This window comes from Miscanthus floridulus, chromosome 16 (genome assembly GCF_019320115.1).
Source record: "Miscanthus floridulus cultivar M001 chromosome 16, ASM1932011v1, whole genome shotgun sequence".
NCBI lineage: Eukaryota > Viridiplantae > Streptophyta > Magnoliopsida > Poales > Poaceae > Miscanthus > Miscanthus floridulus.
In genome coordinates, this window is record NC_089595.1 from 1,806,188 (window position 1) to 1,948,132 (window position 141,945).

A 141,945-nucleotide genomic window follows, 5' to 3' on the forward strand; every position below is an offset into this window, starting at 1 on the left:
CTTCCTTGTGGCCTTCATGACTCCTATGATTTGGGTGTCTTGGTGGATTTCTAGGATCATCATGAGTTTTAGGAGAAAGAGCATAAGAGGAATCATCGGGGTCAAGGATAGGTTTGAATAAGACATCTAGTGTGGGCATAGAGGGGGAGAAGATAGGAATTGCTTCTAAATGACTTGGCTCTCCTTCTATGGGTTCACTAGACATGCCATCCTTGAATTCTTCTCAATGTCCTACATGGGAATAAGGACGCTTTATAAGAGATCCCTTCTTGAGTGTATTTGAATTATATTCGCTCAAAGGTCTCTTGTAGAACTAGAAGTTTAAGCTTTTCCCAAAATCAGCATCAAAAAGATCATCCTTAATTTTATCAGGGCTTTCCAAAGGTGGAATTTCTTCTTCCTTTGAATGATTTTGGGGTATTGATGGTTAGGGATTGATAGCTGAATCTTGGGATTTGAGTGGTTCTAATTCGGCTATCAAAACTTCTTCTTCCTGATCGGGAGATGATTCATTCTCTTCCTCGAGGAGTTCATTATGAATGCTAGTGCAGGGAGTGATTCCAATAATTCTATTAAGCATAGACCTTGCTTCACTAGTAGACAAATGAAGAAAAGCTCCTTTAGAGGCTAAATCAAGGGATTGCACATAATCCTTTCTAAGACCAATATAAAAATGTTGAAGAAGTATAGGGTCTTGAATGGCAAGGTCTGGGCCAGTGATGATGAGACTAGTAATATGTTCCCATGATGTGCCAAGAGATTTTTCTTCTAGTTATCTAAAATTTAGAACCTCTTTCCGAAGGCTAACCACTTTAGAGATGGGGAAGAAATGTAAACAAAATTTAGAGCATAGCATTTCTCAATCTCCTTGCATACTTCCTATGGTTTGATTGTACCAATGTTTAGCTTTTCCTATCAAAGAGAACGGAAATAACTTCCATCTTAAGGTCTTGTCAGACATGCCAGCGATATGCAAGCATGCACAAGTCTGTTCAAACTCTTGTAGGTGTGAATATGGGTTTTCATTGCCTTCTCCCGAGAAGGATTGATCCTGAATCAGTTTTATAAAACATGGGCGCAGCTCATAACCAGGTGTTAGGATAGGCTCTGAAGATTTCGATGGCTTTAGGCTTGCGCTCGTGGGTTTAGCATATTGATATATAGGTGTGTTATCCATGCTAAAAGAAAAATTAAAACAAAAGAAAGAATAAAAGATAAAAGGTTAAGCTAGGTTCGTAGTTAATTCAGCAATTGTTTTCCCGACAACGGTGCCAAAAAGCTTGTTGGTATATTTTAACGCACATAGATAAATCCATAAGTGCACGGATACCGCTATAGCTTTCACCCAGAAGTATTCCAAGTATCGTATCCATTGGAAAACATCTGAGACTAACTATGGTCTAACTTAACTAGGGGTAGCAATAAGGTTAGGATAAACAGGAGCGTAGAGAGGATAACTAAGGTTCTCTAATTCTAACTTGGGTAAGCTATGTCTTATACTGTTCAACTGGGGACATTACTAGAAAAAAAAACATCAGTAGAGGATGCTTTCCTTCGTAACTGGGTCCTACTTAGCCTACAAATGTGAGGTGGACTACAAAGGATCAATGATGATATGTAGTACTCAACGAGGTTATATAGTATTGATGTCACACACGCAATCTACCACCGATCCGAAATGCATGGTGCATCCATAATTAACCTAAGTCTAAGCACCATGCTTACACTCACGATTAATACTTTACTCCCTCTAGAATAGAAATAAAGCACTCAAAAGAGTCACGGACCTGATGAACAATATAAACACAATGCTTACTTAAATCAGAAGTTGATTACCAGAGAAATCTCGAAGGCAAGCTCAAGTAGAACTTGAATCCGCCAAGGTACAAGCCGTAGAGACGGCACCAACAAACTGGCACCTCCTCCAAACTCTTCCCTCACTCTCCATCTGACTATTTCTATTTATAAGAATAGATCCTATAGAGGACCAATCTTCTCTTGATAGCTGGCTCGATCCTAAAGATATGAATTAGGGTTTTAGGGTTCTACTGAGGGAGGGGGGTAGGGGCTGATATATATAGACCAGGGCGTTAATCCTGAGCCCTCGGATCAAACTGACTTGAATAAATGGTGAAGATTGGATCTCAATGGCGGTGGGGAACCGACTTTCGAAGCGGAGGCTGACTGGTGTGACCCATAGGCTGGCCAGCCAATAGGTGGGGCTAGCCGGCCCCACATGGTAGCCCCTTGGGTTCTGCTTCGGTGGAGCACCTCATGGAGTCTTCTCGAATCTTCCCACGCTGTTTACGTAGCGGAATTCTGTAATTTGCTTTGAGGAATAGGTCCCCCTTGACGGTTTAGATAAATCCTGCTGAAAACATAGATTCATCAAAACTCATGGAATTTATTAGTTTAAATCCCTATACCTATGTTTGGTGATGGAATTAAGATTATATGCAGGTTATGTTGACGGTTTATAATTGGTGTTAGTGACCATCAACAATGACCGAATTGTCTAGTTAAGAACCTTTCTTAATAGTACAACCATCTATCCTAAATGTGATCACACTCTCCAAAGTGTCTTAATCACTGAAACAAAACCTCTATTTATACCTTTGCCTTGATCTCCATTGGGTTTTGTTTTTCTCTTTCTTCTTTTCCATGTAGACCACTTGATCATCATCACATGTGGCCATCTTCATTATTTCATGTGATCATCATCACTAATTGAGTGCCACCATGCTCCATACTTGGATAGCACCAACCTAGCTCATATCACATCTCATGACAAAGGTTAGTGCACAGGTTTCATCAATTATCCAAAACCAAACTAGGGCTTTCATCAGGTGTGGGCACTGGCTGGCCGACACGGCTGGCCGCCGCCGCTCCGCTGGCCACGGGCTATCGCCCAAGCATGGGGTGAGCCATGGCCGCCGCTACTACCCCATAGGGAGGGGCGCACGGTGCGGGGCAGCGTCGGCGATGGCAGCAGAGGACCTAGTAGGTGGTGCCGCCGGGCGAAAGATGAAAAAAAATACTCGAGTGAAGAGACGAAAAGAAAGAGCGGAGCAGGAATCGAACTATGCCCACGGAGGGGCATTCATGTCAATCGTGGCTCCATGGGGTTTGCTTTCATTGTGCACCGGAGGATGAGGAGGATGGTACACATAATGTTGGCCGTCCAATTTGAGTGAGTAAGGAGAGAGAAGACTCAGAATAAATCTAGACTGTTCATTTTAAAGGTGTTGTTTTTCTGGGTATAGATTTTTGAGTGGATGGAGTGGGGGCTTCTCAGTGAGGATGTTTTTTGGGTGGGTTTTAGCAAAGAAAAATATAGTGAATTAGTAGGTAGACAATAGACAATACACATCACAATTGATTGACATCTCTGGCATTTGGAAAAAATAAAACCCTCAAGAATAGCATTGGGCACACATTAAATTATCCTTGAATTTAAGGCTACACATCTACTCTCCTGTGATAAGACATACACGCATATCTAGTATAATTCTATGAAAAGGGAAATGGAATAGTAATAACCAATAAAAACAAAAACAGGAAACAAAATGAATTTTTTTTATTGTTTCAAAAGGAAAAGAAATGGATTTTTTTCCTTTTTAGGCAATCTATGCACTTTTGTTTTAGGAACACCCAGACACTCGGTCAAAATACTTAACAATATGCTTTAAATTGGTTTTTCCTTTTTGAGGCAATCTATGCACTTTTGTTTTAGAAAATTCAAAATTCACCGATCTTGACTAACAATTATTCAAATTATATTGGTGTTAATGTACAAAGTTGTATACCAATTCAATATCTTAATTGATATACAACTTTATACATTATATGGATGTATTCAAATTAATATTAAGATGGTTTTATTCAAATTAATATTAAGATGGTTTTATATGGGTGTTAATTTGAATTGACATCCAAATACAACTTTGTATAACTATCTTAATTAAGATGGTTTTATTAGTACAAATTATATGGATGTTAATGAATTGGTATACAACTTATACATTAACATCCCCCAATATATAGCATGAGTCCACCCCAACCATCACTTTCTTGCTATCTTTTTCTCTACACACCTGTGGTCCCACCTTTTATATGAGTAGAGATATATCAGGGTACTGTTGTAGCAATTCCCCAACTTTCACAAAAAAATATTGAACTACCATAATACTTAGAGGGTGTTTGGTTTGTGGAATGAGATATTCTATCTAGAAGAGGAATTGTTTGATTGGTCCACAAGCTAGGTTGAGCAAGACGTGAAGGCCATAGAGGAGGGATGACATGTGCATGTGATGCAAGTACTCAAGTAGTGAAGAGTTGATCAAGTGATGATCAAGAGAAGAAACCTATTGAATATGGGACATGACAGTCTCATATGGCAAGAGGGTGAAGATTAAGGCAAGACATGGCTACAAAAGACCGTGTGCAAGGGTGAAGGGCAAGCTAGAAGCTCAAACATGATGGACCGTTGAGGCATTGAAGTGCGAGTAGATGGCTTGGCACCGATTGACCAAGGTAACAGAGAAGATCAAGCAACAAGGCAAAGGTTGACGGACTATGAAGGCCATGTGAAACTATGAAGAGGACCATATCATTTCAAGGAGATCAAGCCAAGTGAAGATATGTAAAGATTTCAAGTGTCTTGATGGACTAAAGATGGAGGTGCTTCATGCATGGACAATGGTCAAGTGGCAAGGTTGGCCATGTGATGACCATTTTTTTATCGAGTTGATGATGGAGAGTGGATGCTTGTGGGCATCATGAACTAGAGATGAAATAGAATGTGCAAGGCAAATGTATAGCTTGTAGGCATTTATTTTCACCAGCCATTGGTTTGTAGAGAAGTGCATAGCCGGTTTTAGGATAGATAGTCGTACTATCAAGAGGGGCAAATTCATTTTGCAAGTCAGCTATCTAGTGCCACTCGTGAGATCTAACAGACGTCTCTTAGAGAGAGTCGTTGGGTCCTAGATAGTTTAACATACATATAAGTGTTCTGGCCGAGTGTGTGGTGCTTGTTGATGCCCAAGGTTCATACCCACACCCTTTAGGGCCAAAATTAGCATAGTACATATGCTAAGTCGATATCCCATTAATGGTGAGACTGGAGTGTGTCTAGTGAGAATCATTGAGAGATTGATCGAGTGGTACTAGGTGATCGATTTGCAAGCGGTTTGTGCTTGTTACTCTTGAAGGTTGCCACCTCCTAGATGGCTTGGTGGTTGCGACTCCGTGAAGCATCGCGACAAGATTGTGCAATAACTCTGGAGGAGGATTTGTGAGGTGGCTCATGTGCTCATCCCGCAGGAGAAAGACAAAGAGCAACTCTAGTAGATTGAGAGGCTTGTTGGAGTACCTTGTTTATTGTTTGACTCAAGTCTAGTCCTCACATTGGAGCCTACCTTGTGGGGAGTTCGAGCTTGCGGGCTTGGGAACTGGCGAGAGGAACAATAATCCTTGGACTCGCCTCAGCGAGGAGTAGTAGGTGGTTGGTAAGACACCAAACCTCAAGAGAAAATTTACCATGTCATCACTTTTCTCCCGTTGATTTGCTTCCTGCTCTAGCTCATTACTTGTGTATCTCTTGCTAGTGTATTTGCTTGTGTAGCTTGACTAGTTAAGTAGCCTCTAGAGTAGTTACTTGTACTATCCTTACCTTGATTACTAGTATGAGTAGGAGCTCTTGTATTTACTTGTTCTAGTTGCTTAGATTGATCGACCTTGCAAGCTAGACTTGATTAGAAGCTCTTGCTAGTACCCTAGTTGTCATAATGCTTATCTTGTGCATAGGGTGCTAAGGGTATTAGAATGGGTGAAATCATTATCCAGTCGCTAGTTTTATTCCGCTGTGCTTAATTGTTTAGAATTTGAATAGGATTCGCGATTAAGTTTTAGAAATAACTATTCACCCCTTTAGTCGGCAACATCGATCCTTTCACGTACCATCATCGTCTCACATATTATTTTTTTTTTGTTTATTTAGCGGAATGGAATGAGCTGATGCATCAGCACATTATTTCTTGGAAACAAATAATTAGTACTAGTATAGGGAATGAAATCATTCTACTGAATTTGAGAAATGAAATTATTGCACTAAATTTGAGGAATAAACTCAGGATACATCGCCTCATCTAGAATGATTGGTTCATTAAACCAAATACTCCAAAGGTTAGATTACTAGAATACTGCTAGAGATGCTATTAAATCAAAATCCAAACATCAAGCACAAGCCATTTCCAACTTTCTAAGTGACTTAAATCCAAATGTACTAGGGAATACACACCATCGTAAGGTGCTTGTGGTTAAAACTTAAAAGGGGCTTACTAGCGCCTGGATGTCCGGACAAAAGCATGCGTCTAGACGTTCGTGCCACGTCCGCCGCTCAGCCCAGTGCATGCTTGCCTGTGCTGCCCATGCGGTGCACTTGCCCCTGCACACTAGCGGATGTGCGCTCGAACAGCCAGCGGAGCACACCTCCCTAGGCTGTCAGATGGGCCCACCAGCGGTCAAAATGGATCGGTAGAAAACGGCAATGCTCCAGCGCCCCTGCCTCTGTGACGGGTCCCACGTCGGGTGGTTGTCTCCCACGCGCTTCCTCCGGTTGCCCCCACACGCGGACGCGCATTGGAGCATGCATGCCTGCCCTCTTGCTCGTTGCGCCTTGCTTGCCCGCACCCTGCTAATGCTCATCTGCGCCCTGCTGCTCGCACATGCCATGCTACGTGCCCACGTCTGCTCGCCCTACTACGCTCCCCGATGCTCGCTCGCCCGCCTCATGAAACACTTACAACATGGAGGACTTGCTGCAATATATGTCTAAAATAAATGAAATATTTGGAAAATATGCTTGCAACATATGTGTAGCCACTGCCACATATGCAACATTCAAATAAAAAACTTGCAACATATGCAACATTCAAATAAACACTTACAACATATGTCTGAAACAACTGAAACATTTAAAACATACACTTGCAACATGTTTCTATAACACTTGAAAAAAAAATCCTAAAAACACTTGAAAACCTTTGCAAACGTACGCAACACCCAGATAAAACACATGCAACATCTAGATAAATACACTTGCGACATACATAAAGAAAACACATATGAAACACTAATAACAGACCTTTGCAACATATGTGTACAACCATATGCAACATCTCGATCTACTTTTTCAACATCCATCTGAAACACTTGTAACATACCTCTAAAATATCTGAAACACTTGAAACATACACTTGTAATATACGCTTTCAGCAAAACCTAGCAGCCGGGAGGGCGGAGCACTATACAACGGGATCCGGCTGTGTAGTCGCAGTGTAGAAGGAGGGCGACAGGGGCGGGCGGCTGCGCGCCCCTCGGTGAGTGGCGACGCTGCCCCTGGCGATAGGGGCGCACGTGGTGCCCGTGGTGGAGCCGACAACAGCAGTCGGGTGGGTGTGACCTTGCGCAGCGAGGCGGCAGCGGCTGTGCAGTCTTGGGGGAGCACATCGCGACGGTGTGGGCTCGGCGGTGGTGGAGAGGAAGGCCGACGGGAGGCGCGGTGGAGAGGAAGGCGTGTAGGAGGCGCGGCGGAGCGCAGTATCACCGTGAGTTTTTTTTATTCTGCGACGACTAGAGGGGAGTAGAGGGAACGGATAGGAATGGTAGGATATATAGCCTTCTGAACGTCGTGTCTACAAGCAGGGGACATCCGGCGCAGAGCCGCCGACGGACGTATGATTGCTAGCATTACCGAACTTAAAAGTAAGCTTTCTTAATCCAAATACATACCTATATACCATACAAATATAGAGTACTTCTTAACTCTTGACCGGTGGCAATGCAATGAACAGGGATCATGGTGGCCCTGGTAGTAGTAGTTGTCTAAATAAACACAAACGAAAAAATGAAATGAAAAAAAACACAAGACACGTCTTTTCCCCCCAAAATTTGAAGTTCCAAAATCAGGTGCGCAGGGCCTTACAAGAAGCAGCACATTTGTGAAGAGATGCTAATGGTCCGGGGACAAAGGCATTATCCACGTGGACCCGGAGTCGAGGCAGGAAATCCACATGCGAAATTGGCTACCAATTTTTGTGTCCTCAGAAAAACAATGTTTCATTTTCCTTCAAAAAAAAAAGAAAGAGGCTAAAAGGGATACGGAAGCAAAATTCGCAGGCGGAAAACGGTGGCCGGTGCGACGCGGGGCGGGGTGGGGTCACGCCTGGGCCTGGCCTGACGCGGGAAGCCGAACGGAACCATCCAACTCCGCCGCGTCGTCGCCTCCGCCTCGTCGTCGTCTTCGTCTCGCGTGCCCACCAAGAACAAAACGCGAGCCAGCCGCCTAGAATTCCACGTCCGCGGTCCGCCCGCACCCCCGTTTCCTTCTCCTCCCTGCATCCCTCCCTCTTCCTCTCCTGGAATCCCGTGACACGGGCGGCAGCGGCTGCTGCGGCGGCGGCGAATCAGATCCCTGCCCTCGGCGCTGGTCCGGAATTGGCGCCGGCTCCCCTGGCCGGCCGGATTTCCTGCTCTGTTCTCAGGTAATCCTTTGCTTGCTTGGTTGATCGCTGATTCGATCCCATGGTTACGGTGCGGCTTCTGGCGGATCCGTTTAGAGACAAATTGGGGTCCCGTGCGGGGGTATCCAAAGATTGCGATTCTTCGTCTCGAACGATACAGCCTTGCTTACCGAGATGATGGGAGGTTTCGGGAATTTAGCTGCGGTGGGTTGTCACAAGGAAATGCTTCGTGGAACCGCGTGGTGGTCGTTTTTGTTGTCCGCGTTGCCGAGGCTCTTAAGCTGCTCTATATTTTCCGGGAGGTTTCAGGGATTTAGCTGGGGTGGGTTGTAAAGATATCAACGGGTCCCGTTCCCCGATTCCCCGCGGGGAATTCATCCATTAGGGGACGGGATGGTACAAATCTTCTCCCCATGGGGAATTAAATGGGAAAAAATCATCTCCATCGGGGACTGGGATGGTATGCATGCCCCGTCCCCGTTCCCCGCGGGGACCCGAAATGTTTAAGGCTCAATTCCATGTGCACTAAGGAGGCTCCTCCTTAAGCTAGCTGGGCCGGCCTGACAGCCTCCTCCCCCGTTCGAGCAATGGCCCGGCCTGACAGCTTCCTCCCCCGTTTGAGCAATGGGCCGGATGCGACGGGAGGCCCAATAAAAAACACGTTGCGTTTGGTGGAGAACTGGAGATGAGGCAAAGCTTTAGTACCACATCGGTTACGGAGCGCGGAGGGAGGGAGCTATAAAATAAGGGGCACCCTAGCCAAAACAAAGCAAAATTGTGTTCTCTGGACCGTTGGTTTACATTTCGGACTAATGGGCCAGCATGGGCCTATGTTTCTGCAACTGCTACTGGCCTTCAACAAAGCTAGCACTTCAGGTGGTGAGTTGATGCGGGGATGGGATCCCCGAGCGGGGACGGGGATGGGGAAGAAGTGCTCCCCGTGAGCCTTCGTGGGGACGGGGACAGGGGAAATTTGCCCCCGCGGGGACGGGGATGGGACAGTAACCCCCGACGGGGAATTCCCCGTTGACATCTCGAGTGGGTTGTCACAAATTTTGTGAAATTCACAAGAAAAATGCTTCATTGTGCTTTGTCATGTTGTCCATAGACGATGTTTTCAGATATGCTAGCAGCATAATTGCTGAATGTTAGAACAATTTACTGGCCTGTTATGGGCAACATAGGTGTCGTAGTGTTTTCCTTTCCTTGCAGTTTACCACTAGTTTATCACTTTTCACACTCCATGGCACTGATCAGTTATGGCATACTGTTTGCCCAATTTTCGATGAATAATGTACCTCATTCAAATTCAGTGTTTATCAGAACATTGTGATTCCTTTTGGATACAAGTTGACTGGTATGCCATTATTCTGGCAGTATTTTGTTCGCTGGTGTGTTAGCTTTGTTGATTGGAGTGCGCAATGGGAGGCTGTGCGGGAAAGGTGAGCCTTCTCAAAGGATACCAATCTTGAAAGTGCAAGTGTTTTTCCTTGGAAGTTAAAAACTTTTTTCGTCTTTGTTCAGGCACGTCATGATGACGACGAAGACAGGCTCAATTTCAAAGGTGGAAACGTGCATCTTATAACAACTAAAGAGGGCTGGGAGCAGAAGATTGCAGAAGCAAACAGAGATGGAAAAACCGTAAGTAAAAGTTAAAGGACTGGAGATGTCCTTCGTGTATTGTGATTTTGGTTACGCGTTACATGGTGTTTAATTCTATCACTTTGCATTGTGGGTGCTTTGCTATGGAGCTAATAGGTTCAAGAAATCAGCCTGCATAAACTGCCTAGTATCAATCGTGGCCAATTTGTTAAATGAAAAACTTTGAGAGTTTGAGGTGTGGATGAGATGATAAAGCTCATGCTTCCAATAGCCCAATAGCCAGTTAACAAGTTACAAAATTGCCCACAAAAAGTTGGTTTCCTGCTGCTTTTGTTGTCTGAACATGATTCACTAATTCATATCTTTCAGAAAACTTCTGGTTGAGAACTTTTAAAAGTTATGTGCTAGAACTTTGGCATGCATGGTAATCCAACAAAAAGCACTATTTCAGTTTCTAAGAGGCACCTCTGGTCTTGAAATTCTACTTTTGTTCTGACTTGTAAAGCCTGAACTCTTCTGAATAATATGCTGGAGCGCATGGAGTATTTGCTAATTTATGAACTGGAACTTCTGCTAGCATAGTCATACTATAAAATTGAACCATATCATTTTATTACAGCCATCTTATGGTGTTCTTGAACTTTTTAGTTTGTTTAGACCTCTGAAGTCTGAACTCCTGATTTCTTGTAAGGCCACTTTGTTATGTGAACTAGCAGATGAGAATTTGCAGTACAAGTTGTAGAATTATATTTGTTAGACTCACCTGTTTATTTTTGTAGGTTGTGGCAAATTTCAGTGCTTCCTGGTGTGGGCCATGCCGTGTCATTGCTCCTGTCTATGCTGAGATGTCAAAGACTTATCCTCAACTCATGTTCTTGACAATAGACGTTGATGACCTGACGGTAATTCAATCTTACATATGTCGAATCAGTTCTTGGAAATATACATGGCTTGGACTTCTTTGTAATCAAGCAATGCATCTAGTCTTGATGCTGTATTGGTATTATTATTTTGCCTGTTGATCCTGCTAGGTTCTTGCATTAAATTCTTCAAGGTTGTTTGGGCAGATTGCTCTATGTTTCAGCCGCATTGAATAACCTAGGTGCACTCAAAATGTTCACTTTTGCTTTCAACTGAGAATGAGAATTACTGCGAAAGTTTTAAAGTAGGCCAGGATAAGTCTATCTACAGTTACAGTTTTTTTGGGTTAAAGATTCTAAGGATGGAACATCAATTTTGTAGATAAGTGCTGTACTTATAGTGGTTGAGCCAAAACATGCTATCAGTTTTTATGTTACACGACACTTAAGTGGTAGGAAGTATATTTCCATCCTGATAGCTCTTGTTTGACAGTTGGCCCGATGCTTTCATCAGCCCAATTCATCTAATTCTTTTAGAGACTATTCATCTCCAGGACTTCAGCTCGTCATGGGACATCCGCGCAACGCCGACATTCTTCTTCCTCAAGAACGGGCAGCAGATCGACAAGCTCGTCGGCGCGAACAAACCTGAGCTCGAGAGGAAAGTGCTAGCAGCCGCTGGTGCCAGTTCGTCCTAGTGGCAGAGTAGGAGTGGACAAACGATCTGTGTCCGTTCGCTCGCCTGTGATGGTTTCCCTGTGTATAGTCATTTGTGTGCTAATCCCATGTTTGCCTGGAGATGATGACGCTTTACAGTTTTGCCCCCCTGGCGTCGCGCGCACTCGTCTGTTTTTCTTATGGAAGCTGTTGTGAACCTGTGCGTGTGACGAATGAATTGAACTTATATATAAAAACCAGTGCTTGACTGGAGAAGAGTCTTTGCAACCTAAATCTGAAGGTTTGCTTGCATGCGTTTGGTTGTACTACCTCCGACCATAAAACAATACAATTATGGTATCCGTTCTTGTCAATGTAGTTCAAGCCCCCAGTGAGCGAGTCTCCCAGTGAGCAAGCGCCCCCAATGGCTTTCCTCCGCCCCCTGCCCTTCTTCTCCGGCGTGCTCGCCGGCGACGAGGGTAGGAGGGCAGGCCCCCCTCTTCTCCAGTAGTTCCCTTAGTGGAATAAGGCGCCCGGATGGGTGTACTGAGGACTACTGTCCTCCTCGCCTTCGTGTTCTTGGAGGTGAGCAGGCTCCTCGCGGCCATGGTGGCCGGATTGGGCCTCCTCCATTACGACAAGGTGAGTACTACAATAAAGCATTCCTATCCTTCCATGCTTCTTCTTTGCTTGCTCCCTGGCCGTGTGGGCGGCATGGTGCCGCTCCCATCTAGTTCGAGCCAAGGCAGAGGTGTGGTCAGCTACAACTTCCATAGCAGTGCCGTCAAGGTCACCTACATCCCAGACAAAAGAAGCGGCAGGTCGGGAGTGGTGGAGCTCGCGCCTGTGCGAGGGCTGGGTCCGCGTCCTCTCGTGCTTCCTCGCGAGATGCCGGAGAAGGAAGCAACGGTGCCATGGCCGGGTTCGCCAGCACGCGCGCTTGTGCGACCTGTCAGGCCCGGGGCGACGGTGGACGACGCCGGCGAGCTCATGCACACGAGCAAGAAGACGATAAGTATACACACGAACTCAAAGAATGCAGTGAACACACAGATTTTGGTGCTGCTAAGCTCGTGGATTGCAAAGAGCAAAGCTCTCGGTGGTTGGCCGCACGCCGCGTGCACGACGCGTCCATCCCCACGTCTGCAGTATGCATTCATCACCGATCGCTCAGGTGTGTGCAGGAGCTATTCTCATGGCCACTACCTCCTATGTGCACGGCGACCACAGCTCAGTGCTCGTGCACATGCAAACTGAATCTGAAACATGCAGTGCCTATCTATTTACAGCTAAAATGCATGGCTTAACTAACAAATCTCCTCCTAAGCCATGTGCATCTACTTGAATTTGACGAGGCCAAGCTTGGCTCGAAGTTCACAGAAGCGTTCCCGCGCCAGTGCCTTCGTCAAGATATCTGCCGGCTGATCAAAGGTGCCAATAGAGGCAACACACACCCTGCCTTCCTCGATGCACTCACGAATAAAATGGTATCTTATATCTATGTGTTTACTACGATCATGGAAGACATGATTCTTACTCAGCTGGATGGCGGACTCACTGCCGATGTAGATTTTCGCCGCGCCTTCCCTCTTGCCCTTCAATTCGGACAGGAGGCGCATGAGCCATACACCTTGGCAGACAGCAGTAGTCCCTGTGATGTACTCAGCCTCACATGAGGACAGGGCCACGACTTTCTGCTTTTGGCTCTGCCAGGTGATGACGTTGTTGCCGAGGAAGTAGAGGACGCCGGAAGTGCTCCTGCGAGTGTCGATGTCCCCGGCATGATCACTGTCACTGAAACCAACAAGATGCGCTTCCTTCTCCTTCCTGGTGTAGTAGCAGCCGTAGTCCAGAGTGCCAGAGATGTATCGCAGCACCCTCTTCACGGCAGCCAAGTGCTCGGTGGTTGGCTTCTCCATGAACCTGCTTACGTAACCCACCGAGTAAGCCAGGTCCGGCCTGGTGTTCACCAGGTAGCGCAGCGAACCGACAATGCTCCTGTACGCCGTGGCGTCGACTGCTGGTGAGGTGCTCTCCTTGCTCAACTTGAGGCGTGGCTCCATGGGAATGTGACTGGGGTTGCAGCCAGCCAGCCCGGCGTTCTAGAGAATTTTCGCTGCATACGCGCTCTGGCCCAAGGTGATGCCGCTTGTAGACTGCGTCACTTCCAGGCCAAGGTAGTAGTGAAGCAGCCCCAGGTCACTCATCTAGAATGTGGCCTTCATCTGCAACTTGAACTCGTCGATGTCGCCTACGTTACCGCCGGTGGTGACAAGATCGTCGACGTACACACCGACGACGAGGCGGCGAGCGCCCTCGCCGCGCAGGTACACGGCATGCTCAGAGTCGTTGCGTCGAAAACCAAGCCTTAGCAGCGAGCTGTCCAGCTTCGCATACCAAGCCCGGAGAGCTTGACGGAGCCCATACAATGCCTTGACGAGATGCAGGACCTTGCCTTCTTGCCCCTTGAGGATGAAACCTGGCGGCTGTTCAACGTAGACCTTCCTCTTGCAACTCGCCGTTGAGGAAGGCGGATTTGACGTCCATATGGTGGATAGCCCAGCCCTCGTTCGCGGCGTGTGCAAGAAGAAGCTGCACGGACTCCAGCCGTGCCACCAGCACGAAAAACTTCGTCGAAGTCGACACCTTGCCGTTGCACGTAGCCTTTCACGACCAGCCGGGCTTTATACTTAGAGATGAGCCCGACCGCGTCCTTCTTTGCCTTAAAGACCCACTTGAGATCAATGGGTCGAGAGCGTGGCGAAGGGTCAACAAGCTTCCATGTCCTATTCGCCTCGATCGCCGTCATCTCGTCGAGCATGGCGTGGCGCCAACACTCGTGCTTCTGCGCCTCGGCAAAACAGGCTGGCTCAGCGTTGCTGGCCAACAGCAAGTGTTCCTCCAGCTCCCGTTGTGCCAGCCCTGGTGGACAAGCAGAGCCCAGCACATTGTCCACCTGCCGAAACCGGAGCGGTGCATCATCATGGTCAGCATCCAGGTCTGCCTCGCCTTCAGGTGGAGAAGCAAATTCCACCGCTCCTCCTACAGCATGTGCTAGAGTGGTGGGTGACATCAGCCCGATGCCGTGCGTTGCTGGGGAAGTCATCGGCACAAGTGACGTCAAGGTGGAGCCTGGGGAGGACGTCATCATGGAGGTGGTGGAGATGATAGTGCTTGTTGGTGCCTGCTCACTGGACTCCAGCTCGATTGTGAAGCCCGGCTCGGCACCGTCTAGCTCCCCGTTCCAGTTCCAACTGGCCGCTTCGTCGAACACGATATCACGGCTGATGTGCACACGCCGCGTCCTTGGATCAAAGACGCGGTACGCCTTGGAAGCTACCTCGTACCCGACGAAGATGGTGCGCCGGCTGCGGTCGTCGAGTTTCTTCAGGTTCGGCGCCGTGATCTTCATGTGGGCGATGTAGCCGAAGGTGCGCAGATGCTGGACGCCAGGGGTGCTGCCAGTCCAGAGCTGGTACGGGGTCTTGCCGCCGATGCTCTTGGACAACGCGCGGTTGAGTAGGTAGACAGCTGTGGTGACTGCCTCTCCCCAGATGATGCCAGGGAGGTCTTTTGCCTTCAGCATACTCCGAGCAGTGCTCACCATGGACTGATTGCGCCGCTCGACGACGCCATTTTGCTAAGGGGAATACGGCGCCGTGAGCTCACGACGTAGACCCAGCTCGGCGTAGTAGTCCTCGAAGTCCCGTGCCAGGAACTCTCCTCCTCGGTTCGTGCGAAGTGCACGAACCAGCTTCCCCGTCTTGTGCTCCGCTGCTGCCTGAATGCGCTTGAACGCCACGGCTGCGGCGTCCTTGGAAGGCAGCAGCGCGATCCACATGTACCTCGAGTGGTCGTCGACGAGAAGGAGGAAGTAGCGATTGCCGCTGGGCGTCGGTGGCGTGATGGGTCCGCAGAGGTCCCCGTGCAGCAGCTGTAGCACCTCGGTTGAACGCGAGAGTGCGCGCTGTGGGAACGACGTCCGTCGATGCTCGTCGGCGAGGCAGGCATCGCAGACTTGGTCGACTTGGTCTAGCAGGGGCATGCCTCGGACCAGCTCCTCACGCCCCATCTTCCTGAGTGCGCTAAAGTTGACATGCCCGAATCGGGCGTGCCACAACCATGCGTCCTCCGTGGCGTGTGCAGCGAAGCACACTGGCCTTGCAATGTTGACGTTGAGCATGTAGAGCCGGCTTGGACTCTGGTGTACCTTGGCGAGCAGGCGGCGCTCCTCATCACGAATCCACATCACTCCTCCTTCGACGAGCACCTGGAACCCCACCTCATCGAGCTGGGCGACGCTAATGATGTTCGTGGTGAGGCGGGGAATGAAGTAGGCGTTGGCGAAGGTGTGGTGCTCCCCGTTCTTGCAGGCGAACAGAATGGTGCCGTGGCCCTCGATCTTGACGACGGAGCCGTCGCCGAAGCAGATCGTGCCGACGATGCTGGTGTCGAGCTCGGAGAAGGCGCCACGGGAGCCGGTCATGTGATTCGTGGCCCCCGTGTCCAGGACCCAGTGCTTCGGGTCCCGGTCATCTGCAGCGTCGAAGGTGGCGAACACCTTGGCCTCTAGGAGCTCGAGCTAGCACGGCGTTGGGGTGACATCGGCGGCGGCGGCCGGTTCGCCTCCAGGAGCTCGCGCTGATGCGGGAAGGCAGCATCTCCACCGGCCGTCTGCGTGGGATGCGGCGGCGGCGCCTCCTTGGGGTGCGGCAGCGGCGCTTGGGGAAGAAGGGGCGAGGTGGACGGCGTAGACTCCTCCTCGGCCCCGTATGCGAACATCAACGTGGGCTCGTTGTCTTGGGCTGTGTGGGCCTGCTCCTCCACCTTCAACTTGCCGCGAGCGTCGTCGCCGCTGCCGCTGCCACGGCCGCGCGGCTTCCCGCGGTGCTTGGCGCGGCCTCCGGAGTTCGAACCGCCACGCCCTAACTCTGTTCCTTTCTGCTTGTACCTCTCCAGCCACTACTCCTCCGTGAGCAGCAATTTGCCACCGGCAGCTTGGGGCGGCGTGGGCTCGATGTCGTCCGCCGCCTTTAGCCTGCCAGTGACCTCCTCGATCGAGAGTTGGGAAATGTCAAGGAGGGTTTCGATGGAGATGATGAGCTGCTTGTACCTCGGGCGAATAACACGCAGGTATTTCGCCACGACCTTCTCGTTCGGCTCGGGATCGGCGAGGGTTGCCAGCCGCTGGACGATGCCGGTCAGTCGGAGCGCGAAGTCTTCGACCGCCTCGCTGTCGCGGAGCGCGATCGCCTCGTACTTAGCGCGGAGGTTCTGCGCCGTCGCCTTTCGCACGCGGTCGTCGCCGATGCGAAGTGTCTTGATGGCGTCCTTGGCGGTTGCCTTGGTCGCGAGCGCTGGCACCATCTCCATCGGGACGGCGCTGTAGATCACGTCGAGCACGCTGCGGTCATCGTCGAAGTCGTCGTACTCAACGGCGTCCCAGAGGTGATGCGCTTGCATCTTCAGCTTCATGCGGAGCGACCACTCGTTGTAGTTGGTCCTCGTCAGCTGCGGCCAGTTGCCAAAGCTGCTGCCCTCCTAGATGATGCGCTCGATCACCACCTCCCGCGGACGACGTGCATCCCGGGTACGCAAGCGACGTGCGTCGCGCGTGCGTGATCGGCGTGGTGGAGAACGGCTTGGCGTGGGCGTGCGCGGCGGCGTCTTGGCGCCGGAGCCGCTGGAGCCGTCGTTCTTCTTGCCGGACGGTGAGCGACCACGCAGTCTCGGTGGAGACGCCATGGCGACGTCGAGGCCCCCCTGAACCTTGGCTTTGATACCAATTGTCAGGCCTAGGGCGACGCCGGCGAGCTCATGCACACAAGCAAGAAGACGATCAGTACACACACGAACTCAAAGAATGCAGTGAATACACAGAGTTTGGTGCTGCCCAAAAACGTAGCATTTTCTGATCTCTATTTCTTCTTTTATTGTGGATTACAAAGAGTAAAGCTCTCGGTGGTTGGCCGCACACCGCATGCACGACGTGTCCATCCCCACGTCTGCAGCATGCATTCATCACCGATCGCCCAGGTGTGTGCAGGAGCTATTCTCATGATCACTACCGACAACCATAGCTCAGTGCTCATGCACATACAAACTAAAAACAGAAACAGGTGGTGCCTATCTATTTACAGCTAAAGTGCATGGCTTAACTAACACGACCTACCATGGTGACGACCGGTTGGGGATGAAGCGCATCAGGGTCTCCTCCCGAGCGGTGGAGGCCCGCAGTCGTCGCGGGACTCTAGACGAAGCGCTACATCTTCGACGCATCCGATCCGGCCGGTGCTGGTGGGCCTCTCCTGCTGAGCTATGGGCCCCAACGACACAACTGCCTCGTTCGGCTTTAACAAATATTCGGTTTGTTCTCTCGCAACATTTTACGGTGTTTATCGGCCAAGATTCAATGAGCTGAAACGTGGATCCCATGTAGGGCTTGCTGTCCCTGGCTGCTCCAGATTGGTGACACATGCCTGCCACGCCTTTAGTTCTCTGAATCTCGGTGGCTGGCAAGTGACGGATTCAAAGCAAGTTCATGTTTTCCAGTGCCCTCCGTCTCTGTCCTTCCGCAGACATGTGTTTAGAGCCTGTGCCGTATCGTATCGTGGATTATTTACTGCTGGCTGGTTTGGTGTGAGAGAAAAACACTGTTCCTGGCTGTAAATTTACGATCGTTTACGAGCAAGCGAACAGGCTTTAGTTGGCAAAATTTAGAAACTTGACTATCGTAATATTTTCGTTTTTATTTGGTAATTAGTGTTTAATCATAGACTAATTAGACTTAAAACGTTCGTCTCGCGATTTCCAATTAAACTATGCAATTAGTTTTTTTCGTCTACATTTAATGCTCCATACACGTATCGTAAGATTTGATGTAATGGTTACTTTAGTATTTTTTGGAAAACTTTTTAGAAACTAAACAAGCACGAAGTACAAAAGTTCGGGTTAACTGCTGACCACCGTTGTTGCAGGTCGTCAGATTTAATACAAGTGGCTCTCGTACTATTTTCTTGAGCTCAGTGAAAGTCCTATTTACAACTAAGACTACTTATCCTTGAAAACAAAAACTAATTAGACAGTCGAGAAGAGTGCCGGCTATATTATTGGAGTACGAGAACAAGGACCCTAAATATTTCTATCGTGGCCACTTCTCATGGGCATGTGGCCCCGACGGACCCCGTCCCCCTACTAGAGCATCACCTATGTCTTTAGAAGCAGATCAACAGTAGATTCTACTTGACTGTGCTTTGTAATTTAGGAATTCTTTTCCCACGCTAATATACTGTGCTTTAACGTTATATATTAAAAGTTGTTATCGTCGAAAAAAATTGATCAGGATAAAAATGAACAGTATTCATATTAATATCATTAAATTGGTTTACTATGAAATTATATTTCATAACTAATCTAACATGATTATTTTGTATCATTTAATGTTTTTTGTAAAATTTTGTTAAAAGTATTTGGTTTATCGAGATTTGAGAATTATATTTTTTTTTTCAGACCGAGGGAGTATGTCGTAACACGTGTGTTTTTCTGGGCCTTTGTAAAGTTGTATGTATATACTAAACGGAATGATCCCTGATTGTCGTGCCATTCGCAAAAGACGGCCCTCATCATTTGTTGTTTTTTTCATTCAGGTACAGGAAAAAGGGGAGGGAGAAGTATTTATGTGTTTTCCAAGGAAACAACAAAACAAAAACAAAAACAAAAGCAGCAGCAGAACCGGCGGCCGTGGCAGGGGCGCAAGGCCCACAAACAGAGGAAATGGAGGATCCAATGCGTGCCCGGGGCCCGGCCGTGGCACCGTGATCCCAGGCTTTCCCGTTTTCCGGTGTCCCCGCGGCCGAATTTTTTACTATTTGTCTCTTTTTTTCGAAAGTTTCTCTCAAATAGACCTTTGGCGGAAATAATTCCAGAAATTGACCCTTGGCTCGGCGCCAGAGTGACTGGCGCCGAGCTCGGCGCCACGGTCACTGGCGCCGAGGTCCTGGGCACGGAAAAATGGCCTGCCAGGGGCTCGGGGCGCCAGTCACTTTGGCGCCGAACCCCCTAAATATCTACCCCAGTCTTCTTCCCCATCTCGCCCACCTGCCCGCCCCGTCGCCGCTCCACCGCCGCGCCCGCGCCCGCCTGCGCCACGCCGCGCCGCGCGCGCCCGCCCGCGCGCGCCGCGCTGCTCCGGCGGCCGAGCCCGCACCGCGCCGCTGCCTCCGCTCCCTCGCCCGAGCCCGCACCGCGCCGTCGTGCCCTCGCGCTGTTGCCCGTTGGTTGGCTGCAGCGCTGAGCCGCCACGCCCTCCACCGCAGTCCTCGCCTTTGTCTCCACCGGCGGCCTCGGCCTCGCCCCGCCTTGCCCCCTCCACCACCGGCCTCGCTGAAAGGTCCGTGTTGGTTTTGGTAATTGAGTGACAACTTAGGTGGACTAATTGTGTTTATGTGAGATACACAGGTGATTAGTCCACAGGTACATGTGTGTGAGCAACATATGCCATGGAGGTGAAAATGGCTTGGAGATGTTGCAAAGCTCACACATGTGATGATGAAGGAGCTTAAATGCACATGAGACATGACATTGAGTCATGTGATCAAGGTGGAGAAGATCAAGACATGACTTGGCTTGATGGACCGGTTGCAAGCGTGAAGGGCAAGTCGAAGGCTTTGGAGTGATGGACCGCGTGGTGGTGAAGCTTGAGCAAGACTTGGCGCCGATGGACGATGGCAACGGTGAAGAGCAAGTAAAGTCAAGATCGATGAACCAATATGATCATGTGATGATATGAAGTGGATCATATCATTGTTGATCGTGTTGGTGCATATGTTGCATCGACATTGAAGGAGATGGAATGGAATGCGCAAGGCAAAGGTATAACCTAGGGCATTTCATTTCACCGGTCATAGGTGTGTAGAGAAGTTTATGACCGGGTTTAGGATAGATGGCCGTACTATCAAGAGGGGCAAACTTGTTTGCATATCGGTCATCTAGTGCCACTCGAGTGATCTAACTTTGCATTGTCGCTAGGATCGAGTGGCGTGGCAAGTTGAGTGGCTAACATCCTTTGGGAAATGATTGTGAAAATGCTAACACACATACACATGATGGTGTACACTTGGTGGTGTTGGCACATTTACAAAGGAGGTGGTGTTTGTAGGGGTGAGATGGGTTTGGGTCCCTCTCTCCCTCCCGCCGAGCTTGCGAGGCGGGATTCGGCGCTTTCGGGAAAATAGGATGCCTATTTTCTATTGCGCCGGATGCAAATTCTTGTGGTTAGCACACTTGTGCAAGGGTGAAGAAAATGGAGAAGATGCTGGCGTCGGTCAACTGACCGGACGCTGGATCTGAATGCACCGGACGCTGGCAGGCTGCGTCCGGTCGCGCTGACGTGGAGTATAGCAGTAGCTGGAGAGTGACCGGACGCTGGTGCTGCGTCCGATCGTGTTCGACCGGACGCGTCCGGTCATGCTCGGGAGCTTACTGGAAACGACCGGACGCTGAAGGTCCAGCGTCCGGTCAGGTGAAGCTGCTGCGTCCGGTCAGGCTGTCGGTCAGACACAGTGCTTAGGGTTAAGCACCGGACGCTGGTGCTGCGTCCGATCGAGTTGACCGGACGCGTCCGGTCATGCTCGGGAGCTTACTGGAAACGACCGGACGCTGAGGGTCCAGTGTCCGGTCAGTTGAAGTGCTGCGTCCGGTCGGTAGATGACCGTTGGAATCGGAAGATGACCGTTGAACGCAGGGGACACGTGGCGAGTATCGCGTGACCGGACGCTGAGGTGTCCTACATTTTCTGCCATATAAAGCTTCGAATGGGGCCATCTTGATGCTTTCTTGATAACTATTATTATAAGAAAACTCAGCTAACGGTAACCATGACTCCCATGATCCCTTGGAAGACAATACACAGGCTCTCAACATATCCTCCAAAACAGCATTTACTCGTTCAGTCTGACCATCTGTCTGAGGATGATAAGCGGTACTACGAATTAAACTAGTTCCTAAGCCTTTGTGTAAATGTTCCCAAAAATGAGCCGTGAACTGTGAGCCTCTATCAGATATTATGGTCTTTGGTATACCATGCAACCTCACAATTTCTGCGATATACTTCTCAGCATATTGAGGTGGTCGATAATCTGTTTTGACCGGCAAGAAATGAGCGGTCTTGGTAAGACGATCCACAATTACCCGAGGCGAGGCGAGGCGAGGCGCGGCGCAGGGCTGGGCCGAGGCGAGGCGCGCGCGGGGGCTTCGCTGGGCCGGCTTGCAGGGCTGGGCCGGAAAGGAGGCGGCGGCCCGCGAAAACAGAAACATTCTTTTAAATTTCCATTTTCAATAAATTTTCAAATAACAGTTTTCAAATATTATTTTGAGCAAGAAAATGACCTCTTTTGAAAATGTACCAAAAATGAAAGTTGCTTAGAATTTAATTCCCTACAACTTTGCTTTTATGACCAAAGTCCAATTCTATCTATATTTTGAATTATAGAATCAAAGTAAATTTTAATTCAAAACCCTCATTTTGGAGAATTATTTTGAAAGCAAAATTTTGAATTACTTTGAATACAAACATTGCTCCAAAAAATTGAACTAATTATTGCTAGCTGATTTACAATAGCAGTCAAACATGTTTTACTAACCTAGCAAGAAAATTTCAGGGCAAAACAATTCTAATAAGTGTATGCATCATTTACTTTTCACAAACATGTTTCGTATGTTTCGAAGTAATGTTTCAGTTGTTATATGCAAGATTACGCATGTATGAATAGGATGCTTGATGATGCACGATATGTATGATTAGCAATGCCTAAATGTAGGCATAACACCGGGGTGTTACAGCCCTCCCCCCTTATAAAAATCTCGTCCCGAGATTTGGGTTACGAACCATTTGTTATAAAATTCTTCATAAGCTTTTTGTAGATACTCTCCTGTTTCCCAAGTTGCATCTCCCTCATCATGATGATCCCACTGTATCTTGTATGTTTTCACCACACTATTCCGAGTAGCACGTTCCTTAGTGTCTAGCACCCGGACTGATTGCTCACGATACACCAAATCTGATTTGAGTTGGATACCTCGAGGTTCTATTCTTTCCTCCGGAACACGCAAGCATTTCTTGAGATGTGATACATGAAAAACTGGGAAAACTGTACTCATTGTCTCAGGTAACTCTAACTTGTAGGCTACCGGACCTCTTTGTTCTAGGATCTTGTATGGTCCTACGAATCTCGCAGCAAGCTTTCTTCGGATTCCAAACCTTTTCTTCTTCATTGGCGTGACTTTCAGATAAACATAGTCACCAACTTCAAACACAAGGGGTCTCCTTCTTTTGTCTGCATAGTTTTTCTGACGTGATTGGGCAGCTTTCATATTCTGCTGAATAATATGAACTTTCTTCTCGGCTTCTTCTACAAAGTCAATGCCATAATACCTTCTATCTCCAGGTTCGACCCAATTCAATGGTGTCCTACATTTTCTGCCATATAAAGCTTCGAATGGGGCCATCTTGATGCTTTCTTGATAACTATTATTATAAGAAAACTCAGCTAACGGTAACCATGACTCCCATGATCCCTTGGAAGACAATACACAGGCTCTCAACATATCCTCCAAAACAGCATTTACTCGTTCAGTCTGACCATCTGTCTGAGGATGATAAGCGGTACTACGAATTAAACTAGTTCCTAAGCCTTTGTGTAAATGTTCCCAAAAATGAGCCGTGAACTGTGAGCCTCTATCAGATATTATGGTCTTTGGTATACCATGCAACCTCACAATTTCTGCGATATACTTCTCAGCATATTGAGGTGGTCGATAATCTGTTTTGACCGGCAAGAAATGAGCGGTCTTGGTAAGACGATCCACAATTACCCAAATCGAATCATGTCCTTTTTGAGTAGCGGGCAAACCCGTTATAAAATCCATACTGATATCGTCCCACTTCCAACTAGGGACTGATAAGGGTTGCAACATACCGGCAGGTTTCATGTGAATGGCTTTCACTCGACAACATGTGTCACATCTGACAACATATGCTGTAATTTCTTTCTTCATTTTGGTCCACCAATATCGAGATCTTAGTTCTTGATACATCTTACTACTTTCAGGATGGATAGATAACTTAGAAAGGTGAGCTTCATCTATGAGTTTATTCCTAAGCTCTCGATCCTTGGGAACCACAAGACGGTTGTCAAACCACAACACGCCCTGTTCATCCACTTTAAAGTGTTGAGACGGCTTTTCTTTTATTTTCTCTTTGATGTGGAATATCCCCTTGTCAGTTTTCTGACCTTCTATTATCTTACTCTCCAAAGAGCAACTAATCTGAATACTATTTAACACAGCAGGATGCATTAGATCGAATCCATCTTCAAGTAATGGCTGCACAGTCAAGTAATGTGACTTCCTGCTCAAAGCATCTGCCACTACATTGGCTTTACCAGGATGATATTGCACATTCAAGTTGTAATCTTTGATCAATTCCAACCATCTACGTTGTCTCATGTTTAGCTCTGGTTGGGTAAAGATATACTTAAGACTCTTGTGATCCGTGAAAATATTGCACACATTACCAAGTAGGTAATGTCTCCAAATTTTTAGAGCGTGCACAACTGCAGCAAGTTCAAGATCATGTGTTGGATAGTTGACCTCGTGTTTTCTCAATTGACGTGATGCATAAGCAATGACTCTCCTTTCTTGCATAAGTACACAGCCTAATCCAGTTTTCGATGCGTCGCAAAACACATCAAATGGTTTCTCAAGATCTGGTTGTGCTAGAACAGGAGCAGTGGTCAATAGTTTCTGCAAAGTGTGGAAAGCTGCTTCACACTCTTCTGTCCACACAAATTTATGATCCTTCTGAAGGAGGCTTGTCATCGGTTTGGCGATCTTCGAGAAATCTGGTATAAAGCGACGGTAATAACCCGCCAGTCCTAAGAAACTTCTAATCTCAGGAACTGAGGTCGGTGCTTTCCAATTCATAACTTCTTGCACCTTACTTGGATCGACTGAAACTCCATTCTCTGACAGAATGTGACCCAGGAAAGGAACTTCCTTCAACCAGAATTCGCATTTGCTAAACTTAGCATACAATTGATGGTCTCTAAGTCTGGTCAAGACAGTTCTCAGATGCTCTTCGTGATCTTTCTCGTTCTCGGAGTACACCAGAATGTCATCGATGAACACTACCACAAACTTATCCAATTCTGGCATGAAAACTGTATTCATCAAAAACATAAAGTATGCAGGAGCATTTATCAAGCCAAAAGACATGACAAGATACTCATACAACCCGTATCTGGTGGAAAATGCAGTTTTTGGTATATCCTGTGGCCTAATCTTAATCTGATGATAACCAGATCTCAAATCTATTTTTGAGAACACCTTGGCCTTGGATAATTGGTCAAACAGAACATCAATATGTGGCAAGGGATATTTATTCTTGACGGTCACAGCATTGAGTGGCCTATAATCTACGCACATTCTCAACGTGCCCTCTTTCTTTTTCTTCACAAACAAAGCGGGACATCCCCATTCAGACTTGCTTGGCCGAATAAACCCCTTTTTTGACAATTCTTCTAATTGCTTCTTTAGCTCAGCTAACTCATCTGGAGGCATCCGATAGGGTCTCCTTGAAATCGGAGCTGTTCCGGGGACTAACTCAATTCCAAACTCAATCTCCCTATCTGGCGGAAGACCAGGTAGCTCATCCGGGAATACATCCGGAAATTCACACACTACCGGAATCTGATGAATAGGAATGACTGCCGTAGCACATGTAACACTTATAAGGTCTGTTCTCCGAGGCAATGGTACTTGGAAAGTACCCTCACCCAGTGGATCCTTAAGGGTAAGTACTCGACTTCCAGTATCTATGACTGCTCCCCAATCCTTCATCCAATTCATCCCTATAATGACATCCAAGACTAACCCAGGCATAACTATCAAGTTCACTCGGAACTTCCTGCTACCTAATTCAAGGGTTGCCCCTCGAACCATCCGGTTGGTCAAAACATCAGCCCCTGCTGAACTTATACGGTAACCATAACCCAATTCTGTGCATAGTTGTTCATGTTTCTGTGCAAATGCTTGACTCATAAAAGAATGCGATGATCCAGAATCAAATAGAACAACTGCAGGGTTTTCGTTGACAGGAAACTTACCAGCAGTGACGGGCTCTCCCTCTGGAATTTCATCCACTGTTGTACTATGCACTCTAGCATTATAAGTCTGCTGCTTCTTCTTGGGCGGGTACGGACAAAACTTCGAGAAATGACCGAGTTGATCACAGTTATAGCAGGGTCCTCTCACTGTCCCGGCAGATCCCACAGCTCCCTTGGAACCGCCTTGTACCGCAGTTGCGGCTGCTTTGTTGGGCTGTACTGCCATCTTGTACGGCTTCTGAGGTCCATAGAAATTTTGGCTTCTTGGCTGAGGTGGCCTGAATCTAGCACCAGGTGCCGATGGGCGATATGGAGGACGACTTCCCATAGGTGCTCTAGCTTGAGATGGCCCACCTTCAAAGGCTCTCTTGCGTGTCTTGGCTACGGTGCTGGCGTTGTTATTCTTCTCCTGCTTCAAACAGTCGCTGATGAAGTCATTGAATCTGACATGGTTATTGGTACCAACATGCTTCATCATTTTTGGATTGAGTCCTCTCTTGAAACTGGCTATTCTTTTAGCATCTGTGTCAACCATGTCGGGAGCATAGCGACACAAGTTGTTGAAGGCATGCAGGTATTGCGTCACGGTTTTGGTGCCCTGGTTCAATGCCAGAAACTCTCCCAACTTCATTTCGGTCAGCCCTGGTGGAATATAGACTCCACGGAAAGCCTCAGCAAACTCTCTCCAAGAAATCTGAGCATTTGGAGGGAAGGTGGTGCGATGGTGCTTCCACCACATTCCCGCCGGTCCCTGCAATTGAAGTGCAGCATACTCTGTTTTCAGAACCTCAGTCATCCTTAACACACGGAATTTATCTTCCATCGTGTTGATCCATTCCTCAGCATCGAGTGGCTCTGTTGCTTCCTTGAATACGGGTGGCCTGGTGTCCATGAAATCTTTGAAGCTGCTATATTGGTTTACTCCCATGCCACTGCCTTGATTGTTACCACGTTGCACGTTGTTGGCTATGGTGCGCAGAAAATCTTCCATGTTCTTCTGGGATTGTTCCGTGTTGCGCTGACTCCCAAGCAGCTGTGCGAGAAACATCTCGGGGGTAAATGGGGGAGGAGGTGGCAAATGTGGTTCATGGGGAGGTTCATTGTTGTTTCCATGGTTTCCACCACCACCACCAGTCCCCGTACCATTAGCACCGGGCTCAGCGGCTTCATACGTGGTTCGGCGAGTGTTTGTCATCTGCATATTTCAGCAACAAGTAACGATTGAGTGAAGCTGTAATAATTGCGAGTGAAGGAAAACTTATGCCGTACTGAATTTACTGGAGAGAATAAATTCATACAATAAAACAGAGGCACAACAATCGCATTCCAATTAAAACGACAGCACTTAATCGAAATACTTAAACGGCAAACATCGCGTCCATAAAATCACATTGCCAGCATACATACACTGGACTTTTTATGCGTTCAGATATCGCATTTGAAATTCAAGTTCCAACCACATGCCAAGTCTCATACGTTTGAAACAACATACGATGGATTACATGCCAACAAAAGAAAGGTCATCGCGACAAGACCTAGATACTAACGCAAGGCAACTAGCCTACTCCTCGGGGCCATCGTCGGGATCGGAGACGTCACCATCGCCTCCAGGTGAAACTACAGGCTCGTTCTGGTTGTCGTCGTCGATGTCCATGCCAGCGGCATTCGGTGGAGCATATGGGCCAACCCCATTGTAGAGCACGTGAAACTCCTCGTGCAGGTTGCCGTTGTATTCCTCTAGCTCATCGACTCTCTGCAGCAGAAGGTTTCTTGCGTTCCAGGCTTCATTCCTTTCCTGAACCAACTGTCCAATCATGCGGTCTGCATTGTTGTTGGCTTGAGTCAACGTATGCACTCGCTGCATAGCTCTATCACCTCTCTCAACCGCCTGATCTCGCTGTAAGTTCATATCAGCCAATTGCTCCTGCAAGCTAGCTATGGCTCGTGCCTGTCTCTTCTTCTGCTTCTGCCCTTTGAGCTTATCCTCACTACGCAAGCCAGTCAAAGTCCAGTAGGTACTCTCAAGACCCTCATATGCTCTGATGGCGGCGAACATAGCACTCATTGCCTAGTTGTCACTAGCCTGTCCTTCAGCTGGACCTCTGACCAATGCACTTCCTTGAGGCTGAACCCAAATGGCATCACGAGGATCATCCCTAGGAAAAGTACCAGCTAGAGCTGCAGCAAGCTCACTGGGAAACCTGCTCATAATGTCCCGGATGACACGGAAGGCTGCTCCCTCTGCACCCTCAGCCGGAGTGCGACCCTCAAACTCCAAATGCCAACCATCCCAATCTGGAGCATCACCGAGAGCAGGAACCGTGATCTCCACCACTGCAAGTCCATCATCTGTCAACTGGCTCTCATTCCAAGAGTACACCGGCTCTTGACCCTCTGGGTACCCCACATCATGGAGCACTCTCCAAAGCAAGGTCGGCATGCCAAACTCGCTCAAGAAGGTGTCCGTGGTGCGGTGCTCCCTCAGGGCCAACGGACGTCGGGGTGCTCTTCCTCCGGTGGACTTACGGGCGGTCTGCTTCGTGCGGGCCATCTGTAGCAAAAGTTCTCTTATTACTTCGGGGAAACATATTTTAGGTGATACACTTTTATCAAAATGAGATAATCAATTTATAAGGGGAGGTATGCATGGGATGAATGAGATGCACAAGTAACATGATGTATGTACGGGTCGTACGTTCTCACAAACTTAGGAAATAAATAATTTCTAACGACTAATTCGGTGGCATACAACGATCTCTCAATACGTAGCTAATACGTTCTACACGATAGCGTTATTATGTACCTGCAGAAAATTCATTTCAGCCCAATTCCCCATGAATGCATAAAAGCAGTAAAGTTTTATCTACACGCTCTACACGAATCCCCAGATACGTGTACAACGGTAGTAACTACCCGAACCATCGTCCTATTGACGGCATCGCCTCCATAGAAGGAAGACCCATTCATGAGATACCTTTGTAAAACATGCGTAGAACACGTAATTACTCCAGCATCATATAATCATTCACCCTAGATCGGCGGTGTATCCGATCATGCTCTCACAACTCACACTTACCGAGGCGTAGAGGCAAATGATCCATTCATTACCACTCAAACAAGTGGCACTCATACAATAGCACGCCGTATGAGCGACGAAAGAGAAATATGATGCAAGAACCCCAGTCAGTACTTAATTAAGCCACCTAAAGTCCTTAACTGGGCATAAAGGATATGATCACTGGCACACTTTAGATTTTGAAAATCACGTTTTTCAAATGCCTTTTTGTTTTAAATACACTTGTGAACAGTAACACGCTAAACCATGCTCTGATGCCAGCTGTAACAGAACCGACCAATTATACGAAATTAAGTAAGAAAATCATTCGCCAGAGCAGACGATTTAGCAAACTTAAGCCCGTATAACCCGGTAGTCCGTGAAATCACGAAGGATTTCAAACCAACTCATGTCCCAGCCATGATCGTAATAAGTTTAGCGATCACCAATCACATATTACATAAAGGTTTACATAACAGATACATCAGAGTTTAAACATAGTTATTACAAAACAAGTTCGAATAAAAGTAGCGGAAGTCATTTGTTTAAAACCACGCACACTCACATGGAGTTCAAATATAGTGCCAGCGAATGATCATCTCCAACAAAAGCATCAGATGAGACGTAAGGAATGACCATGCCCATGGTCCTAAGCATCACCCATCGCAGGATACAGGCAGTTGATACAGTAGCCATAGTACATCTGCCCATCTGCAACAAGTGGGAATAAAACCCTGAGTACGAGAAGGTACTCAGCTAGACTTACCCGACATAACCGAAAATAAATGACACCAAGGATTATGAAGGGCTTTATAGTAGGGTAGCTGACTCATTTGCAAAAGGAAGCATTTTTAGCATTTCAAGAACCTTTCTAAAAGCATTATTGCCAAATTAATTATTATTAACCTGTCAACTAGATTTGCACCTATACTAGAGTAAACATGTGATTAAACAGATAATGATAACCAATGATCATTAAGCAACTTCCACACTGTCATATTCATTATAACGGTCCAAGTGTTCCATAACATTTACTACGATGAAGTAACTCAAGTCAAGTGCTCACTATCCAGGAGCGATGGCGATTCGAATCGATTCCTAACCAGCTGGTGATTTGTTCCTTACACAAATCTCACTCACCCGCTAAAGTGAGATATTGATCACCGAGTCAACTTTCCAGGAACCTCGAGTTTGCCAGGAACCACATGTACCCGGGGGCCGACCGACTGCACTTTGGCCTTATCATCCCGCCCCCGTGTCCTACCACACCTGCTTCGGCACAGTGCGCTGCGGGCAATTTACTCGGCCCGAAAAACCTCTCAGCTTCGCGGTCGGAAGGTACTTTATCCGGCCAGCTAAATGTAAGGCATGCGTTCAACATGACTCGAGGCCCAACAACGGCCGGTCCTTAATCGACACAGACGGAAAACACTACAGTCCAAAACACTGCAAGTCTCCGTCCGGTCTCAACTTCATTTAACACTTAGTTATACCATGACTTCATAGTCATCCAAGCAGATCCAGGTAACCACCTATAGCTCGCAGGTGACAGGAAATCACCCGACTTCTACCGGTCTAAGCTAGCTAAGCATTTACTCGACTGCGGATACCAGGGTAACAAGGATATAGTATAACAAAGGTAAGCAAGGTATAATGCAGCAACGGTTGCAAACAACTCCTGAACGTAATGCATCAATTAAAATAAAGCATTTAATTAAATCATTGCAAACCGGGAGAAAAATGCTCCGGGGCTTGCCTCTCTCGAAGGAGCTCGGACGGTGATCGGGGCACTCCGGAAGTTCCTCAACGTCCTCCTCGTCGGCTTCTGGCACTTCCTGCTGCTGCACCTCGAACTGCTCCTCGGACTCCTCGGGAATGACGACTGGGTTCTCGGTTTGTGATCCTGTATGATGCAATGCGCGTAAGGGATTATGCAAACGGTGCATCGAAGGAGATGCATGCAATGGATATGTTGAAATGCAAGGTAGTCAACATCATCTAAGAACTATACTACAAGCACATGTCATCTACTGCATTCTCTTCTACTACTAAGATGTTAAGTTAACCTATCTTATGAAATGCTTCAAAGATACACCAAAGCTTTACTAATTTCTTAATCACACTTAAAGCAACACTTGCTTAAACCCTAATTAATAATAGGTTTGAATAGCAACCTATATTTCTGAGGCTCCTAAAATTCTGAGAAAATTACAGTAGCATAATACTACCCTAAACAGACTACCATAAAAAAATTTCATGGCATTTGGATAAGTAAACTATCCTACACAAAAATGACAAGCTATAGCATAAAAATGAGCATGAAATTACTTTGTACTATGAAAAGTGTCAAACAACAGAATTAGTATTTTTCCTAGATTCTAAACAGTAAATAATCACTATACAAAAATTACCACATGCATGTTTTATACAATTTTTGCTCTCTAGCAAAATTAACAAAAATCAGCCATTTAAGGTACTTGAACTACACCTCAAAATTTTTCCACAGCACATGCATGAAATATATTTTTCCTAGGAAGTACATTACATAATAAGATTAACAACCTTGAAATCATATTTTTCTGAAGCCTATAGATTTTTCTACCTATTTTTCAAGTTATCAGCAATATCCATGATTAAATAAAATCCTACAGAAAAATATGTCAAAAATGACATGCACTATTTTTCCCAAGTAGATCTGGTGATAAGGAACCTAGAAAAATTTGTTTCAACAAATTTGGAGCAACTTTGAGTATCCAAATATTTTGCAAACCATTTCTGTTTTCAAATAATAGTGAATAAATTGAAAACAAATCATTTAAATGCTACTGGGCCGGCCCACGGAAATGAACTGGCCCACGGCCACAGCCGGCCTGCGCGGCCTGAGCGCGAGGGAGGGGGACGGCCCATCAGGGCGTCAGCCCTCGGCCTGGCTCGGCCTGGCCAGCCGAGGCAGAGCGCCTTGCCGGAGCGCGCGCTGGCGCGACGGCGGGGCTCGGCCAGCGGCCGGCGGCCGTCTCCGACCACGGCAGCGCCAGCGAGCGAGCGCAGGAGACGTGCGAGGATAAGGCGAGCTCGGTAGGGTAGCTAGGCGAGGCTGGAGGGGAGAAGGAAGACGGGTTCCATGGCGGCCGTGCACAGCGGCGCCATGGCCGTCGGCGGCGAGACGCGGGGAGGTCCGACCTGTGCTCGGAAGGCGGAGTAAGCTCGAGCGCGACCTCAAGGAAGGCGAGGCGGAGCTGCGGGCGCGACGAATTGGAGAATGGCGCGGTGGTGCGGGAGTTTGACGCCGGCGGAGCTCGGGCGCGGCGAGGGCGGAGCTCAGGGCTCGCGGCTCGGGAGGAGAAGGAGAGGAAGTGCGGGAGGAGTGAAGGCAGAGCGCGTGCGACTGGCAGCAGGGCGCGCTCCTCTTCAAGCCCGCCAGCGCGCTGCGTGGTCAGAGCTAGCCGGGCGCGTGGCGGACACGCGGCGGACATCGCCTGACGCGGTCAGGACGTGGCGCGGCGACGGGCACGGCGCGCGGGAGAAGAAGGCGCGGCGCGCGGAGGCAGGCCGGGCTGGCGCGGCGCGGGGCTGGGCCGAGGCGAGGCGCGCGCGGGGGCTTCGCTGGGCCGGCTTGCGGGGCTGGGCCGGAAAGGAGGCGGCGGCCCGCGAAAACAGAAACATTCTTTTAAATTTCCATTTTCAATAAATTTTCAAATAACAGTTTTCAAATATTATTTTGAGCAAGAAAATGACCTCTTTTGAAAATGTACCAAAAATGAAAGTTGCTTAGAATTTAATTCCCTACAACTTTGCTTTTATGACCAAAGTCCAATTCTATCTATATTTTGAATTATAGAATCAAAGTAAATTTTAATTCAAAACCCTCATTTTGGAGAATTATTTTGAAAGCAAAATTTTGAATTACTTTGAATACAAACATTGCTCCAAAAAATTGAACTAATTATTGCTAGCTGATTTACAATAGCAGTCAAACATGTTTTACTAACCTAGCAAGAAAATTTCAGGGCAAAACAATTCTAATAAGTGTATGCATCATTTACTTTTCACAAACATGTTTCGTATGTTTCGAAGTAATGTTTCAGTTGTTATATGCAAGATTACGCATGTATGAATAGGATGCTTGATGATGCACGATATGTATGATTAGCAATGCCTAAATGCAGGCATAACACCGGGGTGTTACATCCCATCTCATGGCTACGTACAGAGTTCGCACAGTGCCCCAAGGAGGCAGATGAGGAGACGGTTGGGTACTACTACCGGGTGTGGATCCTACACCTTTTTGCTTGCGTTCTCTTTCCCGACGCGACGGGTGACAATGCGTCCTGGATGTGGATCCACTGCCTCAGTAACTGGGACCAGGTGGGTCAGTACAGCTGGGGCTCTGCAGTCTTGTGTTTTCTATACCGGCAGCTGTGCGAGGGGTGTCGTAGGTCTACGGTGAACCCGTCACTTGGTGGATGCGTGTACCTGTTACAGCTGTGGATGTGGGCTCGTTTTCTAGTTGGTCGTCTAGAGGTACTGGCTCGTCGTGAGTGGTTCCAAGGTTAGCCTCCAAGTCGCCAGCCGACGTGGGCGGACCTTTGGGACCAGGTCAGGGTTTCGCACACGAGGATAGACCGGGCGTACATTGAGTACACGAACGAGCTAGATTCGCTGATGACTTCTAGTGTAAGTAAATTTTATTTTCCATGCTGCTTTTAAAAGGATTAGTATACCATCTGACATCTTATTTGGACATGATGCAGGTGGAGTGGGAGCCGTATGGTGGAGAGGACGCACTTCCTTTTCAGCTGAGCAACGTATGTGGGGCCGACGACTACTTCTATAGGATGAGGTGCCCTCTAATCTGCTTCTATGCTGTCGAGTACCACCTGCCAGATAGGGTTGCACGCCAATTTGGAGTGAGACAGCTTTGGCCTATGCCTCTGTTCTCGACTGGCGTTGACTTACACAAGTAAGTGTTTTGATATTTCAAATATCTCATGATGATGGTCCATTTCTTATAATATGGTGCCACATACATGGATTAATGTAACGATGACATACGTGCAGGTTGGATCATCAGAGGAACAAGAAGATTTTTGACTAGGAGAGGCACCACCAATCCTACATTGAGGAATGGGAGGAGATGCACGACAACCTGGACGACAACAACGAGCCGCACATGAACCGTGAGTTCAGGCGGTACCAAGCTTGGTACCAGCGTTCGACAAGGTGCAGGCTCAGGCTACAGTGGACTAAAACTGACTACGCCGACATCGAGTCCTCCGATGATGAGGACATGACGTACGACCGGTCCACTCGTGCAGGAAGGCAGGTGGAGGCAGGACCGATCTTGGACAGAGTGGTAAGCCAATCGACTTATCTTGTTACGTTTAGTTACATAAGAAAACAAAACTAAATGATATCTGTTCAGAAGTCTTATTATTGAAAACTTTGTTGCAGGGCAATACACTGAGAAGCTCAGTTGAAGTGATTGAGTGCGTTCGGCCTAGAGTCAATGATGACTACATACTTGGCTTCCTAGATGTAAGATTAAAAATATTCTTTCAAACAAATCATTAATACATTATATTCTTTCAGTTAACATAGTTTTGTACAACAGAGGTTGTCACGTCGTCTACGCCATGCGGCTGGTCATTATGGTTGCAGGACAAACACGACGCATGACGTGTACGATCCTTCCGCAGGAAGAGGAGCCTTGGGTTCCTCTAGTCAAGTAGCTACAGGGGACGAGGAGGAGGACGAGGAGGCTGACGACGACGATGACATGGACAAGAGGCACGATGAGCTTCGGCCCTCTCAGCTCCATGACGCTCCATCGACTCATCCTACACCGCCTCTAGGCACTAGGCGACGTCGTCCGCGTGACCCTTACACTCCAGGCACCAGTGCTCTGGGTCACAAGGGTAGGGGCAAGAGTAGGAGACAGTGAGGGACGTGGTAGGTGTTACTATGAACTATTATGAATTTTGTATTTACTTTTCTTTAACTATTCGGGACTGTATGGACATTGTGGACTATTTGGACTTTGCATGACATATTATGTTGGTTGTATTATGCTATCGTTGTGGTTGCATTATGCTTGTTGGATAATTAAATGTTTAGAATATATATTGATGTCTCTGTTTGTAACTGTGGATGCTTCTAATACAAGACCGTATCTTGCGAATTTTTTGCGTGAACCTTTAATCATACTATACTTATACAAAGGCACAAATGTAGTACACAGATTAACTATAAATTTATTACGTTTATAATCCAAGAATATTTGTACATACGCTGTGTACAAGAATCTAGGATTACCAAGCAACAGTGAACGAATCTATGCTTTTCAGACAATAAACATAGACTTTTCAGATACACGGACAGCATCGAATTATCACATCACTGATATAGACCTTTTAGATGCAAGGACAACATGCAAGGAAGCACAACTAAACTCTATCTCCACCATCCATCTTATGATTGTTTGATCCAAGGGCTGAGGTGAAGAGGCACACGGATCGCTGACATGGCACATTGACAGGCCTCCATTCCTCCTCTCAACCTATAAATAACCACTCACTCCCTCTCATTTACACAAACAATAAGAAAGAAGAACACTCCTCAGCATTTGCTTTCGTTGTAGTACCAATGTCTGGAGGGTCGTCCAGAGGGAGAGGAAAGGGGAAGAAAACTACCTGGGGGTGGGAGGGTCCTCTTGGTCCCGATTTCTTTGAGGAAGCTCTTTATGAGAGGTTCCCAGTTGAGAGCAAAAGTGATTTCACCAAAGAGGCATCACTGACAGGATACGATGAAAGGAAAGAAGAGTGGCCAAAATGCATGCATGGTGAGGACTGCCTAGTGTAGATGTTCACCAAGGGAATAGATGGAGGTCGTCGTTTCTTCAAATGCCCGTGAGCATGGGTAATTGCTATTACTATTTGTTTCTTCAATATGTTTGTCTTGTATATCACTTACACGACATACTTTTTGTAGTCTTCCTTAGCCGAAGAAAACTGTGGGTTCAGTAGGTGGGTCGATCCTCAACCTATTTATCCGCATGCGGAGTACATCTACTACCTACAAGACCGTATCTTCGATCTAGAAAGGGAAGTTAGCAGCGGTTACAAGGACGACGAATAGGACGACAACAATAATGGTGCCGATTCACAGGAGGCACTCTGCAATGATCCATATTGCACCTGCCCTAACCACAAGAAAAAGGGGTCTCCCCCATCACCCCCGCCACCACCACCAACAACAACGGGAGGCTACTATGGAGAAGGTGCAACACAATTTGCTATGTGGCCACACTACTAGAATGACTTTATCTTTTTCTTGTGGAGAACCCCAGGTTGAATTACCTAAGGCATGTTAGGTTTAATTACCGAAGGCATGGTTTAATTACCTAAGGCATGTTAGGTTTAGTCAAAGAAAACTATGTACCCAGGTTTGGTACATGTAGTCACATGCCATTTAATGTGTTTCGTGTGTTGATTTCTATAATGTCGTATGTCGTTAACTGTTTTTTGCAGCACATGTTCAAATGGAAATAAGTCCGTATCATTAAGCGGAATATTAAGACCATTGATAATAAAAACAACCACATAATGAAAAGTTCGATACTATGTCACATTACAAAACATATTAATAGTACAACTAAGTGTCGATAGTAGACAAAGGGGCAAATGCACTTCCAAATCCTCAATCTGAAACGTACTGAGTAAGCAACTCATCATCCGAGTACCAGTCCTCTACTACAACCCTGTTGCTGTGGCTAGGCTCAACTGCGTTGCTCTGACCTGCCTATCGCTTGTAGTAAGCGGCCTCCGCTTTATCTGCGGCCGCTGCGGCCTGAGTGAAGAACGCGTCGTCATCCTCCTCTACCTGTAAGCCCACCTCTGCTAGAGCAATGAGCTCGCTCAGTCTGCCAGTATCGTCGTTAGTCTCCTACGCCTGAATGCCCGCCTCTGCTAGAGAGATGAGCTCGCTCAGTCTGCCAGTGTCATCCTCAGCCTCCTGCGCCTATATGCCCGCCTTTGCTAGAGCAATGAGCTCACTCAGTCTGCCAGTGTCGTCCTCATCCTCGTCTCCATCATCACACAGCACAATCGGTGATTGAACGGTGCGACCACCTCGTGATCTATGGCCATCTAACTTCTTCTCCTCATACCTTGCACGAGCCACCTCTGTAGCATGTTCCCCGCTGCAACCAATCCCTTGATGTATAAAATACAATCAGTTAGCAACTCGATAATATTACATTTAAAACCAGGCAACGAAAAAAGGTTTTCAAGCACTCACTGGCACATAATGTAGCAACATGCTCGTTCAAGACCTGCATCTATACTCTTGTCTCCTCCCTTGCCTCATTCCTTGCCCTCTCCTCCTCTAACGTCGTCCGCCTCTCCAATCCCTATTTGTTAAGGCCAACATCGATCGGGTTACAAATACCACGCTGTCTAGCAAACTCACGCATCTTTTCTTTGTGATGTTTAACGAATAGGTTGACGTAGTCAGGTCCATATCCCCTCTTCCATGCAATTACTTGCCTCTTCTTCAGTTCATCCAAGAACTTAGCTTGACCATCATAACATTCCCAACTGCATTTCCTAGTGCTCTGTTCAAAACGAATAATATATCATATATGTATTAGGAAAACAAACAAAATATGATTTCATGTTTACCAGAAAAATAACGAACCTCATCATACTCAATCATATGGCCGCAATAATGACCTATTCCAAGCTCTGAATGGACTAGGCCATAGTTGGATTTTACACCACATTCGCACATGACAGGAGGTGCTTTGTAGATTACCCGTTCTTTCTTCTTTTCCTTAACCCTCCGCGGTTCTTCCGGCCATTGGTTCTTAGGACCATACAACCACTCCTTGAAACGACACTTCGCCATTGAATACACCTAAATAATGAGACATTAGTACATAAACACATATAGCTCAAGATTTTAACACATACACTTTGCACTTACTTTATGCTTGTTTGGACACACAAACTTCAACGTATTCTCAGGGTTTATCACAGCTCGATCTCCACAATCACACAGAGGAGGTTCCTCGAGTCGTCTAACTACGGCTAGGTGCTTCTCCTTAGCTGTCATTGCCGGAGGGTTAGGGAGGGTGGAACCCACCGCTTGAAGTGCTCACGTGGATGTCTCCCTCTAAACCAATCGTCGAAAAAGAGGTACCTAGGATCAAACTTGTCTGCACCATCGATCCACTGAAAGAAAAAGCATCTCTCATGGTCCTACACAACGAGATTCCAATAAAATATTAGTACCATACTTAAACAAATAAAGAAAAAGGATAGTACAAACAATTTCTTACATTAAACCGACTACATGTGTAGAAGCAACGCGTGGCTGTGTCCGGATGTTTCGATTGAAAAACATGGGCCGGGAAACCACAGTCACAGTTAGGGACAGGAAGGTCAGGAGGAACGGGGGCATCTTTGCTAGACGCGTCGGGGTATAATTCTCGAGGATGACCCCGTTTTCACCAAAACTCCTCCCGAAACATTTCTTGCATCTAACAAATAGGATGTAATTTAACAAACATAAATAAAAACATTACAACAAAATATCAATGAGAACCATAACTACAATACAATCAATTTCGTTCTAAGAACCAAAAGCTTTTAAAATTATACCCTAAACCTAGGGTTTCTCATTTCATCCACAACAATAAACCCATAACATAACTACATGCGGCTTGGTTTGCTAGCTTTTTCCACGCCTTGAAATGAACCTACGGTTGTATAATACATATATTGAGGGATACAATGAAACCCTAAGTGATGACGATTCTTAGGTTCAAAAATCCCGACTAATATGTACCGAATCGATGCGAGAAAAACAAGGAGGTGAGCGAGTATACCTTGCTCTCGAAGATCTACGGATCAAATCAAGGTTTTCAAGGTCCAATATGTCGATTCGTGAGATAGGGTGAAGTGGCGAGAAAAAAACCCGAGGAGAAATAAGAGGAAGAACGCTCGGGGAAGAAGTACAGGATGGGTTAAATACAGGTGGCTCGGCGCCAGTCACTCTGGCGCCGAGCCCCTGGCAGGCATTTTCCCGTGCCCAGGACCTCGGCGCCAGTGACCGTGGCGCCGAGCTTGGCGCCAGTCACTCTGGCGCCGAGCCAAGGGTCCATTTCTGGAATTGTTTCCGCCAGGGGTCTATTTGAGAGAAACTTTCGAAAAAAGAGCCAAATAGTAAAAAATTCGGTCCCCGCGGCAGCGAGCAGAACCGGCGGCCCGGCCCGGCCCGGCCCTCGTGGGGCCCACCACGGAAGCGCCCACCCACCCTCTCCCTCGCAATTAAATTAGCGCCGTTAACCCTTTTCTTTGCCTCCTCCCGCTGGTAAATTATTACTATAAAATAACCTAAATTAAACGCCTTCGGCTGGTGAGGCGGCAGGGGCATTAAGGTAACTGCGCGCTAACGCTCGCCCACGCGCTCCGGCGGGTTCTGGGCTTTAGCGCTCGCTCGAGTGCTCGACCCCCACCATTCCGCAGTTCCGCGTGCCAGGAACAGCAACCGCTGCTGCGCTCTGCCTCCACTCCATTCCCTGCGCTCGCGTTGTTGATCTGCGAGCTCCGGTAATGCCTGCCCCCTGGCCCCTCCTCCTCGCCCTCTTCTGTCGATTGTTGGTGGTGGATTTGTGACGCGGAATTTTTTTTCATCTTCTTCCTTCTTCTCGCGGTGTCTCGGAATCTCGGCTTCTCTGGATTTCTGTCGATCTCTGCTTCTCGATTTTGGTTAGTTTTGGGGGGTTGAGCGGGCGATCGTCGCGTCCGGCTCTGATGATTCTCGCATGGCCTCCTTCTCTTCACGAAATCTTGCTGCCCCTTGGGGACTGACTCCACTGTTGTTGTTTGTTGGTCTTGCCGCGGCTCCGATCTGTTCAGTCTCGGGGGAATTCGACCCATGCTGTGCTTCCAGGAGCCATCCACGGATGCTTCTGTGCTGCCTTGAATGCTCAACCGTGTCAAGAGTGAATGCTGCTACTGGGATTGTGGGAGTGTGATGGTCTTGTTTAGATTGCTGTCTTGTACTAGGCAGCAGCCTTTAGGCACCAATCTGGCTGCAATTCATTTAGCTCATCTGTGCTCATTCCTTAGTTTTTGCTGTGGAAATCTCCAACAACTTTGCGTTCATCTGAAATATCGGCAGTACCATTTGTGGCCACCTTGATACTAGGCAAAGTTATCTGGATCCTTCGCAGGCATGGGCTAGGAATGGCATCAGTTTGTCCCATGTTCCCATGTGTGGAACGGGGATAACATTTTCTTAGTTTTAAATACTGGTACCACCTACAAATGAACGGGGATAACATTTTCTCAGTTTAAAATTCGACAGATTTATAAGGGCATTTATTCATGGATTGGAAAACAGAAAAATGCAAACACGTTACTTCTTCAGCCATGCATTAAATTAGTTATTTTGCGCAGCTGGAAACTCATAGCTTTATTTTCTGTTTATTACTCAATGAAACTGATCGCTCAGGGGTAATGACCATCACCTCAGGCTTCCATGTGCCCGTCCCTGCCATGTTTGTTTTGTGGATCCCAGATACTTAATAGTATTAAATTTGAGTGGTCTCATTTGTTACATCGCTGGACATTGACAAGTGCATTTTTGGTCGCGAGTTTGCGGCATCTTGCTTCAACCCTCAGGTGTTGATCAATGTGGGGTAGTACTTTGTGTTGTCCATTCTTCTTGTCTATGTTTCAGTTCATTTCCAGTTCATTGAATCGTGCTCCCTGACCTACCTAACAGCTCTAGAGCTGTAGTTGCTGTGTCTTTTGCACTTGGACTTGTCAGTTGTGATAAACAAGTCCCAGCCCTTTCATAATGTAAAGAATTGATCGGTATACAAGGTCTGATCAACTTCATTGTCATTAATTTCTAAATGTCCCAATATACATGTATATTTATTTATTTTTCTGACAAGACTGCTCACAAAGCATAAAATTTATTTGTCGCTGACCCTCTCTTATGTTAATCCTGATATATAATGTAGTATGTTTCTCTGAAATCAGAATGCACATGTTATCTCTTTTTCAGAAGTCTTCCTAAAGTAGTATGTTTCCTTTTAGGAAGAGAAAGGGTCATTATCGTTCAATGCTTGTATGCTACTATTTTTTTGGATAGCAGATTATTGCTTCTCCTGGGCTTGATGACAGCGATTCTGATAAGATCATAGTGGAATGATTCCTTGCCTCTCTTGGTAGCTATTAAGTGACATTTTTCTGGTCCCTGGCATTTTGCATCTGAATTCTAGTCCTGCTGCTTGCCATCCTTATTTCTAGGACAAGGCTGCTCTTTTCTCTGACAAATTATTAGTAATTGCCATGTTCTAAAGAGCAGGCAAGACCGACTCTGTTGGCTAGAGCATTGCATATTTTTATTTTGTTTATACAGGTAAGTTGTAGTACTTAATTGGAACTGGAATTAATAGCATAACTTGTTATGGGCCTGTGGCAGCAGTTTACACATTTCTGTGTTTTAAAGATTTTTACTACTTATTTTTTTCCCTTTCTTTCATGGATTACATTATTATGACTACTGGAATGATTTATTCGACTGTCTTAAATTTCTTATAGATTACATGGGGTTCTATTTCTCCTGCACTTGCAGCTTTCTTAACAAGGATAGTCATGTTGCTTGCATCATGCGCACCCTTTTAACTACTCACTGTTGTTCCTTTTGAATCTCAATTAGGTTTGCATATCAGAGGAGATTTTCATATATTTTGGTGAAGATGAAGAGAAAGGCACAGTCAGGAAAATCCCGCTCATGGTGGTGGGACAGTCATATTAGTCCACAAAATTCTAAGTGGCTCTCTGAGAATCTAGAAGGTAAGGACTGTGATCTTGTGTGCTCACCAAACAATCTGACATGTTATTCTTCGCTACACAAGACGGTTTATAGTGCCTCAGTCTTTTTTTATTTTAATACTTATTACCCACTTAGGCATGCCTGGTTGTTTTCTGAATATAAGTGTTTTTTAAAATGGACAGAAATGGAGAAGCAGGTGAAACAAATGCTGGGGCTCATTGGTGAAGGGGAGTTCTCTGCAGAAAAAGCTGAGGTGTTTTACGAGAAGCGGCCTTTACTTATTACTCATGTGGAGAACTTCTATCGCATGTATCGTGCTCTTGCTGCGCGATATGACAGTGTAACTGGAGAACTGCGCAAAAACATTCCATCATCTCTTCAATCATATGGCTCTTTTGGTGTCTCTGAATCAGATTCTGAGACACAATGTTCCTCATCTCCAAAGTCTGACATGCAAGAAAATTTGCCACCGCAAAAGCAAAAGCAAAAGCCTGGGCCAGATTTCCTTGATATTTCCATTGGCTCTGGTGTTAGCTCTGATGTATCCAAGAAGGGTAGTGAAAGGTCTTCATCATCTTCAGATTCTGATTCAGAGCTTGATGAGGCCAAAGAGGAAAATGGCAGTATTGTTTATGCCCTGAGCCAAAAAATTATTGAGCTAGAAGATGAGCTTCAAGAAGCAAGGGGAAAACTTGATGCTTCAGAGGAAAAGCATGCACATTGCCAGATTGATTTGAGTACCAACTCAAAAGTTGCTGAACATGAAGAAAAACTGCATACTTCAGATGTGGAATCCAACAACCTTCAGAAGGATCCAGAAGAAAGGGATTCTGCTTTAGAGAGCTCAACAGAAGTCAACATTGAAAAGGAAGCATTGGAAGCTGTGCTGTTTGAGCGCACAAATGAGATTGAAATGCTGAAAGGTGCAATGGCCTCAGCTGCTAAGCAGTTTGAGGTTGAATTGGCACATCGTGATCTTGAAATTGATAAGTGCAAACATGAGCTTGGAGTACTCTCAGAGAAGTATTTGCATGATAAGTCTACTGTCGAGGATGAGCTTAGAAAGCTCCATGGAGTCATCAAGAATATGGAAGGTGACCTAGAAAAAATTTCACATGAGAAATTGCAGCTCAAGTCTCGGATTAAAGAACTGGAGCAGGCAGCTCACAGCTTAGAATATTCAGCTTCCGAGATAGTTAAGCTGCAAGAAGTAATAAGGAATGCACAAGCAGAATTAGAAAAGGTTGCAGAGGAGAAAGAAGTTCTCAAAGAACGCGCTAATGAGTTTGAGCAACTTTTAAGAGCCCTTGAGGTCTCAGGTACAGAGGTTGCAAAGCTACCAGAAACTATCAAGAACCTGGAAGCCCAGCTAGAAAGAGCCTTAGAAGAGAAATCAGTACTTCGAGACCAGATCAAGCAGCTGGAGCAGGTTATGTCTGAATCTTTGGAGAAACATTCACATGAGCAGTCCTCTCTTACTGCAGATCTTTTGAAGTTATCTGAAGCAAACGCTTCTCTTGAAGGCAAATTGTCCTCTGTGGCGGCAGAGCTTATGCAAGTTTATGCTGACAAGGAAGAAGAATCTCTCGAAAATGAGAAGCAGATTTCTGTCCTCAATCAAGATATTGCTGATCTCAGGAGAAAGCTTGAATTATTGTCATCTGAGAAAGCCACAGTTGATTTTGAGTTGGCCAAACTGCTAGCTGATATTACGACTCGTGACAAAAAGATGAAGCAGATGGATGACCACTTAAATCAGCTTCAGTTTGAGCATGCCAAGCTGATGGCAGAATTTGATACTGCACACAGGTCCTTGTCAGAGCTGCGTGCACAGATTTTTGAGCTGGAAGAAGAGGTAGAGAAGCAGAAGCTTGTGATATCCGAGAGCGCAGAGGGAAAGCGGGAGGCCATCAGGCAGCTGTGCTTCTCCATTGAACACTACCGCAGCGGGTATCAGCAGCTGAGGCAGCTGTTGCAAGGCCACAGGAGGCCGGCTGTGATGGCAACCTGATAAATGAACAATGTCGGTTTGCCAATGAATTGCACAGTTGCTTGTCTCTGGGTCTGTTCTATTTTTAGCCTTGTTCTTTTGCAACTTCTGCCGTGCAGCCTGTTGTGAAGAATTCTGTGGTATGTGTGTAGAATGTAATGGGATGGGATATTCATGCCGTTCCTTTATACTCCTATGGCTTTTGTTCTTGTTGTCAACTGTTGAACGTTATGGATGTTATGGTATGCTTGAACCTTTATCGTTTTCAGCTATTCAGTCACGACTTTATGTGGTCAATAACTGAACTGCACATGAGTCCTCTCTTTTCATCTAAGATGTGTTTGGACTCTTCTGAGTTAGGACTGTTATATGCGAGGACAAAGGAAGGTAACGGGCTGCAGGAGTCAGTTCAGGTCTTACCTGTGCTCTAGACACAAAGGTAGGTGTTGAGGTTGACTGAGTACAATCCTGAGCCGACCTAACTGATGCACCTGAAGAGTCGAGTTTTCTGAACACAAGTTTGGATATGAACTAAAGTTGCTAACACGGACGATGGACATTTATGGACGTCAGGTCACGACATCTAAACCAATATATAGACATTTTCTTTTTCTTAGAAAAAATAGCTTTTGAAGCCTGGAAATGAAATCTATCAACTCCCCAAATTTCACAGGTCTAGGAAATTTTCATGCAGCATCTACAGGAAAAGGAATAGCACAACTGGGGCCTTAGACACAATCTCCTAGTATTGGTGGGGAAATTTACTTCATTTTCCCTCCCAAATAAGGTGCGGGATAGAAGAGTACAGAAGGCTGATGTTGTGTTTCGTGTGTGGAATCCAGACCTTCCGATAAAAACTTCAGTTCTTATAAAGGGCTTGATCCTTTTCCTCTCAAAAGCATGATGAGGAAGAATATACATTCTCGCGATTAGCATCCAAAAGCTAATTGCATTTGCATCCAAAATACAATTTGCTTTATGAGTGCGTAGCAGACATAATTTTTTTTAAAAAAAAAGTGGCAGGAGTTCTGCCTTTCAATTAAGGTAGGAAAAGAGTTTATACACAATAATGGGGACTCTTTCCCCACTGGGACACATTTAGGCTCCATGCAGTAAAGAAAAAAATAAACGGGATATCAAGGGCTGTCCCGCGGCGGTTAAAGCTCTTTTTCTCATGTCAATCTCTTTAGCCCTTGATGCCACTTGCTCGGCGTTTTAGAACATGTTCTCGAAATTTCTACGATTTCTTTCCTTCCATAGATTCCACAATATGTAGATAACCATTTTTTGAACAAATAATATGTAAATAACCATGCCATTGAATCTCCACATTTGATCTTTTGGAACCTTTTGGGCTGCTGCCTCCCACCTAGAGTTAATTTCCGAGGGTTCGACATCATGTTGGATCAGTTGCACATTAAAGTTCTCCCAAAGACTTCTGTAACACCCCTGGTGTTACTAACTCGTTTAGCACCGTAATTTAGGCCTAAGAGAAATTTCCGAAACGAGCTTCTCGGGTTTTTGATTTAAAATGTACTCGACGTGATGAATGAATCATGTGTGACTTAGTTTTGTGGACTCGAATAAACACCCTAGATAAATTATGCAGTGCGTAGAAATATTTAGGTATGTCCGATAATGATTCTAGCAAGTAAATGGCGAATGGCTTGTTCATTTGATTGGGCATGAAAAATAATTTCTATAAACAAAAAAAATTGTTGAAAGTAAATTGCTAAACCTTAGAGCTTTAGTTATGCTTGTACATGCATAAAGTTGTTTTAGAAAACGAATTTTTGGAAGTTAAAATGATATAAAATATAAACGGGAAAAATCATATCATCAGCAGGATACGAACCTCGTGAATATGTTGGTACGCTTGTTCGAGTGCCAATGTGATGTTGTTGGTTTAAAAATAATGACGAGGGTACCGCTGGCCATTCAGCTCACCTACCTCGACGGTACGACATGCGCGTTAATGAAGGATTTGCCGGGTGGCTGCCTTCGCGTCTCACTAGGTTCGAGTCGTCCTGTCTAGGCGCTAGTGTGGCGACGGTGGCGCGTCCCCATTCTCTGAATCAGTCGTCCGACTTGTTGTGTCGTCGCGTTGCTTGCCGCGTCGCTATTGCGCGTGGCTGCGCACAGACATATCTTTGTGGTGCTGTACGTAACCGTGGCCCCGGTCGCAGTGATGATGGGATGCATCGCTGCCTGGCCTGACCCTACCGGCCATGTTGGGCCAGGACATCCTATCACGCCATGTTTATGAACTAAGTGACAGAGCCGCTGCTGTTTCCTTCCCACTGTTCCTCCCCATCTCTGGCTTGTTGTCTTTCTTTCAATCATATCAGTCTATCTCGTGCTCCCATCCTCTTCGTCACCGTGACCAAGTCTGTGGGGGGAAGTGCTGCTTCTGTTCCTTTTTCTCCACCAGGCTGCCGCTCCTCCCGTCCTACAGCCGCTTCCCAGTCCTCAGTCGCGCCATTCCCCTCCTGTTGCGGCTGCCGCTGCCCCGCTACCTGGCACTGCTTTCCGTCCTAGCTCCAGTCCGTAGTACCCCGCCATCGTCCGCACGCTCTCTGCGCTGCTTCTTCCATTCCCCCTGCGCGCCCACGCCGAGCTCGACTAGGTCCGTCGCTGCCGTTGCACCAGGCCGTCCCGCTATTGTCCGCGCGCGGCTTCGCTTCACCTCCACCGCCATGGCCAGCACACCGCGCGAGAACGCCGTCGCGCCAGGCTGTGAACCGCTAAGTCCCCGCTGATGTCCGCTACCGCCGGGCGCCCCTGCTGGGCTGCCATGCCGCAACCAGCTGAGCCGCAGCGCCTCGCCGGTCCGTCCGCGCCGACCGCAGCGCTGCCCCTCCTCTTCCACCCCGGTGTCTCTGCCTTGCCAGCGCCATGCCACGTCGCTCGTCCGCCATCGCTGTGACTTCCGTAGTTCGCCGCCCAGCCCTCCTTCGCTAGTACCCGCATGTTCCACGCCGGCGCCCCCTCTTCTTCCTCACCGCCTCCAACGCCGCCGAGCCAGCACCTCCACCAGCGCCACCGTTGCCGCCTCCCCTGCCGCGGCCGGCATGCCTGCCTCCATGGCTCGCGTGGGCAGGCTTCGGAGCTCCAGCTCGGCTCTTGCTGTGGTCAGCTCGCGGCCGCATGGGTCCCCGTGGGGCTCGCCGGTGGGTGGTTTGCCACCTCCGTGCCTTCCTCGATCCCATCACGTTGTTCCCACCGCCGACGGATTGCTCCCCGTCTGTCCTCTGATGTTGAAGATGGAATGAAGGGTATGAATCCAAGCAGAAATATTGTACAGGGTTGTTATTGCAAAGTACGTGACTCACATGAATAGTAGAATACGAAATAGATCGAACCGCAGGGTCGTTTTTGTATAAACGTCAGGCCAAATGGGCAGGCCGCGCGTGGGCCAGTTTGCTGGAACATCCGCGCCATTGCTGCTTGCCGCTTTGGGCCGACACGCCTAGGCCGCTTGCACCACGCGCCGCGCCCCGCCTGGGCCGGCCTGCTCCCTGGCTGGGCCGCGCCTGGTCGGTGGGCCACGCCACGTGACTGGGCCACCGCCGCGCTGTGAGGTCGAGATGGCGGACTAGAGGGGGGTGAATAGTCATTTCTAAAATTAACAGCGTTGGCTAACCGAAACAAGTGCGGAATTAAAACTATCGGTCTAGCCAAGACTACACCCCTCTATTTATGTTCTCTAGCACCTTCCAAAGATACTAATTAAGCAACAAAGGTGTCGGGCTGGCTAGAGCTCACCTAACCAATTCTAGAAGTAAGGTCATACAAACCTATGTTACTAGTACTTTAAGCAACAAGGGAGCTCCTACACATGCTAGTAAGCAAAAGCACACTAGCAATGCTCAATAACAAGGCAACCAATGCCAAATTAGAGAGCACAAATACCTGCTACATAAACTAAGCAATGTGACTAACAAGGTTACACAAACCAAATTAGCCACGCAATAGAGCTACTTCTATGCTACATAAGCAAGAAGGTAACTAGTGAGCTACACAAGCTAACTAATTACAAGAGCTACTACACAAGCACAATGTATATAAAAGTAATCACAAGCTTGTGTAAAGGGATTGCAAACCAACGGGAAGAACAAGGTTGACACGGTGATTTTTCTCCTGAGGTTCACGTGCTTGCCAACACACTAGTCCCTGTTGTGTCGACCACTCACTTGGTGGTTCGGCGGCTAATTGGCATCACCCGCCAAGCCCGCACGTCAGGCACCGCAAGAACCTACCCCGAAAGTGAGGGTAGCTCAATGACACACTCAACTAGAGTTGCTCTTCGTGGCTCCCGCGGGGCGAGCACAATGCCCCTCACAAAGCTCTTCTCCGGAGCACCGCACAAGCTTCTTACGGGCTTCGACGAAGACCACCACCAAGACGTCTAGGAGGTGGCAACCTCCAAGAGTAACAAGCACCACTGGCTTGCAACTTGATCACCTAGTGCCACTCTATGCAATCTCACGATCCAATCGCACTAGAATCGCTCTCTCACATAATCGGATGACCACTATCAAGCATATGTGAGATGGAGGGCTCCCAAGCACTCTCAAGCATGGACACAAAGTCTCCCGAGGTACTCAGCACCAGCCATGGCCAAGACACCCTTCTATTTATAGCCTCACGGGCTAAACTAGCCGTTACCCCTTCACTGGGCAAAACTCGGGTTGACCGAACGCTCTGGTCAGATCGACCGGACGCAGGACCCCAGCGTCCGGTCAACGGATGCTCGCCACATGTGGCCTCTATTCAAATACTGAGCGCTCGATCTCAACGGTTAAGTTGTGACCGGACACTGCACAGTGAATGACCAGACATAGGACCTCAACGTCCGGTCACTTCCAGTAAGCTTCCAAAAGCGAGAAATCACTACCGGACGCGTCCGGTTGGTCACGATCGAACGCAGCATCAGCGTCCAGTCCTTCTCCTCTTCTCTGTGCAACCATGTCAGCACGACCAGACGCACCTAGCCAGCGTCCGGTCGCTTTCAGCGCCAGCGTCCGGTCGAAGACCGAGATCGCACGCTTATGGCTGCTACTGACCGGACGTAGAATCCCAGCGTCCGATCACTCACAATGACCTCCTTTACTTCGCCAAGTTGATCCACATCAACTCCAACTTCATGTCCTTTGCAAATGTGCCAACACCACCAAGTGTACATCACCATGTGTATGTGTGTTAGTATTTTCACAATTATTTTCCAAAGGATTAGTCACTCAACTTGCCACGCCACTCAATCCTAGCGACGATGCAATGTTAGATCACTCGAGTGGCACTAGATGACCGATATGCAAATAAGTTTGCCCCTCTTGATAGTACGGCCATCTATCCTAAACCTAGTCATAAACTTCTCAACACACCTATGACCGGTGAAATGAAATGCCCTAGGTTATACCTTTGCCTTGTGCATTCCATTCCATCTCCTTCAATGTTGATGCAACACATGCACCAACATGATCAACAATGATATAATCCACTTCATATCATCACATGATCATATTGGTTCATCGATCTCAACTTCACTTGCTTTTCACCGTTGCCTTCGTCCATCGGCGCCAAGTCTTGCTTAAGCTTCACCGCCACGCGGTCTATTGCTCCGAAGCCTTTGACTTGCCCTTCACGCTTGCAACCAGTCCATCAAGCCAAGTCATGTCTTGATCTTCTCCACCTTGATCACATGACTCAATTTCATGTCTCATTTGCAATGAGCTCCTTCATCATCACATGTGTGAGCTTTGCAACATCTCTAAGCCATTTTCACCTTCATGGCATATGTTGCTCACACACATGTACCTATGGACTAATCACATGTGTATCTTACATGAACACAATTAGTCCACCTAGGTTGTCACTCAATTACCAAAACCACACAAGGACCTTTCAATCTTCCCCTTTTTGGTAATTGATGACAACTCTACAAAGATATGGAAATTAAGTTCTTTTGGATTCATGTTGCTTGCCCAAGCAATTTTACCATGTGAAAATGATTTTGGACAAGTACCACAAACCCAAAATGGTAGTATTAGCTCCCCCTATATATGTGCTAGAGTGTTTGATTTTAAGCTCGCACATATGCATAGATTTAAATTGTGGGAGAGTAATTACTACTAAATGATGCTAAGGTGTATAGAGTAAACCTTTGAAGTGTGATACCAATCGGAGTTGCACCTTTAAGTTCATCCTTAGCACCATGGTTAGCTAGATAACACTTGGAAACAAAAAACACTAGATACCTCATGAGATCAACATTAAAAACAAGGTACTAGCATTACTTGAAAAGCATACGAAGTGTCTAGCTATCATCCTATGCATGCTAGTTTTTATTTCATCAATCAAATTCTACAACTAGCATACATCACACAAGCATTCATATTGAATTTAAGAACTTATGCAATGCAAGCAAGCACATGAATATGGACATATCAAATGCAATTAATCAAAGTTCATGAGCTTGCTCCCCCTACTTGTGTGCTTCTCTTGTCCAAGAATTTTGATCCATCTCTTTTCTTCAATGTTGCTCCCTCTTTGTCCATGTCCATGTCCAACCTCTACTTCTTTATCTCAATCTCTCCCAAAGCTTTTATATCTTATCTTATCTCTCTTGTACAATCTTAATCTCAAGGCTTTCATATCTTTGTACAATCTCTCCCCCTTTGTCATCAATTTCCATAAAATGTGTGCTTCTCATTGATGTAAAGGTATGCATTTGGGGTAGATGGTTGAGGCTTGAATCTTGCATTTTTTATGGACATCACTTGATTGTTGAAATGACACCACTTGTAGATACCACTTGTAACTTGTACCACTTGTATCTTATGTAGGGCTTCTTGAGATACCACACATAGGATATTTGATCTTAATATTAATTTGTGGGATACCTCCCCCTATGTGATAGCATGGGTCATCCATTTGATACACTTGAGCTCTTGTAGGTGAGGGATGCATTCTTCATTTGATGATCACTTGTGGAACCATCGTCTTGCATGATTGATACCATATGTAGATGTGATACCACTTGAAAGAATTTTTTAGTATGGAACCACTTGTTGGATTTATCAATAAAGACCATTTCTTGGACATTTGCTATCTTCATGAGTACCACTTATAGGATATCACTTTGAGTTGATCTAGACATCATGTGTGAATTCTTTGATGAAATACTTGAGTCTAGATACCACTTGAAACAACAAACTAGATATCCATTTGCATTGTTATCCTGTGCTTATACTCTTATCACTATCATGAGCTTCAATGGTTAACTTAAACTAAATTGATTTGCCTAAGCTACCAAGTCCGATTTAAACCAATGACAAGCTTCTTCACACCTCTTGCAAGAGTTATCTTGCCAATGTTGTACTTGTCACTTATTAGCAATCCAAATTGAGTCAAGTACTTGGGTTCACTAGCTCATGAACAAATTCATATACTAACCACTAGATCAACTAATTATTCAAGCAATAGTTGTAGGCTATGAATTTAAACATTTCATTTGTTATGCATGATCCTATGAAGTATGAACTATATGCACTAACCGCATACTAGTAAGGGATGAAATGATCATGCACATTACAATGATACCTTTGCTATGTTGGAGTAAAGGATAGTCACATAGATTCCAATTCATTACTCCAATAGCAATGTGAAGTCCAATTATAAGCTTGGTGAAGATCAATAGATACCATTTTGAATTCCATTCTTCACCCATATGAAATGAATACCACTTATGATCAAGTGCACTTTCTTGTTGTGGTTGGCTTGCTTCATCTTTTGATCTTTGCTTGCATGAGAGAACTATTTGGAATACCATTTGAAATATCATGACTAGCTTTCTTTTGGGTGTTGCTTACTTTTCTTGATCAACCCTTTTGATTGTTTCAACTAAGCATCTCAAATGTCTCTCGGATCACCACTTCCATGTTAGCCTTTCAAGTACCATACTTGGTTTACCTACACATAGACGGCAAGCCCCTATACTAGAGAGAAGTGACCTCTTTCCAAAGAACCATTCTTGATACTCACTTGAAATAGCTTGATTGATTGATCCAAGTGATGGACTTAACTTAATGAATGACCTTGATTCCTTCTTTAAGTCCTTTTCTTTCTACTTGTTTAAGTCATTTTCTTTCTACCAAATGATCTCCAATCATATCTAGAACTTTAAACTTCATCTTCAACTCGAGTTTGATCTTGATCTTCATCTTGAGTACCAAAAGTGTGCAAAATACACCCCACAATCAAATGGCCTTGTACTCTTTGCTTGTCATGCTTCTAGATCATCTCAAAACCAAACTTAGATACCTCAACCACTTGTAAACATGTTTCTAACTTGAGGACCTTTCAATCAAAGTGACTCTAGTTCAATCCAACATTTGTCATTTTTCTGGCAGATTCTGTATCCTTCAAAGAAATAAGCATATTTCCCAAAGTATAAATTCAAATACCACAAAATTTGGTGGAGGTGTGCTTCACTAAATTATCTAGCAACTGTAAAAATTTGAGATTCATTTGACTTCTATATTGCTACCAGATTTCAATTCTTCCACCACTGCTACATGCTAAAAACTGCTGCACTATAGCTGACAAGAACCACTCCAAGACCGAAGCATTTCTTATCTAATTTTCATGAAATTTCTAAAGAATATCATACCATAAGTCTAGAGAATGTACACCATTTTTTATGTCAATCCAATAAGTTATGATCACTCAAACATGGCTAAGATCACAGCTCACTCAGATTTTCAATATAGGACATATTTCAATCACTTGAGCTATACTTCATCAAATATGAATCAAACTTGAAACTCACTTGTTTGAATACTTTCATAAGACATAAATCTATTCAATCCACTTACTAAATGTCATCTTATGAACTTATCCAACACAAATCAATCCAAACTTGACTACTAATCAATTGTTCATTCAATCATCTCATAGCAAGCAACATTGCATATTTATCCAATTCAATCAACTCATATGCACCCAAATTGAATGATCAACAAGAGATATACCTTGGCTAGCTCATGATCATCCAACTAGCAAGCTTCAACTTAATTATTTGCAAGTCATCAAATATATCCAATGAATCACCAACAACTTGAATATGACACTTGTATGTTGATAGCACTTGGACTTCACTCAATTTTCACTTGGCATTGGGTTTGAATATGCACTAAGCTTCATAACTTGATTCAACATATGATGATCAATATGAAATCAATTGAATCAAGCCTCCAATGCCGATGGTATCTACAATCATTCATCCACTTTTTGATGGTACCCAAACTAGTTTGGGTCCTCTCAAGTTAGAAGCAACATACTTAGGCAACGCCTTAGTATGAGTAGCGGGATGTTTTGCAATAGCAACCATAGAGGTACCATTACCATCCTTTCTAAGCACATTATTATCAACAATTGAAATAGGCTTAGAAATGTCACCTAGGGGACATGAATGTGCCATATGTCCCCTTTCCCAGCATGAGTAGCACTTTCTCTTTGCTTGAGCCTTCTCTTCCTTGCTCATGTGGTGCTTCTCATTGCCTTGCCTCTCATGGATTGCTTGAGCCTTCTTCTCAAGCTTGGTAGGACACTTACAGGCAAAGTGTCCCGTACTTTCACACTTGAAGCACTTGATGTGAGCATAATTTTTCTTCTCATCTTCATTCTTGCGCATCATCTTGGCATCTTGAGTTTGCATTGTATGCCTTGCCTTTCCACCCCTTCTTGTTTTCTTCTTCTTTATCATCAAATCACCACCACCTTCATGGTTGATCTTGATTTGCTCTTGGGGTGTCTTCTCTTGCTCAACTTGTGGCTTTGGTTGAGGCTCTTCTAGTTGCTTCACCAATTGCTTGGTTGAGCACATTAAGGTAAGGTGACCTCAAGTGCGGCACTTGAAGCACTTAACATGCCTTAGCCTCTCTTCTTCTTTCTTTAACTTGAGCTTTTCTTCATTGGGGCAACCATTTACAAGATGTCCCATTTCATAGCACTTGAAGCACATGAAATGAGAGAGCTTCTCTTGTTCTTGCTTCTTCATCTCCCTTTTATATCTTCTCTTGTCCCATCTTGTGCCCTTGATCTTGCTCTTGTTGAAGCCAATGCCACTTATGTCATTGCGGCTTTCTTGATGATTGACTTTGCTAGTCTTGAAGCCGACGCCACTCTTGTCATCAAAGTTTCTTTAAGTCTTCAACATATGCTCAAAGGTGACTTTTGAGTTGTAGCATCTTTCTAACTTGTTGCTCAATTTATTCACTTGTTCATTTAGCTCATTGTTCTCCTTCAAAAGGTTAGTCTCACAAGACATAGGAGTAGAACAAGCATCTATATGTGAAGAGCATGGCATATCTAATAAATCATCACAAGAGGTGGATACATGCTTCTTGTGATGAGGACATCACTCCTTCGGATGTAGCCGCTGATCGTCCAACCGTCATGCAAGGTCCAATGACCTGGGCTCGAATGCGTCAACTCAATTTAGAGGTGAGCTCGTTCTTAAGCGATTATTTTCATACTTTTAAGAATAGACTACTATCTAATGATGTTATCTTGCTTAGGAACATTGGAGAGGGTCATGAGGGACTTAGAGGAAGAGGTGGAGGCATTGATGACCAGCAAGGACGTTCAACAGAAACCGGAGGCCCAGTCCAACATGATTTCGAGTCTGCCTCAGCCTCCAGGACCAGTCTGTCTCAAACTGGTCACCCAGGACATATCCGGACTCTGTTTTCGACGATCCACTTATGGTTGGAAAGCTAATTTGATAAGAAAGCTAATCCAAGTGGTCTCATGTCAAAAGCCCTTCAGAATCAACGGGAATCGTCGAAACAAGTCAGTGTCCAGAATCTGCTAGGGTGCTGCGACACCGTCTTTTGGTCCGATGGACCGTGTATCATATTTGGGCCCATTAGGGGGCGCGTCCAGGGGTCTTGCATGACCCTAGAGTCTTCATAAACAGCCGCCACCCCTCCATTAGGGTTTGGGTTTTGCTTAGACTAATCTGTCAAGAACAGTTTCGTCGTTCATCGGTTTGTGAGACCCCAACTTCGTGAGATTAATCATTCATCTGCAATTTGGTTGCTTTCTTTCTTGTTCTTGTTTGTGTTCTTCGTTGCGCAGGCAGGGATTAGCCTTCTTGGTGAGGTCAATCGGATCCGTGTCTCGGTTGATAACCAGAGGAGTTGCGGAGCTAAGATTGCAGGGTTCGATCTTTCGATCTGAAGCCGGATCGGTGTGTCATTCTCCGCCACAACGATAGTTACCACTACCTGACGGAAGATCGGGATCCCCGTTTCTATTAAGTGGTAATCAGAGCTAAGGTATACCGTCAGGTTCACATTTATCCCCTAGTTTTGAGTGTTTCGCATTCGAGTCTGGGCCATTGGACCTTGCATGACGGTTGGAGGATCTGAAGCCGGATCAGTGTGTCATTCTTCGCCACAACGATAGTTACCACTACCTGACGGAAGATCGGGATCCCCGTTTCTATTAACTTCGGTCCAAACGCATTCGGCCAAAGGGCAGGGCAAGCAAATCTCTAGTGGTCCATTGTACATGACATCAGTTATCCTGATGCAGCTAATTTATCACTTGCAAGTTATCATTTTGCATTGGATTAAGTATTCCTATAAGTATTCAGATTGAATAAATATGAGTGGAGGATCTGCGGGAGTATGGGTGTAGAACTGTATATACGAAGAAGTTTATTTCCAATGGTAACTAAAATCTTTTCTTTTACTTTGTAGGAATTGGAAGCCCAATAGCTAAAAAGGATGGTTTTGGTTTATGGTCAAACAAGGCAAGCTTTTCTTTCCACCATGGAAAGTTTTTTTTGTAATATATCGTATTTTCCTTAGTTACGCCGATGTAGAAATGTGTATGATTATTTGCCACATGAAACTTGTTTGCAGGAAGCTTAACTGAATACAGCCATGTTAGGAATAACAGTTCGGTGGCCTGTCAGCATGGGTCCTATTGCTATAGTGATGTAAAAGCACGAAGAACACGCTTCTCGGTTTGTATCAGCTATTGTATGTACTAGTTAGGTTTGGTACCAACTTATGCCAAGACTGAAGATACTAGTCCTTGATGTCGACCATTGCCTAGGCACTGGTCAGGGATAATACGTTTGTTAGAATCCATCACATCACAACTGTTCCTTAATTTGAAATGAAGAGAATAGGAACATCAATTGATTTAGATCTACGTCTAGTAAGTGTGATGCTTCAACTGGTTCCTCAACCGAATTTATTCGGTCGGGACCGTGATGACTACGTAAAATCGATTCAAAAACAACTCGAATCAGATTATCAATGAAATAAGTGTTCTTGTGTTGTATGAAAAGAGAAAAGAAAAGGAAAAGTTATATGAGGGAATGGGAATCAGCTTCCAAGTCATATCTAACATTATTTTGAGTTTTTGTGCTTTCAGCACATGGAAGATGGCCTTTTTCCAAGCTGGACAGGGGCATCAACAAGTGAATGGTCACATGTCAAAAGATGACCAAAAGCAAGGGGCTCATGATCTAGAAACCATATTCATTCACACTACCAAACCTCTCCCTTTCCTGGCAAGCCAGCCACACCCATCTTTTCTTGAATAAAAAGGATCTTCACCAAATGGCACAAGGGTAAAGCAAGGAACCTTGTTACCAAAATTATTGATCCTTTGCATCTTGCAAAGGTTGCCATCATGCTAATAATGAGTACTAATGTTCCAACAAAGAAAATAGTGAAAGAGTACTTTGCGTTGCTCTTTGGTCAATGCTCTCTATATATACAGTAGCCATGCTGTCCATGCAGTTGCAGACTTGCAGTAAAAAACACACATACACTTGAGAATTTACCCCTTTTTTTGAGACGGAGAGTTTACCTAGCTGTGCTACTGGCCTGACCAAGGCTAACTTAATTACCATACGGTAATTAAGGCACATGAGCTCTGCTCCGGTAGCATAACAAAGTAGCATAAAACAAAGAGCAGCATTGGATCCATGACCAAATTAAGCCCCATAACTCTCATGGAAATGAGGCCAACAAGATAAACTAACCAGTAGCACTACACAGGGTAAGAGCCACGTCGACCGTCGGATCACACAGGAACGGTCGAGGCATGGTTTTAATTTGTGATCACAGCAGGGCACATGGTCAACTGACCCACATGGTATGTTGAGTTCTTCAAGCTGGCTGCTCCCTGCCATTTTTTCTTTGCTTCCCCATGGAAATGAGGCCGAGAAGAAGACCACCCAGTGTCCAGTGAGAGGCTACCTGCCAACCTTTTGTTGGCTTGTGTTCCACTATTAGGCCAGTCTCAATGGAGGTTTCATCTCCTAGTTTTCAATACACCCATATTTTGGAAACAGTGCAGAAGAGTTTCATCCCCATGAAACTATCTCTACTCCCATGAAACTTTTATCTTCTCTCTCTTCATCAAGACAGTGCCATGTCAGTATATTTAATGCCCATAAAACTCTATAAAATCTCCATTGAGACTGGCCTTATTAGATCCAACTTTCAAGCAACCACTTTAGTCAAACTTCCCCATAGTACTCTATGGTTACATTAATTGTGTCCGATCATGTTCAAGGAACACCGTCACGTCCATCCGGTTGTGCGAGTGGCAAAACAATAGTATTTGCACGTTTTTTTAGTGAAGGTGGTATATTCCACGAATTTCAAATTGGATCAACATGTGATTAAAAGGTGCGTGGGTTCAATTTGAGTTTGTGTATGTCAGTGGCGAGCGACTGGAGATCAGGACCACACATAAAACAGAGCTGATCATTCACATTTCCAGCTCACAGCATTTTACATTCGGCTGAACCAAAGTTGGACATAGTTACATTTACATATATTGATCATGGGAGTTTTCTAACAAATACAAATGCATAGCTATTTTTGCTAAAATATAAAGTTTGTTTATTCCAACTAATTAACAAATGTCTTAATTTGTGATTTGAGCTACCTTCTATGTCTCTTTTTTTTTGTCTGTTGTTATAGTTGTAGCCAATATTTATAGTGGCGTCATCCACCGCCTCATTGCTACAATCCAACCTTCTTGATTCACGGACACTAGCCTATTCGCTTGTTGGTTTCAGCCAGCCCAAACCAGCCAGCCAACAGTATTTTCCTCTCACAAAAAATCAGCACCAGCCAGCCTAAACCAGCACCAGCACCAACCAGCGAACAGGCCCACTACATTTGTCACCATCGATTGCTAACTCACTATCCTTGTATGCTGGTGTGTCATCTCATCGGTGATACGTACTGTCATTCTCCATGCAATAAGTACAACGTTGATGGCTGATACCACTATTATCATAGCATGAATTATACAAGATAACGGGTGAGTGGACTCTAAGGCATATAGGCATAGGCATAGGCATAAAGTACTTCAAATCTTCATATTCATAACCCGTTAGATCTCCAATCATTAGATTTATTGAGTGGACTTCTTAAAGTATAATCAAGAATAGAAAAGAGCGAGAAACACAATAATTTGATATAGTAAAAATGATCCACTTGGTGATATACACGAAGAAACAACTACGCAACCACATGTTCAGTGCAGAGTGTGTCTTCTCATATTTTGTGCCTTCTATTTAGCACATTATAGAGTAAACATAAACATGCTACCTAATCATGAAGGGAGCTATAATAAAAAATGGCAAGTCACACTTCAAGACTGTCAACGTGCTAACATGGTTAACATATATATAGTCAAAAAAATAAATGACCTAGAGAGAGGCAATCCACCTAGAACAATTATAGTGCTTAACATTGTATTCATTTGAGAAAGACATATGCGTCACTATAGACTATAATTCTTTTTCTAAAAGTGATGGCTACTTAACCCGAGGCGGTAAGTAGCATTTCACTTGGTAGAAAATGACCAAACAAACAAAATAGGTCATGAAAACGACAAAAACAAAGACATTTCTATGCCTGTGGTTGGTGGGTGGGTGGGTGGGTGGGGTGGGGGGGGGGGGATGGGGTCGAGTTTAGGGTTGTTTTGGTTAATATACGAAGATATATGAAGGTCTACATTTCGTGTTGCACACGAAATATATAATTCAAGATAAAAAAGATCGGTTAATATTTCTTCACTAAAATCTACATTTTGTATTACACTTTGCAATATGAGCAATATGAAGGACTACATTCCATGTTGCACACGAAATATATAATTCAAGATAAAAGAAAGACCGGTTAGTATTTCTTCACTAAAATCTACATTTTGTACTGCACTTTGAACACAAAATATACAATTCGAGATAAAAAAAAGACAGGATAAGTTAAGGATATGACACTTTCAGTGGTATATCCTCGTGTGAGTCCGGCTGCTTTTAGCTAGTTCTCCATTCAGCTAGGTTTTTTGCAACTCCAGGAAAGAAAAGAAAGAAGGCTGGCCCCACATAAAAAAATCTTAAACATTAGCAAGGTAATTACTGCCACTGCAGAGTCAAATACCCTTCTTATAGCAATAGCAAATGCCCTCTCTCTAATCAGCTTTCTCACCGACGGCGACCGACCGACCAGCCATATAATAAAGAGAAGCGAAGCTATCCACCCTGTCCCTCCTCGTCGAGAAAATTGCAAATTTAGGACTCCAAACAACGTGCTTCGCAAATATAGGACTCCAAACCTCGTCTTCGTAAAAATAACCCTCGAAACGTTGGCTTCTTAATTTACATGACATTTGGTGTATTAAGACTCTTTTCTCATCTAAATACGTGTATTTCCATAGGAGATCAGTCTATTGCGGTGCCAGTCATAGAAGAAGATCAATTCAGCATCCGGATGAAATGCAACTACCTTGTAGTATGGCCCCCAGGTCCACTTTCTTGGTCCAAAAAGATCAGCCTTGCTGATGTTGTGCTTGAAAGTCCACTCCTCGCTGCCTCTATCCTCAAGAACATAGACTGACAAAAAATCCCCTTTGTCGTCATCAAACATGTAAAGCAAGCGCCCCTCAGAGTGGCCAGTGAAGCCATTGCCATAGCATTCACTGAATTGCGGGGGCACACGGTTGACCCTCCATGCCTCTCCCTGGGTGTCCACCGCAGCAATTGCACCGCCTTGGACAGTGAAGTGTATGACACTATTTAAATACGTCATGCTGCCATCAAAGAGATGGCATTCATCCGCACCCCAACCACATTCACTAAAAATCCATCTTCCAGTTTCAGATGAGTAAATCTCTATTGCCTCAACTTTATAATCAGTTATGCCGAATTCTGTCTCCAGTAGCTGAAAAACATGGAAATTCGAGGAGGGATCAAAGCCTAGCACAGCAGAGCGGATCCACTTGTTCTCTCTCATTGGAGCACCATACTGCCCAGGGGCCTCGCTCGGTTGGGGCAAAGCAAGCCACTCGCTGGTTACAGGATTGCAGACAACAGGTGGTGGAGCACCCCAGCAGAGCAGGAGGAGGAGCCTGTTGCAAGAGTCGAGCAACTCTATCTGCCCACAGGTCGGGGGCTGGAATGAGAGAGCCGTATAGACCAGAAGGGTAAAAGGGTCACTTTAGGAACAAATACATGTATGATGTATTTCGATGAGAAAAGAGTCTTAATACACCAAATGTCATGGAAATCAAGAAGCCAACGTTTCGAGGGTTATTTTTACGAAGACGATGTTTGAAGTCCTATATTTGCGAAGCACGTTGTTTGGAGTCCTAAATTTGCAATTTTCTCCTCCTCGTCTCCCTCCTCCCCGTCCCTGATTCGCGAGACCGGAGAGGGGCACGAGCGCCACCGCCTTGATCCCGCCCGCTCCTCCCCCAGATCTCCTCGCCATTGCCGCCGCCCTGCCCAGACTCGCGCCCTCCTCGCCCAGATCCGACCGCCCAAGCCGACGGAGGAGCGGTAGGTCCGACCGGGCGCGAGCCCGTCTTCTCGTGGGCGCTTGCTGGCGCGGCTTGCTGATCAAAATGGGCTCTTTGTCGGCTGCAGGTGCACCGGGCCGCGTGATTCCGGCGGCTCGATTGGAAATTTGTGATCTTTCGGGGGCATTCCTCGGTTTGTGTGTCGGTGCCGGTGGTGTGGTGGTGCTGCGTTTCGAGGGCCGCGGAGATGGGCGTCGGCGGGGAGAAGTTCCAGCTGGGGACGGTGGGGGCGCTGAGCCTCTCGGTGGTGTCCTCCGTCTCCATTGTCATCTGCAACAAGGCGCTCATGAGCTCCCTCGGCTTTAACTTCGGTGTGAGATCTGACTGGTTCCTGCCTCAGTTTCTTGATTTGTTATGTGTGTATGCTCGTGCTAGACGTTCGGTGATTCGCGTAGATCTGCGTACTCCATTGGGGCTGTAGTTCTGGAGATGTGTGCGCAAGGTTCAGCACTTCAGATGGTGTTGCAGGGCTTATAGCTTCAGTGATAACTTTGAGGCAGGACTAGGAGTGCCAATTGGTATCTGTCGGAACTTCAACTGTCGTTGATTGGTGCCAGTTTGATTGTGAATGGTGAAAGTGAAACATGTGTGACCCTGGAGCAAACTTGCTTTCTGTTATAGCTTTGATGGCTCTTGATGTTCTAGATTAGAGTTACTTCTATGTAGTTGGTGAGTGAGGTTGGGTGTCATGTCTTGTTTGCTTTTTGCATAGGTTGCTTGACACAAGGGAGTATCCTTGTTTGTGCTGGTGACACATTTTGATTTGCATGAGGAGTTCATGTACCCATGCATCGTAAGGAGAACTCGTAACTTCCGATTTTGTTTTTATTTAACGATAACGTAGGTTGACTTGCACTCATAATTTGGCTCAGGCCTGTGCTGCCTTGAATTGCAAGACTTTGCATCGCAAATGCAATAAGATACTACTCCTGTGTCCACTAATGTAAGGACTTGGGTTTCAAAATTTGTCCACAAATGTAAGAACTTCTGGCCTAATCCTCCTAAATAGAAAGGATTTAAAGCTATCATTTATGACATCGGTTACCCGAATTTGCAGTACTTTAATTGCGTCAATGTGGTTTAGGTGTTTGATTGAGGGGTACATGCGTCTTTTCCCTCCCTGCCTATGTTATCATAAAAATCGTGGAAGTCCTTACATTTGTTGACGGACGAGTACTAGATCTTATTTTATCAACTTGCACTGGAGTATGTAAGTCTGATTTAAATGACTTCTAATGTTTGTGAAATATGTATTTGTCTTCTGCAGCCACTACCTTGACAAGCTGGCATCTGCTGGTTACATTCTGCTCCCTTCATGTGGCATTATGGATGAAGTTCTTTGAGCATAAGCCTTTCGATTCAAGAACTGTCATGGGATTTGGAGTACTTAATGGAATCTCCATTGGGCTCCTCAACTTGAGTCTTGGCTTCAACTCTGTTGGGTTTTACCAGGTACATAGCTATCTTCTTAATGTAGTTCTTGTACCAGTCAGAATTTCCTAGATATTTCACTCTGGTCCTGCAATTATTACTTGTCTGGTACTCTGGTACCGCATCAGTGATACATTATTTTCAATATGTCGTAGTACTCATGTAGAGGTCAAGAAAAAAGTTATCTTCTTGTTGTCATGTACCATACACTCTTTTTTTGACACAATATGCCATCGCCCTTTTTTTCTTGACACAATGTACGATACACTTTTTTATCTCAACTTTATGTACCATCCACTCTCCTTGTGCTAGACACATTTTGTAGATTATTTTTATTAGATTTGCAATGTCTTTTATATAGTATTTGTTATGGTTGAATAATTGGTGTTCCTCTTCCTTAGACAATAATCAATCCACCTAACTGATGCTGAAATGCCTTTATATCTAGATGACTAAGCTGGCGATCATCCCGTGCACTGTCATTTTAGAGACACTTTTCTTCAGGAAGAAGTTCAGGTCTGTGTTCGATACATTTTGTGCATTTTTTCCATAATTATCTTCAGCTATCATTTTCTTTTTTGAAAATCAGCTAACATGTTTCTTACTTCACCCTGCAGTCGGAGTATCCAGATGTCCCTTTCTGTGCTCCTTCTTGGTGTTGGTGTTGCAACTGTCACTGATCTGCAACTCAATGCTGTCGGATCCATACTGTCCTTGCTGGCAATTATCACGACTTGCATTGCTCAAATTGTATCCTTTCAGCAGCAGCTCGAATTTATTTTCCACAAACTGAAGTTGAAGTGCCTGATAATGTTTTTTCCTTTATTTAGTAGGATTTGCACATATTTTCAACAGCATCTCCTATTTTCATGTGGCTAGCCTTGGTGTTCTTGTGTTCTAGTGTTCTAGAAGGCAAAGAAAAGCTAGTTTTCATTCACATCAAAACATGAGATCAAACTGCTGTTATTTCTCTTTACACTGCTCTCTTATAAATAAGCAGAAGGTTGTCATGATTTGAACACAAGAAGTTGTCAATGTGTGTATTTTTTCCTCTAATACCCAATGCTTTTTTCCTCTTGCTTGCTGTATAGCTCTAATGCATTTGAGTTTTTGTTTTGTGGTCAGTTTCTGTAATCCTTGATCATTTATCAGATGACAAACACCATCCAAAAGAAGTTCAAGGTCTCGTCAACCCAACTGCTCTACCAGTCTTGCCCTTACCAATCACTGACCCTGTTTCTCATTGGCCCCTTCCTTGATGGCTTTTTGACTAACCAAAATGTCTTTGCTTTTAATTATACATCTCAAGTTGTGGTGAGTAGTAAAACATCTTTGGTGCACATGTCCCAACAGTTCTCATCATGTTCTAACTTTTGTCTTATCTCGTGTGCAGTTTTTCATTGTGTTGTCGTGCTTGATGTCGGTCTCAGTGAACTTCAGCACTTTTCTTGTGATCGGAAAGACATCTCCTGTTACTTACCAAGTCCTGGGGCATCTTAAAACATGCCTTGTTCTTACCTTCGGTTATGTTTTGCTTCACGATCCGTTTAGCTGGAGAAACATACTTGGAATCCTAATTGCAGTAGTTGGAATGGTCTTGTATTCATACTTCTGCACAGTGGAGACCCAGCAAAAAAACAGCGAAGTCTCCCCACAGCAGGTACCTTTCTCATGCGCTGGAGAAATTTCAGTGTGCACCATTAAATTCTGCTGCCCTTTCAGAATTTGTCACCTACCTGTCATCGGCAGTGACCCAGTGTGTAAATATGATATACGAGTAACCAATCCTGAAAGGTTTGCTAAATTAGTGGCAGACTTTGAAATTTCTAAAAAAAAAATTCAATTTTTTACAACTACTTATATATGGAACAAACTAGGCTGTACGTACATTTAGTTGTAAAAGTGGGATAATAGAGCTTTTGAGCAAATTTTGACATGTATTAATAACTATGTATTATTATATAGATTCATTTGTTCCTCTCTCGTTTGTAATCGCCACTGTTTTTCGTACGTTGCAGGTGAAAGAAAGCGAGGCAGCCCCTTTGATCGCAGACTCTTTGAGCAAAGTTGAAAATGGGGGCGGTGTTGTTGATGACGAGCCTTTGAAGGTACCCATGTGGAGCTCAAAGTATTCGCGGGAGTAAAAATTTCTACCTCTTGACGATGGCATCATACAGGATTCAATTTAGTAGGCAGATAGTAGGGTTGGAAGCCAACCCAGAGTGTAATGAACATTTCGGTTACATTTTTGGGCTTCTTTAGCATCACAATCTACTAGCGTTAAAAGGATCTGTTTCTTGGGAGGATGTTACCTTCAGGGTTCTCAGATATACCTTGAAACTAGACAGCAGATGTATGATTGTATCTGGATATGCTCCACATCCTCTTACTGTAACTCCAAGTGGGACATGGCATGCCTATATCCAAAGATAGACTTCATTCTTTTTGTATAAAAAAGATCCGGATAAGACTTGTGCAAGTTGTAGCATTTCTAGGTTCAAGTTTGTTGCTTTCAGTTCATGTTCGTTTTAAAACTCTCATAATGCAAGTTTTGTAAATTAGAAGTCAATTAAGATAATGCCTATTTTTCCTTTACTTCTTCCATGTAAAGGTTACATATTTTAGCGATTATGATTCCTTCAGGATCCAAACAATGGTTTGCTACTAGATGCGAAGCTCCAATAGAATCTTGTGAAAATTTAGGCATTACATGATGTTCAGATCAATTTGGTATTTTGCTAATCTAACTTGAGTAGAGAACGGCAAGGCAAATCATACAGGTTTGGCACAGCTGTTTTTTACATTTCTCACTACAAGGTTCTACAAAACCATAAACCAAAAAACCTATTCAGTCCCAAATTCTCATTGGAGAGATAGTATGCACCAAAACTCCAGTCTGGAAATGAAATCATGCGGAGGATCCGATGCTTCTTCTTTCTCTTCAACCATATAAGCAAAGTTGGTTTCAGAGCATGCACAAGAAATAATCAAATAAACCACTGGCTCTTCATATGTATGATGTTCTGTTGTATCACATGTTACACATCCAAGAAACTTGGCTGTTGCGAATCTCTCGATGTTCTGATCAGTGTAGAAATTAGTGGGCAATATGACAGTTCATTGTAGATAGGTCACTCGACCTTTGCAACTCCTCCCTCTGGGAGGCTACTATCTGCAACTGCTTCTCGCACAAACCTGCAAAGCAGCATGGCATGGTATCAATGTCAACACCTACATTTTCATCAAGTTCTTCTGCCCAACAGAATCAAGTTCCTTGCTCATAAGAATATGATAAACATGGAGGATCACAATGGAGTTAATTCCAATTAAACTAGCTAAAATATTTTCAAACTTGCTATCTTGACAAGCCCCAGATTCATAGGTGTGCTTATATCTGCACGAATGTTAAAGTAGTTTTGCATCGTTCAAAAAAAAAGTATGCCATAAGGGCTTATTTGGATAGGGAGAGCTTGGATACAAATCTCCAGCATTTAGTTCAAATCACAATAACTTATTATTCACCCTATATATAATCCCATAAACAAATTAAATGTGGCAAGCATTGTACCTTGTCAACTTCTCTTGAGATGACTGTAGGACATATATTGCAAGAATGAAGGACAAAACAAGCCCTGCATGTGTAAACGCCAAAGTAATTAGAATAAAAAAATTTAAGCCTTTGTTATATCAGAACAAACACACCATAAATTGTTTGGTCAGTTGTCCATTGGATAAGGTAGGCTCCAATCCAAAGGGTAAGAGCGAAACTAAAATCAACACAACTTAGGGACTTAGCTACACGAAAGCTATCTGAATTAGCGAATGGACTCACCAGATCCAAATAACACATAAAATCCTCCAGCAACATCTATCTCTGATTGCTCCTCCCTGAATATGAATTCATGTGTTAACGGTATTCTTCAAAGTTGGCAATGTTTACTGCAGGTTACATTTATGCTCATTCACAAATAAAGCAGATAAAATTTATACCATGTATATCTAACAAGAACATATTTTGGCCAATTCTGTGGATCCCAGAAATTCTTCTTTATGTCAGGATGAACTTCCACGTCTGCCAGTGAATGAAATGGTCAGTGGGTAGGGTACTAGATCGGCCATGTAAGACACATGTATATCATCATATCTACCTTAATATGAAATTTACTGCTCACATAGGACAAAGAGGAAAGAAAGGGAATAGGTGTAGCAAACAAGATGATGCATTTCATTATGATGTTTGCAAGCCTTGGAAGTTGACATGTCTATAGCATATTGGAGTTCAACACATGCCACAGACATCATATAAGGCTCATGAATTGTTAAAGCCAAACATATTCTTGATTGGCAGAGGGAATTCATGTGCGATTAGTGAAGAACTGAATATTCTCAAATACGCTAGCGCACACAGCGGGTTAATCGTAGTAAAAGACAACTCTGCACTGGCATAAGTATTGAAAAGCAGCAATACGTGACAATGATGAAAGCCCTCATCACTGGCTTTTTAGTTTGCAGAGCTAGAACCTAGACATAATTTTAGTGGACGCAAACTTTATAAAGTGAGTATAAATGGCATGCACCAAAATAAATGTAATAAGGACAGACAGCACATTACATACAGTGGTGAGGCATGTCCACGACTTTAGCTGTTACCCCAAGTATATCATTTCCAGAGTACTTCTGTGAAACCCACAGCAAATGGTATTAAACAAAAGAAGGCAGAAGACGCACTAGGATTGTTTAAACAAAAAAGTCAAGCAAGGAGTGTATTCCTCACCAAATGGAAATCGATCAGTGGAACTTCAGAGGTCTTGCGATTTATAACATAAAGCCAAGGAACATGGAACTTTTCATGTCCAATTTGAAATGTTCTGCATAGTTATAAGGTAAGAAAAACATACTTCTGCAAAGATCAAAAAACAATAATTGAACAAAAGGCATACAAATGGTGCAACCTTATCGTATTCAGTCATTGTCATTTCTCTGATCAAATTCAGTCCATTTCAAGAAAAGTCTAGTACATAATATAATCTGCACTACATGTCGGTCTCAAAACGAGTGGCATATCACACTGTACTCAGAGGGATATTGCAGATTTTCTCTAGAACATGCCAAGCTCTAGAATGTGCAATTTCAGAGGAGTTACAGCCATAACCCTTATGGGCCTTGCGTTGGATGAAGGTTTCATAAGCTATAGTTATATAATACAAATCTTTCTATCACATCCATCCAGTAATGTGTTGCTAATTAGTTCCAGGATCTAAATCCTCTGCAATCAAAAGAATCGTGAGGTAAAAGGACCTAACCACCTTTGCGATTATTTACTCAGCACATCATCATCATTGAGAAAGAACAAGAGGAAGCTTCATTTCTCATCCAGCGAAAAAACCTTATAAAGTATCTAATAATTCTAGCATCTTGCAGTTTCAGAAACTACTAGGCAACTTGGAAACACCTAAATAACCCTGATAAAACCAAACAATTCACACAATCACATTAAGTATTGTATGATACTAATGTATAATTCAGATGCCGCAGTCTCAGACATGTTCATATACTGCGATATCTGAAGGGAAGTTACTCACATCTTGTACGGATCAGCACCAGTGAACCCCGTCGGCTTTGGGATTGGCATCAGCACCTGCACAAAAACCTCAATTAAATCAAAAACCTCCCCACAAGAAGAAAGCCCAGAGGTGGAACCTTCGATCTGTTCCAAGAAAGCCTCACCTCCCGGTTGACTGCGAAGGCCGGGCAGTGGCGGCCCACCACGTCGAACCACACCGTCCTCGACTGCAAAACCACGCCAAAAAAACGCACAGATCAGACACAGACGAACCGGAATAGCTCCATACTAGCTGCCTTGGGTAAGGGTTGAGGTCGATTGGATTACGCCGTGGTACTGTCCCGAGCGGAGCATCGGGACGATGTCTCCTGGGCGGTATGCGGCGGCGAGGGGCGGGACGGATGAGCAGAGGATGAGGAGGAGGGCGGGGAGGAGGCCGCGTCGGGTGGAGCTGGTGCTCCGGCGAGCGGCCATGGTGGGGGCGCGGCAGTCGCCGGAGTTGGGAGTGGGGGCAGTCGAGACGGGCACCCACGAATGGAGATGGGTTCAGATCTGGCGAGACTTGTTGGGCTTTGTTTGACTAATCGTGCGTGGCCCATTCAGTTTGGGCCTTCAAAGTTTCAGCCCAATTTATGAATATTATGAAGCCCATAGGTGACTGGATTCCAAGTTCAGCCCAATATATAAAGTACTTGAAACAACAAGAACAAACCCTATCCACTAAAAAAAAGAACAAACCCTAAGTTATTTGGCTTGGAACCATGGAACAAACTCCAAGGTCCTCAAGGCTACATACGTGTAACGACAACTTTTAGTAGAGGGTTTGGGGGTTAAGGTTCCGGGGATCACTAACGGCTCTAGAAGAGGGTTTGGAGGTAGTAGCCATGACATCGGATGGGTTGAGGCTCAGCGATGCAGTGAGGCGGCATGGTTGTCGTTAGAGCTGCTGGCCAGGGGAGGGCAGTTGTCGGGGTTGGAGTGGTCAGAGGTGGCCATGTGATTAGGGGGGATGGGGTCGAGACATCAGCAATGGGAGGTAGAATGGGTGATGAGGCGGCTGGAGTTGCCGATCGTCGATGGTGGAAGAGATGGGCGGGGGCAACAGAGAAGGAGCATGCGAGGGAGAGACATGGAAGACGCTAGGGAAATGAGTGACACACTACCCGAAGTCACGACGAGTCACGCATTAACCTCTCCCTATTTGTTTTACACCAATGATGAATGACCTTATTGCTACTCCATGAACCTTTACGTTCTCGACACAAAACAATTATGAAATTGAGGCAGAAAGAGGTTAGGAAAATGTTGATTTGGGGCACGTGGCAGAATCCGACTACCCCAACATATAATTTGTGTTTTTCCAAGAACACTAGTTACCTGAGATAGCATGCTTTGTCCATCATTCACCGGTGGTGGTTGCAAAAAGAAATTATGTCGTGGATATTGCTCATGTACACTAGGGTGAGGATCACCTCTAAGGCATGTACACTAAGGCATATTGTATTAAACTTTTTCTCTTCCTTAATACAAAGACGCGATAAAGAATACAAATCACTCATGTGTTTTGGAAATGCATTCCCTTAATTTTTAATGTAAAGCCGCTTTGTTATTTTTCATTAGAACAGATGGTAATTATGAGCTAAACAAATATAATTACGACCTACCACAATTTCTTAGCTAGCTTGGTAATGTCAAGGAAGATTATCATGTTATGAACTTTATGAACATCATAGAATTCAGTATGGCATGGATAGTTGGCAACAAAACATATATCCTCAATTCAACATTTTATTTTCTTGACAAAGTTATAGGTTAATTAACTTTTTGAGGCAGGTCGATGGATGTTAAAATAATGCCTATAAACTGCAAAGAAAGTGAAAGAAGAGTATACAGTCTTGTATGCGATATTTTTTCTCAAGACTTTATACAAAAAGTCAAAAATACAAGAAAAAGCCAAAGATACTATGCATTATCCAAAAGGAAAATACATAAATATTGAGATTCGAGAAACTTTTATGCCTCAACTTGTGGCAGTAAAAGTTCACATGAATTCATTTCATACCCCACCACCAGCAAAAAAAAAAAGGAAATAAAATTCTCCTGTATTTCGACATTTTACGGCCAGAAAAATTGTATAAAATAAATAGGAAATGGGGAAAACTTCTAAAAATAAAACCCCTCCACTACTATGCCACTCATCCTCCCTTCTTTCCCCTTCCAATGGAGTCCTGTGGCTTCCGCGCCGCAACAGCGCCTTCTCCCTTCCGCTCCGCGCCCTCCTCATCTTCATCCCCGCGCGCCCCATGCCCCATACTCCGATTTCCCGTAGGCAGCTTCCTCCTCCGCTCGTATATATAAAATTTGTCGGGCTCTTTTTTGTTCTCGATTTTTTTTCCTGATTTTTTGGGATGTTATTATGCAGAGACCAAGAAAAGGGAGGCAGATTGGGGTGCAGAGGAGGGCGTCCGGATTTGATGCCTTCCCGCCCCTCCCCGGCAAGGTCTTCGTCGATGAGGTGCTTTCTATATTCTTTTGTTTGCTGCCCTATTTTGATTTCTTGGACAAAGAATGCATTTTCTTGGGTTGTGTTCGTTTGGTTTCAAGAAATCTGCCCTGCTCTAGGCGCAAAAAATGTGTCAAATCAACTGCTGTAGTACAGTTGGTGTCGAATTAGCTCCGTGCGAGACTGCGAGCTCTGAAGTACAATTTGTGCTTCTGTTTTGAAAATCAGTACCGTTATCTTGTTCTTCGGAAGAAGATGGTACTAGCTAGCTCTGATTATTTGAAGCGCCTTCAGATTAGATCCTTTCTTTCGTTCCAATACGTTAGTTCGCAAACTAAAAGGTGTGGTATATTGGGTGTATGAGGGTTTGTGCCTTCCAGGTGAATTCTTTTCAGTAGATGTGACTTTCATGTATCCTACCCCAAACTTTGATTGGGACTAAAAGGCTTTGTTGGTGTTATATATGTTTTCTTAGGCTTCTTGTGTGAGCGGCCTGTTGAGTAAATCTTAGCCCTGTTTGGAGCACATGGTTTCTCTTAGGAATCAAACTGTTTCCTGTAAATCTCCTGCATTCCAAGCTTGCACTTATTTTTATGTAAATTTGTGCTGGAGCAGTTACTTAGACTGTGACTGTGTAACTGTTAAGCTGCTGGAGGGCTCAGAGTTGGCAGTTAGTAATTTTTCCTGAGCTCCTTGTTTGTTGTGTTGCATGGGTATTCTCCATAGCTTGATTGGTAACGTGCTGTAAAATTGAAACCACCTAAAGCCACGTCCAATATTGGCCCATGCTGTTTTTTGAGGGTAGGGATTTCGCTATCATTTTAAAGTTACAGGTTAAAGAATGTTCTTTCCCCCCTTTTAGGCAATTGGAGCGGAATACGGGGAGGGCTTCGAAACATTTCGGATGGATGGACCACTCAAGGTTGATGTGGTAAGTATACATCATCATAAGTTGGATTACCATATCAAATATATCTATTTGGTGTCCAATAACATCTCTGTAATGCTAACTTTTGTTATAAATTTTCTCCATGTTTCAGGATTATCTGAATGAAAAATTGCAAGAATGCTTCCTTCAAAGGATAAGGCATGCTATGAAGCCGGATGAGGCGTTTGGTCTAATTTTTTCGTGGGACAATGTTATTGTAAGTTTTCTTTTGGTGTTAGTGTATCAAATGTTAGTGCTCCAATTTCTAAATGGCATCCTGGAGTTTTTTTTTCCCTACAATTATGGACTGTAAAGATAAAGATAAAGCAAACAATATCTAGCTTACACTGTTCATATTTCAACTCTTATCTGGTTTGATGCACCTCTGGGTGTTATTTGCAGTTTCTTTTGTACATGCTTGAATGTATAACTTGCAAAATATCTTTATTATATGTTGCGGATTGACTGACTGGCATGTGATGTCTGTCTTTATTCTCTTAGGCTGATACAGACTCGCTAAAGTTGAATGCTTGGAGACAGCTTGCTCTGGAGGAAGGTATGTTTATAAGCAAAGCCATGTAATTGTGTAGGATACTACTGCTATGTGACCAATCTAGCGCCATGTTGCAACAATGGAAACTGCAGGGACCATTTTCTATTTGCATGGATATATTATGTCTCCTTTTCATATTCTCATTAATGGTATCGTCTAGTTTAAGCACATAAAAAGTTATCTCTCATTTGGACTGAAATTTTGGGATGGAAGGAAGGGCTGTTGTATGAACAACACCTGTTCATTTGTCATCTTGATAGTTAATAGGTTTTCAGCCTTTTCTGCATTAAAAAATGACCCATGCTATCAATCAGAGGTAGTCGTCCTTAGATGGATTTGGTTATGCCCTGCAAATCTATTTTGCTCTACAAGTGCACAGTTCTCACCTTGGCTTTTCTACAACGTTGATCAAAGGAAGAACACTTCAGGTTGGAGTTAGGTTGGATTCGTGAAGCTATATTTTAAGTTTATCCGCACTTTCTTCAGTTGTGGGCATGTACTTGAGCTTACTACACCTGAAAACCAAAAATTCTCTTATAAACTTCTCATAAGTCATTGAATTGATGTTTATTTCAATGTTCGTGGATGCTACCTTGATATAGTTGTTAAGATTCTTTGTTTTGTGCAGGTAAGGATATCCCAAGTGCTGCTCATGTCCGGAAGAACATTCTTCATGGTGCTGCTGACCATGTTCTTAGAAAGGTGTGACTTTGTTGCATACGACAATATCATGTATCACTGAATTTGTCACCATTCGTGCATGATCAATTGATGTATCTTTTTGCAACTCGAATTTTCCACCTAATTTCTTAACAGAAAATTAAGAGGGGAAAAAAAGGAAAATGCATGCTCTCTCACTTGGTATCTCCTTTTCATTTTGTTTGGCGCTCACTAGCAATCCTACATTGCCCATCCAGGTTTTGTACTGGGCAAAAGAGGAAGATAAAATGGAAAAATTGAAGGCACGCCTTATAGAGTTGTACTATGAGAACCTGTTCAAAGTAAGTTCTGTGCTTTTTTTTAATTGTGCTGCTTAATTTAAAATATTATCACCTATAACTAATTTCTCATTTCATTCAGCTCGATACACCTGTAGAAGGATTGAGAGAATGGCTGGATGCTGTTCAGACAGCAGGGATACCTTGTGCTGTCGCATCATCCCTTGACAGGAGATGCATGATCGAAGCTTTGGATCGGATGGCACTAAGCAAATATTTCAAGGTGATTTGAAGCTAATGTTTGAGCTTTTTAAGTTTACTGAATTACTGTTGCCTGAAAAGCATGTTGCTTAGCAAAGTTCATTTGATTCACTTCAGTTGTTGACTACAGGCGATTGTGACTGACGAAGATGATATGGAGTCGATAGCAAATAGGTTTCTGTCAGCTGCTATGAAGGCATGCTCCTGCCCCACTACTAGTTATACATTATGTTAGTTTCGCAAAAAAAAAGTTATACATTATGTTAGGATATATAGCTTACACTTTTGCTGTTCTTTCTTTTTTCTTCCCCACAGTTGGATCGTAAACCCTCAAAGTGTGTGGTGTTCGAGGACGACCCAAGGGGCGTCACAGCGGCCCACAACTGTACTATGATGGCAGTTGCATTGATTGGTGCTCATCCAGCGTATGGATCTGTTTGTTGAAACTCTATCTCCCCGATCCTCACATTTTTAGCTGACACTGTCTAATCACTTGCAGGTATGAGTTAGTACAGGCCGACCTTGCCATTTCAAAGTACAGCGAGCTCTCAGTGATCAACCTCAGAAGATTGTTTGCGCACAAGGGAATCAGCTTCATGGACTTGCAGAAGCAGATAATCGAGAAGTCACCTCCCAAGCGGAGGCTGACAATAGACACCATTTTCTGATGGATACACTTTTATTTGGTGTCTGCCTGTTGTTCTTGAGTAGACAATCACCTTCGACCCGTTGGCGTTGTATATAAGATAGTGCTGATGTTAGGTGATCTGCTGTGTCCTACCTTCTGAATGCAATGCAGTAGTTCCACAAGGTACCATGAAGAAGACTGCTGCATCAATGTTGCATGTAAGCTGATATTATTCAAATTTATTCATATTTCATAGTCGATGTCTAGCTCACCGACATCTAGTCTGACCAGGGCTGCTAGACGGGAAGCCTGCCTCCAGACTCCAGAGTCCAAATACCCCATCAGCAAAAACAACCTCACTTTTTTTTTGCCTCCTTATCGGATAAACTCCTCGACTCTCAAAATCATTTAAATTACATCCCTATCATATTATAAGATAGTTTACTTTTTTTTAGTAAAAAAATACATAAAACATCTAATAAGGTTTTCAAATCACAGAAAAAATCTGAGATTTTAAAAATTTTAGAAAGAAAATTCTAGAGTTAGATTAAGACAAGAGAAACCCAAATAAAACATTTAATCTCGTGAAAATATATCTAGACACGTCTAGGAATTAGACTCAGCTCTAGGAAAATGAGAATAGAAAAAGATGAAAAATTCCCAAAATGTTCTCATGGACATCTAAACATGTTTTAAAAACTTTCCCAAAATATAACTTACTCCTTTCGTTTTAAATTGTAAGTTGTTTTGTCTTTTCTAAATACATAGCTATTTGCTATGCATCTAGACATAACATATATGTAAATATATTGCAAAAGTTATTATACTAAAAAAAGTTAAATGACTTATAATTTATAATGGAGGGAGTACATTTATATTGAATGCATTCATTTTGACCAACGAGCTGTAAAATAAAATGAACTTGTTTAAGTAAATCAACAAGATTTGATTGTCCCCCTCACACACCTAGTCACGTTAAAAGACTTGGTAAATAAACAAGAAGAGGGAAATAGAGCATGCGCCAACATCTAGCCCGGTTTGAAATCGTGTTCAGTCGAGGGGAGACCCGATCAAAGCGACCTTAACAAAAAGTAAGAACTCCTGTAAGACTGATGACGTGCTCGAGCAAACAGACGTACGCCAAGAGATTAGTATACCACCAATCACGCCAGTCGAAGGGAGGTACAAATAGTCAAAGTCCGATCCCATTGTATCCATAATAATGGAAGGAGTTACATACGGAAATTTGGTTTTCTGAAGAGCATATAGTGAGCATAATAATGGAAGGAGTTACATCGGCAACAATATAGAGAGCCTGCTCTCTATAAAAACGTCAACGCCGGGCTTATATACTTGCCAGCTACACACACATCAACAGCCCATGGCCCATTTAGGAACATCACGGCCTTGTTCAGGCCTCCTTCATGCTCTCTCGCGCGACTCACGTCTTCAGCTTTCTGTCCTGATGGTTGTGACAAAATTATTTTGTCACTGGGCACTTCAACCTCACTATTTTCGCAAGGCCATAGAAAACCAAATTCACCAATAATAAATAGTCACTACGCTTTCGAGCACCACATGCCCCCTTCAGACCATTGTCGAGGTACCAGCTCACCAGCACCACCATAAGCTTTGGCCTCTCTCTGATGTAGACAAGGTCCGATCTTCCGATAGGTATGATAGCGTCGATTGGTGGAGACTCGACGTTCACGATCTAAGCTTCGAACCAAGACTGATTCGGACCCTCGCAACCGTTACACCACTACTCCGTTGGTTATCAACCACACGAACGTGATTGACCTCGCCGAGAAGACTTTCCTGCAAGCGAATCGAGAACACAAGCAAGAACGGGATGAACGTAATCTGAAATTGTAAATAAATATGGGGCTTATGATAACGAGAAGGAGTTCAGGTCTTTATTCGAAAGGACTAATCGCCACAGGCGAACAAGATCAAGAACCGGAGCCCTGGTTCACAACAAGCGACCTTGGCGACACAGTTGCAGCAAAACGACGTCTGTTTCACAAGGAAATCAAGAACTAAACAAAATCTAAACCCTAAGAAGAGCGACGACTGCTAATTATAGAGTCTTGGGCGTCACCCCCTGGACGCGCCCCTAATGGGCCCACACACGATACAAGGTCCAATGGACCAAAAGACGGTGTCGTAGCACCATAACAGATTCTGCATGCTGACTTGTTTCGACGATTCCCGTTGATTCCGAAGGGCTTTTGACGTGAGACCACTTGCATTGGCTTCCTTATCTAATTAGCTTTCCATCCATATATGGATCGTTGAAAACGGAGCCTGGACGCGCCCGTATGACTAGTTTTATGACAGACTGGTCCTGAAACCCGAGATGGGCTCCAACTTCAGTTAGATTGGGCCTCCACCATGAGAAAGATGAATTGGACGCCCATGCGGGACCTCATCCTCTCCTTGGCTTGTATGTGACGGAGTGATGTCCTCATCATCCTCCCTGCTCGCCCCGTTGAAAACCTCCTACATGACTTGGCGCTAGATTTAGGTATCCTGTTCCTGGTGGCAGATCCAATGGTGGGCGGGTGGGGCTTCAACCCCCTACCACCGTTGGTAACGTCTAACGTGAAGCCCCCCTTCCTCCATGTATGTAGCGGAAAGGAGTGGTTGAACTCCACTGATGCGCTTGTAAGAGGGGTTGGATCTATTGGGAGGTTGAAGACGATGTGGAACTCACAGCTTGGGCCGTTGGCCAGTGGGCTTCAATAAGTGACTGAAAAGTCCAGTAGCCCAACATAAAAGGCCCAATATCCTAGAGTCACGACCCTTCTTTATTTTCTCACTTCCTCTGATTTGGCAATACCCGACTTGAGACTCCTGGACCCCAGTCTCTTGACGGCCACTACTCTCAAGTCCCAAACCCTATAGTTGATGGGTGGATAGTGTAGGGTGCGATGTGAGATCCCGTTGCCTAGAAATTTTTTCTCGGCCCAGGCCCGACCCGTAACATTAATTTCCTTTATTTTCACACTGCAAAATTGCGAGCGGCCTGGCCAAAAATGCGAGCCACAAACCTACCCATTGCCCTTATTGCAGGCCCATCCTAAACCTGGCCCGACTTGACTTTTTCTTAGGTGTACCATGAACAGTAAAGTAACTTATTACTTACTCAAATAGCATATACCAATAAGAATCCCAGATGTTTGCTCACAAGAAGGAAGCTCGCATCTGCCAAGGTACTAGTTGGAGGAGGTGCTGAGCCATCAGCACTCCTCCAGACTCTCCCTCACTTTCTCCCTATTTTCTACACTTTGGTAGGGCTTCACCTTTAGCTTGGAATGTGTGTATCGCCTTTGTGTGCTTTCAAAATTTAAAGTGAGCCAAGCACCACTATTTATAGCCTTAGGACACTAGGGGGTACTTGTAGTCGAAGATGAGGTGGTTTAGAGCCAAAGTGGGATCGGATGACCCTACCCATTGGCTGATCATCAGATCCACCGATGGTGTGGCATCAGTTGAGATTCACTCCTAGAGTCGGTAAGAAGGTACCAGAGGAGTTTGAGGTGGTTTGGAGCCATGTGATGGTCGGCCGACCTACCCGGTCGCTCAACCCATCACTGACACCTTCAGCCTCCGACTTTCGCGTGTGCGTTTGTCCTCGATGGGTAACTTCTATGGTGTGTGAGTTGCATCATTAGAACACCATTTCTTATGTCAAGTGGATCCTTGGATCCATGCACCTTCATTGTGAGCCCTTTGATCATCCCAAGTGTGTTTCTTTGTGGAATCCATGGAGTAGAACACTTGGGGGAGGGGGTGTTTCCTTGCATGTGGGAGTTTGGTGGACCAAAATGGGGAAGACCCACGATCGACCGACCACGGGGGTCGCCCGACGAACCCCATTTGGGGGTCCAAATAAGCCCAATTTTGGTAGGTGATCTTTGCATACACATAGTCACCAAAACTTGTTGAGCTGGCTTGAAATAAATCCTATGACTGGTTTGTGGATCATTGTTGTCATTTTATGTAGGAGAAGATTATCGAATTTGGAGGTTAATGACCATCAACAACTTGGCATGCTCCAAATCTGAAACTCAATGGTCGACACATGGCTTCTAGGCTTTGAAGTTTGCCTTCAATGTCCTCATCACGGCCATGGACTCCTTCAAACTCGATGAGGCTCTTGTTGTTCTTGCTCAAAATGGTGAAGATCAACCTAGACCGAGTCTCCGTCGTCCTGATAAAGTGTTGCTTTGATACCAGTTGTTACTTACCGACCAAGACCGAACATGTATAGCGACAAAGTGGATGGAATTGGATAGTTTTGCAGCCTATCCGCATCCATCTCCTCCTTCGCTTGCATCGAGCTCGGTCGGTTCAATGTATCATCCAACACTATATACTCATTCTCCATACATGGAGTGATATAAGCCACATATGCACCAAAAGCATAGATGGACCACATATAGGAAGGCCTTACATGGGCTAAACCGTTGGGCCTCGTGAAACATGCATTGGGCCTCCGAGTTTTGGTATGCTTTGTCATATGTTCTGTAGCACCCGGTTTTAAGAACAAAAATAGATACACACCATATGTGAGACTAGAAAGTCAAATCTCATATATAGCTACAAATAAGGGTAATATTAATAGACAATGCTCAGCGAAAAGACAACTCCGATCTTTAGGTGAAGACTCCAATTCCACAGGAACAACTGACTGGTTGATCACAAGCCTAATTCCTCCAAACTATAGCAATCTGGTACCCATCCAGAATTTTTATCCAAATAAGTGAAAAATAAAGCAAGCATAAGTACATGTCGTACTCAACAAATATAAAATGGGGTTCATGAGGCTCAAAAGGCTGACACTGGTTCAACTACGATTAGCTTTTAATTGTCACAATTTTAGCATAGGAGTAGCAGCAAGTTTGTCACAAGCCCATATAAACACATGATTAGGTAAACATGAATAATGAATAGCATAAACAGTAACCATTAGTGAGTATCTTTATCATAAGTAACATTAGTGTTCATCATCTATTCCGTAAATGTTCCAAGGCCGCTCGTGACCGTGAGCACGACTGATATACCAGTTTTACACTCTACAGAGGTTGTACACTTTCACTGTGAGTCGTGATTTACCCTTTCGCCCGAGGTGATCAGCATCTTGACCCACTACCAAGGAAGGTCGGCAGGGTTCACTATGAAGCCTTTCAAAGGTTCGTCTAACAAGTTAGGGCCATTAGATTCACTCGGCAAATAGAAAAAGGACCCCCCTGTCGAATGGCACAATTCCATCATGGCTATAGACATAAGAGTAGAGGCTGTCCTATACCTGATTCGGCAAGCCATTCTTATGCCAATAAAGGTAACCTCTAACAAGCTAGAAAATGTCCTCATACTGAGCTAAAGCCAGAGCCATGTAGCCCTCATAGTTGTAATGTAAGTCCTGGATGATCACTTATAGATAAGTCCTTAGGGAGAGGAATCTAGAGCACCATAAAAATAGCCCAATGCTCTAACCCCTTTGTTCCATGTTGCTAAAAAGCATCTTTTAATGTTTATTTCATATACCATTAGTCAAGTTACAAGATCATGGCTTTAGTTGAGCACTAGCATCATGCTACCCAATGCAATACCCCATAGGTGACAAGGTACAAGGTAACAAAGTACTAGGATATCCTTAGTGGTAGTCAAGGTAGACACATGCAATATGATAAGTGATTAATGGTGTATAGGACAACAAGGATGATCCCATGCTATACTTGCCTTAAACTTAGATCCTTCTTTAAGTCCAAAACTTCAAAGATCTGCTTCTTAATTCACCACGTATAACTCACCGATTGGACAAGATCACAAAGCACCACACAAGCATCCATGCAATAATACACGAAGCAAATAATAGATCTAGATTAGAATAGTACACCAATCATAGAAAAATAAGTAAAAGAGTTTGAAACACGATTCTACGCATCACTACGAACACACAGTCGCGAGGGATACGCTAATCGGAGCTACGGTTTGAAAGAAACAGCTACCGAAAGATCTACTCATAAGAGAAAATATAAAACTATAAGCTTCATGTGTTTGAACTATATAAAAGCTTATATAAATTGAATTAAGTCAAGTTTAGATTTGAATTATAAAACTAGAGTAAAACAAATCATATTTTATTTATAAAATCTAGTTGCATAATTATTATTCAAGTTAGAGCTTAAACCCTAAAATTCCAGAGTAAATAACAGAGTAAAAATTATTACTAACGCGTAGATTACATCGTTACGAATCCAACGCAACTTAAACGGGTCAAAACGGGGCTAAAACGTAGAAGATATGAATTAAACAAGATTTCCTTTAATAAAATAATAGATTAAATCTAACCTTGAATTTTAAAAGTTAAAAACATATTTAACAGTAGTATGAACATGTAGATTATGAAATTACGAACCTAACGCAAGTTGAACGGGTCAAATCGGAGTTAAAACGGAGAAGATATGACCTAAAGAATACTAGTGCCAAAACTATAAATAGGTGAAAACGTATTTTGGATCTAAACCGAAGAAACTACGCTTTTCAAAGAAGAAAACGTAATCTGTGATTGCACTTCGGACCGCAGGTTTGGAAACAGAAAACTGGAGGGACTCTTATGAAATTAAGCCACGCGAAGGGGTATCAACTAATTGAGGCCGTTGGATCTTCACTGATCGGCTCATATTAGAAGATGGGGAGGGGAAAAGATGCCGGCGCCGGAACAATGAATGTGCGGCGGCGGATACACCGGCGTTGATGATTTCTCATCGGAGCGATTGGGGAAAACATCTACGGGGCTTCATTAGGCTCGGTAATGGCACTGGAAGATAGAGAACACCACTGCCAACTCGACTCTACGATCTATTGCATCTATTGGCGGACAGAGACAGCAGGCTGCAAGCTAGGGCGGCGACGGAGCGTCAGCGACACGGCGTAGGCCGTAATGGAAGGATACAGAGGGAATTAAGGAGTTCTGCGAGTTCGGGAACTTAACTAGAAGCTCTAGGATGTTCTTACCGTAACGGAGGACCAACTAAGCAACGCGGCGACGTAAAGCTCTTCTCGGCCGCTCGGGATGGCGGCGCTAGGGTTCCAGGCAGTGGTGCAGCGAAGGCAGCGTGCCCTCGGGTTCGGGGAAAGCGGCGCGGGTGCTCGGCTGATACTTATGGGGCGGTTCGGCTTGCAGCGCACGCAAGTCGGCGAAGCGGGGCGGAGGCGGACTCCCATCGGCTGGAGTCCAGCATGGGAACGACTGGAGGAAGGTGACGACCCCGATATGCGGGCCCAACGTGTCAGTGGAAGAAGGCGGGGAAAGGTGTGGGACCAAGTGGACAGAGGTAGTAGGCAGGAGGGGCGCGGAGCTGGGCTTCTCCTCCTGAGCCGAACGCGGGGAGGAGCTAGGCCTACGCGCGGAAGAAACAGGAGAAAGATGGGGAGAAGCAGGCCGACAGAGAAATGGAAGAGCTGGGCCTCGGGCCAGATCGAGAGAAAAGGAAGTTTTCCATTTTTCAAATCTTTTTCCATTTTGTTTTCAAATTCAAATCCAAATGTAAACCAAACCAAATTCGAATATGATTTAAAATACACTTTTAATTCAAACAAAAATGAGCAAATTTTGGGTAAATTTTCCGAGAAGAACTTTTTAAATTCTTTCATTTTCTAATTTTCTTTTCTTTTATTTCAAAGCCATTTTTAATTTCATTTGCAAAAGCAATTTAAACTATTTTAAATTTTCAATCAAAACCACTCAACCCTAATAAATCAAATGCAAGGGCATGTATGCTCAAACATGTTGCTACCTTATGATGAATTTTAATTTAACAAAAAGTTTTATTTCCTACATTGTCATGAGCACAAAATTCATAAATAAACCATTTTAAACCTATTTTCAAAAGAGGCAATTTTTGGGGTGTTACATGTTCTTTCCACTTGTGGATTGAGGCCTCTTCATACTCATAGTCAAGCTCTTCTTCTTCTCCCTCAAATAATGAAACTGTTCTAATTAGCTAGTATCAACAATCTAGGTAGCGTTGATGGTGACACCGTCCATTTTGTTGTTGATACTGGTTCATTAAAACAGTTTCACTAGGTGTGAGATGACATATGTACGTATTTCAATAGTAGGATTTAAATGAACCGATTAATTGCGGCATCTACAAAGAGGTGTGTACATATAAAGCACTGGACACACAGTGAAATGTAAACCTTAATGAACCAAATGAGCAGTCATATAGCTAATACAAATGACTACGACCACACAAGCTAAAAATTTGAACCAATCAGATGCACATTTTACTCTTCCCTTGCAACAAATTGCAATGAAACTGAATACATCCTTGAATGAAAAGTACATACATGAATAAAAAAGGGTAAGATGAAATAGACCACGACTACTTTGACAAGACGACGACAGGTGCACGCATGCATGCAACAGACACACGTTCCATTCGATGACGACGGACCAAGACGACGACGACCATACCCAGCTTGCACTGTATTGTCGAGAAGAACAGCTTAACCGCTGCCGCCGAGCACGCTCTTGAGCTTCTTGACCTGCGCATCGTCCAAGAAGGTGACCTTCTCCACCACGGCGGATGGGAGATTGTTGGCAAAGAGCGCAAAGTCGGTGATCTGCAGGCCGGGGTTGGAGCTGCTGAAGGCGACGAGGCCGACGGCGGGGCCGGTGCCGGCGTTGTACTGGTAGTGGAGCAGGCCCTGCGGGAACACCATGATGTCGCCGGCGTACAGCGTCTTGGTGTAGACGGTGTTGGAGCCGGAGCTGATGAAGCCGGCGGCGACGGTGCCCTGGGTCACGAAGAGGAGCTCGGAGCCCGCCGGGTGGGTGTGCAGCGGCACCACGCCGCCCACCTCGATGTCGAGCCTGGCCGCGGAGATGCCGAGCCCGTTGACGCCCGGGAACTGGCCGACGAAGGCCGGCGTCACGGCGGCCTTGATGAGCGGGTTGATTTTGCCCTGCCCGGCCAGGCCATGGTAGTAGAAGTCGTTGGCGGTGACGCTGGACTTGCACGGGTACCCGGCCGGCGTGTCGCTGCAGGTCAGGTCGGCGACGCAGAAGTCCTGCGTCAGCGCGAGGGAGGCCAGCGGCAGGAGGAAGAAGGAGAGGAGGAGCACGGGGAGCAACACCGTCCTGGCCATGGCAACGCGCGTTAGAGCAGCTAGCTCAAGATAGCTTTATCTGAGTGTGTGTTGCATTCTAGGCTTGAAGCTAGCTAGGGCCTCTGTATATAGGAATAGGGATGAAAACGGTACGGAAATATTCCGAACCGACCGCTTTCGTTTTCTATATTATGATACCGTTTTCTATATTATGATATCGTTTCCGAATTTTGCCAAACATAAAAATTTGTCATTTTCAATTGGTTTCGCAACCATTTTCAACTATTTTTTGTACTCTTTAATTGCTAAAATGTAGAAATATCCCGAACCGACCGCTTTCGTTTTCTATATTGTAATACCGTTTTCGACCGTTTCCGACCGTTTTCATCCCTATATAGGAATAAGAAGGGCGTACGTACTGTATGTGTAGCTGTACAGGTATATGCACGTAGAGAGAAAAAATGACAGGGTACGTTAACAGCTGTTAACGTGAGTGAAGTTGGGATTGGGATGAGAGAGGCATGCGGCTAGTGTTCGTCAGGTGCACGGGCATGGCGCTGTTAAGAGGATTTTGGACGAGAGGAGCCAGTAGACAAGCGTTGCCAGCTGTGCATGCATGGTCCAGGATGAACAAATGGGACCAGCTTTGATGAACAAAAGGCCTCGTCTTGCTCTGCATTGTTAGATTGATCGGGATTATCGGTGGGCGATGGATAGGACACGCAATACACTTTTTTTTACGAAGATAGCGATATGCTCCCGACTAGGCCAAATCTATTTATTCTTACTATTTGGTGAACAAAACAAGTCTCTATTTTTATTCTCACAATCTCAAAAGTTACCATGCTAATCCAAAAAAAAATAAACCCCTCCTCTACCCTCAGACTAGGGTTTGTTTTGTGGGCAGCGGCCCAAACAGCCACCAATATTGATTGGGTAGTGTTTCCTTATTTTTTTATTAATTTAAATAGATTCGATTCCAAAATTTTAAACTATGAGACTAAGATGTCAGAAATCTTCGTATCCAAAGGCCCATAAGGGGTAGTCTTTTTGCAATCTAAGATTGAAAAAGGGACTTAACGAAGAAATAGAAAGACTTCCTATTTCATAATTACATTTTACTTAACATACATCTTACTATATAGAGTTTGTTATTATTATAAAAATAAAATACTAGTGCCTGTTTATAAATTACCCGCCACTGTAATTAAGGAAAATAGCTAGAAACACCATATATGCTTGATTCTTTGTTAACCACATGTGCCATTGTTATTTTATCTATATATATAACCGACGTAGATGCCTTTGGATACAATTAGCCATAGCCATGTAGTAGGATGGTTAGTTAGAAAAGCTTGCTCGAGGATAGAGGTCTCATGTTCTGAGTCTTATGGAACACACGTTAGTGAAAAAATGGTGTGACCGTTGTGAATAGCTAGTTGGCTTGTCTCGGGATATTTTTTTTTTACTATTTTAGCACTTTTTTTATGAAGAGACTGTATAAACTTAGAAGGCCCACTCTGAAAATTGTTTACAGAGGCGTTTACTTGCCCTTTCAGACTTTCATACAAAGGCCAGCGAAAAAACCGTCACTACTGAAAACAGAGACTTTGCCAAGTGTAAAATTCTTTGCCGAGTGCTACACTCGGCAAAGAATTACACTCGGCAAAGATTTCTTTGCCGAGTGCCGGGCACTCGACAAACACGGGCACTCGGCAAAGGACTTCTTTGCCGAGTGCCAGACTCTTGGCAAAATCTCTCCACTCGGCATAGGCTGCCCGCGAAACGGCGCCCTGCCACGGCCTTCTTTGCTGAGCGCCTGCGGTTAGGCACTCGGCAAAGATTTGTTTTTTTTTTGTTTTTAATTTCTTTGCCGAGTGCCCCAGATCTGGCACTCGGCAAAGATTTAATTTTTTTTAATTCTTTGCCGAGCGTCTCAGATCTGGCGCTCGGCAAAGAAAATTTTTTATATTTTTAAAATACTTTGCCGAGTGCCCCCTGGACGGCGGGCAAAGATTTATTTATTTTTATTATTTCTTTGCCGAGTGCTCCTGTGGATGCACTCGGCAAAGAGGAAATTTTTTTAAAAAATTAAAACAATCTTTGCCGAGTGCCTGATGGCTGGCACTCGGCAAAGACACCCTTTGCCGAGTGCCATGCCTCGGCACTCGGCAAAGTTTTTTTGTTTTTTTTGTTTTTGGCCTCCAATTTTTTTGTGCAGCCTTTTTAAAGCACCAGGAACTCCTAGTTACAATTTGGGGATTTTTTGTGGCTTTTTGTTATATTTAGTTACTTTATTTCGTTTACTTGAATTTTTTCGGAAATTAGAAATTTGAACTGCACGTGGTACGAATAATGGAGTTTAATGATTCGAAAATTGATAGTCATGTTAGTGAGTGTTATGAGAGGCCGTATCCAGGAACGAACCCGAAATTTCGGACATCTTGTTCACGAAACATGTCCGCGAAATTGCGTGTGAAGTGTTTATAAATTCTATAAAAAGCAAACGAAGTCCGAAAATCATGAAACTTGTTGAGATGTCGTGATATCATATGTGGAGGCTATGATAAAAATTTCAGAAGATTTCGTGCACGTTGTCACGTACGATGCTTACAAACCAGGACATCTCCCACTCGGCAAAGAAATTAAAAACAAAAAAACACAAAGCTTGCCGAGTGCCTCCCTAATCCGGCACTCGGCAAAGCCGCGGACATTAGCGGTTTTTTGGGAACCGGGCGGACGGGCAGGCCTGCCAGCCATCCCGCACCCGCGCCGCGCGCCCTACGCCGAGCCGCGGCCAGACGCCGCCCGGAGGCAGCCCGGCGCGCGCCGCGGCGCCGCGCCCAGCGCGCGCTCGCAGACGCCGACCGCGAGCAAGACCCGGGCGCCGAGCAGCAGGCCGACGCGAGCCCCGCCGCGCGCCGGCGCCGCGACCGCGGACAGCGAGCCTGCGCGCCCGCATCGCCGGACGCCGCGTTGCCGCACGCCCGCGCGCGCCGGCCGCCCGCGCCGCCTTGCCTCGCTGCCCACGCGCGGCCGCCCGCGCGCCGTGCCCTCGGCCGGCCCTGCCCCCGGCCAGCGCCGCCCGCTGCCTTCGCGCCCTGCCGCCGGCCGCGCCGTGCCCCCGGCCGGCCCTTCCCCCAGCCGCGCCGCCCGCTGCCCGCGCGCCAGGCCGCGCCGTGCCCCCGGCTGGCCCTTCCCCTAGCCGCGCCGCCCTGACCCCGGCCGGCCCTGTGCCCCGGCCGCGCCCCGTGGACCACCCGCCCCGACGCCATCCGTGCTCGACCCCGTCCCCGACTCCGCCCGATCCCGACGCCGCCCGCCCCTACCCCGTCGCCCGTCAGGTATGCCTTCTCACTTATTATTGTCGAGGTAGTGGTAGTTGTAGTAGTATTAGTTGTACTAGTGGTAGTATTAGTACAACTAGTGGTAGTATTAGTAGTAGAATTAGTGGTAGTAGTAGTAGTACAACTAATGGTATTAGTTGTAGCAATAGTGGTAGTAGTAGAAGAACCAATGGTAGTAGTAGTAGCAATAGTGAAAGTAGTAGTACAAGTAGTGGTACTACTTGGATATATTCTTCTGCATGGATTGATATCCAAACTACATGGCTTCTGTTGAGCCATATGTGCTTGTCGGCCATCGTGCCGTTGTTTTTTGCAGGTTTTGGAAACCTCACCGTGCAGGGGAGGTTCTACCGAATTTTTTTGTAAATAACAGTATTTTGTTCCGTTTTTGTAGAGAAGAGCCCGTCAAAGTTGAGTCGGAGTTCTCGCCACCGTGTCGGTCTGCCTGCACCGCGTCGTCTCGCCACTGCACCGACCCGCCATGGCCCCGCTAGCCTGACTCCGTCGCCACCCTAGGTATAACCCCTCTTTTCGTATCATTGTCGTAGATCGCGTAACCCAGTTAGGCGTCTCCCGTTCGAAAGAGATACGGTTGGAGGTATGCAGATCTTTGCATATTTATGACCGTATCTATTTCGGATTATCCACGCTTTTTGGACAGCCCGCGGATGCGTAGATGGGTTAGTTTCCATGTTCTGCTCTAGTCCGAGATAGAGTTTCGGCATCACCTCCCTGTTGTTCTCCGGATACACACTCTTCTTTGGCAGGACGTGTATCTGGAGAACAGCAGGGAGGTGCTGCCAAAATTCTGTCTCGGATAGGAGTAGAGCATGGAAACTAACCTCATCTACACATCTGCGGGTGGGATTAGGACCTATCCTCACCTATTAGACAGTAGGAACACCATGTAGATGCAATTAATGGTTACATTACTCACCGATACATATGTTAGAGGATGGATGGCCGTCAGTGGATGTACACGGGCTGGAGAAGTCAGAGTGATTACACCACGGAATGGATGAACAAGACCGATGCTTTCTTGAACAGTGCATTTGGCAACGCTGCTAAAGGACATTGCCTAGTTTTGTGTCCCTGCAGCAAATGTGAAAACAGGAGAAGGGTAAACAAGGTGGAAATGGGTAAACATCTTGTGAAGAATGGATTTACGCCGGACTACACCCGGTGGGTCCACCATGGTGAAGCCCATCGTATGAGAGAGGAGGTGGTGAGACCACGGGTGGAGGCTTTTGATGCTGATGCCGGGGTAGCAGACATGTTAGATGACTTTCACCAAGGATAGTTCGATGAGGGACGTGAGAAGGAGGAGATGGAAGCAGCCGCACATGCGTTCTACGATATGATGGACTCGGCACAGAAACCCCTTCACGATCGGTCAACGGTGTCTCAACTGGATGCCATTGGACGCTTAATGGGGTTGAAGTCCGAGTTAAACTTAAGTCGACCTGGCTTCGATAAGATGTTGGCCGTGATTGGCACCTTGCTTCCGGAGGGCCACATTCTGCCGAAGAGCATGTACGAGTCACAGAAACTCCTTCGAGCACTTAAGATGCCGTATGAGCAGATACATGCTTGTCCGAAAGGGTGCCTCCTATTTAGGAAAGAACACGAGCATGCAAAGTTCTGTCCAAAGTGTAAATCCTCCAGGTACCTGGAGGTAGACTCTGATGATGGCCAGAAGAGGTAACTTACGATCCCCATGAAAATCCTACGGTACCTTCCGTTCCTACCGAGGATCCAACGGCTATACATGACCGAGGAATCCGCGAAACAGATGACATGGCACAAAAATGGCAAACGGTACAATCCTGACAAGATGGTACATCCATCCGATGGTGAAGCTTGGATCCGCTTTAATGACAAACATCGTGACAAAGCAGATGAGGCTCGTAATGTACGTGTCGCGTTGGCAACAGATGGGTTCAATCCTTATGGAATGATGGCTGCCCCATACACATGTTGGCCCGTCTTTGTTATCCCCCTTAATCTCCCCCCTGGTGTCTCCTTTCAACGACATAACATATTCTTGTCGTTGATAATTCCTAGACACCCAGGGAGTAATATGGGTGTGTTCATGGAGCCCGTGTTTGATGAATTGGTCCGTGCTTGGGACGAAGGGGTATGGACATACGATCGAGCTACAAAGACAACCTTCAAAATGCACGTTTGGTACCACTACTCCCTACATGACTTCCTGGCGTATGGGATATTCTGCGCCTGGTGTGTTCACGGGAAGTTCCCATGCCCAATATGCAAGGAAGGTGTGAGGTTTATTTGGTTGCAGAAGGGTGGCAAGTATTCGTCGTTTGATAGACATCGTCAATTCCTACCTCTTGACCATCCATTCAGACAAGACATCAAGAACTTTATGAAAGACGTCAAAGTGACAAACCCTGCACCGCGGATGATGAATGGTGCCGAGGTTCATGCTCAGATAGGTGCTCTCGTGCCCAATGAAGAAGGTGGTTTTGTGGGATATGGTGAGCAGCATATGTGGACTCATATCTCGGGCATGACGAGGCTCCCCTATTTCGATGACCTTCTTCTACCACATAACATTGATGTAATGCACACTGAAAAGAATGTCGCCGAGGCACTTTGGGCAACACTCATGGACACTGAAAAGTCTAAGGACAACCCAAAGGCTAGAGTAGACCTGGCAACATTGTGCGATAGACCAAATCAAGAGATGCAACCTCCTAGTCGTGGCAAGACCTGGAGAAGGCCTAAGGCTGATTTCGTCTTGAAAAAGGACCAAAGGAGGGAAGTACTTGAATGGATCAAGAAGCTAATGTTCCCTGATGGGTATGCAGCGAATCTAAAGAGGGGAGTTAACTTAGGCACTCTGCGAGTCAACAGGATGAAGAGTCATGACTACCACATATGGATTGAGCGGCTTCTTCCGGCGATGGTTCGAGGCTATGTCCCAGAGCATGTCTGGCAAGTGCTGGCAGAGTTGAGCTACTTATTCCGCCAGCTTTGTGCCAAGGAGCTCTCTCAGACCGTCATTGATGACTTGGAAAAAGCGGCACCCATGTTGCTCTGTAAGTTAGAGAAGATCTTTCCACCCGCCTGCTTCTTGTCGATGCAGCATTTGATTGTGCACCTCCCATATGAGGCACGGATGGGGGGGCCCGTGCAGAACCGTTGGTGCTATCCAATCGAGAGATGTCTGAAGACTCTTCGCAAAAAATGTAGAAATAAAGCCAGAATTGAGGCTTCCATTGCAGAGGCATACATTCTAGAGGAGGTGTCGAACTTCACAGAGAAATACTACACTGAGAAACTTCCTAACGTTCATAATCCACCCCCTTGTTATAATGCTGGCGAAAATGAATCGAACCTCAGCCTTTTCCAAGGGCAACTTGGAAGCGCAAGTGCATCGACCACTAAGCAATTGAAAAATGAAGAGTGGCGTAGTATCATGCTATATGTGTTGACCAACCTTGTCGAGGTGCAACCGTTCATTCGGTAAGTTCTAAACGAACTTGTTTCATTTCGCTGTATGTCCTTGTTTCGTCGTCCAACCCCCTTGTTTCTCGTTGGTACAGGGAATTTCTTCGTCAATCCTGGCATGGATCAAGGCAACCTACCCCGCAAGAAAATGATACCCTTCTTTCACGGGGTGCGGGACCAGGGAGCCCCGATTTCATTTGTTGGTTCAAACAGAAAGCCCAAACTGATGCGCCTATAAGTGATGAGTTAAGACAGGTTGCAAATGGCTGTGCCATTAGGGTCAAGTCATTTACCGGTTATGACGTGAATGGATATCGTTTTCACACAGCAAGCTACGAGCAGAGTCGGCCCAATCGATAAACCACAAACAGCGGAGTTGTTACGCCCGGCACTGATGGACTCGACTATTATGGAAGAATTGAAGAAATCTACGAACTATCATTTTATGGTTCCAAACCTCTTACTCCTGTCATATTCAAATGCCACTGGTTTCATCCTGGTGTAACGAGACGAACCCCTAAGCTTGGGCTAGTCGAGATTCGATAGGATTCCGTCTATCCAGGAAAAGATGTCTACATTGTGGCTCAACAGGCCGTCCAGGTTTATTATACATCATACGCGTGCAAAGACGCCGAGCATCTTAAGGGTTGGTCTATTGTGCACAAGGTATCGCCACACGGTAAACTACCTGTCCCAAACGATGAAGATTATAACTTCAACCCAAACACATATGATGGAGAGTTCTATCAAGAAGAGGGGCTACAAGGGAGGTTTGACATAGACTTAACCGAAGAGATAGGAATGGAAGTAGATAATGAAAGGGATGATGACGAGGACGCTGGAGACGAGGTGCGAAATCTGAAGGACATACAAATGCTTGAGCGATTATATTTCGGCAATGACAATGAAGACAACATTCCTCCTTCGGATAGTGTTGATGAGTTGGACAATGTTGATAGTGATGACGAGACCTATGATCCAGCTAATTTCAATCATGAAGATTATTTCTAATACATGTAATACTATGTTTTTTGTAATTATGTTTTGTTCATTTTTGCATATATTTCTAATACATGTAATACTATGTTTTTTGTAATTATGTTTTATTTATTTTTGCACCTATTTCTAATTACATCTTGTTTTTCTTTTTTATTGCAGGTGATTGAGCAAAGATGGCGGAAGACCGTCATAGGTCTGTGAACTCGATTTACCAAAGACCACGCCGGTCGCAGGAGGGGGCGGAGGGGGCGGCAGAGGGATCGAACAGGAGGAGGAGGACCGCTAGCCGCAGGAGGGGGCCGTCTCCTCCCACGCCACGTGAGGAGGACCGCCAGCCGCAGGAGGAGGTGGCGCCCGTGGACGAGTCAGACGAGGAGTTGGTTCGGCAGACGGAGGAGGAGGAGGAGGAGGAGGAGGTGGAGGAGGAGGAGGAGGGGGGGAGGCGGCAGGCATGGGTTCCGCTTCCTCCAACTCCTCTTCGAGTGTCTACTTGCGAGGTCCCGCGAGCCTCCCACAGGTTCCGCTTCCTCACCAACGCCCAGTGATTCGCCCCGAAGGACAAAAGTAAGTAACTGTATATGTTATCACCACTACTTCATATGATATGATGAAAAAAACTAATAATTTTTCTTAATTACTTGTGCAGGAACTGGGTGGTTGTGTCGGGTGGTAGCGCACGGCTAGTCAATGGCATCCTGGGTCTTCTGTGCAGGCAGCACTTCCCCGGCATTGTCACGTACGCATCGAAGACGGAGCCGGCCTACTCGTTTGACCACTACGTCGTCGCCTCCGATGCGGAGTACCCCAACAAGGCGGCGCGGGTGAAGGCAGAGTTTTGGGTAAGTCTCCCTTGCACAACATTGCTCAATACGTCGCATTCATTAGACTTTTCTTGAAATAATGAATCGATACATCGCTTTTGTATGCAGACTTATTACAGATGCGAGGAGGGATTTGAGGCCAGGGCGGAGCAGGCGACTACCAAAGCCTGTAAAAAACTCGTCACTGACATGCATCACGAGGCGCGCATCCAGGCCATCGTAACCTACTACGGGTCGAAGCTTGGAGAGAGGAAAACCAAGAAAGATGCAAGAGAGATGCAGCTGACCCGGGAGCAGTACCTTGAGGTAAATGAAGAACATCAACATTGATTCGATTTGAGATTAAGTTGGTTTAATTTGATCTTCTTATATGTCCAATACTTGATGACGTGTAGGTGATTCCCTGGTGGTGCCAAGCGTATCCCGAGTGCTGGGCGATGATGGTGGACAGGTGGTTCACGGAGGAGTACCCCAAGATGCACAGGGATGCCCGGGACTGTCGTTTACTGATGCAAGGTCCAGCACACCATCAAGACAGCCGCAACCTCGCCGGATACAAACAAGCATGGGTACGCGAATTGATTTATCTATTGTTACGCTCAGTTCTGTCTGATTTCTAATCATCGTGCTGTCTTTCTCGCAGTCGGCGTCACATAGTGGCCAGGCTTGCTCAGACTTCCAGGCATGGTGTATGGCCCACAAGGGTAAGGCGACGTCCGACGTCTCCTTCAACCTGGAGGACCTGCCCGAGGCATACACGAACCCGAGCGTCCACTCCCGCATCAGTGAGTACACTGAGGTGGCGAGGTCGCTCCATGGGGCAGACCACGATCCGAGCACCCAGGACTTCGATGGAGAGGCCGTCATGAGGGCGGGGCAAGGCAAGAAGCATGGACGGTTCTGGCTTGGCGACGGCGTCATCGACACGGCCTCTACTCCCTCTCTCTCCCAGATCCGAGCACGGAGCACGAGTGAGAGCCCGGCCATTCGCACACGGCCGACCGCTGCACAGCACCGGGTCGACGCACTCGAGGTTATTCCTGTTTTACTCGTCATACATTGATCTTTACACACCCTAATTAGCTTTGCATTACTGAAACATTGAAGTGAAATATTGCAGGCCCGGCTGGAACAAGAAATGAAGGAACGTCAGGAGCTGGGGGCCCAGTTGGAGGCCGAGCGGGCCGAGCGGCAGGCCCAGGCGCAGAGGCTGATGGACATTACGGATTTCCTACAAGGGCTTGGGCAACGTATGGGCTTGTCTCTGCCACCTGGGCTGTTGGTTCCACCTCCGCCTCCGCGTCCTGCAGCTGCAGCTACTCCTGTGAGTATCAAAGTTTTTTACTTTCACTTGTGCTTTGCTTGTATGGCCTCTATCGTCCTAGATTAGCTATCAAAATAATCTTGTCTCACATGCAATCTTTTCTCCTTTGTGCAGTCTCCATCTGACGGTGGTTCGAATAATCCACCTCATGCACCTACGAATGATGCATCTGGGCCTTCACCACAGTCGCAGTGGCCGAGATGAGTGCATGTTGTATTTTTTACATTTGTTGTTCACTTGGTGATGGACTTGTGATGCACTTGTGGACTTTGATGGACTTGTAAACTTATTTGGATGGACTTGAGCACTTATTATTATATATTGTGATGGATGTGATATGGACGGATGGATGTGTGGATGGATGAGATATATATGCGATGGATGAGATATATATGCGATGGATGAGATATATATGTGATGGATGAGATATATATGTGATGGATGAGATATATATGTGATATATGTTTGTATGAATGTATTTGTCATGATGGAATGTAAAAAAAAATATTTGCCGTTTTGGGTCACTTTGCCGAGTGTTGCACTCGGCAAAGGACCCCTTTGCCGAGCGCAATGGTCACAACGCTCGGCAAAGCTGGCAAAATGGGCGACCAGAAAACAGATTTTCCAGCTTTGCCGAGTGCTGTGACTCTAACACTCGGCAAAGAAATTTTAAAAAAAATTTAAACTTTGCCGAGTGCCTGCCGTGTTGGCACTCGGCAAAGAGTTAAAAAAAAAAAAATCTTTGCCGAGTGCCTGGAGTGGTGGCACTCGGCAAAGAAAATTTCCAAAAAAAATAAAAGCTCTTTGCCGAGTACCTTCCGGGTTGACGCTCGGCAAAGAATTTTTCAAAAAAAAAATAAAAAAATATTTGCCGAGTGCCTGGAGGTTTGGCACTCGGCAAAGAAAATTTTCAAAAAAAAAAAAATAAAAGCTCTTTGCCGAGTGCCTTCCGGGTTGGCGCTCGGCAAAGAATTTTTTAAAAAAAATAAAAAAGCTTTGCCGAGTGCATGGAGGGTTGGCACTCGGCAAAGAAAATTCTCAAAAAAAAAATAAAAGCTCTTTGCCGAGTGCCTCACGGGTTGGCGCTCGGCAAAGAAAGTTTTAAAAAAAATTTAAAAAATTCTTTGCCGAGTGCCGGCAGGGTTGACACTCGGCAAAGTGACCGTCAACGGGACCGGCGCCGTGACGGTCGCTTTTCTTTGCCGAGTGTTTCCGGGGCACTCGGCAAAGCCTTTGCCGAGTGCCCGATAAAATACACTCGGCAAAGAGTGCTTTGCCGATCAATTTTTTGCTGTGTGTGCTTTGCGGAGTGCCGCACTCGGCAAAGGCTTTGCCGAGTGCAATATAGCCTTTGCCGAGTGCCTCAGGCACTCGGCAAAGAACCTGAATCCAGTAGTGCGTATTTGAAAATGTTTTTTGCCCATCTCCAAAAATCAATGTCATAGTAGTGGCATCTATTTCAATTGATCTACGAAACAGTATTTCTCTAACTCCTCATGCTGCCACGTCATCAAAATTTGTTTCACATCGCTTGCAGTCATCCCACACGGTGACACAACCTTCAATCTTCCACTACGTGCATGCCCACCTCAAGACTGCTAGAAAGTAGAGGAATCGGTTCCATGCAGCTAGCCTCTTACGAATTCATCTCCACCAAGGAAGCGTTCAATTTTGATACGGTGTATGAGTGGGCATACAAAGAATCATCGTGCTACTCTACAATCTCCCCATCATGCCATCCATATATATCAACAAGATCTTGGTGGCCAGACGCAGCTAGCGACCGTGATAGCAGAAAAACGAAAGTGCAGTGCTTCCAAAAGGTGAAGCTAAGCTCGCCTTTGTGGTTGTTGCTACTACATCCCTTTCTTTCTAGTCTCAGGCATATCTTGCATCGATGTAACAGCTGAGGTCCATAAAATAAACAACGCTTCGGTTTCATGAATACTGATAGGAGTGTACGAGTGTATGTACATTTTCATGGACGGCATCGTCAGCTGGAACCGACCATCTTGTTTCAAGGGTTTCCTTAGCTGTGGATCATCGTCAGGTCCCTACTTTTTTGTGCAACGGAGCTGTATCCCAAAGATCCCACAAGGACCACCACCGATTTTTGGAACTAAAAACGAGACCTTACAGCTTGCACGACCTGTCAAAATGCTTCCCTCCTTTCCTTTCACATACCAAGGGTCAGCCGGATGGCGGGAAGGAGCGACACTGGGATGCTTCTGAAATGGTGGACGTTTGTGCGGAGCTCTGTTGAGACACAGCGGCAAAGGATGAGAATGATCAAAGCCCAACAAGAAGTACGTAGGACGGCAGGAGGCGAATGGGTCGCAGCATAATGGCCCAAGACCATATATCGGCCGTGTGCCGATCACAGGAGATGATCTGGTGACAACGATGATCAGCATGTGAATCTTCAAGAGAAAAAAAACAATGATCCGCATGTGCATTTTCTGATCACCTGGTGCATTATTTTGGAGGGATTTTTTTATAACGTCACTAGTACAAAATTAATTTTAGAAGGTAGTCCCATTTATTTACAAGGAAGTGCTAGCGCACAGATGTCCGGACGGACGTCCGCGCTGCACTCTGTCTCCCGCGCGCCGCACTCCCTCGCGCCAGCACGTCTCCGCCAGCGTGCCCCTGGACGTCTCCCGCGCTACTAGACTGTGTGCGGGGACCGCTCGTGCCCCCTCCGCTTCCCACGTGCGTCCCTATATGCAACACCCGATCTACTTTTGAAATATCAAGATGCAACATTTACAACATACGTCAGAAGACAGACGAAACACTTAAAACATATTTTTGAAACACTTACAAAAGCACTTGAAAAAACATTGCAAAACGCAAAATATACGCAACATCCACATAAAACTCTTGCAGCATATGTGTGAAACGTATGCAACATCCAAATAAACACACTTGCAACATATGTCTAAAAAAACAGATGAAACATAGGGAACAGAAGATTGCAACATACATGTACAACTATTACAACATATGTAACATCTCGATATGATTTTGCAACATCCGCATGAAACAATTGCAACGTACCTCTGAAACATCTGAAATATTTGAAATGTATACTTGCAACATGCGCTTTCGGCGCAACATCTCTTTGCTACTTGGGAGAAATGGAGGTTCATCGGCATTTGAAGTTCATCAGTGTATAGCTCGCAGGTGGCATGGAGCGACCGGCTTGGGGGGGGGGGGGCGATGCCATCGAGTGCATCACAGCCGCACTCCGCGCCCCGCCATAGGCCCCTTGAGGCGCCATGAGAACTGGATCTAGATTCGTGTGGGGGAGGGTGCCTGCCGCCGCCACCATCGGTGGGAGAGGGGAGGCGGTTTGCTGCCACCGCCACCATTGAGGAGGAAGGGAGGGAATCGTGGCAGAATCCATATGCGAGGAGGAAGCGTCGCCGAAGGAGAAGGAGAGGGAGCGCTGCCGTCAGAATGGGGCAGGGCGTCACGGCCGTTATCGGGATGCATGGGAATGGCATATCGGCACCGCTGCGGTGGGCTGTGGCCCCACGGCCTCGGTCACGTGCAGTAGAGAGAACCTTATCCTTCCCTCTAGATAATGAAGACCGTAGGATAAGGTTGGACACGCTGTTGGGCCGTTGGGCTGGTGCCGCGGCCCACGAACACGACTGGTCCGGATGGTCCGGACGATCGGACGCCCTGACGGGAGAGGCAGCCTAAATTGGCCCTATTCCCTAAAATACTAAAGCGGTAGATCCATTTTGGGAGACAGTCCGAAAATAATCGATCTGTACGTCTATTTACACCTCCTAGCCTATTTTCAGACAGGTGGCGGAGGAAGAAATAAAATTAAGGTGTGGCGAAGTTGACAATATAGCGCATAAATCATATCTTTTTAAAGAAAGTAGTAGTGTACACATGCCATATAAAATGTTTCTAATTGTAATATGCACTTTTTATTAGTTTGGCATTGGCCATCCCCAACCATCCCCGATCCATCTATACTTTTATCATTCATCTTAATCTTAATTCCTAAATTAATTCACTTTTGGCCCCTCAACTATTGTATTGGTCTAATTTTAACCCTCCACTACAAAACCGTCAAATACCGGTACCCTAATTGTCCAAATCGTTCACTTTTAGCACATGGGCGTGGGTGAGGCTGTTTTGTCCAACGTGGAGCGGTTTTGACACGCAACCTCCATCTCAGTGACAGGTGTGGCCCACACGTCATCGACTCAACCCCTCCCTCTCCGTCCTCACGCCCCTGGGCCCCTGCACGTCCTTCGCGTCGGGGTCCTGCCGCAGCGTCTCGTCCACGAGCAGCGCCGCCAGCGTCTCCGTGTCCACCTCCTTGGCTGCCGTCCACCACAACGTCTCGTACTCAGCCACGACATCCGCCGCTATGGCCTCCGCGCGCACCCACGACGGCTCGTGCCCGTCCTTCCACTCCACTAGGTACTCCATGGTGACGGCGGCGGTGGCCGAGCCATCCTCCGCGAACACCGGGCTGCTGACGGTGCGGCTGGAGACGATGCGGTCCACCTCGCCGTACGCCTCCTTGTCATCGCCTCCCTTGCTTGCTGGCTCCTTCGGCTTCTGGTCCTGGAACAACGCGGCGGCGATGAGCCGGCGCGCGCGAAGGCGGAGGAGAGATGGGGGAGCAAGCGATGGCGATGGCGTTTGCTGAGGGTGGTGATGTGTTTGCTGTGCGGAGGCCGCTGGTCATCAGTGAGGCGATGGGCCAACGACGAGCGCGGTTAGGTGGAAGCGCGGCCTGCGTGGGCGTGGAGGCGCGACCATCTCGGGCGCGAAGGCACGACCGGCGCGGATCCGCAGCCTACGCGGCGCGGAGGCACAACCATCGCGGCCGCGGAGGCACGACAGCGGCGACTCGCGTGATGGCGGCCTTCGCAACGGCAAACGCGACGGCGGCGCGGCCTGCTGCCTAGGCGACGGCAGCGGCGTCCTGCTCGTTTCCTGCGCGACAGCGACGAACGCGGAAGGGTAATCGGCGGCGAGAAATCCCATCGCAGGAGCAATCCCATCATGGGCCCCACAGCAATCCCATCGTGGAGGCGCGTGATCGCCGGGTGCCACGGCGAGCTCGCGGACCGCACGTGTGCTGCCGCGGTCGGCGCCGCGGCCGCCTTCCTCGTCGACGTCCAAGAGCGCCGTGGCCGTGAGGATGGAGAGGGAGGGATTAAGTCGATGACGCGTGGGCCCCACATGTCACTGAGATGGAGGTTGCGTGTCAAAACCGCTCAACGTCGGTCAAAACAGCATTGCCCCCCGCCCAGGTACTAAAAGTGAACGGTTTTGACAGTTGGGATACCGGTAATATACGGTTTTGAAGTTGAGGGTTAAAATTAGACCGACACAATAGTTAAGGGGGCAAAACTGGACTTAATCCAATTGAATAAATGAAGATGAAGATGAACCGGCTAAAGTACCGCTAAGCCTAATATATATCCTCTGCTTTCTCCAACTGCCATTCGATTTCTCTCAGCGAGTCTGTTCGTTTGTGCGGATGCCGAGAAGGAACGAGCGACTGGCCACCGTCGTATTTGAAGGGGCTATCTGCGCGTCGTCGTACCTCGCCATATCAGAAGCTCCGCCCCCATTTTTGAAAATAGGCCCGAACCCAAAAAGTAGCTTCCGTAGCTATGCACCATCTACCTTCATATCACGGGCGTCCCAGTGTGGCACTGGCCACTGGTGTATGCATATCTGGCGCATGGCACGGATCGACGGCCGGGAATATCCGCTATATCCTCTGGCCTATCACCGTCGTATGCATGGATCTCGACAGGGCGGGGCGTGCCAAAAGAAAAACAACGTCCTGGTGGTCCCGCTCACTGTTCACACGCGTAGCTAGCTAGCTAGTGACACCGTCACATGGGGCGCGGGTCGGCGGCCGCGCCACGACGGATGCGATAGCTAGCGTGGGTGTGGCAACGACGACGACTCCGGCAGGCGCAGCAGCGGAAACAACCCCCAGCCGCGGCCGGCCCTAGCTAGCGCATGCATGCATGCAGGTCGGCCTTCGATCGCGCTATATATATCTCGATCTGCATGCTGAGTACGAAGCAGCCAGCAGGCTAGCTAGCTAGCGTCCACGGCGCACTTGCCGATCCCCTACGGCACATGAGCTCTCGGTATATGGCCCGGCGGCCGGCCACGCGCTCAGGCATGCATGCAGCACCCGGAGAGAGCGCCTTGTCGGCACGGAGACGTGGTCGATTCACAGGAACAAGACCATGGGATTTGGGCATATGTCCGGGCCGTCCGGGTGCCCTGTGCCGTCGGGTACGTGCACGTGAGGGATCGCCGGACGCACGGAGCAGGGGCCGACCCAGGATTGGCCAAAGACTGGGCTCACTGTGCTAATTGAGCTTGGCTATAGAAAAAATGATAACTTTTTCACTACAATTAAGGACTAAGGCTAGGGCCATATATAGCCCTAGTGGCCCTAGTAGCGCTAGGTCCACCACTGCAACGGAGGATTCATATGCGCCAGGGACCGTGAGTTGGTATGTCTTGAATTACTATTCTACTAGCAAACATGCTCGAGCTGCAACGGGACGTAGTATATTTTGGAACCGGATTCCATGTTATGACTAGAAACGAGTCATTCTAACTTATATGGACACGGGTCATGAGTTTGCATTATATATAAGACAAAGAGAATGCAGGGACATTATATTTTAGATATAGAGAACTTTGGTGCAATCTGATTGCAAACTCAATGTCACAACTAGAGCGTGTGTTTGTGTTTGAGTTTGTGCTTGCTGCAATCCTTTCATGTACTTTAGACTCATCCAGCCCCAGGGCTACCTAATGCAATGAATCAGGTGGGGACCCTTTCCCGCTCCGTCGAATTATAAAAAAAAAGAAATAAGTAGAGCAGGTCCAAAGAAAACTGTTAGCTCTTTAATATTAGACTAGGTAGCGTGCTTGTAAGTTACTATGTGATAACTAAATTTTTTGACTAAAAACACACGGATCACATAATAAGATAACAATATTGTTAAATTAAATACCAACGTCCATATGTTACACCAATCATCACTATTTGTGGGACATAGTCGGGACAGGTTCCGAGTGCTCGACGTACCAACAACCGACTACTCGGCTACGGTGTCCGACTACTCGGCTGCACTGTCCGACTACTGGGCCACAAAGGTTAAGCTAATGCTCGGAGCTCCCTAGCCCGAACATCAGGATCGCACGCTGATTCTTCTACTCGGCCATCAATCAAGCTAAGTCACGCTTTAAATTTTTAATTTTTATATCTCCAGATATTATACATGTGCCTCCGGAGCCATACCTTAGTTGCGTTTTGACTATTCATACAGCTCCACGCTTGTAGTCGAAACTACACCTAACAAGTGTATAACATGCGCTCCGCGCGCATTTTCTTTTTACTGCTCTAGTCTTCCCTCTTAATGGTTGTAAAAATACTTGGGTAGTAAGAACTCACATTTGTGACGCTTGATTACTCGCACGACTCACATGGTTACGTTCATGAACCTCACGATCATACGCCAGAGATTCAAGTGCTTACACATAACGGGTCAACTACTCAGGGAATTTACACAGCCTAGCAAGAACAAGACGCGAAATTTTTTTACATGCATTTCATAATACTGGGATCCGCTCCCGACTTGATATCCTATATATTAATTACAACATATTTCTATGTTTACCTTGCAGGAGACCAGATTTTCACCACGCCGCTGGGTGAGGTATGCTCATGAGAGCTACCTTACTTGGCCACCGCACTGGCTACTTCCGTCACTCTGATCAGGCATCTCCGCCTCCACGACTTAGTCGGCACTAAGCTAGGGGGCTTGGCCATTGCCTCGGCTTAGTCGGTATCGCTCTGACTACGCCCGGGGCTCGAATTCAAGATGGAAGACCAAATTTACAAGATTCCAACCACTCGGAGACAAGCGGCCATTGATCATTATCTTCAAGGGGTTTACTCGCCTGCACCCTTGAGAACGTCTACAAGATCCTATAATCGACTACCGAGTAGTCGGATTGTAGGCTCGGGGGCTGCGGGATATATACCCTCAGAGGATGCATTCAAATTTCTTCGAAAAAGAATTGCAGACAAGACCCTCCAACTCTTTGTTCCAAACAGCAAGAGGCTCGGGGGCTAAGCATATATGCTTCACCTAGCGATGACGCATATTGACTTCAAGAACACTTTATGGTTTCTCTCAGAAAGCACTCGGACGAAGCTTGTTTTTACTCGGCAAGACCCGGAGGAACAAGAAGGCTTCCAAGATCAACCATACAATGCTCGGAGGCTTGTGGGACATAGTCCCTGGTACCTCCAAGGAAGGGAGAAGATCTTGTCCGACTTGAAATTCCCCACATGTAATTTTAGTAACATTGCTATCCTGTAATCCTACTAGGACTCTTACATTATAACCGACTAGGAGACTTGCCTCCTGAGATATATAAAGGAGGTCAAGGCTTCCTAGATCGACAGGCCACGACTAACAATCATACAATCAATCCAACGCAAAAGGCTACCGACGACTGGACGTAAAGGCTATTACTCGACAAGAGGGCCCAAACCAATATAAATCGTTCGTCTCTTTGCGTTTACTGTCGAGTTCTGCGTACGCCGAAGCCCTTCGAACATCGTTCCGGGTAACCCCGTGACGAGTTACCGGTCATCAAACACCAACACTATTATATTATTTTTCATAAAAGCACGAATAATTATAGTATAATTTTAGTCTTAACAAGAAATCAAAACAATCTAGTTCAACTATATTCCTTATAATTACGACTATATGCTCTGTACACTTAAGACAATGTTTTCATCCTGTAGATTGAAATTATCCTAAAATTTCCGTCATAAGCCAATAGCTAGATAACCAAATCATTTTGCATTCTTTGGCCATCTCATGCAAAGTCAGATATAATTTAAGGCCAGAGATTAGGCAATGACATAGCTATGGTTTGCTTCAACCACCGCTCAGTCTAATCTGCAAACTTCAGAGAAAACATTATTCAATAGGAAACCTGATGATTATTCTAGACGACTCATAGTAATGCACTTGAAACAAATAATTGCACTAAGCAGTTCCCCAACTGCAGTCGCAAGCAAATTTTAGAACATGCACAAATGATTAATCCATAAAACATCCGAAAACAAATAAAGAGGCGAAAACATTTACGGTCTACAAATTTCAAGCTTCTATCTGATAGTAAGACAGATGTTTCGGTCATAATGACCTTCTACAATAAGCATTGGTGCAGCTCAAAATATTTATGTTTACTCAATTTGCCATGTTGAATGAGTTTCATACCTAGTGCAACATTAAAAAGTGTTAAACTACATTTTATTTTAATGAGGTTGCACAGGTCTCACTAGTACAGAAACGACCTTTGATCTAGCTCGAAATTTGGCTTTAGTCCCGGTATTTTTCGCGCCCGGGACTAGAGAGACCTTTAGTCCCGGTTTGTAGCTCTAACCGGTACTAAAGGTCCCTGTCCAACGGCTACTGCGGCAGGCTTTTGCTGCAGGGGACCTTTAGTCCCGGTTGGAGCTACCAACCGGGACTAAAGGTTAACTTTTACTCCCGGTTGGTCCCTCCAACCGGGAGTAAAAGTCTACTCCCGGCTGGAGGCTTCGTCCGGGACTAGAAAGGGACCTTTAGTCCCGGTTTCTGTCTCCAACCGGGACTAAAGGTCCCCTCCTATATAGCCCTTGTTCCTCCCTGAGCCCGAGCCACTTCGAGCTCAGTGTTCTTGCTTCATCGCCGGCCTCTCTTCTTCCTCATCACCGGTGTATCACAAGATTTCTTCCATTCCTCCATCGATTCTTCGGTTCTAAAGGTTACCAACTTTATACTCTCATGTTTCATCAGTAGCTTATTTTATTTTGTGGACTAGATATATGTGGTTTTTTATGGTAGATTTTTTTTATTTGTAAGCCATTTAAGCTCAAAATCACTTTAAAGTTTGTGTATTTGGATGAAGGAAGGTTAAAGTAGTTATTCAAAACTAGTATTGAGTTTTCATTTCTAGCATGCATAGCACACTTCATGGTTTAGAGATATAGAGAATTTTAGAGTTTTTTTAATTTTATTTGTTTATAAAATGAGAAATTTATATTATATTAAAAATGAGTATAGAGAGTAGATGGGAACTGCTTCCGGGTCCTCGGCCTCTCATCGGGTTCCAAAGCGACTGAGGCCGGACCTTCCTCTCATTGCATGCGGCAAGTGTGAGGAGAAGATTGTGATAGAGTACCGGGCGAGGAAGGAGTGTCCCAACAAGGGCCGTATCTTCTACAAGTGTCCAGATCGCAATGTGAGTTATTTTGTCGCATTTGATGATTATGGTTAATTTATACTTATTTTCATGATGATTGTGATTAAAGTTTTAATTTTTTGTTTTAATTTCAGTGGGATGGCACTGGATGTTCAGGCTGGTACTGGGAGGAAGAGTATGTTGAACACGTGCAAAACTCTCTTGCACAGGCGGCTACGGCGGCTGATGAGGCAGTGATCCTGCGAAAGAAGCCCATAGATGTTGAACAAACGCATGATCTGTCTGTTTTAGTCGGGATTGGTCGCGAAATCCTTATGCTGCTGAAGTGCATTTTAGCTTTAGTTTTTTAGTGGTAGTTGGGATTGTCTACATTGTAGCGAGACTTTCATAAATTAATACCTTGTGTGGTAGCATGCATGTCGTATAATTAACTAATTATGTTCTAGGTTTTAATATGGTATGCATGTCTTGTAATGCAGATGAGCCGGATGTACAATGCTGATCGCCGCTCCCAAGAGTTCATTGAGGGCGTGCATTCTTTCTTACGTGTGGCCGAGGCAAACAAACGCGATGGTTTCATGTGCTGCCCATGTGCCATATGGAAGAATTTGAAGGAATATGCTAGCTCAAGGAGTCTTCATTCACATTTGTTGAAGTCGAGTTTCATGCCAAACTATATTTATTGGATGAAGCATGGAGAAACCGGGGTTGTAATGGAAGAAGGTGAAGAAGAACAATGGGACGATGATGACATTATTACTGAATATGGTGCCTTCAATGATACTGCAATGGGGGAAGCTGAAGAAGAGGTAGTGGCAGAAGATGAGCCCGCTGATGATCTTGGTCAGGCCATTCGTGACGCACAAAGAGAATGCGAAAGTGAAAAGGAGAATATCAAGTTCGAGCGCATGCTAGAGGATCACAAGAAATTGCTATACCCAACTTGTGATGCGGGTCAGAAAAAGTTGGGTACCACACTGGAATTGCTGCAATGGAAGGCAAAGAATGGTGTATCTGACAAAGGATTTAGGGAGTTACTGAAAATCTAAAAGAAGATGCTTCCGAAGGATAACGAATTGTCCGTCACTACGTACGAAGCAAAACAGGTAGTCTGCCCTTTGGGATTAGAAATCCAGAAGATACATGCATGTCCTAATGACTGCATCCTCTACCGTGGCGAGGAGTACGAGAAGTTAGATGCATGCCTGGTATGTCATGCATCGCGGTATAAGATCAGGCGAGATGACCCTGGTGATGTTGAGGGCAAACGTCCCACGAAGAAAATCCCTGCCAAGATTATGTGGTATGCTCCTATAATACCACGCTTGAAACGTCTGTTCAGAAACAAAGACCATGCAAAGTTATTGCGATGGCACAAAGAAGACCGTAAGGTAGACAATATGTTGAGACACCCTACTGATGGGTCCCAGTGGAGAGCAATTGATAGAGAATTCCCGGAGTTTGCAAATGATGCAAGAAACTTAAGGTTTGCTTTAAATACGGATGGTATGAATCCTTTTGGGGAGCAGAGCAGTAGTCATAGCACTTGGCCTGTTACTCTATGTATCTACAACCTTCCTCCCTGGTTATGCATGAAGCGTAAGTTTATTATGATGCCAGTGCTCATCCAAGGCCCAAGGCAACCTGGCAACGACATCGATGTGTGCCTGAGGCCACTAGTTGAAGAACTTCTACTTTTGTGGAACAGACCAGGTATATGTGTGTGGGATGAGCACAAACAGGAGCACTTTGACCCGCGAGCATTGTTGTTCGTAACAATCAATGATTGGCCTGCTCTAAGTAATCTTTCAGGACAATCAAACAAAGGATATAATGCATGCATGCACTATTTCGATGACATTAAAGGTATATTCTTGAAAAAATGGCAAAAGGTCGTGTACCTTGGCCATCGTCGATTTCTTCCTGCGAATCACCCCCTAAGAAAGAAAGGCAAGCATTTTAAAGGTAAGGCAGACCACCAGATCAAGCCGGGCAATCGAACTGGTGAGGATGTACTAAATATGGTCAGGGATGTGAACGTAGTATTTGGAAAGGCACATGGCAGCGAACCTATTCCGAACGACGCCGACGGTCATGCACCCATGTGGAAGAAGTCTATATTTTGGGAGCTACCCTATTGGCAAGTCCTAGAGGTCCATGGCGCGATCAACGTGATGCACCTGATGAAGAATCTTTGTGTGAACCTGCTAGGCTTTATGGGTGTGTATGGGAAGCCTAAGGACACACTTGAAGCATGACAGGACCTGAGGTGTTTGAAAGAACGAGACAACCTACATCCAGAGAAGACAGATGATGGACGCCATTACTTAAGTCCTGCCAGCTACACTCTTAGCAAAGAAGAGAAGGAAAGCATGTTTGAATGCCTAGCAAGCATCAAGGTACCATCTGGATTCTCCTTGAATATAAAGGGTATAATAAATGTGCCAGAGAAGAAATTCCTAAACTTAAAGTCCCATGACTACCACGTGCTCATGACGCAATTACTTCCAGTTGCATTAAGAGGAATTGTACCTCCAAATGTACGTCTAGCCACCGTGAAGCTATGTGCATTCCTCAATGCAATTTCTTAGAAGGCAATCGATCCAATGGATCTAGCTAAACTACAGAATGATGTGGTTCAATGTCTTGTCAGCTTTGAGTTGGTGTTCCCTCCTTCCTTCTTTAATATCATGACACACCTCCTAGTTCACCTGGTCAGGGAGATTAGCATTCTCGGTCCTGTGTTCCTGCACAACATGTTCCCCTTTGAGAGGTTCATGGGAGTCCTAAAGAAATATGTTCACAACCATGCTCGGCTAGAAGGAAGCATCGCCAAGGGCTATGGAACATAGGAGGTCATTGAGTTTTGTGTTGACTTTATTCCCGACCTTGATCCGATTGGTGTTCCTAAATCGCGACACGAGGGGAGACTAAGTGGAAAGGGGACACTAGGGAAGAAAACATATATTGGTATGCAGGACAATTATTTTAATAAAGCACACTACACAGTTCTGCAAAACTCCTCCTTAGTGGATTTGTATATCGAGACACATAAAGAGTTGCTCTGATCCGAGTTTCTAGGGAAGTCTGAAGGTTGGATTACGCGTCAGCACATGGAAACTTTCAGCGACTGGTTGCGAAAAGAATGTCAGGGTGATGAGAGTATTGATGAGCAACTGTATTTGTTGGCTAGGCAGCCATCGTGGCATATCCTCACATACAAAGGGTACGAGATAAATGGGAATACATTTAACATAGTAGCCCAAGATAAAAGGAGCACCAACCAAAATAGTGGTGTCCGCATAGATGCCACCGACCCTAATGGAAATAAGCAAACATATTATGGTCGCATAGAGGAGATATGGGAACTAAACTATGCACCTACTTTTAAGGTACCTTTGTTCAAGTGCCAATGGGTAAAGGCGACTAGAGGCGGGGTAGCAGTCGACAACCAGTATGGAATGACAACCGTGGACCTCAACAATATTGGGTATAAAGACGAACCGTTTGTCCTTGCCAAGGATGTGAATAAGGTGTTCTATGTCAAGGACATGTCTACAAAACTGAAGAGAGGGAAAGGTGTTGCACAACTCGGACAACAATCGCAACAATCAGTCCCCCCTCTTGTCATTCGTAATGAATATGGTTCAAACTTAGACTTACCGGACGTCGATTTTGAGGAACTGGTTCGGTTTTACGAGGATACAGGTTTGGACCTTGCCCAAGTGTCGCTGAAGGACCATCGGCTCCGAAAGTGGATCCTTGGAAGAAATTTGAACATGGAAAGAGTCCATACAACCCTGAGGCCTTAGGTGAACTGGGTACGCAAATGTACCTGCTAAACAAGTGGTACATGGCGGCGTGTAAATGGGGAGAGAACTTTGTTTCTGTCAGAATTAGAAACCAACATTACTTCCGTGGCGATGACGTTATATATGTCGAGTTTGGAGAATTACACCAACTATGCCACCTGGACTCTCTCGACAAAAGTCTCATTAGCTACTATTGTCTATAAGTGTGATTATTTTCTACTATTAAAGTGTATATATATAAAGCTACATGTATATATATAAATTATATATCCTCACACTATATTTTTATATATGCAGATATGAGATGACAGAACTCAGAAAGAGACAGGATAATGATGCTGGTTTCGTTGATCCAAATGTCGTATTCAAACACCCTGATCCCCCGCCTGGATGGAAAGCTGAACTCGAGAAAAATCTCATGAGGTTCTTAGTGAACCAACAAAACAATGACATACTATTCCCCTACAACTTCAAGTCAGTGTTAAATAATTAATGTCGATCATATGGACATTTGTTCAATTATTTGCTTACTAGCTAAGCTATCTCTCATATATACATATGTTGACTTTAGTTAATGTCATATTTGTGTATAAAAACATATTCAGCAATCACTGGATATTGATGGTCATCGATATGGCCAATAGTCGGTTGAGCATCTTAGACTCGTTAAGAAAAGAGCAAATAGAGTACCAAGACATGATAGATATTATCCAAGGGTAATTTGGTCTCTCTAGCAACTATATATACCCCGATCTCTTAACTGCAACAATTATTAAAGGCCAAATTATTTTTTTATTTTATTGGGCGCAGTGTTTGGAAAAGTTTCATTGAGGAACACCACATGAAACATTGCAAAGCGCCACTGGATGTAATCGCACACAAAGTAAGTACTAGCTACATTTATATATATATAATTCAATTAACACCATGCATGCTTTCAATTCACCGGATCTTTTTTCTCGTAAAAGTGGGTTCTGAGGCAAGAACAGGGGAACAACTACTGCGGATACTATATTTGCGAGTTCATCATGGCGTACTCAAAAAGAACTCCTGAAGAGAACCTCAAAGTACGTTATATAAATATATTCATATATTTACAATTTCTTTTATTGCTCATATATATAAGTAATCACGTGACCAACATATATATATATATATATATTAATACTTTTCCTTTAACTTTTATTGAAGACTCTATGGTTGAAGTAAAAAGTCATACGACGTGACCAACTGAAAGCAATTCAAGAGACCATAGCAGGATTTCTTAATGACCAGGTCCTCAACCCCGCCGGCGAGTTCTACAATGACGTCAACAAAACATTGAAGCCAAACCAGATGGAGTAAATTTGTTATCCCAAGGATATGATAGAATATACAATACAAGTTTTATTTGTAATATATATATATATACATATTATATGTACATAAAATAATGTACAATATATGTATATGCATGTAATATATATACGTTAGTTTCATACTTTAGTTTGTACAAAATGTTCGAACATTATAAACGTGTAGAATACGTATATTATTAGCAGCGTAGAATGCATATTCGAAAAACTATTCGAAAACCAAAACGAATCATCAATTGAAGATAGAAACAAAAAAAAGAAAAAAAGGAAACCTTTAGTCCCGGTTGGTAATACCAACCGGGACTAAAGGGCCGCCCCACGTGGCCAGGCCGGGAGGCCTCTTTAGTCCCGGTTGATCTTACCAACCGGAACTAAAGGTGCACCTTTAGTCCCGGGCGAGAAACCGGGACTAAAGGAGGGGCCCTTTAGTCCCGGATTGGTGCTCCCGGTTGAGAAACCGGGACTGAAGGGGTTTCCCAACCGGGAGTAAAGACAGTTTCTGTACTAGTGTCTGGGTCCACCAGTAATATGTAGTTTTCAGGAGTTGTTGAGCCTTGAGTGTCATCGTCAACAGCCCCTCACCCTTGTCACTATCGTTGTATTTGCCGCTCGTGGCATGGAGGTCTCGAGCCCCAACATAGCAGTGAGCTTGGCAGCCGAGGGGCAGCTCAATTGTTGACAGCGTGTTCATGGAGCCACTAATTTCCTTTATCTGCAATTATACATTCTCCCAGGAACAAAGTTCTCAGAGACCTATCCAAACAATTTACAATGACATGTTACTGTTGTGATATGATGTAGTAGCAGCTAGATTTATAAATACACTATACATCCATAAATAATGCGCTGAAAAGGACTTGCTAAAGAAATCTAGAAAAAAATCCTAAGGAAAAAAAAGACTTGCAACACAGCATCCTCAAGGTTTCTTGGCTCTAGTACAAAAAGAAAAGTAGCTTCAGCACATAAAAATAATAGTAAATATTTGAAATTGGAGTATATCAAATGCAAAACTTCTATGCACATCAATTATTGAACTTCCATAGTCAACTGATTCAACAACATAGTTACTGAATTCAAGCGAAGAAATAAAAAATTAAACCATCTGAAAGATTTATAGGAAAGAATTCACTAAGATTGAATCCAATACATATGACCAGTCAAAAATTAAATACAATATCAGATAGGACAGAGACAAGCTATGGTGAACCAATCGGTGAATGGGCAAGTGGCTACATTCTGTCCTACAATCTCATCGGCAGTCCTTTCTATCAAAGCAGGGTGGATCAAGTGGCGACAAACTTCTGGCATTCTCTGTGACAAGAGGGTACCACAAAAGCTAAAAGGCAAATTTTATAGAACGGCGATTAGACCGGCTATGTTGTATGGAGTAGAATGTTGGCCTACAAAGATTCGACATGTTCAACAACTGAGTGTTGCAGAAATGCATATATTGCGATGGATTTGTGGTCACACAAGAATGGACCAAGTTCGGAACGATGATATACGTGATCGCCTAGGGGTAGCACTAATTGAAGAAAAGTTTGTCCAACATTGGTTGAGGTGGTTTGTCCATGTCTGAAGGAGACCTCCGGAGGCACCAGTGCATTGTGGAGTCCTAAGCCAAGCTAATAATACGATGAGAGGTAGAGGAAGACCAAAATTGACATGGGGGAGGCAATAGAAAGAGATTTAAAAGCTTGGGATATACCTAGAGATCTATGAATAGGAGTGCTTGGAAGCAGCTATTGAAGTGCCTGAACTGTGACTTGTGGCTCTTAGTGGGTTTCAACTCTAGCCTACCCCAACTTGCTTGGGACTAAAAGGCTATGTTGTTGTTGTTGTATTTGGAATCAGGAATCAAGTTCTCACAAGAAATGCATTACCATTTGGAGGGTCATGATTGAAACCACATGACTCCATAGCTAGCAAAAACCTTATGTATATCAGTAAGTGTTGTTCATAGAAAGTCCATGTTTCAAAATTAATCATAAACTTTAATAAACTCAGCATATACAGTGCTCTAGCATAGTGTTTATTTGCATAACTAGAGTGCTTTTGTCTATTGTAATTTTTGCCTTAAGTGGGTGCATAACTTGATACAACGAGAGCGGAAGAGTTTTAATTTCATGATTGCGGACATACCGACCCCAGAAGACAAATCGGATCAAATGATTCAGAGAAGGGGAGGAGTATTACGCGAGGTGGAGCATGAGCGGGGCACATTCCTTTTGGTTTAATGAATAATACCTAATCCATAACTCCATGCCTAATAATGCAATTGCAAGTTTTGATTGAGCCTGAGCACTTGTTGGTGCAGATGCTCTTGGGCTTGTGCCTGAACAACACCTTCTTCCTATGCGAGGTGTTCTCATTTCTCAACGGTGAGCATGACCTTGATTGGCTCGCTAGCACGGAATGCCTCCTCACTGGATCCCATCTTCTTGCCCTTGTATAGGAGCCGTGGTCCGCTGGCACAAATTCCTCCTCGTAGTTCACATCAGCCAGCACCATTAGGTCCCATGTCAGGGTTGAAACAGCCTACAACGAAATGGCTATGTCAACAATCCAACTGGAAAATGAATGCCTTCAACACAGTCAATAAAATCAGAATTAGAGGATAAAGTTTATTTCCTGAACAACACTATTTTCATACTTGTAAGTGGCAAATTATGGAAGCAGTGCTAGAAATCCCAATTTTAACCCAAGACAAAACCACAAAGAAAAAAAATGTACTAACTGATTTTTTTCTTATTCTGAACAAGATTACATAGAACCTTATCATGTGCCACACAATCTCATTGATAATAACAATATATCAACCGACGACATGGCATGAACTAATATTTGCCCAGAGAGTTGTTCCAGTAATACATTTGCCGATATCCATAGAGACTCTTCACTAGAATCAAAGAAATAAATTAAAAAAATATGCATCAGTGACCATGGTAGTACAATACCTGATCTGCTAGTGATATTGCAATATCGATTGCTAGCTTATTATTCCTCGCAATATTGATTGCAAGCTTATTACTCCTTGCATATATGAAAATTCTTGTCCTCATTCTCTCCTAAAGAGCAATAGCAATAACAAAAGAAGAAAGAACACCCCATGAAAATGTTACAAATCTAGCTGCATTCATGAGTTTGGCCTAGTTAATTTACAACACCTGATTGATGTACAGATCATGCATATTACATAGTTCGACCAGTATGGAAATTTACACAAGGACTCCTTATATGCCACGAGGTCATATGACATGCATACAAATATGTTGATCTCTGTGTTTTAATGTGTTTGAACCAGATTGACATTAGCAAAGGATACCAACATGATTGAGATTGGTTCTGAGACTTGAACCTACTAAGCTCGAATTTTCAACACCAATTTATGACATGAACAAACAATGAACCACCAGCCTATTGACTGAACCAAGCATTCGAGAGATTTCCACTCAGCAGCAGGGAATTTCATCAAACACCTTACATGCATATCTCAACTGACCAAGAGTGCACAATCGCAGACAGAGAGGGGGCAGTGTACTGACACACCTATTCCTTGTGCACGACTAGCACATCCTCCTGCGTGGTGGCCCTCGTAGTTGATTGCCTCCATGCACTTCGCTAGCGCCCTCCTCGACTTAAACTGCTGCAACCACCGCGTCTTCGCCCCGCATGCCTGTGAGGAAGAGTGCGAGAGGAGGAAGAGGGAGGCCGGAGGCATGATAGGAAGAGGGTGGACAGAGGCCTCATCACCTCGATGGTGGTATGGCTGGCCGGCCGCCATCCATGCCGCAGTGAGCCCCGCCCCCGACCAGGTCCTTGCCCACCAGTTTCGGCGTCGGCGTGCGCGAGGCGGAGATGGAGCGGAGGCGCGCGTAAGGGAACTCGCGAGTCGCGACACGAGATTGAAGCTAAGTCCACCAGGCGTAGACGTGGGCGTGGGCGTGGGCGAGCGAAGCGCCGATTGGGTTCGGATGGAGGCAGACCAACGACCCCAAGTTACAATATCGCACCAAAATAACGTTCACTCTTTAGTCTTTTTAGTTATGGATATGGAAGAATAGAGTAGATAGATAGAGATGAAAATATATAGACGATGAGAGTATATGCGTTCCGATTGATCGAACGCGTGGAGCATGATCAATAAGCATACGACATCCTAGAGAACATTCACGACTTTTTTCATAGGTGGTACAAAGTATGGAGCTCAAACAAAGCTTTGTGAGACCTAGTAGAGATGCTGACGCTAATATACACGAGTGTGCATTTACCCCTGTAAAAGCTTATACGCACATCCTACCTCTATGAATATCTCCAAAAAATTAAATTGGACCGGTAAATCTTGAGATTGATAAAGTCACCATATGATCCTCGTTGCCTACCGGTATATCGCCTACCACTGAAATAATAGCATCGTTAAATTCTATAATAAATCTAGGAAAAATATGAGCACCTGAACATGGGTGGACAGGTTCCACCACAAGGAACCCAACCTGCCGAGACATGCTTAGTTGATAAGAGGTACAACAATTTGTTCGGTGAAAAGGAATGAAATTGTTTTTGACAAAGATTGATATTGCAGGGGCTAAAGCATCTCCAAGAGTTCCCTAAATCCCTTCCTAATCCTTGATTTTTAGAAAGATAAGAAAAAATCCCTCTCCAACATCTCCTAATACTTCCTCCTAAAATTTACGCACTTGAAAAATCCACCTCCGTTCCGTGTAACTTTGCGCGGCTCCTCCATCACGCGGATACTGCTTTTCCGTGCATATCGGTCGGTCAATCTAAAGGTGCAAGGGTGTGGAAAAGAATAAGGAGTAGGAAATGACTCCTGATGCAAATGTATGAGAGATAAAGAATATATAAAAGTGGTTACAATAATTTAGAAATAATATAAGATCCTTGATGTAAAATTATTTTCTATATTTTAGGAGTGGATTATTAGAAACTCTGGGAGATGACCTTCTTTTTTTTCTCTCAATACGATTATTAAAAACTCTTGGAGATGACCTTCTTTTTTTCTCCCAATACCTTTTTAAGAGTTGTAAAACTACATATTTTTAAGAGGAAAAATAGGATACTATTGTACATGCTCTAAACAACGAACGCTCGTTATATCACTCTCCCTTGGTGCCAGTGCTAAAGTACTTGTAATACCGTTTGGCACTGTAGTTGTTGCACATAGGCAAAGGGAACGGCTATAGCCACAACTTCCTCGGTCAACGCACGCGGCTGTGACACACGTCTCTGCAGTCCTGCACATCAACTCTTCTCTGCAGTCATCGTATCTGTGTCGTCCGTTAGCATCCAACGGTGAAGCTCACAAAACTCATCTAGCAGGCCATACGGGTAGGTTACGGTGGCCCATCTAAGCCCGCAACACAGGAGGTACACGAGATTGCCATATGCGAGTCGGGTCCTTCCCCTTGCCGCCGCTCGCCACCTTCGCCGTCGCCATCGATATTGCCGCGATCTACTCTTTTGGTGCTGTAAGGTCGATCCGCTCTTTTGGTGCTGCCACTCCTCTATCCTCTCTGTCTCTCATGCAAGGCTACAAGGCCGAGCTCGCCGTCGTGGCCAGAGACTCGCTGCCACAGTACTCCACCGCGGCGGCCATGGCCCTACTCCGTCGAGCGCCGAAGGTCGCGCGACCCTCTAGCTCGGCGCATGCAGGCGGCTGCGGCCCTGCTCCGTCAAGCACCGACAGCTGCTCGCCCTCTAGATCAGCCCGTGCAGGTTTATTTCTTCCGATGCCATTTGGTTGCTTCTGGAGCTAATCCAATAGAGAAGTACCTGCTCGATTGCATGGTCGTTGCTGGCATGTTGATCTCTACCAAGTCGGCCCAATAGCTAACTTGGGCCTTGATCCGTGCTCTGATCGAAGGCGCCCAACCAAATCATGGTTGATGGACCCTCGTCGCACTGCGCTATATAAAGAGGTGGGGGCCGGTGGCTTACGGTACGAGGTTCACCGGTCTTGCTAAAGCACCCACCGACAAACCCTAACCGATCTAAGGGAGCGCAGCAGCGGCGGGAAGTGCCGCCGCCATCCTCCTCGACTCGCTGTCGTCCGCACCGCCACTCTTTGGACCTCATCGCGCCGCCACCGATCCGGGCTGCACTACACCGTCGCCATGGCTTCCTCCTCCTCCAAGCCCGATGGTCAGCTACCTCTACACTCTTTCTCTAGTCTCTCTCTAATTCATGTTTTAGTAAGAACTCGTTGTTATCCATTTCTAGTGACGTCGGCACCCCTAGATCTACTCCTAGTCGATCCTAAGGAACTAACAATGGTATCTGTTGGTATAAATTAATGCACACAGAATAATTCGCAAGCGCACGGATATTATACCTATGTAGCACTTCACCGGGAGAACCTAGTTTTATATCAAACTCGAGGAAACGTGTGTGAGAATAACCAAATCTAACTTATCCCAACTTCACAATCAAGGCAAGATAATAGGAGCGTAGAGGACACTGCTAAGGTCTTCTGGTTCTAACTTCGGTAAGCTTTGTCTTCTATTGTTCAATTCTGGGGATATTACTAGAGAAAACTCAGGTAGAGTATGTATCCTATAGCAACAAGGTACTACTAGGCCTACTAATGGGAGATGGACTACAAAGGATTCAACAAGGCTGTAAGAGTCACCCTTGTGAACTACCACCGATCCAAAAAATAGGGTACATCCACGAGTAACCGAGTCTAAGCACCACGCCTACACTACGAATACTACTTTAACCTAGGAGCTACAAGGATTAAAGTACTCAAAGAGAGTCGCAAACCTAAAGAACAATATGAACAAGATGCTTACTTGAATTAGAAGTCGATTATCAGAAAAATCTCAGAAGCAAGCTCAAGAAGAACTTGATTTCGCTAGGGTACAAGCCATAGAGAGAGCACCGATAGGCCGAGACTCCTCTGAAACTCTTCCCTCTCACTCTATCTCTCTATCTCTAATACAAGACTAGATCCTATTGAGGACTAATCTTATTTTGATTGCTAGCCCTGATCCTGATGGACATATGAATTAGGGTTTTTTGCTTCTCAGCTCTCAGGATCAAATGAGGCATCTGCCCTAAAGGGGGGTGCAGGCATGTATATATAGGCCGGCGCGTCAATCCTAAGCCCTCGGATCAAACTGACTTGAATAAACGGCGGAGATGCATTCCTTAAGGCGGGGGAGAACCGACATAGTAACGAGAGGCTGACATGGGGGCCCACAGGCTGGCCGGCCTACAGGTGGGGCCGACTGGCCCCACATGTCAGGGGCATGGGCTCCGCTTCTGTGATTCGTCTTCTAAAGTCTTCTAGAGTCTTCCCACGCTGTTTACGTGGCAGAATTCCGTAATTTTCTTTGACGAATAGGTCCTTCTTGGCAGTTTTTATTAAATCTTGCTGGAAACACAGATTCACCAAAACTCATAAAATTTGTCAGTTTAAACCCCTAAGACTACATTGGTGATCTATTTTAGCCATTTATACAAGTTATGTTGATGGTTTATGATGAATGTTAACTACCGTCAACAGTATCAGTTGCCTACACTAGAGTGTAGATCTAGATCGGGGAAAAAAGAGATGGAGGTGATTCAAATTTTGATTTTGGTTGAAACCCTAACCCTAGATGATAATGTAGACGGGGCTTACCTTCCCCGAGCCGCCGCTCGATGACTCCTCGTTGGCGCGCGGGCTACCGCTGTTACACGGGAAGATGAAGCAGAGCCGCCGCTCGTCGGTGCCTCGCCTCGCCGCTGCGCGCGCCCGGTCAGGGCGCCATCGCTAGACCGCTCGACGGTGGCACGCTCACCCTATGGTGAGCGCGCGCACCGGCGAGGGGATCGACTACGGTGTCGCCATCTTCCGCCGGTCACCATGGCTGGCTGCCGCCGCTCCGCGCTAGAAGAGAGTTGGAGGAGGAGAAGAATCATGCTAGGGTTAGGGGAGGCCGGCAGTGGGGGTGCTTTTTGTTCTCCCGATCGGTGTGCATGGCCGTCGGATCGAGATCGACGGTCGGCAGAGCTCAGGCCGGCTTTAGGCCTAGGCGGGAAAGGGGTTTCCCAGCCTAGGCCCAGGTTGCGGCCTAGGTGTAACACCCCAAAAATTGCCTCTTTTGAAAATAGGTATAAAATGATTTATTTGTGAATTTTTGTGCTCATAAAATATAGGAAAATAAAATTTCATTAAATTAAAAATTCATCATAAGGTTTAGCAACATGTTCGTGCATACATGCCCTTGCATTTGGTTTATTTGGTTGAGTGGGTTTGATTGAAAATCTTAAATGGTTTAAATTTCTTTTGCAAATAAAATTAAAAGTGGCTTTGAAATAAAAGAAAAGAGAATTAGAAATAAAAGAATTTAAAAAGGTTGTAAAATTTATTTTTGAGAACTTACCAAATTTTCTCATTTTTATTGAAAAATAAATTGGGAGTAATGTTTGAGTTTGCATAGGATCATATTTGAATTGGATTTGAACTAAGAAAAGAAATAGAAGAAGGAAAAGAAAATCTCTCTCTTGCTCTCTATTTTGGCCCGGCCGGCCTGCTCTTTGGCCCGGCCTGCTGCTAGTTTTCACTTCCCACCAGCCCCGCTCCCTTGGGCCGATGGCCTAGCAGGCTTGCTCCCTCCCTCAGTTTCCTCCGCGCGGCCCAGCATAGCAATCGGCCCAGCCAAAGGCCAGGCCCAGCCAGTCCCCGCGCCCTCTTCTCCTTTCTTCCGATGACAAGTGGGGCCGCCTTGTCAGCAACCCATCTTCTTCCTCCAGTCGTCCCCGAACTGGACTCCGATGCCGCTGTGGAGTCCGTGCTCGCCCCGCTTCTCCCTCCGTTTTGCGTGCGCCCCAAGCCGAGCCAGCCCTTAAAATCGGATGCCCGAGCTCTCCGCCTCCAGCCCCAAGCTCCTGCGTTGTAGCCTCCTTCGCCGAGCCACCGCCTGTGCCCGAAGCCGCGCCGCTGCGAGCTCCACTCCACCCAACCATGCCCGAGGCCACCACCGTGACATCCAGCTTCCCCCGAACCCTCCATCGAGCTCGCCTCGAGCTTCTATTTCTCCCCGAAGTTCTCCCGTGCCCTGTGGTGACCGGGAGCGTCGAAGCTGACGTCACCGGCGAGGTCCGACAATGGCGCCGCCGCATGAGAGCTCGCTGCCGGCCACCTACTCCGCCCACTTCCATCCCGGGCGTCCAAGTCTAATCCGATGGCCCAAATGCAAAGGTAGCCCTACGCCTGGCAGATTTCCTAAAGAGTCCCTAGGTTAATTCAAAATAGAACCCGTGGTCCATTGCGTATTTCATGGATTACATCTTCGTCTTTGGAAAGCGTAGTATCATCGGTTTAGACCTAAAATACATTTTCAGTTAATTACAGATTTGCCACTGATTTTGTTTTAGCCATAACTTCTTTGTTTTAACTCCGATTTGATCCGTTCAACTTGCGTTAGGTTCGTAATTTCATAATCTACATGTTCATACTACTGTTAGATGTGTTTTCAACTTTTAAAATTCGTGATTAGATTTAATCTATTATTTTAATAAAGAAAATCTTGTTTAAACCATATCTTCTGCGTTTTAACTCTGTTTTAGCCCATTCAAGTTGCGTTAGATTCATAGCAACGAGATCTACGTGTTAGTAATAGTGTTTATCATGTTACTAATACTAGAATTTCGTGGTTTGAATCATATCTTGATTAATGATTATGCAACTGTGTTTTATAAATAAAATATGATTTCTTTCACTTTAGTTTTATAATTCAAACTTAAATTTGACTTAAATTATAATATCTATAGAATATCTTATATATGTTTTTATATAATTAAAACATATGAAGGTAATAGTTTTATATTTTCTCCTATGAGCAAATCTTTCGGTAGATGTATCTTCTTTAACCGTAGCTTCGATTAGTGTGGTTTTCGCGTCTATGTGTTTGTAGCGAGACGTAGATTCGTCTCATAAACTTTTCATCTTGATTTTATGTTTGGTGTACTGTTCTAATTTAGATCTGTTGTTTGCTTCGTGTATGATTGTATGGATGCTTGTGTGGTGATATATGGTTCAGTCAATCGGTGAGGTTTACGTGGTGATTAAGAAGCTATTCTCTGAAGACTAGAAGCTGAGAATTGGAAGCAGAAGATTGAAAGTTGAATACTAAAGGCTTTTGAGCATATTGCCTTGTTGGAAAAGCAAGTTAAGGCAAGTATAGCATGGGATCTTTCTTATTACCTATTCACCTTTAATCATTTAATTCATACTGCATGTGTCTACCTTGACTGCTACTAAGGATATCTTAGTCTTTTGTACTTGTACCTTGATACCTTTGGGGTATTGCATTGGGTAGCTTTGCTAGTGCTCAACTACAACCATGATCTTGTAACTTGACTAATGGTATATGCAATAAATATTAAAAGATGCTTTTTAGCAACATGGAACAAGGGGGCTAGAGCATTGGGCTGTTTATGGTGCTCTAGATTCCTCTCCCTAAGGACTTATCTGTAAGTGATTTATCTAGGACTTATAGTACAACTATGAGGGCTATATGGCTCTAGCTTTAGCTCAGTATGAGGACCTTTTCTAGCTTGTTAGTAGTTACCTTTATTAGCGTAAGAATGGCTTGCCGAATCAGGTATAGTGTGGCCTCTGTCCCCATGTGTATAGGTTGCGTGTCAATGTGCCATCGGGAAGGGGGGCTCTACATCTGTTTGCCGAGTGAATCTAATGGCCCTAACTTGTTAGACGAACCTTTGAAAGGCTTGATAGTGAACCCTACCGACCTTCCTTGGTAGTGGGTCAAGAGGCTGATCACCTCAGGCGAAAGGGAAATCATGACTCACAGTGAAAGTGTACAACCTTTGTAGAGTGTAAAACTGGTATATCAGTCGTGCTCACGGTCACGAGCGGCCTTAGAACATTTACATAATAGATGATGAACACTAATGATATGGATGATGAAGATGCTCACTAATGGTTAACTGTTTATGTTATTCATTATTCATGTTTACCTGATCATGTGTTTATAGGCTTGAGATAAACTTGTTGATAGACTCATTAAAAGTTAATCGCAGTTAAACCAGTGTCAGCCTTTTGAGCCTCATGAACCCCATGTTATATTTGTTGAGTACGACATGTACTTATGCTTGCTTTATTTTCAATTATTTGGATAAAAATCCTGGATGGGTACCAGATTGCTAGAGTATGGAGGAATTAGGCTTGTGATCAACCAGTCAATTGTCCCTGTGGATTTGGAGTCTTCGCCTAAAGATCGGAGTTGTCTTTACGCTGTCTATACTCTGAGGTTATATTCTTTATACTAACACGTTATGTAATTAAGCATTGTCTATTGATATTACCCTTATTTGTAGCTATATGTGAGATTTGACTTCCTGGGCTCACATATGGTGTGTATATGGTTTTATTCTTAAAACCAGGTGCGACACTAGGCGCGGGGGAGGGCGGCGCGCACGAGTGGGCCATAGGCCGTCTTCACCGCTGGGCCACAGCAGAGCGCAGCGCGTGACTGGGCCTTCGAGACGAATGAAGTGTATAGGGTAGATTTTGTTTTATTCTTTTCAGAAGCATATTTTGTAGAATTGTATTAAGTTTTGATGTTTAATCTCTTCTCAAATTTGAACCAACGGTAGAATTTGTTCGAAGAGTAGTTAAGTACATAGAAATGCTTCTGAATAATATTATTTTTCATGTTTTCGCTGCAAATTTGATGTTTATTATCTTATAATTAAATTTGAACCAACGAGAGGATTTAATTTTGAAGAATAGTTATAATATTCAGCAAATTATGATATTGTTATTTTTCTGACCAACGTTGATAATAGCAATATTATAATTTTTTATTCATGAGATTTTATACATTAGTTCTATTTCTGCCCAATGGTGATGTAAAGTTAATGTAGAAGAACATTGCATGTTTTAATTTTTACCAACGTTAAATTACGGTATGCAATTATTATGTCAAATTTTTCTCAATTTCTCTGATGTTGTTTTTAGGATACAACCCAATGATGTTTATCTTGTCCATTCCACCTCTCAATGGAAGCAACTATAACGTATGGCGAGAGAAGCATGAGATAGCACTTGCGCTGTCCAACAATGATCTAGCACTTATCTCTCCATGTCCCACTAAGCCCATGGACCCAGTGAGGGCAGAAAATGAGACTGATGCAACTTTTGGTACTTGGCAGCGTGACCATGCATTAATGAGAATGAAGTACGACCTTGATCCTACGAAGTGGGATAGTTCAAACCGCAAGTGTTTGATGGTGATTAAGGGCTCCATTGAGGATCCAATAAGGGGATCAATCCCATTATGTACCACTGTCACTGAGTATCTCAAGAAGGTGGAGAGTCAGTTTACTGGCTCTTCAAAGGCTTATGTAAGCACTCTTATTAAGAAGTTAGTCAATGAAAAATACACTGGTGGAGGGATAAGAGAGCACATATTGAGGATGAGCAACATGGCATCCAAGCTCAAGCTAATGGACTTAGGGCTCAAGGATAAGTTCCTAATTCATTTGATTTTTGCATCTTTGCCCAAAGAGTATGAGACCTTTGTTGTTAATTACAACTTATAGCCAGATAAGTGGGAAATTAAAAAGCTCATTGCCATGTGTGTGCAAGAAGAGAAGAGGCTTAAGAGCTCACATGATGACTCCGTCAACCATATGAAGGACAATAAAAGAAAGAACTTTAACAACAAGAAAGACAAACCACAAGGGAAACCTTAGCGGGACAATAGCTCCTCTTCTAAGTCACAAGGAAAGGCCCCACAGAAAGATCACCATCAGAAATCCAACTATGTTCAAGTAGACAAGGACACCTGCAAATGGTGCAAGAAGATTGGACACTACCAGAAGGATTGCCTAGAGTTCTTGAAGCACCTAATGTGAAAAGGTGAGGACATTATTACATTTATAGATAAGTCCTTGTATTTAAGTTATGCAAAATCTACTTGGTGGATTGATTCAGGTGCAACAATTTATGTTGTAAATTCATTACAGGGATTCCATACGAGGAGGACTCTGCAAAGAGGAGAAAGACACATTAAGGTAGCAAATGGAGTTAAAGCTAAAGTTGAAGCCATTGGAGAATTCCCATTAGAATTAAATGATGGCTTTATACTTAAGCTCATAGATGTCCTTTATATACCCTCTTTGCGTAGAAACTTAATAAGTGTCTCATGTTTAGACGATGATGGTTATGATTGTCATTTTGGTAATGGCCAATGTAAAATTATGTTTAATCATAAGTGTGTTGGTCTTGCCTTCTAACAAGACGAGCTTTATTTGTTATCACTTTGTGAGAATGTGAATGTTCTAAGCACTAAGAATGAGAATGCCTCCTCGTCTATGAATGCAAGAAATAAGCAGAAGAGAATTCATGATGTATCATTGAAATTATGGCACAGTCGTTTAGGCCATATTTCGAGGGGGAGAATAGAACGATTGATTAAGAAATCAATTCTCCCACCATTAGAATTTTTAGAGTTAGAACAATGTATTGATTGCATTAAAGGAAAGTATGTTAAGAAAATAAAGAAAGACGTCAAACGAAGCGTAGGAATTTTGAAAATAATTCACACAGATATCTATGGTCCTTTTTCTGTGAAAAGTGTGGATGGTTATGATTCATTTACAACATTCATAGATGATTATTCTCGTTATGGCTATATTTATTGAATTAAGAAAAGATCAGAAGCATTGGATAAATTTAAGATATTTAAGGCTAAAGTAGAAAATCAACACAATTTAAAAATTAAGGTAGTAAGATCCGACCGTGGGGGAGTACTATGGTCGACATACCCCATATGGCCAAGTTTCTGGACCTTTTGCAAAGTTCTTACCAGAAAATGGTATAGTCGCCCAATACTCTACACCGGACGAGCCTCAATAGAATGGAGTAGCTGAAAGATATAACCGTACATTAATGGATATGGTGAGAAGTATGATAAGTTACTGCACTTTACCAATAAGTTTGTGAATGGAGACGTTAAAAACAACCATTGACATTCTCAATCGAGTACCAAGCAAGTCGGTGCCCAAAACACCATATGAGCTGTGGACAGGAAGGGAACCCTCACTTAACCATTTACATGTGTGGGGCTATCCAGCTAGGGCTAAAAGTATTTAACCCAAACATTGGAAAGCTAGACTCCAAGATAGTTAGTTGCCATTTCATTGGCTATCTAGATAAGTCAAAAGGTTAGATTTATCTTTTAAAAAACATAAAAATCCTACATGATAAGCTCCTGTATGACAAAGCTTGAATTCCTACCAGAGCCATATATAATATTGAGATTAGGAAAATTTCCACATATATGTTGCTTGTATTGCATTGAGTTCAGTCAAGCTTTGTTGACCCTTATGAGAGGGTTGTCATGCTCTTAAAATGAAGATCATGTACACACCACCCAATTATGCACTACTCCTACACTGGGGGTAGGCGCAATAACATGCCATTCCATCTAGATCCACCCAAAAATATTTTACTCCTACACTAGGAGAAAACACCAAAAATATTCTTGATAGGATATCCACCAAATAAATGCTCCAAATTCTTGTTGCTATCTCTCAAAAGTTTTGTTGCAGAAAAGAGACATGGGGCTATGCTAAAGTTATTCATAAAAAAGATAAAAAACAATGGACAAGTGTCCGAGATATTTAAAACAATGGGTACTCAGATGCCCGCCTGAAAAAGAGAGAGAGATGAATAAGATAGCCCCTGTTCTCTCGCAAAAATATTTCCAAGTTTCAAGAGAGAGATATGTTTTCAAGGAGCAAAGTAAAAATAGGTTAGCCACCATATATATCCACCACACACATGTACATCCTGATTTGATTGTATGACTCAACTCTCTTTGGATTCGAGGTTTGACTTTATAATATATGTATTGCAAGTATGCTCTTTTATGCAATCTCCATTCCTATAAGTTCCACATAAGCCTTAGTTGTAGGAAGAGAAAGGCATAACACCACTATTGCTTTGGTGAGGATCCACAAATACCACATATATTGAGAGACTTGAGAGTGTCATACAAAGGAAGCTCTGAGTTTTATTTTAAAAATCTATAAAAACTCCAGAACAATGGTTGAACAAAGAACTTGAGACATAGTGCTTGACTTGATCGTTCTGTCTTTTAATTGCTCAAGACCCAAGTTAAGGCTGAGAAGCCCCATGGTTGAAGGTAATATGGGTGAGTTTCAAAGTCAGATCGATTTATTCTAATCCGGAGGAGAATTCTTATTTGAATGCATGTGTACTTTTGAGGAGTAAAAGCATCGACGCAACTCCTGATCCATTTGCTAAGTTTAGCTTTGCTAAGGGACTAGCAAAGGTTAAGCTTGGGGGAGTTTATTGATGGTAGTTAACAAACACTATAAACTATCAATATAACATGCATAAGGGCATAAATATAATTATCATTGAAGGTATAGGGGTTTAAACTAATAAATACCACGAGTTTTGTTGAATCTGTATTTTCTGCAGGGTTTTATCCAGAAAACCATCAAGATGGACCTACATGTCAGAATTAATCACACTTATCCTCCACAAAATGGACATCAAAAGGTTCTAGAGGACACCAAAGGACACCACGCCAAGGCATAGGGGCAGAGGCTACCAGGTGAGGCTGCCCAGCCCCTGAGCCCACCTATCAGCCTCCGCGTCACAATGTCGGTTCTCCACCAACTCCTAGGTTGCATCTACATAGTCCTTTAAGTTAGTTTGATCCAAGGGCTCACAATGGATGCTTTGGCCTATATATACTAGCCCCTACCTCCCTCGCTCAGGCATTGCATGAGTCATTTGAGAAGACAAAAACCCTAATCATCCTCAGAGCTCCATCAATTCTAGGGCATAGCTAGTTAGGCTAGGTCTAGAGGGAGGCAAGCAGGCTTCTCTTGGATTCCTGATCATGTCAAGAGCATGGTTTGGTATAATCTTTGTACCCCCTCTCCTTTGTATCTCTATTACTTTTATATGCTAGTTACAATTGTTATGACAATATTAGTATTCACCTTATTCATGTTCTTCATTATAATGTTCATCGTCTACTTTGATTATATACTTACTATAGTTGGATTATCATCATGTTCATGCATAAGTTCGTATAGCGCTCACTCTAAGGTACCATGTGTGAGTGGTCGACATTGTGTAAGCGTGGTGCTTATCCGTTGTTTACCTACGAATACACCCTATATTCTGGGTCATGTGGTAGATCACGGATGTGACACTCCCATTGAGTCTTTTGTAGTCCACTCCTAAATATAGGCTTGCAAGTTGGATGTGGTTACGATGGAAGATAAGCTCTGTTCTTAATCTTCCTTAGTAATATTCCTTATGTGTAGATATGAAGATGATCTTATCAATGACTACTAGGTATAATTGCACTAATCAATGTATGCTTTAACTTGTAAGTAAGAATGACTTAGCAATTATTCCTCTAATATTCTACCTGACCATGCTAATGTCATAGAAAGGAGTACTCTGAGTGATTTATCGTTGATCAATACTTATCATATATATATATATATCTTATTGTCGGTGTTTCGAACAAACACCGGCTAGTAAATTTATAATTGATGCGCATTAGGCCTGGATGGTGCGCTAAAGGACACAAGGTTTATACTGGTTCGGACTGAATGTCCCTACGTCTAGTCTGTTGCTGCTTGTGTTATGAGAACCAAAAAAAGGTTCGTAGCAGGGGGTACAAACGATCGAGAGAGGGACTGGTCCCAAGTCTCTGATGGAATGATCGAAAAGGTTGCTAAGAGCTTAGTTGCTTCTCAGCTGTGTATGAAGTGTCATGTGTGTTCAACTTATCCGTCAAGAGTCGGTCCCCCTTGTTGGAGGAAGCGCACCCCCTTTTATAGATGAAGGGGACAGCTTTACAAGTGAGAGGGGAAGGGCGCGTATGCTGCCGAGCCTTGTTGCCCAAGTCTACCCAGCCTTGTCGCCCATACCGGCGGGTACCAGATAATGGTAGGCACCTACAACACTGTTGATGCCACTGTAGAATGTCTGTAGAATGTCAGGATGGCTGCAGAGTACTGCTCCGTGCAGGGTATGGTCTCTGGTACAGTGGTTTTGACTTATGAGCCTTGCCCTGCCTTTCTCTGCACGCCTTCTAGTTCCTATGAGCCCCGGTCGAAGGGACGCGGGGGTCGGAGTTAGAAGTAGCGCTTTGGGCAAGGCCTTCCGATCGGAGAGGGCGTCCAAAGGCCAAAGCGAGTGCTCCGATCTGGTGGGCCCAAGGGGTCGTGGAGTGGGCATCGCTCCTTTGGGACCATGGCATGGTGACAATACATCCATCATTGTAGAGGGCGCGAGCCTCTTCCTGGACCGTAGTGGTTGTCGTATATCTATGTCGGGTTCTGTGTCTGAGGGCTAAAGGCGACACCTACAATACTGTTTGGACTCTGCAATGCCAGAATGGTCTAAAGCACCCATCTCGTCGTACTCTAGTGGTACTTTTCCTATCGTGGCATAGGGCATGGCCCTTGGCCCTATGTTTGACTCGAGTGTCATGTTGTACCTCACGCTCATCCTTATGATGGATCAGGGTGTACTTGTAGAGCGAGGCGGAGCCTAGCCCTCAGGGGTCGGGCAAGGCGGAGCCAAGCCTTCGGGGGTCGGGCCAGGTGGAGTCTAGCCCTCGAGGGTCGGGCAAGGCAGAGTCTGACCCTCGGGGGTCGGGCGAGGCGGAACCAGTCTCCCATCATTTCGGACAAGAGATGCAGTAACGTTCTCGTCTAATCGGGAGTGTCAACGTTCGATGGTTTATCAGTTCCACCTCATTGGGTACCCCGGTATTAGGTCCCCGATAGTAGCCCCCGAGCCCCCGGGTGATTCGAGCAGAATCGCCCAGGGGTATTTTGATTTGCCAGAGGGTGCGCATGAGCGCACCCGATGGGTGTAGCCCCCGAGCCCCCGGGCGATTTGGGCAAAATCGCCCGGGGGGGTGCTTTGATTTGCCAGGGGGTGCGCGCGAGCGCACCCAATGGGTGTAGCCCCCGAGCCCCTAGGTGATTTGGGTAGAATCACCTGGGGGGTGCTTTGGACCCTTCATGGGTAAGGCTATGAGGTTTGGTTTCATCAACTAGAAAGCTTTAAGGGAACCCTGGTGTCCCATTTGCAGGGATTTTGTCCAGGGTTAACCTGGCTATGGCTCGACTTTGGATCTAGGCCCAGTTGATGCTCGTGTACCTGGGTTTCGGTTGCTTATGGGCCCATCTTCTGTTGGGTTGGTCGTCGAGACCGTTGGGCCAATCCCTGGATGTTCCAGGCCGAGGTGGGCCAAAGAAGAAGCGTTCTGACCCATGTCCCATCTGTGGGAATGGAGTCCGGTCTGCTTGCGAAGGCGAACCATCCAGCGTGGTTTTAGTGAGAAAGGATAGGGATCACGGGCGCGTATCCCACGAGGTGACGCGGCGGTGTGCATGGCAGGCCTGAAGATCGAGGCGGACGGTTGCGCTTCTCGCATCCGTTGCCCCTATAAAACCACAGGGTCCGCCCCTAGGGTTCTGTACTCCGCCTTTTCACCTTCGCATCGCCAACCTCCGCCATCAATCGCCAGAGCCTCCGACACACGCACTGTTCCCTCCGTTAAACTCGTCGCTGCCTTCTTCCCCGTGCTGCTCTCGCCGTCGCAATGGACCCGGGGTACAAATCCAACATCTCCCCTCAGTGTTTAGAGGGCCTTGTCCGCCAAGGCCTCCTTCGCCCATTGACCGCCACCAAGGAGTGGCGGCTGCCCGGTGAAGAGGAGGAACCGGAGCCGCCCGAAGGGTACGTCGTGTCTTTCGCCCACTTCCACGAGCGGGGATTCACCACGCCCGCCCATCAGTTCCTTCGGGGACTGATGGACTACTACCAGGTGGAGCTTCAACACCTTACCCCCAATGGGATCCAGCACATTGCGGCGTTCGTCGCCCTATGCGAGGGGTTCTTGGGGATCAGTCCCCACTTTGACCTGTGGCGGTATCTCTTCGCCGTCAATCTTCTAAAGAGGTGGGCCAGGAAGCAAGAGCTGCATGCACCGGTGGGGTGCGTCGGCATCCACCTCCGCAGCAACCGGGCAGGAGCGTACCCGCTAATGTGTCTTTCCACCTCCAACAAGGGGTGACATTCGCAATGGTTCTATGTCAAGAATGACGCCGCCGCCCCCTTGCCAGCTTTCACCGGGCGCTACATCGTGGAGACCCTGGGGTCATGGGGGTGGGGTGTCATGGGCAAGGAGAAGAAGCACCTTAATGACCTTCTTGCCGCCCTCTGAACTCTGAGGGAGAGGGGCATGAAGGGATCGGGGATTATCGGCGCCTACCATGCGAGGAGGGTTGCGCCGCTGATGGCGCGCGCGCTTCCCTAGTATCAAATGGTGCCCGGAGCGTCATTCGAAGGGACGGTGCTTTCCAATGAAGTGCTCCATCCCTCTGAAGTGGCACAGCGCATCAAGGAGGCGATGGAGCCCATGAAGGACTCCATTGGCGCCGTCCGTGACTTCGTGTATCCGGTGCCGGGGCATCCCCCAATGCGGCCGGAACTGGGGTTTGTTGAATTCATAAGTTTCCTTTCCCCTTGCTTTTCTTTTTTCTTCACACATTTCTGTGTTTTCATGTTTTTTTTATTCCGGTCCTCTTTTCAGAGTATTTGTTGCTCGTAGTCGGAACAAATCTCGGTTCCTTCGTGAGCAAAAGGTGGAATGGGACCGCCTCACCGAGGAGGCCCGACTGCGAGGAGATGTGGGAGCGCAGCTCGCTGCCGCCCAGCAACGGGAGGCCGAGGTGCATCGGGACATGGAGGAGATCCATGGAATGTTTGAGGACCAGTTGGCAAAGGTGAAGCTGGATGGGGAGGAGGCTGCCAGGATCTGAAAGGAGCGGGACGAGCTGCTCTAGAAGGACGCTGCGGCCAGTGAGCAGGCCGTCGAGCTCCTGGCGGAGCTGGAGACAGAGTGGGACCTCAAGCTAAAGGCTGAGGAGAGGTCCACGGCGTTGCAGCAGAGGGCGGACCGGGACGCCGAGGTGATCACCTGGTTGCGCAAGGAGCGGGACGAGCTACGCCAGACCGAGGAAAGACTTCGCTCGGAGCGCGGCACAGCTCATGAGGATCATGACCGGGCCATTCGGGAGTGCGACGAGGAGCGTCGGGTGGTTGAGTCCCTCTGGGCGGACCTTGGAGCCGCGGTGAACCGAAGGTTGGATGCCGAGGACGTTGCTGCCAGGTTGGACAAGGAGCTTACTAAAGTGCGAGGGATCCTTCAGACCGAGAGCGACGAGCATGACCTTCTGCAAGCCACTGTCGGGGTGGTCATCGATGATCTAGGGGTGGCGCAACCAGAGGGAACCAGCTCACTCATGACTTGTGCTGCGGGTATCACGGCGCGGGTAGGGCAACTTGAGGAGGACGCCTTTCACGCCGGGATCACCCAGGCCTTCGCCATTGCCCGTTCTCATTATGATCAGGAGATCAACTTGGAGGTAATGAGCCAAGGCTTCGCGCCGGTCTATGAAGATGCTGAGCTGGACGAGATGGAGAAGGCGGTGGCTCCCCTTGCATGGAACCTGGCGAACAGGCTGAAAGAAGAGGTTCTCCCTTCGCGGAAGTAGTTAGTTGAATAAGTTTGATAAACACTTATCTGTAATATGTGAACAAGTGTCAGTACTTTTGTGTCCAAAAATGGATTTGTGGCTTTTGTTTCACAATTTGGTTTCGTTTGTTTGGTCTTACCTTCTTCCCTTTTTGTAATGAGAAAAGATTTACGCGATCCGACCCTTTCGTTTGTTTAGACCATAGGGCCCGTGGTGTTTAGGGGAAATTTTGATTGTGCTAGTTGAGCAAAATTACCGTAGTCGTCTGGGCGTTGGCCTTTTGCAGTCTTACCAATCTGTTCCCCCGAACTTTGCCGCTAGTCTTGGTGCAAGGAAGAGGTCTGCTGTAAACACTTTATCGAAAAAAAGGAAAGGAGGTACATGTACCTTTATCAGCTCCCGAGTGAGATCCGACCCCTTCTGGTTGCTGGGGTCAGATGTTACTAGAGACCAGAGCGAGGGAAGCGATGTTACTTGCCTGGATGGCTCGAGTGACGTGTTTCATGAGCTTGTTAACGGGGATGTTCGGGCAGAATCTGATCCCAATGCTTTGTGACAGAGTTGGCAAAGCCTTTGGGTGGTATTCCGTTGCTCCTTGCCCCGTCTTCCAACAGATTCCCCCTTAATGGGGTTTCTATGGGCTCGGCTAGGGGCTGGATTGAACTAGAAGGTTGAGATGACCCTACCCGCCTCAATGCAGGTTGGGTAGAGGCCGTCGAGGCTCAACTGCGTTTTCTCCCCTGGCTGTTGTTCGACATGGGGCAGCTCCGGACACTTCGTGGGTCAGCCTTCGAACCTCGGTCTCTCGATCCAGCTTGAGCCCCCGAGCCCTTTAGGGTCTGATAGGGGTTGGCCATGTTTTCGCGCGTTACCCCGTCCTCGGTTTCCACAATCGGAGGGGCTAAGTCGACAACACTTGCCTCGATGGCTCGAGTGTCGCGCTCAATGAGCTCGCTATCGGGTTTGTTCATGTGAAATCCGGGTCCATCATTTGCTGACGAGGATCGGTAGAGCCCTCATGTGGCATTTCACTACTTCTTAACCCGCCTCCCGGCAGATGCCCGAGCCGTTCAATAGGCATAGGTGGCCCGTTGGCCTCTCCTCGACGGAGATTCTGTGGGTTCGGCTCGGGGTTAGAATCGAACGAGAAAGGTCGAGACGTCCCTGTCCGCCTCTGAGCGGGGTCGGGCAAGGCCGCTGGGGCTCGTCTCTGTTTTTCTCCCCTGGCTCTGTTTGACGCAAGGCGGCCTCGAGCCCTTCATGGGCGGGCCTTCGAACCTCGATCGGTCGCCGCTCATATTGGATGAGGTGGCTGCCTCCTCGTGACGCGACACGAAGTGTTGAGATGCAGAGATTTGCATATGCAATGTTTGGATGTATGGTTTCAATGTATTACTTAATTGAAACGAAAGTGGGGTTTGGTTACGTTACCTTGGTGACATGAGCGCTGGGAAGCTCTAACCAGATGTGTCCATGTGGGGTTTGGACCCGATGTTTGCGACGAGGTTGGCGTAACCTGCATAAGAGTCACTATTTTTTGCTCTTGTTCCTCGGCGGTAATTTGTGATTTAGTCGACCTGACATCCTCTCCTCAAAGGAGGTTCTGTAGGTGGACCCCTCCAAACCATTTTCGGGAAGGCGGGAGCCGAGGCTTGCGGTGCGGGGAACTATGAGTTCGATTTATGCTGGTGAACATAAAACACCGTAGCCATCGAGGCGTAAGGTCCGGCGGTTCGTCCAGCTGTATTCAAAGTTTTATACCCACACACCGCGCTTCCGGTTTTAAACGTAAGGAGGGGTCGGGCGAAGGGGGTGTCTAAACAAATAGACACCCTCGGTAGCACCCGAGCAATGTCTGTGCCTCTGCTGTTGCCGGGGTCGGAGGCTCGATAAAGAAATTTACACTCAAAGTAAGTAAACAGAGGTGCTCATCTTTCAATGTTCGTTCGTTCGTTGTTTTCCCTGGGCCGCCCGATCGACCCAGGCGTCCTATTGGGCTCCCCCTAGAGGGGGGTTCCATTGTTGGATCATTCCACGGTCCTGCCTGGGGAAGCGGAGAGTTGCCTGCATACGAGCATGCCCCGGTTGTTGCGCCCGGGGCACATTAGTGGCGGGCTACGCCCAAACGACGTTCCGCCTGACCAGGTGACGTCTTGTCGACCAGAGCGCGTCCCTCCAGCTCCGTCGCATCCCCTTAGATTTCTGTCAGCGTTGATTTCGCATTTGCATTGAATAGGGGAAGGCAGAGAGTTTTTTGTCCCAACCTTTCACCTTTCCTTAGCTGCTGAGCCCCTTCTTTAAATAGGGGGGGAGAGTTCTTGTCCCACCTCCTCGCCAGCCTCTGAGCCGCCTCCTCTTCTCCTTCCTTTCCACCGAATGCATCGGTTCCTAAGTAAGAGAGGGTAATGCTAGGGAGAGAAAAAAACTCACAGATTCGCTCATGAATCTAGAGCGTGATGTTGAGCTGGAGGTCATCCAACATAGATGAGATGGTGCGGGTCGCCTGTGCTAAGGAGGGGTCGCCACTGCCGAAGGAGGAGGGGCACTGGAGGGTGCCGAGTGTCGTCGACTTTGCGGTCGTTTGTTGCGGCCTTCCTTCAGTGGGAGGTGCTTCCTGCCCCGACGCCGTTGTCAGGGTTGCGGCTGATGGCGTAGTCCCTGGACATCCCGGTGGAGGTGCCACTGTCGGGGTTGTGGCTGATGATGATGTCATAGTCCCTAGACGCCCTGACGCAGGCGCCGCAGTCGCCGGCGTGGTGCTCGACGTTGCAGATGACAGCGCCTTCGAGGATCCCGTGAAGCGGTAGGACATCGCCGATGGAGAGTGTGGCATGGCAGCCTCAGTAGATGAACTGGGCTGTGTACATGCCTAGACATTGTCGATGGAGAGCGTGGCGCGGCGGCCGCAGTAGACAAACTGGGCCGTGTACATGCCCGGACGTTGTCGATGGAGAGCGTGGCGCGGCGGCCGCAGTAGTACTCATAGCAAAGCTATGTAGAGGCTTTAATTGAATAAGTTTGTGGGGAAGCCCCCGAGTGAACAGTCCTTTTTGTAAAGAAATCACTTTGTAAGTGGTGGATTTGTGCGAAAATGAACAAATTTTCATCTTTTGTTACGGCAAACAGCTTTTCAGCTTCCTCTTTTTGTAGAAGAGGTTTTGGTGCCCTCTGACCCTTCCCATGGCTCAAGTTGCAAAAAATTAGGAGTGCAGGTGAACTAATTCTGATTACGCTGGTGAGCAAAGAAGTCGTAGCCGCTGGGGCGTGGGATTCCCACAGTCCTACCAGTTATACTCAGAATTTGCTCCCAAAATCCTAGCCCTTAGGACTTGTTACGGGAAGAGTGGAAAACTTAGAGGATGTTTGCAAAGTTAACACAACAAGTGTTTGCAAGATAAACGTACTTGTATCATTTGTATCAGCCCCCGAGTGAGGTCCGACCCCTCACAGTTTGCAGGGGTCGGATGTTACTAAAGATCGGGGATTTGTAAAGACAAGAACTGATAAGAAGAAGTATGTGTTTATTTAAGGGTAAAAATGACATAGCTGCTCAATGTTCTAGGCATGGGTGAAGACCACGCCGTTGATGGTTTTCAACTTGTAGGCGCTTGGGCAGAGTACTTTCGCGACAACGTATGGCCCCTCCCAGGGTGGGGATAGCTTGTGGCAGTCCTTGTTGCTCTGCATGAGGCGGAGGACAAGGTCCCCGACGTTGAAGGCTCAGTCCCGCACCCATCGGCTGTGGTACCGTCGCAACGCCTGCTGGTACTTGGCCGAATAGAGGAGGGCGATGTCGCGGGCTTCGTCTAGCTGGTCCATGGCGTCTTGGTGGGATGCTTCGGCCCCCTGTTCGTCATAGGGTCTGATTCTTGGTGCTCCGTAGTCAAGGTCCATCGGAAGAATGGCCTCAGAACCATAGACCATGAAGAAAGGTGTGTAGCTAGTGGCCCGACTGGGAGTTGTCCTTAGGCTCCAGAGCACCGTCGGGAGCTCGGCGAGCCAGTGCATGCTGAACTTGTTCAACCGGTTGAAGATCCTGGGCTTAAGGCCCTACAGAAGCATGTCGTTTGTGCGCTCGACCTGCCCGTTCGTCCAGGGGTGCGCGATGGCTACCCAATCGATTCAGATGTGTTGTTCATCACATAATTGAATGAATTTCCTGCTGGTGAACTGCGTGCCGTTGTCTATGATGATGGAGTTTGGTACTCCAAAGCGATGGATGATGTCGAGGAAGAACAGTACAGCTTGCTCGGATTTGATCGTGGAGATTGGTCGAGCTTCGATCCATTTTGTAAACTTGTCTATGGTGACAAGCAGGTGGGTGAAGCCCCCGGACGCCTTTTTGAGTAGCCCAACCAGGTCGAGACCCTAGACCGCGAAGGGCCACGTGATGGGGATCATCTGGAGTGCCTGGGCTAGGAGGTGAGTTTGCTGAGCGTAGTACTAACACCCTTCGCAGGTGCGTACGATTTGCTCAGCATCGGTTACTGCAGTGGGCCAGTAGAAGCCTTGTCGGAAGGCATTTCCAACCAACGTCCTTGGCGCGACATGGTGACTGCAGACCCCACCATGGATGTCGCTCAGCAAAAGTCTTCCTTGTTCACCGGGGATGCAGAGCTATAGGATCCCGGTGTTGCCCCGTCGGTAGAGTTCGCCCTCTACAAGGACGAAGGACTTGACGCGACGTGCGAGCCATCGAGCTTCCATTCTGTCCGTTGGTAGTGTGTTGTGGAGGAGGTAGTCAAGGTAGGGCGTTCTCTAGTCGTCCGGGGGGTCAGGCTCTGCTACCGGATCCTCTTCAAGCTCCATGACCTCGGGGTCGGACGGAATGGTCGGCAGTTAGCCCTTGGGGCCAGATCAGACGGGCCATCCTTGGCCCAATCTGACTCTTCGTAGCGCACCGAGGGTTTATCTTGGTCGCTGGCGAAGACGCCCATTGGCACCGGCTCTCGATCGAACGCCGCCTTCGCAAGTGCATTGGCAGCCTCGTTGAGGTGCCTCGGGACGTGATTAAGTTCGAGGCCGTCGAACTTGTCCTCCAGCCGTCGGACTTCTTGGCAGTATGCAGCCATCTTGGCGTCATGACAGCTGGACTCCTTCATGACTTGGTCAACAACCAACTGAGAGTCACCCGAATGTTGAGGCATCGGATGCCCAGCGCGATGGCGATGCATAGGCCGTTAACGAGTGCCTCGTATTCAGCCACATTATTTGATGAGGGAAAATGGAGGCGAACCATATACCGCATGCGGACCCCGAGGGGTGATACGAAGACCAGCCCCACGCCAGCACCCTTCTTCATCAGTGACCCGTCGAAATACATCGTCCGGCATTCTTGATCGACGACCGCCGGTGGCATCTGGACCTCAGTCCACTCTGCGATGAAGTCAGCCAGTACCTAGGACTTGATCACCGTTCGGGGGGCATACCCGATGCCTTGATCCATTAGCTCAAGTGCCCACTTTGCGGTTCTTCCTGTGGCGTCCTAGCTATGGACGACCTCGCCGAGGGGGAATGACGTCACTACTGTCACAGGGTGTGACTCGAAGTAAGGGCGTAGCTTTCTTTTAGTGATGAGGACGGTGTATAGGAGCTTCTGGATTTGGGAGTAGCGGGTTTTGGAGTCGGATAGTACCTCACTGATGAAGTACACCGAGCGCTGGACCTTGAGGGCGTGCCCCTCTTCTTCCCATTCTACTACTAGGGTGGCGCTAACCACTTGCGTGGTGGCCGCTATGTATAGCAAGAGGGATTCTCCGTCGCTTGGAGGGACTAGGACCGGGGGTTTTGTTAGAAGCAGCTTGACCATGTCAAGCGCCTCTTGGGCCTCGGCTGTCCACTCGAAGTGATCGGCTTTCTTCAAGAGTCGATAAAGGGGGAGTCCTCGTTCGCCGAGGCGTGAGATGAATCGGCTGAGGGCGGTGAGGCACCCTGCGACCCGTTGAACCCCCTTTATGTTCTGGATCGGACCCATCCTTGTGATGGCTGAGATTTTCTCTAGGTTGGCTTTGATGCCACGCTCGGAGACAATGAAGCCAAGCAGCATGCCCCTCGGGACCCCGAAAACACATTTCTAGGGATTGAGTTTGATGCAATTTGCCCAGAGTTCCGCAAAGGTTTGCTCAAGATCGGCAACAAGGTGGTCAGCCTGTTTGGACTTAACTACGATGTCGTCGACGTAGACCTCAATGGTCCGCCCAATGAGGTCCCCGAAGCAATTGAGCATACAGCGCTGGTAAGTGGCCCCAGCATTTTTTAGACCGAATGGCATTGAGACATAGCAGTACGGTCCGAAGGGGGTGATAAAAGACATTGCGAGTTGGTCAGACACTTTCATCATGATTTGGTGATAGCCGGAGTACGCGTCAAGGAAGCAGAGGGTTTCACACCCCGAGGTGGAATCGACTATTTGGTCGATGCGTGGTAAAGGAAATGGGTCTTTTGGGCATGCCTTGTTGAGACCAGTGTAGTTGACACACATCCTCCATTTCCCGCTCTTTTTCGTACAAGAACAGGATTTGCTAACCACTCTGGGTGGTGAACTTCCCTGATGAATCCGGTGGCAAGTAGTTTTGCTATCACTTCACCGATGGCCCTGCGCTTTTCCTTGTCGAAGCGGCGCAGGCGTTGCTTCACCGGCTTGGAGCCTGGGTGGATTTTCAGGGTATGCTCGACGACCTCCCTTGGGAAGCCTGGCATATCCGAGGGTTTCCACGCAAAGATGTCTTTGTTGTTGTGGAGGAAGTCGACGAGCGCGCTTTCCTATTTGGAGGAGAGCGCGGTACCTATGCGTACCATTTTACCCTTGGAGCTGCTGGGGTCTATGAGGACCTTTTTGGATCCCTCTGCCGACTCGAATGACCCGGACAACCTCTTTGCGTCGGGTGCTTCTTCGACGACCTCCTCCCTGAGGGCAGCGAGTTCCTCGGAGGCGACGATAGCTGTGGCATGGCCGCAGCACTCAACTTCACACTCGTAAGCCTGCTGGAAGGAGGTGCCGATGGTGATGACCCCGTGTGGGCCTGGCATCTTCAGCTTGAGGTATGTGTAGTTGGGGACGGCCATGAACTTCACGTAGCATGGTCATCCCAAGATGGTGTGGAAAGTTCCAGGGAACCCTACCACATCGAAGGTGAGGGTCTCAGTCCTGTAGTTGGACTGATCCCCAAAGGTAACGGGTAGATCGATCTGTCCGAGTGGTGTGGCCTGCTTTCCGGGGATGACGCTGTGGAAAGGCGCTCGGACTAGGCGGAGGTGCGTTCGGTCGACGCCCATCATGTCGAGCGTCTTCGCGTACAAGATATTGAGGCCGCTGCCTCCATCCATCAGAACTTTGGTGAGGCGCTTTGGGCCGACGATCGGGTCGACAACAATCGAATACCTTCCCGGATGCGGGATGGCGTTCGGATGGTCGATCCAATCGAAGGTTATGCCGGCCTCTGACCACCGGAGGAAGAGAGGTGTGGTCGGCTGGGCCATGTAGACTTGGCAGCGTGCGACCTTCTGACGATGTTTGGAGTCGTAGGCCATTGAGCCTCCGAAGATCATGAGGCAGCCGTCTGGCATTGGAAAGCTGTCATCTTTCTCCTCGGCATCGTCGGTAGTGGGGGCTGGTTCCTTCCCCTGCCCCCCCCCCTTGTCCGCACTTTCGGCCAAGAACTTCTGCATGAGGCCACAGTCCTTGAGTGGATGCTTTACAGGGAAGGCGTGGTTCGGGCACGGCCCCTGGAGCATTTTCTCGAAGTGGTTCAGAGCGCCCTCCATGGGCTTCCAACCACCCTTGCGGTCAGCAGCAGCCACGAGTGGGTCCTCGCGCCGTTGCTTCTTGTTTTTCCTTTTGGCGGATCAATTGGACGTGCCTTTGTTGGCACCCTCGTCCCGCCTTGCCTTGCTGTTGGAACGGTCGAAGATTGCTCCGACCGCCTCTTCTCCTGAGGCGTGGCTGGTGGCGATGTCCAGGAGCTCTTTGGTGGTCCGTGGGCCCATGCGTCCTAGCTTGTGGACCAAAGACTCATAGGTCATCCCGAATAGGAAGGCTCCTATCACGTCGGCGTTGGCGACGTTAGGGAGCTCATTGCACTGTCGGGAGAAGCGCCGGATATACCCGCGGAGGGTTTCGCCAACCTTCTAGTGATAGTTCTTGAGGTCCCAGGGGTTTCCAGGATGTTTGTACGTGCCCTAGAAGTTCCCCACAAAGATCTCCCTTAAGTCCGCCCAACCCTGGATGCGTCGGATGGAAGGTGCTCCAACCACGCTCGTGCCGAATCGACAAGGAACAATGGAAGGTTGCAGATAATGAAATCATCATTATCCGCACCACTGGCTTGACAGGAAAGCTAATAGTCTTCAAGCCAAAGTCCGGGGTTTGTTTTCCCCAGAGTACTTAGGGATGTTGGTAGGTGGTCGCAACCTTGGTGGAAACGCGGCGTTGAGGATGTGACGGCTGAAGGCCTGAGGGCCCGGTAGGCCGGGGCTTGGGCTCCGGTCTTTGCCACTGTCATAGCGTCTGCCGCATCGAGGATGATAGCCGCGATGGGCCCCTTCCCTCAGGTCGCCATGGGTGCGTCTGTGGGCGTCGAGGGTGCTGCGTGCGTCACGGTTGTGGCCGAGACATTGATGCACCGGGATTGCGGCGCGCTGCCCGTTGCCTTGCGGCGCTTGGTGGACTGACGCGTCCCTGGTGGGACGCACCGAGGGAGTGTGCTGGTTGGCGTTAGGCTTGTGTCGCCGAGACATCGAGCTCTCTGCCTACTGTGTAGCCGCACGCTCAAGTAGCGTGCGAATTTCACGGTGGACCCGGCGATCCTCGGGCGTCGCGGCCTCCAGAAGGCCATGAAGCAGGGCCATCGCGGCTCACACGAGCAAAGTGGGGAAGGGTTTCATCATCGGTGATGATCCTTTAGTTCACATCGTGGGCCACGGCGCGTGCGTGCCCTCCATCTCCGCGGCGCCTGATCTCCTCGTCGATCTTCTTGTATTCCCGGACAAGCTGCTGTCCGGTTTCGTCTATTTCCTATTTTCAGGCTTCTAGCTGCTCCACCCCTATGTGAGGTGGGGCTAATTGCTCCCCCTTCGGCTCCGTCACCGAAGTTGCGCGCCGGGTTGACCTCCTCCTCGGAGGCGCTTTCGACATGTCCCTAGGGGGTTTCTACCATGAAGCATTCCTGGGAGGGATGATGGCTCCCTCGACTAGAGTCAAAACCAGAGTCTGACCCTAGGCCCTCTGCAAGGAGGCCGTGGAGGGATTCAGTAACTCTTTCAATCATCCCCACCAACTCGTTGTTCGTGGGAAATGGGATTGCACGCTGGGCCATAAGGTGGCTTACGGTTGCCGCGGTGTTGTAGAGACCGAACGGAAACGCCATCGAGGCGCGCCATGTGGAGCGTTCCGGAGAGAGGGTGATGCGGCGCGGGGCCTCTCTGGACAGCTGGGGTCCAAGGAAGACGCCCGGCTAGCCCTCAAGCCTCCAGTAGCTGAGGTTGGCGGATGCGGGAGACTGGACGGACGCATGGGCTAGCACCAACTCTCCTCCTAGTGTGACAATGAAGTCCAAGTCACCGAAACACACGTGTGCGCCCGGGACCCAGCTGATTGCGTGGTTAGCCATCTGAGGACTGATTTGGAACGCGCAAAGGCCCCTACCTGGCGCTCCAACTATCGGTGTTTCGAACAAACACCGGCTAGTAAATTTATAATTGATGCGCGTTAGGCCTGGATGGTGCGCTAAAGGACACAAGGTTTATACTGGTTCAGGCTGAATGTCCCTACGTCCAGTCTGTTGCTGCTTGTGTTATTAGCACCGAAAAAAGGTTCGTAGCAGGGGGTACAAACGATCGAGAGAGGGACTGGTCCCAAGTCTCTGATGGAATGATCGAAAAGGTTGCTAAGAGCTTAGTTGCTGCTCAGCTGTGTATGAAGTGTCGTGTGTGTTCAACTTATCCATCAAGAGTCGGTCCCCCTTATTGGAGGAAGCACACCCCCTTTTATAGATGAAGGGGACGGCTTTACAAGTGAGAGGGGAAGGGCGCGTATGCTACCGAGCCTTGTTGCCCATGTCTACCCAGCCTTGTCGCCCATACCGGTGGGTACCAGATAATGGTAGGCGCCTACAACACTGTTGATGCACTATAAAATGTCAAGATGGCTGCAGAGTACTGCTTCGCGTAGGGTATGGTCTCTAGTACAGTGGTTTTGACTTATGAGCCTTACCCTATCTTTCTCTGCATGCCTTCTAGTTCCTATGAGCCCCGGTCGAAGGGACGCGGGGGTTAGAGTCAGAAGTAGCGCTTTGGGCAAGGCCTTCCGATCGGAGAGGGCGTCCGGAGGCCGAAGCGAGTGCTCCGATCTGGTGGACCCAAGGGGTCATGGAGCGGGCGCTGCTCCTTTGGGACCACGGCATGGTGACAGTACATCCATCATTGTAGAGGGCGCGAGCCTCTTCCTGGACCATAGTGGTTGTCGTATATCTATGTCGAGTTCCGTGTCTGAGGGCTAAAGGCGGCTCCTACAATACTGTTCGGACTCTGCAATGCCGGAATGGTCTAAAGCGCCCAACCCGTCATACCCTGGCGGTACTTTTCCTGCCGCGGCGTAGGGCATGGTCCTTGGCGCTGCGTTTGACTCGAGTGTCATGTCGTACCTCATGCTCATCCTTATGATGGAGTAGGGTCTACTTGTAGGGCCAGGCGGAGTCTGCCCTCGGTCGTTAGGCGAGGCGGAGCCTAGCCCTCGGGGGTCGGGCGAGGCGGAGTCTAGCCCTCGGGGGTCAGGCGAGGCGGAGTCTGACCCTCGGGGGTCGGGCGAGGTGGAACCAGTCTCCCGTCATTTCGGACAAGAGACGCAGTAACGTTCTCGTCTAATCGGGATTGTCAACGTTCGATGGTTTATCTGTTCCACCTCATTGGATACCCCGGTATTAGGTCCCCGACACTTATCTTATGACTTACCCCTGTTATGAGTAGAATATTGGTTATGGTTTACTTCTCCATCAATAGTATAAATTATCAATACATGTCCATGCTAGACCTTCCCTGTGGTAAAAATATAAATAATGATACCTATAATACTCTTGGGTGAATTGCTACAATGGTATATTATCTGTGTGCTTGCAGATCCTTTTCATTCATATATTTCTAGTCACAAAAAATGATAAAGCACTGCTTAGTATTATTCTAGTAGTAATGATATGTAGTATCAACAAGCATCTCTGGCATCATCACTAGGGATGACAACCTAGTAAAGAAATGTTAGGAGATATAGGTTTATATTAGGTGGCTACTAAAACAAGTGACAAGTTAATAAATACCAACACTGCTGCACCAACAGTACGGGACATTGTTGTGACATCACCTGTTGTTAGTTCTCCCGTGGCAACAATAAATGAACATGAGGAACTTGTTCTTCAGGGTCCTATAGAACCTGTTGTCGCACATGAGGAAGAGCAACAACAGCCCCATATGGAACAAGCGCCAACTTATGAGGCCCCTAGAAGGTCTCAAAAAGACAGAAAACCAGCTATTTCTGATGACTACGAAGTCTATGAATGTGAAGAATTTCAAATGCAGGGTGATCCCACCTCATTTGAAGAAGCCATGAGAAGCGCTCACTCGTTGAAGTGGCTTGAAGCCATGCAAGATGAAATGATATCAATGAATACCAGCAACATTGGGACTTAGAAAAAATTCCTAAAGGAGCCAAGATAGTAGGTTGTAAACGGGTCTATAAAACTAAATATGACTCCAAAGGGAATGTGAAAAGATTTAAAGCGCGACTTGTAGCGAACGGCTTTACTTAAAGAGAAGGAATAGATTACAATGAGACATTTTCTCCAGTCTCATGTAAGGATTCTTTTTGAATCATAATAGTGTTAGTGGCACACTACGATTTAAAATTACATTAGATGGATGTAAAGATGGATTTCCTTAACGGGGATTTGGATGAAAATGTTTATATGGCACAAACAAAAGGTTTTGTCATAAAAGGAAAAGAACGTATGGGATGCTGCCTAAAGAAATCCAATTACGGATTAAAACAAGCCTATAGACAGTGCTATTTAAAGTTTGATGGAACGATAAGCAAGTTTGGGTTTAAAGAGAATATAGAGGACAATTGCATTTACACAAAGTTCAAGAATGGGAAATTCATTTTCCTAATCTTGTATGTAGATGACATCTTACTTGCTAGTAGTGATGTTAATCTACTACTAGATATGAAGAAGTTCTTATCCTCAAATTTTGATATAAAAAATCTCGGTGAAGCTTCATTTGTTTTAGTAATAGAGATTTACCGAAATAGAAGAAAGGGGTTTTAGGATTATCACAAAAAAACATACTTAGAAAAGGTTATAAAGAAATATAATATGTATGCATGTAAACCTTCACCTGCTCCTATAGTCAAGGGCGATATTTTTAGGAAATTCCAATATCCCAGGAACCAATATGAGATTGATCGAATGAAAGCGGTTCCATATGCTTCAGCTGTCAGAAGCTTACCGTATGCTCAAGTATGTACATGCCCTGACTTAGCTTTTGTTACCGGGATATTTGGCAGATATCAAAGTAATCCAGAAATAGAACACTGGAGAATGGTAAAGAAAGCTTTGCGTTATTTGCAAGGCACAAAAGGCCTCATGCTAACATACAGAAGATCTCATTCCCTTCATATAAAGGGGTATTCAAATTCAGATTTCACGAAAGATGTAGATGATAGAAAATCCACATCAGGCTATGTATTTACTCTCGCAGGGGGAGCTATATCGTGGAAAAGCTCAAAGCAAACCATCACTGCATCGTCCATGATGTATGCCGAGTTTGTAGCATGTTATGAGGCAACGGGGCAGATGAACTAGCTAAAGAAATTTATGCCCAGGTTGAAAGTAGTCGACGACATTCATAGACCACTCAAGTTGTACTGCGACAATGAGCCAGCAGTATGTTATGCTCACAACAATAAGTCAAGTGGTGCTACCAAACACATTGACATAAAGTTTTATGTTGTGAAAGACAAAGTCCGGGATCATTCTATTAGTCTCGAGCATATAAGTACAAAGAAAATGCTTGCGGATCCGCTTACAAAAGGCTTACCGTCCAATGTGTTCAGAGAACACTTAGCCAGTATGGGTTTACAGGAAACCCTAGGATCCGTGGACAATAAGGGCCTAGTTGAGAATCTAATTCAAAAACAGAGAGGTGTATTGTAGCTGTTAATCTAACGGTACTAACCGTTGTGACGAGGCACGCTTTATGCGCTAATCTATGATGAAATGGAAAAAGAGATAAGTATTTTAAGTTTAAGCAATAAATGTGAGATCAAAGGGAAGAATGTTAGGTTGATCTCCATCAAGTCGGCCCAACGGCCAACTTAGGTCCAGATCCGCGCCCTGATCGGGGGCGCCC

The 141,945-nt window shown here is 46.0% G+C and overlaps 11 protein-coding genes and 1 pseudogene across 11 annotated transcripts; 6 read left to right on the forward strand and 6 right to left on the reverse strand.

The window, feature by feature from the left end:
* Window positions 1–8,198: 8,198 nt before the first annotated feature.
* Window positions 8,199–11,938, forward strand: LOC136512376 (thioredoxin H4-2-like). Its single transcript, XM_066506343.1, has 5 exons — window positions 8,199–8,546; window positions 9,903–9,967; window positions 10,050–10,166; window positions 10,907–11,029; window positions 11,542–11,938. The coding sequence occupies exons 2-5, from the start codon at window positions 9,947–9,949 to the stop codon at window positions 11,683–11,685; spliced, it is 405 nt and encodes a 134-aa protein (XP_066362440.1). The 5' UTR covers window positions 8,199–8,546; window positions 9,903–9,946; the 3' UTR covers window positions 11,686–11,938.
* A 1,043-nt stretch (window positions 11,939–12,981) lies between these two features.
* On the reverse strand, window positions 12,982–13,707 carry LOC136513627 (secreted RxLR effector protein 161-like). The gene has a single exon (XM_066507599.1). It carries the CDS (start codon window positions 13,705–13,707, stop codon window positions 12,982–12,984), a length of 726 nt encoding a protein of 241 aa, XP_066363696.1.
* A 25,598-nt stretch (window positions 13,708–39,305) lies between these two features.
* On the forward strand, window positions 39,306–43,965 carry LOC136512804 (protein NETWORKED 4B-like). The gene is made up of 3 exons (XM_066506804.1): window positions 39,306–39,471; window positions 41,597–41,733; window positions 41,896–43,965. The coding sequence occupies exons 2-3, from the start codon at window positions 41,637–41,639 to the stop codon at window positions 43,722–43,724; spliced, it is 1,926 nt and encodes a 641-aa protein (XP_066362901.1). The 5' UTR covers window positions 39,306–39,471; window positions 41,597–41,636; the 3' UTR covers window positions 43,725–43,965.
* Window positions 43,966–59,446: 15,481 nt separating this feature from the next.
* LOC136513628 (F-box protein At5g49610-like) lies at window positions 59,447–60,520 on the reverse strand. Its single transcript, XM_066507600.1, has 2 exons — window positions 60,350–60,520; window positions 59,447–60,202 (listed from the first exon to the last, which is right to left on the reverse strand). The coding sequence occupies exons 1-2, from the start codon at window positions 60,518–60,520 to the stop codon at window positions 59,447–59,449; spliced, it is 927 nt and encodes a 308-aa protein (XP_066363697.1).
* Window positions 60,412–64,507, forward strand: LOC136512005 (UDP-xylose transporter 3-like). The gene is made up of 8 exons (XM_066506015.1): window positions 60,412–60,588; window positions 60,676–60,919; window positions 61,876–62,060; window positions 62,488–62,555; window positions 62,657–62,789; window positions 63,192–63,353; window positions 63,433–63,699; window positions 64,058–64,507. Exons 2-8 carry the CDS (start codon window positions 60,796–60,798, stop codon window positions 64,181–64,183), a joined length of 1,065 nt encoding a protein of 354 aa, XP_066362112.1. The 5' UTR covers window positions 60,412–60,588; window positions 60,676–60,795; the 3' UTR covers window positions 64,184–64,507.
* A 112-nt stretch (window positions 64,508–64,619) lies between these two features.
* Window positions 64,620–68,133, reverse strand: LOC136512006 (uncharacterized). The gene is made up of 9 exons (XM_066506016.1): window positions 67,930–68,133; window positions 67,767–67,829; window positions 67,622–67,677; window positions 66,814–66,907; window positions 66,656–66,716; window positions 66,030–66,111; window positions 65,872–65,927; window positions 65,608–65,671; window positions 64,620–65,234 (listed from the first exon to the last, which is right to left on the reverse strand). The coding sequence occupies exons 1-9, from the start codon at window positions 68,074–68,076 to the stop codon at window positions 65,171–65,173; spliced, it is 687 nt and encodes a 228-aa protein (XP_066362113.1). The 5' UTR covers window positions 68,077–68,133; the 3' UTR covers window positions 64,620–65,170.
* A 1,650-nt stretch (window positions 68,134–69,783) lies between these two features.
* LOC136512696 (5-amino-6-(5-phospho-D-ribitylamino)uracil phosphatase, chloroplastic-like) lies at window positions 69,784–73,679 on the forward strand. The gene is made up of 11 exons (XM_066506672.1): window positions 69,784–69,927; window positions 70,025–70,117; window positions 70,968–71,036; window positions 71,146–71,250; window positions 71,535–71,589; window positions 72,215–72,288; window positions 72,504–72,587; window positions 72,667–72,807; window positions 72,916–72,981; window positions 73,101–73,210; window positions 73,285–73,679. The coding sequence occupies exons 1-11, from the start codon at window positions 69,823–69,825 to the stop codon at window positions 73,451–73,453; spliced, it is 1,071 nt and encodes a 356-aa protein (XP_066362769.1). The 5' UTR covers window positions 69,784–69,822; the 3' UTR covers window positions 73,454–73,679.
* An 8,009-nt stretch (window positions 73,680–81,688) lies between these two features.
* On the reverse strand, window positions 81,689–82,629 carry LOC136513714 (germin-like protein 8-14). The gene has a single exon (XM_066507668.1). It carries the CDS (start codon window positions 82,576–82,578, stop codon window positions 81,937–81,939), a length of 642 nt encoding a protein of 213 aa, XP_066363765.1. The 5' UTR covers window positions 82,579–82,629; the 3' UTR covers window positions 81,689–81,936.
* Window positions 82,630–84,045: 1,416 nt separating this feature from the next.
* On the reverse strand, window positions 84,046–85,814 carry LOC136513629 (uncharacterized). The gene is made up of 2 exons (XM_066507601.1): window positions 85,307–85,814; window positions 84,046–84,059 (listed from the first exon to the last, which is right to left on the reverse strand). Exons 1-2 carry the CDS (start codon window positions 85,812–85,814, stop codon window positions 84,046–84,048), a joined length of 522 nt encoding a protein of 173 aa, XP_066363698.1.
* A 6,116-nt stretch (window positions 85,815–91,930) lies between these two features.
* Window positions 91,931–92,804, forward strand: LOC136511661 (uncharacterized). Its single transcript, XM_066505707.1, has 3 exons — window positions 91,931–92,213; window positions 92,301–92,504; window positions 92,619–92,804. Exons 1-3 carry the CDS (start codon window positions 92,046–92,048, stop codon window positions 92,706–92,708), a joined length of 462 nt encoding a protein of 153 aa, XP_066361804.1. The 5' UTR covers window positions 91,931–92,045; the 3' UTR covers window positions 92,709–92,804.
* A 42,508-nt stretch (window positions 92,805–135,312) lies between these two features.
* Window positions 135,313–135,615, reverse strand: LOC136513632 (uncharacterized). The gene has a single exon (XM_066507603.1). It carries the CDS (start codon window positions 135,613–135,615, stop codon window positions 135,313–135,315), a length of 303 nt encoding a protein of 100 aa, XP_066363700.1.
* A 1,467-nt stretch (window positions 135,616–137,082) lies between these two features.
* LOC136513635 (cleavage stimulation factor subunit 50-like) overlaps window positions 137,083–141,945 on the forward strand; it is an 11,057-nt pseudogene continuing 6,194 nt past the window's right edge.

Excerpts from the sequence above, each read along its gene's own strand:
- LOC136512376 (XM_066506343.1), top strand. The coding sequence starts at position 9,947 with ATGGGAGGCTGTGCGGGAAAG. Across the intron at positions 9,968-10,049 it reads TGGGAGGCTGTGCGGGAAAG|GCACGTCATGATGACGACGA; the intron begins GTGAGCCTTCTC and ends GTCTTTGTTCAG. Across the intron at positions 10,167-10,906 it reads CAAACAGAGATGGAAAAACC|GTTGTGGCAAATTTCAGTGC; the intron begins GTAAGTAAAAGT and ends TTATTTTTGTAG.
- LOC136513627 (XM_066507599.1), bottom strand. The coding sequence starts at position 13,707 with ATGGAGCCACGCCTCAAGTTGAGCAAGGAGAGCACCTCACCAGCAGTC.
- LOC136512804 (XM_066506804.1), top strand. The coding sequence starts at position 41,637 with ATGAAGAGAAAGGCACAGTCAGGAAAATCCCGCTCATGGTGGTGGGAC. Across the intron at positions 41,734-41,895 it reads GCTCTCTGAGAATCTAGAAG|AAATGGAGAAGCAGGTGAAA; the intron begins GTAAGGACTGTG and ends TAAAATGGACAG.
- LOC136513628 (XM_066507600.1), bottom strand. The coding sequence starts at position 60,520 with ATGGCGAGGAGATCTGGGGGAGGAGCGGGCGGGATCAAGGCGGTGGCG. Across the intron at positions 60,203-60,349 it reads GGACTTCAAACATCGTCTTC|CCCCCGACCTGTGGGCAGAT; the intron begins GTAAAAATAACC and ends CTCTCATTCCAG.
- LOC136512005 (XM_066506015.1), top strand. The coding sequence starts at position 60,796 with ATGGGCGTCGGCGGGGAGAAGTTCCAGCTGGGGACGGTGGGGGCGCTG. Across the intron at positions 60,920-61,875 it reads CTCCCTCGGCTTTAACTTCG|CCACTACCTTGACAAGCTGG; the intron begins GTGTGAGATCTG and ends TGTCTTCTGCAG. Across the intron at positions 62,061-62,487 it reads ACTCTGTTGGGTTTTACCAG|ATGACTAAGCTGGCGATCAT; the intron begins GTACATAGCTAT and ends CTTTATATCTAG.
- LOC136512006 (XM_066506016.1), bottom strand. The coding sequence starts at position 68,076 with ATGGCCGCTCGCCGGAGCACCAGCTCCACCCGACGCGGCCTCCTCCCC. Across the intron at positions 66,717-66,813 it reads CACTGATCGATTTCCATTTG|AAGTACTCTGGAAATGATAT; the intron begins GTGAGGAATACA and ends TGGGTTTCACAG. Across the intron at positions 66,112-66,655 it reads CGTGGACATGCCTCACCACT|ACGTGGAAGTTCATCCTGAC; the intron begins GTATGTAATGTG and ends ATTCACTGGCAG.
- LOC136512696 (XM_066506672.1), top strand. The coding sequence starts at position 69,823 with ATGGAGTCCTGTGGCTTCCGCGCCGCAACAGCGCCTTCTCCCTTCCGC. Across the intron at positions 71,037-71,145 it reads GACCACTCAAGGTTGATGTG|GATTATCTGAATGAAAAATT; the intron begins GTAAGTATACAT and ends TCCATGTTTCAG. Across the intron at positions 71,590-72,214 it reads ACAGCTTGCTCTGGAGGAAG|GTAAGGATATCCCAAGTGCT; the intron begins GTATGTTTATAA and ends TGTTTTGTGCAG.
- LOC136513714 (XM_066507668.1), bottom strand. The coding sequence starts at position 82,578 with ATGGCCAGGACGGTGTTGCTCCCCGTGCTCCTCCTCTCCTTCTTCCTC.
- LOC136513629 (XM_066507601.1), bottom strand. The coding sequence starts at position 85,814 with ATGGCGTCGGGGCGGGTGGTCCACGGGGCGCGGCCGGGGCACAGGGCC.
- LOC136511661 (XM_066505707.1), top strand. The coding sequence starts at position 92,046 with ATGAGGGCGGGGCAAGGCAAGAAGCATGGACGGTTCTGGCTTGGCGAC. Across the intron at positions 92,214-92,300 it reads ACCGGGTCGACGCACTCGAG|GCCCGGCTGGAACAAGAAAT; the intron begins GTTATTCCTGTT and ends GAAATATTGCAG. Across the intron at positions 92,505-92,618 it reads CTGCAGCTGCAGCTACTCCT|TCTCCATCTGACGGTGGTTC; the intron begins GTGAGTATCAAA and ends TCCTTTGTGCAG.
- LOC136513632 (XM_066507603.1), bottom strand. The coding sequence starts at position 135,615 with ATGGCCGTCCCCAACTACACATACCTCAAGCTGAAGATGCCAGGCCCA.